Genomic DNA, 142,128 nt, shown 5'->3' with positions numbered 1-142,128 from the left:
CTCCTTCAGTGTAATTTCCTTTGATGGTATCTCCATTTCAGAGTGCTCCTTAGTCCTTCTTATTTGTTTTGGCCTTCAGCAGGGATCAATTTTTGTAAGCCTAGGGGTATGTGGTGCAAGTCCCTGCCCTTGATGGTATGCCATGCCTTTTGATGTCTTGGACTTTAGCCGAGATTTTTTTTTTTTTTTTTCATTTTTTTAAGTATCCACGCCATGTCCCTCATATCTTCCCCTCCATGTTGTGTCTGCCTCCTTGATATTTCCCCTTCTTTTGCAACAGCAGTCAGGTTAGTTCTGAGCTCATTCGGTCATTTGTACTGCACCTAGTTTCCACCCAGACCACTTTCTCCTAGTCTTTAAATTTCCCCAATTTTTTTTTTTTCTCCTTCAGTGTAATTTCCTTTGATGGTATCTCCATTTCAGAGTGCTCCTTAGTCCTTCTTATTTGTTTTGGCCTTCAGCAGGGATCAATTTTTGTAAGCCTAGGGGTATGTGGTGCAAGTCCCTGCCCTTGATGGTATGCCATGCCTTTTGATGGCTTGGACTTTGGCCAAGATTTTTTTTTTTTTTTTTTTCATTTTTTTAAGTATCCACGCCATGTCCCTCATATCTTCCCCTCCATGTTGTGTCTGCCTCCTTGATATTTCCCCTGCTTTTGCAACAGCTGTCACGTTAGTTCTGACCTCATTCGGTCATTTGTACTGCACCTAGTTTCCACCCAGACCACTTTCTCCTAGTCACTAAATTTCCCCAATTTTTTTTTTTTTCTCCTTCAGTGGAATTTCCTTTGATGGTATCTCCATTTCAGAGTGCTCCTTAGTCCTTCTTATTTGTTTTGGCCTTCAGCAGGGATCAATTTTTGTAAGCCTAGGGGTATGTGGTGCAAGTCCCTGCCCTTGATGGTATGCCATGCCTTTTGATGTCTTGGACTTTAGCCGAGATTTTTTTTTTTTTTTTTCATTTTTTTAAGTATCCACGCCATGTCCCTCATATCTTCCCCTCCATGTTGTGTCTGCCTCCTTGATTTTTCCCCTGCTTTTGCAACAGCTGTCAGGTTAGTTCTGGCCTCTTTTGGTCCTTTGCACTGTACATCATTTCCACCTAGACCACTTTCTCGTAGTCACTAAATTTCCCCTTTTTTTTTTTTTTTCTCCTTCAATGTAATTTCCTTTGATGGTATCTCCATTTCAGAGTGCTCCTTAGTCCTTCTTATTTGTTTTGGCCTTCAGCAGGGATCAATTTTTGTAAGCCTAGGGGTATGTGGTGCAAGTCCCTGCCCTTGATGGTATGCCATGCCTTTTGATGTCTTGGACTTTAGCCGAGATTTTTTTTTTTTTTTCCATTATTTAAGTATCCACGCCATGTCCCTCATATCTTCCCCTCCATGTTGTGTCTGCCTCCTTGATATTTCCCCTGCTTTTGCAACAGCTGTCAGGTTACTGCTGGCCTTATTTTGTCCTTTGCACTGCACCTCATTTCCGTCCAGACCACTTTCTTGCAGTCATTACATCTGCCAATTTTCCGGTTTTTTTTGGTTTTTTTTCAATTTCATTTCTTTTGATCATATCTTCTTTCCAGAGTGTTTGTGAGCCTTTGTTTTCAGGGTCGCAAGATTTCGTTTCCCGTCCCGAAAGGAAATTTCATTTCCTTTCGGGACGGGAAACGAAATCTTGCGATTTCAATGGGAACCAAAGGGGCAAGCTTTGGTGCAAGTCCCTGCCCTTGATTGTATGCCATGCCTTTTGATGGCTTTGACTTTGGCTGAGATATTTTTTTTTTTTTTCATTTTTTTAAGTATCCACGCCATGTCCCTCATATCTTCCCCTCCATGTTGTGTCTGCCTCCTTGATTTTTCCCCTGCTTTTGCAACAGCTGTCAGGTTAGTTCTGGCCTCTTTTGGTCCTTTGCACTGTACATCATTTCCACCTAGACCACTTTCTCGTAGTCACTAAATTTCCCCATTTTTTTTTTTTTCTCCTTCAATGTAATTTCCTTTGATGGTATCTCCATTTCAGAGTGCTCCTTAGTCCTTCTTATTTGTTTTGGCCTTCAGCAGGGATCAATTTTTGTAAGCCTAGGGGTATGTGGTGCAAGTCCCTGCCCTTGATGGTATGCCATGCCTTTTGATGGCTTGGACTTTGGCCGAGATATTTTTTTTTTTTTTTTTCATTTTTTTAAGTATCCACGCCATGTCCCTCATATCTTCCCCTCCATGTTGTGTCTGCCTCCTTGATATTTCCCCTGCTTTTGCAACAGCTGTCACGTTAGTTCTGACCTCATTCGGTCTTTTGTACTGCACCTAGTTTCCACCCAGACCACTTTCTCCTAGTCTTTAAATTTCCCCAATTTTTTTTTTTTCTCCTTCAGTGTAATTTCCTTTGATGGTATCTCCATTTCAGAGTGCTCCTTAGTCCTTCTTATTTGTTTTGGCCTTCAGCAGGGATCAATTTTTGTAAGCCTAGGGGTATGTGGTGCAGGTCCCTGCCCTTGATGGTATGCCATGCCTTTTGATGTCTTGGACTTTAGCCGAGATTTTTTTTTTTTTTTTCATTTTTTTAAGTATCCACGCCATGTCCCTCATATCTTCCCCTCCATGTTGTGTCTGCCTCCTTGATATTTCCCCTGCTTTTGCAACAGCTGTCATGTTAGTTCTGACCTCATTCGGTCATTTGTACTGCACCTAGTTTCCACCCAGACCACTTTCTCCTAGTCTTTAAATTTCCCCAATTTTTTTTTTTTTCTCCTTCAGTGTAATTTCCTTTGATGGTATCTCCATTTCAGAGTGCTCCTTAGTCCTTCTTATTTGTTTTGGCCTTCAGCAGGGATCAATTTTTGTAAGCCTAGGGTATGTGGTGCAAGTCCCTGCCCTTGATGGTATGCCATGCCTTTTGATGGCTTGGACTTTGGCCGAGATTTTTTTTTTTTTTTTCCATTATTAAAGTATCCACGCCATGTCCCTCATATCTTCCCCTCCATGTTGTTTCTGCCTCCTTGATTTTTCCCCTTCTTTTGCAACAGCTGTCAGGTTAGTTCTGAGCTCATTCGGTCATTTGTACTGCACCTAGTTTCCACCCAGACCACTTTCTCCTAGTCACTAAATTTCCCCAATTTTTTTTTTTTTTCTCCTTCAGTGTCATTTCCTTTGATGGTATCTCCATTTCAGAGTGCTCCTTAGTCCTTCTTATTTGTTTTGGCCTTCAGCAGGGATCAATTTTTGTAAGCCTAGGGGTATGTGGTGCAAGTCCCTGCCCTTGATGGTATGCCATGCCTTTTGATGTCTTGGACTTTAGCCGAGATTTTTTTTTTTTTTTTCCATTATTAAAGTATCCACGCCATGTCCCTCATATCTTCCCCTCCATGTTGTGTCTGCCTCCTTGATATTTCCCCTGCTTTTGCAACAGCTGTCAGGTTAGTTCTGACCTCATTCGGTCATTTGTACTGCACCTAGTTTCCACCCAGACCACTTTCTCCAAGTCATTAAATTTCCCCATTTTTTTTTTTTTCCTTCAATTTCGTTTCCTTTGATGGTATCTCCATTTCAGAGTGCTTCTTAGTCCTTCTTATTTGTTTTGGCCTTCAGCAGGGATCAATTTTTGTAAGCCTAGGGGTATGTGGTGCAAGTCCCTGCCCTTGATTGTATGCCATGCCTTTTGATGGCTTGGACTTTGGCCGAGATTTTTTTTTTTTTTTTTTCCATTTTTTTAAGTATCCACGCCATGTCCCTCATATCTTCCCCTCCATGTTGTTTCTGCCTCCTTGATATTTCCCCTGCTTTTGCAACAGCTGTCAGGTTACTGCTGGCCTTATTTTGTCCTTTGCACTGCACCTCATTTCCGTCCAGACCACTTTCTTGCAGTCATTACATCTGCCAATTTTCCGGTTTTTTTTGGTTTTTTTTCAATTTCATTTCTTTTGATCATATCTTCTTTCCAGAGTGTTTGTGAGCCTTTGTTTTCAGGGTCGCAAGATTTCGTTTCCCGTCCCGAAAAGAAATTTCATTTCCTTTCGGGATGGGAAACGAAATCTTGCGATTTCAATGGGAACCAAAGGGGCAAGCTTTGGTGCAAGTCCCTGCCCTTGATGGTATGCCATGCCTTTTGATGGCTTTGACTTTGGCTGAGATTTTTTTTTTTTTTTTCATTTTTTTAAGTATCCACGCCATGTCCCTCATATCTTCCCCTCCATGTTGTGTCTGCCTCCTTGATATTTCCCCTTCTTTTGCAACAGCTGTCAGGTTAGTTCTGAGCTCATTCGGTCATTTGTACTGCACCTAGTTTCCACCCAGACCACTTTCTCCTAGTCTTTAAATTTCCCCAATTTTTTTTTTTTCTCCTTCAGTGTAATTTCCTTTGATGGTATCTCCATTTCAGAGTGCTCCTTAGTCCTTCTTATTTGTTTTGGCCTTCAGCAGGGATCAATTTTTGTAAGCCTAGGAGTATGTGGTGCAAGTCCCTGCCCTTGATGGTATGCCATGCCTTTTGATGGCTTGGACTTTAGCCGAGATTTTTTTTTTTTTTTCATTTTTTTAAGTATCCACGCCATGTCCCTCATATCTTCCCCTCCATGTTGTGTCTGCCTCCTTGATATTTCCCCTGCTTTTGCAACAGCTGTCACGTTAGTTCTGACCTCATTCGGTCATTTGTACTGCACCTAGTTTCCACCCAGACCACTTTCTCCTAGTCTTTAAATTTCCCCAATTTTTTTTTTTTTCTCCTTCAGTGGAATTTCCTTTGATGGTATCTCCATTTCAGAGTGCTCCTTAGTCCTTCTTATTTGTTTTGGCCTTCAGCAGGGATCAATTTTTGTAAGCCTAGGGGTATGTGGTGCAAGTCCCTGCCCTTGATGGTATGCCATGCCTTTTGATGTCTTGGACTTTAGCCGAGATTTTTTTTTTTTTTTTCCATTATTAAAGTATCCACGCCATGTCCCTCATATCTTCCCCTCCATGTTGTTTCTGCCTCCTTGATTTTTCCCCTTCTTTTGCAACAGCTGTCAGGTTAGTTCTGAGCTCATTCGGTCATTTGTACTGCACCTAGTTTCCACCCAGACCACTTTCTCGTAGTCACTAAATTTCCCCAATTTTTTTTTTTTTTCTCCTTCAATGTCATTTCCTTTGATGGTATCGCCATTTCAGAGTGCTCCTTAGTCCTTCTTATTTGTTTTGGCCTTCAGCAGGGATCAATTTTTGTAAGCCTAGGGGTATGTGGTGCAAGTCCCTGCCCTTGATGGTATGCCATGCCTTTTGATGTCTTGGACTTTAGCCGAGATTTTTTTTTTTTTTTTTCATTTTTTTAAGTATCCACGCCATGTCCCTCATATCTTCCCCTCCATGTTGTGTCTGCCTCCTTGATATTTCCCCTGCTTTTGCAACAGCTGTCACGTTAGTTCTGACCTCATTCGGTCATTTGTACTGCACCTAGTTTCCACCCAGACCACTTTCTCCTAGTTTTTAAATTTCCCCAATTTTTTTTTTTTCTCCTTCAGTGTAATTTCCTTTGATGGTATCTCCATTTCAGAGTGCTCCTTAGTCCTTCTTATTTGTTTTGGCCTTCAGCAGGGATCAATTTTTGTAAGCCTAGGGGTATGTGGTGCAAGTCCCTGCCCTTGATGGTATGCCATGCCTTTTGATGTCTTGGACTTTAGCCGAGATTTTTTTTTTTTTTTTTCATTTTTTTAAGTATCCACGCCATGTCCCTCATATCTTCCCCTCCATGTTGTGTCTGCCTCCTTGATATTTCCCCTGCTTTTGCAACAGCTGTCACGTTAGTTCTGACCTCATTCGGTCATATGTACTGCACCTAGTTTCCACCCAGACCACTTTCTCCTAGTCACTAAATTTCCCCAATTTTTTTTTTTTTTTTCTCCTTCAATGTAATTTCCTTTGATGGTATCTCCATTTCAGAGTGCTCCTTAGTCCTTCTTATTTGTTTTGGCCTTCAGCAGGGATCAATTTTTGTAAGCCTAGGGGTATGTGGTGCAAGTCCCTGCCCTTGATGGTATGCCATGCCTTTTGATGTCTTGGACTTTAGCCGAGATTTTTTTTTTTTTTTTTTATTTTTTTAAGTATCCACGCCATGTCCCTCATATCTTCCCCTCCATGTTGTGTCTGCCTCCTTGATATTTCCCCTGCTTTTGCAACAGCTGTCACGTTAGTTCTGACCTCATTCGGTCATTTGTACTGCACCTAGTTTCCACCCAGACCACTTTCTCGTAGTCACTAAATTTCCCCAATTTTTTTTTTTTTTCTCCTTCAGTGTAATTTCCTTTGATAGTATCTCCATTTCAGAGTGCTCCTTAGTCCTTCTTATTTGTTTTGGCCTTCAGCAGGGATCAATTTTTGTAAGCCTAGGGGTATGTGGTGCAAGTCCCTGCCCTTGATGGTATGCCATGCCTTTTGATGTCTTGGACTTTAGCCGAGATTTTTTTTTTTTTTCATTTTTTTAAGTATCCACGCCATGTCCCTCATATCTTCCCCTCCATGTTGTGTCTGCCTCCTTGATATTTCCCCTGCTTTTGCAACAGCTGTCAGGTTAGTTCTGACCTTATTTGGTCATTTGTACTGCACCTAGTTTCCACCCAGACCACTTTCTCCAAGTCATTAAATTTCCCCATTTTTTTTTTTTTTTTCTCTTTCAATTTCGTTTCTTTTGATGGTATCTCCATTTCAGAGTGCTCCTTAGTCCTTCTTATTTGTTTTGGCCTTCAGCAGGGATCAATTTTTGTAAGCCTAGGGGTATGTGGTGCAAGTCCCTGCCCTTGATGGTATGCCATGCCTTTTGATGGCTTGGACTTTGTCCGAGATTTTTTTTTTTTTTTTTTCATTTTTTAAAGTATCCACGCCATGTCCCTCATATCTTACCCTCCATGTTGTGTCTGCCTCCTTGATATTTCCCCTGCTTTTGCAACAGCTGTCACGTTAGTTCTGACCTCATTCGGTCATTTGTACTGCACCTAGTTTCCACCCAGACCACTTTCTCCAAGTCATTAAATTTCCCCATTTTTTTTTTTTTTCTCCTTCAATGTAATTTCCTTTGATGGTATCTCCATTTCAGAGTGCTCCTTAGTCCTTCTTATTTGTTTTGGCCTTCAGCAGGGATCAATTTTTGTAAGCCTAGGGGTATGTGGTGCAAGTCCCTGCCCTTGATGGTATGCCATGCCTTTTGATGTCTTGGACTTTAGCCGAGATTTTTTTTTTTTTTTTTCATTTTTTTAAGTATCCACGCCATGTCCCTCATATCTTCCCCTCCATGTTGTGTCTGCCTCCTTGATATTTCCCCTGCTTTTGCAACAGCTGTCAGGTTACTGCTGGCCTTATTTTGTCCTTTGCACTGCACCTCATTTCCGTCCAGACCACTTTCTTGCAGTCATTACATCTGCCAATTTTCCGGTTTTTTTTGGTTTTTTTTCAATTTCATTTCTTTTGATCATATCTTCTTTCCAGAGTGTTTGTGAGCCTTTGTTTTCAGGGTCGCAAGATTTCGTTTCCCGTCCCGAAAAGAAATTTCATTTCCTTTCGGGACGGGAAACGAAATCTTGCGATTTCAATGGGAACCAAAGGGGCAAGCTTTGGTGCAAGTCCCTGCCCTTGATGGTATGCCATGCCTTTTGATGGCTTTGACTTTGGCTGAGATTTTTTTTTTTTTTTTCATTTTTTTAAGTATCCACGCCATGTCCCTCATATCTTCCCCTCCATGTTGTGTCTGCCTCCTTGATTTTTCCCCTGCTTTTGCAACAGCTGTCAGGTTAGTTCTGGCCTCTTTTGGTCCTTTGCACTGTACATCATTTCCACCTAGACCACTTTCTCGTAGTCACTAAATTTCCCCATTTTTTTTTTTTTCTCCTTCAATGTAATTTCCTTTGATGGTATCTCCATTTCAGAGTGCTCCTTAGTCCTTCTTATTTGTTTTGGCCTTCAGCAGGGATCAATTTTTGTAAGCCTAGGGGTATGTGGTGCAAGTCCCTGCCCTTGATGGTATGCCATGCCTTTTGATGTCTTGGACTTTAGCCGAGATTTTTTTTTTTTTTTCCATTATTAAAGTATCCACGCCATGTCCCTCATATCTTCCCCTCCATGTTGTGTCTGCCTCCTTGATATTTCCCCTGCTTTTGCAACAGCTGTCAGGTTAGTTCTGACCTCATTCGGTCTTTTGTACTGCACCTAGTTTCCACCCAGACCACTTTCTCCTAGTCTTTAAATTTCCCCAATTTTTTTTTTTTTCTCCTTCAGTGGAATTTCCTTTGATGGTATCTCCATTTCAGAGTGCTCCTTAGTCCTTCTTATTTGTTTTGGCCTTCAGCAGGGATCAATTTTTGTAAGCCTAGGGGTATGTGGTGCAAGTCCCTGCCCTTGATGGTATGCCATGCCTTTTGATGTCTTGGACTTTAGCCGAGATTTTTTTTTTTTTTTCCATTATTAAAGTATCCACGCCATGTCCCTCATATCTTCCCCTCCATGTTGTTTCTGCCTCCTTGATTTTTCCCCTTCTTTTGCAACAGCTGTCAGGTTAGTTCTGAGCTCATTCGGTCATTTGTACTGCACCTAGTTTCCACCCAGACCACGTTCTCGTAGTCACTAAATTTCCCCAATTTTTTTTTTTTTTCTCCTTCAATGTCATTTCCTTTGATGGTATCTCCATTTCAGAGTGCTCCTTAGTCCTTCTTATTTGTTTTGGCCTTCAGCAGGGATCAATTTTTGTAAGCCTAGGGGTATGTGGTGCAAGTCCCTGCCCTTGATGGTATGCCATGCCTTTTGATGTCTTGGACTTTAGCCGAGATTTTTTTTTTTTTTTTTCATTTTTTTAAGTATCCACGCCATGTCCCTCATATCTTCCCCTCCATTTTGTGTCTGCCTCCTTGATTTTTCCCCTGCTTTTGCAACAGCTGTCAGGTTAGTTCTGGCCTCTTTTGGTCCTTTGCACTGTACATCATTTCCACCTAGACCACTTTCTCGTAGTCACTAAATTTCCCCAATTTTTTTTTTTTCTCCTTCAATGTAATTTCCTTTGATGGTATCTCCATTTCAGAGTGCTCCTTAGTCCTTCTTATTTGTTTTGGCCTTCAGCAGGGATCAATTTTTGTAAGCCTAGGGGTATGTGGTGCAAGTCCCTGCCCTTGATGGTATGCCATGCCTTTTGATGTCTTGGACTTTAGCCGAGATTTTTTTTTTTTTTTTTCATTTTTTTAAGTATCCACGCCATGTCCCTCATATCTTCCCCTCCATGTTGTGTCTGCCTCCTTGATATTTCCCCTGCTTTTGCAACAGCTGTCAGGTTAGTTCTGACCTCATCCGGTCATTTGTACTGCACCTAGTTTCCACCCAGACCACTTTCTCCTAGTCTTTAAATTTCCCCAATTTTTTTTTTTTTTCTCCTTCAGTGAAATTTCCTTTGATAGTATCTCCATTTCAGAGTGCTCCTTAGTCCTTCCTATTTGTTTTGGCCTTCAGCAGGGATCAATTTTTGTAAGCCTAGGGGTATGTGGTGCAAGTCCCGGCCCTTGATGGTATGCTATGCCTTTTGATGTCTTGGACTTTAGCCGAGATTTTTTTTTTTTTTCATTTTTTTAAGTATCCACGCCATGTCCCTCATATCTTCCACTCCATGTTGAGTCTGCCTCCTTGATATTTCCCCTGCTTTTGCAACAGCTGTCAGGTTACTGCTGGCCTTATTTTGTCCTTTGCACTGCACCTCATTTCCGTCCAGACCACTTTCTTGCAGTCATTACATCTCCCAATTTTCCGGTTTTTTTTGGTTTTTTTTCAATTTCATTTCTTTTGATCATATCTTCTTTCCAGAGTGTTTGTGAGCCTTTGTTTTCAGGGTCGCAAGATTTCGTTTCCCGTCCCGAAAGGAAATTTCATTTCCTTTCGGGACGGGAAACGAAATCTTGCGATTTCAATGGGAACCAAAGGGGCAAGCTTTGGTGCAAGTCCCTGCCCTTGATGGTATGCCATGCCTTTTGATGGCTTTGACTTTGGCTGAGATTTTTTTTTTTTTTTTCATTTTTTTAAGTATCCACGCCATGTCCCTCATATCTTCCCCTCCATGTTGTGTCTGCCTCCTTGATATTTCCCCTGCTTTTGCAACAGCTGTCACGTTAGTTCTGACCTCATTCGGTCATTTGTACTGCACCTAGTTTCCACCCAGACCACTTTCTCCTAGTCTTTAAATTTCCCCAATTTTTTTTTTTTTCTCCTTCAGTGGAATTTCCTTTGATGGTATCTCCATTTCAGAGTGCTCCTTAGTCCTTCTTATTTGTTTTGGCCTTCAGCAGGGATCAATTTTTGTAAGCCTAGGGGTATGTGGTGCAAGTCCCTGCCCTTGATGGTATGCCATGCCTTTTGATGTCTTGGACTTTAGCCGAGATTTTTTTTTTTTTTTTTCATTTTTTTAAGTATCCACGCCATGTCCCTCATATCTTCCCCTCCATGTTGTGTCTGCCTCCTTGATATTTCCCCTTCTTTTGCAACAGCTGTCAGGTTAGTTCTGAGCTCATTCGGTCATTTGTACTGCACCTAGTTTCCACCCATACCACTTTCTCCTAGTCTTTAAATTTCCCCAATTTTTTTTTTTTCTCCTTCAGTGTAATTTCCTTTGATGGTATCTCCATTTCAGAGTGCTCCTTAGTCCTTCTTATTTGTTTTGGCCTTCAGCAGGGATCAATTTTTGTAAGCCTAGGGGTATGTGGTGCAAGTCCCTGCCCTTGATGGTATGCCATGCCTTTTGATGTCTTGGACTTTAGCCGAGATTTTTTTTTTTTTTTTTCATTTTTTTAAGTATCCACGCCATGTCCCTCATATCTTCCCCTCCATGTTGTGTCTGCCTCCTTGATATTTCCCCTTCTTTTGCAACAGCTGTCAGGTTAGTTCTGAGCTCATTCGGTCATTTGTACTGCACCTAGTTTCCACCCAGACCACTTTCTCCTAGTCTTTAAATTTCCCCAATTTTTTTTTTTTCTCCTTCAGTGTAATTTCCTTTGATGGTATCTCCATTTCAGAGTGCTCCTTAGTCCTTCTTATTTGTTTTGGCCTTCAGCAGGGATCAGTTTTTGTAAGCCTAGGGGTATGTGGTGCAAGTCCCTGCCCTTGATGGTATGCCATGCCTTTTGATGTCTTGGACTTTGTCCGAGATTTTTTTTTTTTTTTTTTCATTTTTTTAAGTATCCACGCCATGTCCCTCATATCTTCCCCTCCATGTTGTGTCTGCCTCCTTGATATTTCCCCTGCTTTTGCAACAGCTGTCACGTTAGTTCTGACCTCATTCGGTCATTTGTACTGCACCTAGTTTCCACCCAGACCACTTTCTCCTAGTCTTTAAATTTCCCCAATTTTTTTTTTTTTCTCCTTCAGTGGAATTTCCTTTGATGGTATCTCCATTTCAGAGTGCTCCTTAGTCCTTCTTATTTGTTTTGGCCTTCAGCAGGGATCAATTTTTGTAAGCCTAGGGGTATGTGGTGCAAGTCCCTGCCCTTGATGGTATGCCATGCCTTTTGATGTCTTGGACTTTAGCCGAGATTTTTTTTTTTTTTTTTCATTTTTTTAAGTATCCACGCCATGTCCCTCATATCTTCCCCTCCATGTTGTGTCTGCCTCCTTGATTTTTCCCCTGCTTTTGCAACAGCTGTCAGGTTAGTTCTGGCCTCTTTTGGTCCTTTGCACTGTACATCATTTCCACCTAGACCACTTTCTCGTAGTCACTAAATTTCCCCATTTTTTTTTTTTTCGCCTTCAATGTAATTTCCTTTGATGGTATCTCCATTTCAGAGTGCTCCTTAGTCCTTCTTATTTGTTTTGGCCTTCAGCAGGGATCAATTTTTGTAAGCCTAGGGGTATGTGGTGCAAGTCCCTGCCCTTGATGGTATGCCATGCCTTTTGATGTCTTGGACTTTAGCCGAGATTTTTTTTTTTTTTTCCATTATTTAAGTATCCACGCCATGTCCCTCATATCTTCCCCTCCATGTTGTGTCTGCCTCCTTGATTTTTCCCCTTCTTTTGCAACAGCTGTCACGTTAGTTCTGAGCTCATTCGGTCATTTGTACTGCACCTAGTTTCCACCCAGACCACGTTCTCGTAGTCACTAAATTTCCCCAATTTTTTTTTTTTTTCTCCTTCAATGTAATTTCCTTTGATGGTATCTCCATTTCAGAGTGCTCCTTAGTCCTTCTTATTTGTTTTGGCCTTCAGCAGGGATCAATTTTTGTAAGCCTAGGGGTATGTGGTGCAAGTCCCTGCCCTTGATGGTATGCCATGCCTTTTGATGTCTTGGACTTTAGCCGAGATTTTTTTTTTTTTTTTTCATTTTTTTAAGTATCCACGCCATGTCCCTCATATCTTCCCCTCCATGTTGTGTCTGCCTCCTTGATATTTCCCCTGCTTTTGCAACAGCTGTCAGGTTAGTTCTGACCTCATCCGGTCATTTGTACTGCACCTAGTTTCCACCCAGACCACTTTCTCCTAGTCTTTAAATTTCCCCAATTTTTTTTTTTTTTCTCCTTCAGTGAAATTTCCTTTGATAGTATCTCCATTTCAGAGTGCTCCTTAGTCCTTCCTATTTGTTTTGGCCTTCAGCAGGGATCAATTTTTGTAAGCCTAGGGGTATGTGGTGCAAGTCCCGGCCCTTGATGGTATGCTATGCCTTTTGATGTCTTGGACTTTAGCCGAGATTTTTTTTTTTTTTCATTTTTTTAAGTATCCACGCCATGTCCCTCATATCTTCCACTCCATGTTGAGTCTGCCTCCTTGATATTTCCCCTGCTTTTGCAACAGCTGTCAGGTTACTGCTGGCCTTATTTTGTCCTTTGCACTGCACCTCATTTCCGTCCAGACCACTTTCTTGCAGTCATTACATCTGCCAATTTTCCGGTTTTTTTTGGTTTTTTTTCAATTTCATTTCTTTTGATCATATCTTCTTTCCAGAGTGTTTGTGAGCCTTTGTTTTCAGGGTCGCAAGATTTCGTTTCCCGTCCCGAAAGGAAATTTCATTTCCTTTCGGGACGGGAAACGAAATCTTGCGATTTCAATGGGAACCAAAGGGGCAAGCTTTGGTGCAAGTCCCTGCCCTTGATGGTATGCCATGCCTTTTGATGGCTTTGACTTTGGCTGAGATTTTTTTTTTTTTTTTCATTTTTTTAAGTATCCACGCCATGTCCCTCATATCTTCCCCTCCATGTTGTGTCTGCCTCCTTGATATTTCCCCTGCTTTTGCAACAGCTGTCACGTTAGTTCTGACCTCATTCGGTCATTTGTACTGCACCTAGTTTCCACCCAGACCACTTTCTCCTAGTCTTTAAATTTCCCCAATTTTTTTTTTTTTCTCCTTCAGTGTAATTTCCTTTGATGGTATCTCCATTTCAGAGTGCTCCTTAGTCCTTCTTATTTGTTTTGGCCTTCAGCAGGGATCAATTTTTGTAAGCCTAGGGGTATGTGGTGCAAGTCCCTGCCCTTGATGGTATGCCATGCCTTTTGATGTCTTGGACTTTAGCCGAGATTTTTTTTTTTTTTTTTCATTTTTTTAAGTATCCACGCCATGTCCCTCATATCTTCCCCTCCATGTTGTGTCTGCCTCCTTGATTTTTCCCCTGCTTTTGCAACAGCTGTCAGGTTAGTTCTGGCCTCTTTTGGTCCTTTGCACTGTACATCATTTCCACCTAGACCACTTTCTCGTAGTCACTAAATTTCCCCATTTTTTTTTTTTTCGCCTTCAATGTAATTTCCTTTGATGGTATCTCCATTTCAGAGTGCTCCTTTGTCCTTCTTATTTGTTTTGGCCTTCAGCAGGGATCAATTTTTGTAAGCCTAGGGGTATGTGGTGCAAGTCCCGGCCCTTGATGGTATGCCATGCCTTTTGATGGCTTGGGCTTTGGCCGAGATTTTTTTTTTTTTTTCCATTTTTTAAGTATCCACGCCATGTCCCTCATATCTTCCCCTCCATGTTGTGTCTGCCTCCTTGATATTTCCCCTGCTTTTGCAACAGCTGTCAGGTTAGTTCTGAGCTCATTCGGTCATTTGTACTGCACCCAGTTTCCACCCAGATCACTTTCTCCTAGTCACTAAATTTCCCCAATTTTTTTTTGTTTTTCTCCTTCAATGTCATTTCCTTTGATGGTATCTCCATTTCAGAGTGCTCCTTAGTCCTTCTTATTTGTTTTGGCCTTCAGCAGGGATCAATTTTTGTAAGCCTAGGGGTATGTGGTGCAAGTCCCTGCCCTTGATGGTATGCCATGCCTTTTGATGTCTTGGACTTTAGCCGAGATTTTTTTTTTTTTTTTTCATTTTTTTAAGTATCCACGCCATGTCCCTCATATCTTCCCCTCCATGTTGTGTCTGCCTCCTTGATTTTTCCCCTGCTTTTGCAACAGCTGTCAGGTTAGTTCTGGCATCTTTTGGTCCTTTGCACTGTACATCATTTCCACCTAGACCACTTTCTCGTAGTCACTAAATTTCCCCTTTTTTTTTTTTTTCTCCTTCAATGTAATTTCCTTTGATGGTATCTCCATTTCAGAGTGCTCCTTAGTCCTTCTTATTTGTTTTGGCCTTCAGCAGGGATCAATTTTTGTAAGCCTAGGGGTATGTGGTGCAAGTCCCGGCCCTTGATGGTATGCCATGCCTTTTGATGGCTTGGACTTAGCCGAGATTTTTTTTTTTTTTTTCATTTTTTTAAGTATCCACGCCATGTCCCTCATATCTTCCCCTCCAAGTTGTGTCTGCCTCCTTGATATTTCCCCTGCTTTTGCAACAGCTGTCAGGTTAGTTCTGGCCTTATTTTGTCTTTTGCACTGCACCTCATTTCCGTCTAGACCACTTTCTTGCAGTCATTACATCTCCCAATTTTCCGTTTTTTTTGGGTTTTTTTTCAATTTCATTTCTTTTGATCATATCTTCTTTCCAGAGTGTTTGTGAGCCTTTGTTTTCAGGGTCGCAAGATTTCGTTTCCCGTCCCGAAAGGAAATTTCATTTCCTTTCGGGACGGGAAACGAAATCTTGCGATTTCAATGGGAACCAAAGGGGCAAGCTTTGGTGCAAGTCCCTGCCCTGGATGGTATGCCATGCCTTTTGATGGCTTTGACTTTGGCTGAGATTTTTTTTTTTTTTTCATTTTTTTAAGTATCCACGCCATGTCCCTCATATCTTCCCCTGCAAGTTGTGTCTGCCTCCTTGATTTTTCCCCTGCTTTTGCAACAGCTGTCAGGTTAGTTCTGGCCTCTTTTGGTCCTTTGTACTGTACATCATTTCCACCTAGACCACTTTCTCGTAGTCACTAAATTTCCCCATTTTTTTTTTTTTCTCCTTCAATGTAATTTCCTTTGATGGTATCTCCATTTCAGAGTGCTCCTTAGTCCTTCTTATTTGTTTTGGCCTTCAGCAGGGATCAATTTTTGTAAGCCTAGGGGTATGTGGTGCAAGTCCCTACCCTTGATTGTATGCCATGCCTTTTGATGGCTTGGACTTAGGCCGAGATTTTTTTTTTTTTTTTTTCGTTTTTTTAAGTATCCACGCCATGTCCCTCATATCTTCCCCTCCATGTTGTGTCTGCCTCCTTGATATTTCCCCTGCTTTTGCAACAGCTGTCACGTTAGTTCTGAGCTCATTCGGTCATTTGTACTGCACCTAGTTTCCACCCAGACCACTTTCTCCAAGTCAGTAAATGTCCCCTTTTTTTTTTTTTTTTTTCCTTCAAATTAGTTTCTTTTGATGGTATCTCCATTTCAGAGTGCTCCTTTGTCCTTCTTATTTGTTTTGGCCTTCAGCAGGGATCAATTTTTGTAAGCCTAGGGGTATGTGGTGCAAGTCCCTGCCCTTGATGGTATGCCATGCCTTTTGATGTCTTGGACATTAGCCGAGATTTTTTTTTTTTTTTTCATTTTTTTAAGTATCCACGCCATGTCCCTCATATCTTCCCCTCCAAGTTGTGTCTGCCTCCTTGATATTTCCCCTGCTTTTGCAACAGCTGTCAGGTTAGTTCTGGCCTTAGTTTGTCCTTTGCAGTGCACCTCATTTCCGTCCAGACCACTTTCTTGCAGTCATTACATCTCCCAATTTTCCGGTTTTTTTGGGTTTTTTTTCAATTTCATTTCTTTTGATCATATCTTCTTTCCAGAGTGTTTGTGAGTCTTTGTTTTCAGGGTCGCAAGATTTCGTTTCCCGTCCCGAAAGGAAATTTCATTTCCTTTCGGGACGGGAAACGAAATCTTGCGATTTCAATGGGAACCAAAGGGGCAAGCTTTGGTGCAAGTCCCTGCCCTTGATGGTATGCCATGCCTTTTGATGGCTTTGACTTTGGCCGAGATTTTTTTTTTTTTTTTTTCATTTTTTTATGTATCCACGCCATGTCCCTCATATCTTCCCCTCCAAGTTGTGTCTGCCTCCTTGATTTTTCCCCTGCTTTTGCAACAGCTGTCACGTTAGTTCTGGCCTCTTTTGGTCCTTTGCACTGTACATCATTTCCACCTAGACCGCTTTCTCGTAGTCACTAAATTTCCCCATTTTTTTTTTTTTCTCCTTCAATGTAATTTCCTTTGATGGTATCTCCATTTCAGAGTGCTCCTTAGTCCTTCTTATTTGTTTTGGCCTTCAGCAGGGATCAATTTTTGTAAGCCTAGGGGTATGTGGTGCAAGTCCCTGCCCTTGATGGTATGCCATGCCTTTTGATTGCTTGGACTTTGGCCGAGATTTTTTTTTTTTTTTTCCATTATTTAAGTATCCACGCCATGTCCCTCATATCTTCCCCTCCATGTTGTTTCTGCCTCCTTGATTTTTCCCCTTCTTTTGCAACAGCTGTCAGGTTAGTTCTGACCTCATTCGGTCATTTGTACTGCACCTAGTTTCCACCCAGACCACTTTCTCCTAGTCACTAAATTTCCCCATTTTTTTTTTTTTTTTCTCCTTCAATGTCATTTCTTTTGATGGTATCTCCATTTCAGAGTGCTCCTTAGTCCTTACTTGTTTTGGCCTTCAGCAGGGATCAATTTTTGTAAGCCTAGGGGTATGTGGTGCAAGTCCCTGCCCTTGATTGTATGCCATGCCTTTTGATTGCTTGGACTTTGGCCAAGATTTTTTTTTTTTTTTCCACTTTTTTTAAGTATCCACGCCATGTCCCTCATATCTTGCCCTCCATGTTGTGTCTGCCTCCTTGATATTTCCCCTGCTTTTGCAACAGCTGTCAGGTTAGTTCTGACCTCATTCGGTCATTTGTACTGCACCTAGTTTCCACCCAGACCACTTTCTCCAAGTCATTAAATTTCCCCAATTTTTTTTTTTTCCCCATCAATTTCGGTTCTTTTGATGATATCTCCATTTCAGAGTGCTCCTTTGTCCTTCTTATTTGTTTTGGCCTTCAGCAGGGATCAATTTTTGTAAGCCTAGGGGTATGTGGTGCAGGTCTCTGCCCTTGATGGTATGCCATGCCTTTTGATGGCTTGGACTTTAGCCGAGATTTTTTTTTTTTTCATTTTTTTAAGTATCCACGCCATGTCCCTCATATCTTCCCCTCCAAGTTGTGTCTGCCTCCTTGATATTTCCCCTGCTTTTGCAACAGCTGTCAGGTTAGTTCTGAGCTCATTCGGTCTTTTGTACTGCACCTAGTTTCCACCCAGACCACTTTCTCCTAGTCTTTAAATTTCCCCAATTTTTTTTTTTTTCTCCTTCAGTGTAATTTCCTTTGATGGTATCTCCATTTCAGAGTGCTCCTTAGTCCTTCTTATTTGTTTTGGCCTTCAGCAGGGATCAATTTTGGTAAGCCTAGTGGTATGTGGTGCAGGTCTCTGCCCTTGATTGTATGCCATGCCTTTTGATGGCTTTGACTTTAGCCGAGATTTTTTTTTTTCCATTTTTTTAAGTATCCACGCCAAGTCCCTCATATCTTCCCCTCCATGTTGTGTCTGCCTCCTTGATTTTTCCCATGCTTTTGCAACAGCTGTCAGGTTAGTTCTGACCTCATTCGGTCATTTGTACTGCACCTAGTTTCCACCCAGACCACTTTCTCCTAGTCACTAAATTTCCCCAATTTTTTTTTTTTTCTCCTTCAGTGTAATTTCCTTTGATGGTATCTCCATTTCAGAGTGCTCCTTAGTCCTTCTTATTTGTTTTGGCCTTCAGCAGGGATCAATTTTTGTAAGCCTAGGGGTATGTGGTGCAAGTCCCTGCCCTTGATGGTATGCCATGCCTTTTGATGTCTTGGACTTTAGCCGAGATTTTTTTTTTTTTTTTTTCATTTTTTTAAGTATCCACGCCATGTCCCTCATATCTTCCACTCCAAGTTGTGTCTGCCTCCTTGATATTTCCCCTGCTTTTGCAACAGCTGTCAGGTTAGTTCTGACCTCATTCGGTCATTTGTACTGCACCTAGTTTCCACCCAGACCACTTTCTCCTAGTCTTTAAATTTCCCCATTTTTTTTTTTTTTTCCTTCAATTTCGTTTCTTTTGATGGTATCTCCATTTCAGAGTGCTCCTTAGTCCTTCTTATTTGTTTTGGCCTTCAGCAGGGATCAATTTTTGTAAGCCTAGTGGTATGTGGTGCAAGTCCCTGCCCTTGATGGTATGCCATGCCTTTTGATGTCTTGGACTTTAGCCGAGATTTTTTTTTTTTTTTTTCATTTTTTTTAGTATCCACGCCATGTCCCTCATATCTTCCACTCCAAGTTGTGTCTGCCTCCTTGATTTTTTCCCCTGCTTTTGCAAATGCTGTCAGGTTAGTTCTGGCCTCTTTTGGTCCTTTGCACTGTACATCATTTCCACCCAGACCACTTTCTCGTAGTCACTAAATTTCCCCATTTTTTTTTTTTTCTCCTTCAATGTCAGTTCTTTTGATGGTATCTCCATTTCAGAGTGCTCCTTTGTCCTTCTTATTTGTTTTGGCCTTTAGCAGGGATCAATTTTTGTAAGCCTAGGTGTATGTGGTGCAAGTCCCTGCCCTTGATTGTATGCCATGCCTTTTGATGACTTGGACTTTGGCCGAGATTTTTTTTTCTTTTTTCATTTTTTTAAGTATCCACGCCATGTCCCTCATATCTTCTTCTCCATGTTGTGTCTGCCTCCTTGATATTTCCCCTGCTTTTGCAACAGCTGTCAGGTTAGTTCTGGCCTCCTTTTGTCCTTTGCATTGCACGTCATTTCCGTCCAGACCAATTTCTTGCAGTCATTACACCTCCCAATTTTCCGGTTTTTTTGGGTTTTTTTTCAATTTCATTTCTTTTGATCATATCTTCTTTCCAGAGTGTTTGTGCGCCTTTATTTTCAGGGTCGCAAGATTTCGTTTCCCGTCCCGAAAGGAAATTTCATTTCCTTTCGGGACGGGAAACGAAATCTTGCGATTTCAATGGGAACCATAGGGGCAAGCTTTAGTGCAAGTCCCTGCCCTTGATGGTATGCCATGCATTGTGATAGCTTTGACTGTGGCTGAGATTTTTTTTTTTTTTTTCATTTTTTTAAGTATCCACGCCATGTCCCTCATATCTTCCCCTCCATTTTGTGTCTGCCTCCTTGATTTTTCCCCTGCTTTTGCAACAGCTGTCAGGTTAGTTCTGGCCTCTTTTGGTCCTTTGCACTGTACATCATTTCCACCTAGACCACTTTCTCCTAGTCACTAAATTTCCCCATTTTTTTTTTTTTCTCCTTCAATGTAATTTCCTTTGATGATATCTCCATTTCAGAGTGCTCCTTTTTCCTTCTTATTTGTTTTGGCCTTCAGCAGGGATCAATTTTTGTAAGCCTAGGGGTATGTGGTGCAAGTCCCTGCCCTTGATGGTATGCCATGCCTTTTGATGTCTTGGACTTTGGCCGAGATTTTTTTTTTTTTTTCATTTTTTTAAGTATCCACACCATGTCTCTCATATCTTCCCCTCCAAGTTGTGTCTGCCTCCTTGATATTTCCCCTGCTTTTGCAACAGCTGTCAGGTTAGTTCTGAGCTCATTCGGTCTTTTGTACTGCACCTAGTTTCCACCCAGACCACTTTCTCCTAGTCTTTAAATTTCCCCAATTTTTTTTTTTTTCTCCTTCAGTGTAATTTCCTTTGATGGTATCTCCATTTCAGAGTGCTCCTTAGTCCTTCTTATTTGTTTTGGCCTTCAGCAGGGATCAATTTTGGTAAGCCTAGTGGTATGTGGTGCAGGTCTCTGCCCTTGATTGTATGCCATGCCTTTTGATGGCTTTGACTTTAGCCGAGATTTTTTTTTTTCCATTTTTTTAAGTATCCACGCCAAGTCCCTCATATCTTCCCCTCCATGTTGTGTCTGCCTCCTTGATTTTTCCCCTGCTTTTGCAACAGCTGTCAGGTTAGTTCTGACCTCATTCGGTCATTTGTACTGCACCTAGTTTCCACCTAGACCACTTTCTCCAAGTCATTAAATTTCCCCATTTTTTTTTTTTTTTTTCCTTCAAATTAGTTTCTTTTGATGGTATCTCCATTTCAGAGTGCTCCTTTGTCCTTCTTATTTGTTTTGGCCTTCAGCAGGGATCAATTTTTGTAAGCCTAGGGGTATGTGGTGCAAGTCCCTGCCCTTGATGGTATGCCATGCCTTTTGATGTCTTGGACTTTAGCCGAGATTTTTTTTGTTTTTTTTCATTTTTTTAAGTATCCACGCCATGTCCCTCATATCTTCCCCTCCAAGTTGTGTCTGCCTCCTTGATATTTCCCCTGCTTTTGCAACAGCTGTCAGGTTAGTTCTGGCCTTAGTTTGTCCTTTGCACTGCACCTCATTTCCGTCCAGACCACTTTCTTGCAGTCATTACATCTCCCAATTTTCCGGGTTTTTTTGGTTTTTTTTCAATTTCATTTCTTTTGATCATATCTTCTTTCCAGAGTGTTTGTGAGCCTTTGTTTTCAGGGTCGCAAGATTTCGTTTCCCGTCCCGAAAGGAAATTTCATTTCCTTTCGGGACGGGAAACGAAATCTTGCGATTTCAATGGGAACCAAAGGGGCAAGCTTTGGTGCAAGTCCCTGCCCTTGATGGTATGCCATGCCTTTTGACGGCTTTGACTTTGGCTGAGATTTTTTTTTTTTTTTTTCATTTTTTTATGTATCCACGCCATGTCCCTCATATCTTCCCCTCCAAGTTGTGTCTGCCTCCTTGATTTTTCCCCTGCTTTTGCAACAGCTGTCAGGTTAGTTCTGGCCTCTTTTGGTCCTTTGCACTGTACATCATTTCCACCTAGACCACTTTCTCGCAGTCACTAAATTTCCCCATTTTTTTTTTTTTCTCCTTCAATGTAATTTCCTTTGATGGTATCTCCATTTCAGAGTGCTCCTTAGTCCTTCTTATTTGTTTTGGCCTTCAGCAGGGATCAATTTTTGTAAGCCTAGGGGTATGTGGTGCAAGTCCCGGCCCTTGATGGTATGCCATGCCTTTTGATGGCTTGGACTTTGGCCGAGATTTTTTTTTTTTTTTCCATTATTTAAGTATACACGCCATGTCCCTCATATCTTGCCCTCCATGTTGTGTCTGCCTCCTTGATATTTCCCCTGCTTTTGCAACAGCTGTCAGGTTAGTTCTGAGCTCATTCGGTCATTTGTACTGCACCTAGTTTCCACCCAGATCACTTTCTCCTAGTCTTTAAATTTCCCCAATTTTTTTTTTTTTTCTCCTTCAATGTCATTTCCTTTGATGGTATCTCCATTTCAGAGTGCTCCTTAGTCCTTCTTATTTGTTTTGGCCTTCAGCAGGGATCAATTTTTGTAAGCCTAGGGGTATGTGGTGCAAGTCCCGGCCCTTGATGGTATGCCATGCCTTTTGATGTCTTGGACTTTAGCCGAGATTTTTTTTTTTTTTTTTCATTTTTTTAAGTATCCACGCCATGTCCCTCATATCTTCCCCTCCATGTTGTGTCTGCCTCCTTGATTTTTCCCCTGCTTTTGCAACAGCTGTCAGGTTAGTTCTGGCCTCTTTTGGTCCTTTGCACTGTACATCATTTCCACCTAGACCACTTTCTCGTAGTCACTAAATTTCCCCATTTTTTTTTTTTTCTCCTTCAATGTAATTTCCTTTGATGGTACCTCCATTTCAGAGTGCTCCTTAGTCCTTCTTATTTGTTTTGGCCTTCAGCAGGGATCAATTTTTGTAAGCCTAGGGGTATGTGGTGCAAGTCCCTGCCCTTGATGGTATGCCATGCCTTTTGATGTCTTGGACTTTAGCCGAGATTTTTTTTTTTTTTTTTCATTTTTTTAAGTATCCACGCCATGTCCCTCATATCTTCCCCTCCATGTTGTGTCTGCCTCCTTGATATTTCCCCTGCTTTTGCAACAGCTGTCACGTTAGTTCTGGCCTTATTTTGTCCTTTGCACTGCACCTCATTTCCGTCCAGACCACTTTCTTGCAGTCATTACATCTCCCAATTTTCCGGTTTTTTTGGGTTTTTTTTCAATTTCATTTCTTTTGATCATATCGTCTTTCCAGAGTGTTTGTGAGCCTTTGTTTTCAGGGTCGCAAGATTTCGTTTCCCGTCCCGAAAGGAAATTTCATTTTCTTTCGGGACGGGAAACGAAATCTTGCGATTTCAATGGGAACCAAAGGGGCAAGCTTTGGTGCAAGTCCCTGCCCTTGATGGTATGCCATGCCTTTTGATGGCTTTGACTTTGGCTGAGATTTTTTTTTTTTTTTTTTCCATTTTTTTAAGTATCCACGCCATGTCCCTCATATCTTCCCCTCCAAGTTGTGTCTGCCTCCTTGATTTTTCCCCTGCTTTTGCAACAGCTGTCAGGTTAGTTCTGGCCTCTTTTGGTCATTTGTACTGCACCTAGTTTCCACCCAGACCACTTTCTCCAAGTCATTAAATTTCTCCTTTTTTTTTTTTTTTTGCCTTCAATTTCGTTTCTTTTGATGGTATCTCCATTTCAGAGTGCTCCTTAGTCCTTCTTATTTGTTTTGGTCTTCAGCAGGGATCAATTTTTGTAAGCCTAGGGGTATGTGGTGCAAGTCCCTGCCCTTGATGGTATGCCATGCCTTTTGATGGCTTGGACTTTAGCCGAGATTTTTTTTTTTTTTTTTCATTTTTTTAAGTATCCACCCCATGTCCCTGATATCTTCCCCTCCATGTTGTGTCTGCCTCCTTGATTTTTCCCCTGCTTTTGCAACAGCTGTCAGGTTAGTTCTGGCCTCTTTTGGTCCTTTGCACTGTACATCATTTCCACCTAGACCACTTTCTCGTAGTCACTAAATTTCCCCATTTTTTTTTTTTTCTCCTTCAATGTCATTTCCTTTGATGGTATCTCCATTTCAGAGTGCTCCTTAGTCCTTCTTATTTGTTTTGGCCTTCAGCAGGGATCAATTTTTGTAAGCCTAGGGGTATGTGGTGCAAGTCCCGGCCCTTGATGGTATGCCATGCCTTTTGATGGCTTGGACTTTGGCCGAGATTTTTTTTTTTTTTTCCATTATTTAAGTATCCACGCCATGTCCCTCATATCTTGCCCTCCATGTTGTGTCTGCCTCCTTGATATTTCCCCTGCTTTTGCAACAGCTGTCAGGTTAGTTCTGAGCTCATTCGGTCATTTGTACTGCACCTAGTTTCCACCCAGATCACTTTCTCCTAGTCTTTAAATTTCCCCAATTTTTTTTTTTTTTCTCCTTCAATGTCATTTCCTTTGATGGTATCTCCATTTCAGAGTGCTCCTTAGTCCTTCTTATTTGTTTTGGTCTTCAGCAGGGATCAATTTTTGTAAGCCTAGGGGTATGTGGTGCAAGTCCCTGCCCTTGATGGTATGCCATGCCTTTTGATGTCTTGGACTTTAGCCGAGATTTTTTTTTTTTTTTTTCATTTTTTTAAGTATCCACCCCATGTCCCTCATATCTTCCTCTCCATGTTGTGTCTGCCTCCTTGATTTTTCCCCTGCTTTTGCAACAGCTGTCAGGTTAGTTCTGGCCTCTTTTGGTCCTTTGCACTGTACATCATTTCCACCTAGACCACTTTCTCGTAGTCACTAAATTTCCCCATTTTTTTTTTTTTCTCCTTCAATGTAATTTCCTTTGATGGTATCTCCATTTCAGAGTGCTCCTTAGTCCTTCTTATTTGTTTTGGCCTTCAGCAGGGATCAATTTTTGTAAGCCTAGGGGTATGTGGTGCAAGTCCCGGCCCTTGATGGTATGCCATGCCTTTTGATGGCTTGGACTTTGGCCGAGATTTTTTTTTTTTTTTCCATTATTTAAGTATCCACGCCATGTCCCTCATATCTTGCCCTCCATGTTGTGTCTGCCTCCTTGATATTTCCCCTGCTTTTGCAACAGCTGTCAGGTTAGTTCTGAGCTCATTCGGTCATTTGTACTGCACCTAGTTTCCACCCAGATCACTTTCTCCTAGTCACTAAATTTCCCCAATTTTTTTTTGTTTTTCTCCTTCAATGTCATTTCCTTTGATGGTATCTCCATTTCAGAGTGCTCCTTAGTCCTTCTTATTTGTTTTGGCCTTCAGCAGGGATCAATTTTTGTAAGCCTAGGGGTATGTGGTGCAAGTCCCTGCCCTTGATGGTATGCCATGCCTTTTGATGTCTTGGACTTTAGCCGAGATTTTTTTTTTTTTTTTTCATTTTTTTAAGTATCCACGCCATGTCCCTCATATCTTCCCCTCCATGTTGTGTCTGCCTCCTTGATATTTCCCCTGCTTTTGCAACAGCTGTCAGGTTAGTTCTGGCCTCTTTTGGTCCTTTGCACTGTACATCATTTCCACCTAGACCACTTTCTCGTAGTCACTAAATTTCCCCATTTTTTTTTTTTTCTCCTTCAATGTAATTTCCTTTGATGGTACCTCCATTTCAGAGTGCTCCTTAGTCCTTCTTATTTGTTTTGGCCTTCAGCAGGGATCAATTTTTGTAAGCCTAGGGGTATGTGGTGCAAGTCCCGGCCCTTGATGGTATGCCATGCCTTTTGATGGCTTGGACTTAGCCGAGATTTTTTTTTTTTTTTCCATTTTTTTAAGTATCCACGCCATGTCCCTCATATCTTCCCCTCCAAGTTGTGTCTGCCTCCTTGATATTTCCCCTGCTTTTGCAACAGCTGTCAGGTTAGTTCTGGCCTTATTTTGTCCTTTGCACTGCACCTCATTTCCGTCCAGACCACTTTCTTGCAGTCATTACATCTCCCAATTTTCCGTTTTTTTTGGGTTTTTTTTCAATTTCATTTCTTTTGATCATATCTTCTTTCCAGAGTGTTTGTGAGCCTTTGTTTTCAGGGTCGCAAGATTTCGTTTCCCGTCCCGAAAGGAAATTTCATTTCCTTTCGGGACGGGAAACGAAATCTTGCGATTTCAATGGGAACCAAAGGGGCAAGCTTTGGTGCAAGTCCCTGCCCTTGATGGTATGCCATGCCTTTTGATGGCTTTGACTTTAGCCGAGATTTTTTTTTTTTTTTTCATTTTTTTAAGTATCCAGCCCATGTCCCTCATATCTTCCCCTCCAAGTTGTGTCTGCCTCCTTGATTTTTCCCCTGCTTTTGCAACAGCTGTCAGGTTAGTTCTGGCCTCTTTTGGTCCTTTGCACTGTACATCATTTCCACCTAGACCACTTTACTGTAGTCACTAAATTTCCCCATTTTTTTTTTTTTCTCCTTCAATGTAATTTCCTTTGATGGTATCTCCATTTCAGAGTGCTCCTTAGTCCTTCTTATTTGTTTTGGCCTTCAGCAGGGATCAATTTTTGTAAGCCTAGGGGTGTGTGGTGCAAGTCCCTGCCCTTGATTGTATGCCAGGCCTTTTGATGGCTCGGACTTTGGCCGAGATTTTTTTTTTTTTTTCCATTATTAAAGTATCCACGCCATGTCCCTCATATCTTCCCCTCCAAGTTGTGTCTGCCTCCTTGATTTTTCCCCTGTTTTTGCAACAGCTGTCAGGTTAGTTCTGGCCTCTTTTGGTCCTTTGCACTGTACATCATTTCCACCTAGACCACTTTCTCGTAGTCACTAAATTTCCCCATTTTTTTTTTTTTCTCCTTCAATGTAATTTCCTTTGATGGTATCTCCATTTCAGAGTGCTCCTTAGTCCTTCTTATTTGTTTTGGCCTTCAGCATGGATCCATTTTTGTAAGCCTAGGGGTATGTGGTGCAAGTCCCTGCCCTTGATGGTATGCCATGCCTTTTGATGGCTTGGACTTTAGCTGAGATTTTTTTTTTTTTTTTCATTTTTTTAAGTATCCACGCCATGTCCCTCATATCTTCCCCTCCAAGTTGTGTCTGCCTCCTTGATATTTCCCCTGCTTTTGCAACAGCTGTCAGGTTAGTTCTGGCCTTATTTTGTCCTTTGCACTGCACCTCATTTCCGTCCAGACCACTTTCTTGCAGTCATTACATCTCCCAATTTTCCGTTTTTTTTGGGTTTTTTTTCAATTTCATTTCTTTTGATCATATCTTCTTTCCAGAGTGTTTGTGAGCCTTTGTTTTCAGGGTCGCAAGATTTCGTTTCCCGTCCCGAAAGGAAATTTCATTTTCTTTCGGGACGGGAAACGAAATCTTGCGATTTCAATGGGAACCAAAGGGGCAAGCTTTGGTGCAAGTCCCTGCCCTTGATGGTATGCCATGCCTTTTGATGGCTTTGACTTTGGCTGAGATTTTTTTTTTTTTTTTTCATTTTTTTATGTATCCACGCCATGTCCCTCATATCTTCCCCTCCAAGTTGTGTCTGCCTCCTTGATTTTTCCCCTGCTTTTGCAACAGCTGTCAGGTTAGTTCTGGCCTCTTTTGGTCCTTTGCACTGTACATCATTTCCACCTAGACCACTTTCTCGTAGTCACTAAATTTCCCCATTTTTTTTTTTTTCTCCTTCAATGTAATTTCCTTTGATGGTATCTCCATTTCAGAGTGCTCCTTAGTCCTTCTTATTTGTTTTGGCCTTCAGCAGGGATCAATTTTTGTAAGAATAGGGGTATGTGGTGCAAGTCCCGGCCCTTGATGGTATGCCATGCCTTTTGATGGCTTGGACTTTGGCCGAGATTTTTTTTTTTTTTTCCATTATTTAAGTATCCACGCCATGTCCCTCATATCTTGCCCTCCATGTTGTGTCTGCCTCCTTGATATTTCCCCTGCTTTTGCAACAGCTGTCAGGTTAGTTCTGAGCTCATTCGGTCATTTGTACTGCACCTAGTTTCCACCCAGATCACTTTCTCCTAGTCACTAAATTTCCCCAATTTTTTTTTGTTTTTCTCCTTCAATGTAATTTTCTTTGATGGTATCTCCATTTCAGAGTGCTCCTTAGTCCTTCTTATTTGTTTTGGCCTTCAGCAGGGATCAATTTTTGTAAGCCTAGGGGTATGTGGTGCAAGTCCCTGCCCTTGATGGTATGCCATGCCTTTTGATGTCTTGGACTTTAGCCGAGATTTTTTTTTTTTTTTTTCATTTTTTTAAGTATCCACGCCATGTCCCTCATATCTTCCCCTCCATGTTGTGTCTGCCTCCTTGATATTTCCCCTGCTTTTGCAACAGCTGTCAGGTTAGTTCTGGCCTCTTTTGGTCCTTTGCACTGTACATCATTTCCACCTAGACCACTTTCTCGTAGTCACTAAATTTCCCCATTTTTTTTTTTTTCTCCTTCAATGTAATTTCCTTTGATGGTACCTCCATTTCAGAGTGCTCCTTAGTCCTTCTTATTTGTTTTGGCCTTCAGCAGGGATCAATTTTTGTAAGCCTAGGGGTATGTGGTGCAAGTCCCGGCCCTTGATGGTATGCCATGCCTTTTGATGGCTTGGACTTAGCCGAGATTTTTTTTTTTTTTTTCCATTTTTTTAAGTATCCACGCCATGTCCCTCATATCTTCCCCTCCAAGTTGTGTCTGCCTCCTTGATATTTCCCCTGCTTTTGCAACAGCTGTCAGGTTAGTTCTGGCCTTATTTTGTCCTTTGCACTGCACCTCATTTCCGTCCAGACCACTTTCTTGCAGTCATTACATCTCCCAATTTTCCGTTTTTTTTGGGTTTTTTTTCAATTTCATTTCTTTTGATCATATCTTCTTTCCAGAGTGTTTGTGAGCCTTTGTTTTCAGGGTCGCAAGATTTCGTTTCCCGTCCCGAAAGGAAATTTCATTTCCTTTCGGGACGGGAAACGAAATCTTGCGATTTCAATGGGAACCAAAGGGGCAAGCTTTGGTGCAAGTCCCTGCCCTTGATGGTATGCCATGCCTTTTGATGGCTTTGACTTTAGCCGAGATTTTTTTTTTTTTTTTTCATTTTTTTAAGTATCCAGCCCATGTCCCTCATATCTTCCCCTCCAAGTTGTGTCTGCCTCCTTGATTTTTCCCCTGCTTTTGCAACAGCTGTCAGGTTAGTTCTGGCCTCTTTTGGTCCTTTGCACTGTACATCATTTCCACCTAGACCACTTTACTGTAGTCACTAAATTTCCCCATTTTTTTTTTTTTCTCCTTCAATGTAATTTCCTTTGATGGTATCTCCATTTCAGAGTGCTCCTTAGTCCTTCTTATTTGTTTTGGCCTTCAGCAGGGATCAATTTTTGTAAGCCTAGGGGTGTGTGGTGCAAGTCCCTGCCCTTGATTGTATGCCAGGCCTTTTGATGGCTCGGACTTTGGCCGAGATTTTTTTTTTTTTTTCCATTATTAAAGTATCCACGCCATGTCCCTCATATCTTCCCCTCCATGTTGTGTCTGCCTCCTTGATATTTCCCCTGCTTTTGCAACAGCTGTCAGGTTAGTTCTGGCCTCTTTTGGTCCTTTGCACTGTACATCATTTCCACCTAGACCACTTTCTCGTAGTCACTAAATTTCCCCATTTTTTTTTTTTTCTCCTTCAATGTAATTTCCTTTGATGGTATCTCCATTTCAGAGTGCTCCTTAGTCCTTCTTATTTGTTTTGGCCTTCAGCAGGGATCAATTTTTGTAAGCCTAGGGGTATGTGGTGCAAGTCCCGGCCCTTGATGGTATGCCATGCCTTTTGATGGCTTGGACTTTAGCCGAGATTTTTTTTTTTTTTTCCATTATTTAAGTATCCACGCCATGTCCCTCATATCTTCCCCTCCATGTTGTGTCTGCCTCCTTGATATTTCCCCTGCTTTTGCAACAGCTGTCAGGTTAGTTCTGAGCTCATTCGGTCATTTGTACTGCACCTAGTTTCCACCCAGATCACTTTCTCCTAGTCACTAAATTTCCCCAATTTTTTTTTGTTTTTCTCCTTCAATGTCATTTCCTTTGATGGTATCTCCATTTCAGAGTGCTCCTTAGTCCTTCCTATTTGTTTTGGCCTTCAGCAGGGATCAATTTTTGTAAGCCTAGGGGTATGTGGTGCAAGTCCCTGCCCTTGATGGTATGCCATGCCTTTTGATGTCTTGGACTTTAGCTGAGATTTTTTTTTTTTTTTTCATTTTTTTAAGTATCCACGCCATGTCCCTCATATCTTGCCCTCCATGTTGTGTCTGCCTCCTTGATATTTCCCCTGCTTTTGCAACAGCTGTCTGGTTCGTTCTGGCCTTATTTTGTCCTTTGCACTGCACCTCATTTCCGTCCAGACCACTTTCTTGCAGTCATTACATCTCCCAATTTTCCGGTTTTTTTGGGTTTTTTTTCAATTTCATTTCTTTTGATCATATCTTCTTTCCAGAGTGTTTGTGCGCCTTTATTTTCAGGGTCGCAAGATTTCGTTTCCCGTCCCGAAAGGAAATTTCATTTCCTTTCGGGACGGGAAACGAAATCTTGCGATTTCAATGGGAACCAAAGGGGCAAGCTTTGGTGCAAGTCCCTGCCCTTGATGGTATGCCATGCCTTTTGATGGCTTTGACTTTGGCTGAGATTTTTTTTTTTTTTTTTCATTTTTTTAAGTATCCACGCCATGTCCCTCATATCTTCCCCTCCAAGTTGTGTCTGCCTCCTTGATTTTTCCCCTGCTTTTGCAACAGCTGTCAGGTTAGTTCTGGCCTCTTTTGGTCCTTTGCACTGTACATCATTTCCACCTAGACCACTTTCTCGTAGTCACTAAATTTCCCCATTTTTTTTTTTTTCTCCTTCAATGTAATTTCCTTTGATGGTATCTCCATTTCAGAGTGCTCCTTAGTCCTTCTTATTTGTTTTGGCCTTCAGCAGGGATCAATTTTTGTAAGCCTAGGGGTATGTGGTGCAAGTCCCTGCCCTTGATGGTATGCCATGCCTTTTGATGGCTTGGACTTTGGCCGAGATTTTTTTTTTTTTTTCCATTATTTAAGTATCCACGCCATGTCCCTCATATCTTCCCCTCCATGTTGTGTCTGCCTCCTTGATATTTCCCCTGCTTTTGCAACAGCTGTCACGTTAGTTCTGACCTCATTCGGTCATTTGTACTGCACCTAGTTTCCACCCAGACCACTTTCTCCTAGTCTTTAAATTTCCCCAATTTTTTTTTTTTTTCTCCTTCAATGTCATTTCCTTTGATGGTATCTCCATTTCAGAGTGCTCCTTAGTCCTTCTTATTTGTTTTGGCCTTCAGCAGGGATCAATTTTTGTAAGCCTAGGGGTATGTGGTGCAAGTCCCGGCCCTTGATTGTATGCCATGCCTTTTGATGGCTTGGACTTTGGCCGAGATTTTTTTTTTTTTTTCCATTATTTAAGTATCCACGCCATGTCCCTCATATCTTGCCCTCCATGTTGTGTCTGCCTCCTTGATATTTCCCCTGCTTTTGCAACAGCTGTCAGGTTAGTTCTGAGCTCATTCGGTCATTTGTACTGCACCTAGTTTCCACCCAGATCACTTTCTCCTAGTCACTAAATTTCCCCAATTTTTTTTTGTTTTTCTCCTTCAATGTCATTTCCTTTGATGGTATCTCCATTTCAGAGTGCTCCTTAGTCCTTCTTATTTGTTTTGGCCTTCAGCAGGGATCAATTTTTGTAAGCCTAGGGGTATGTGGTGCAAGTCCCTGCCCTTGATGGTATGCCATGCCTTTTGATGTCTTGGACTTTAGCTGAGATTTTTTTTTTTTTTTTCATTTTTTTAAGTATCCACGCCATGTCCCTCATATCTTCCCCTCCAAGTTGTGTCTGCCTCCTTGATATTTCCCCTGCTTTTGCAACAGCTGTCAGGTTAGTTCTGGCCTTAGTTTGTCCTTTGCACTGCACCTCATTTCCGTCCAGACCACTTTCTTGCAGTCATTACATCTCCCAATTTTCCGGTTTTTTTGGGTTTTTTTTCAATTTCATTTCTTTTGATCATATCTTCTTTCCAGAGTGTTTGTGCGCCTTTATTTTCAGGGTCGCAAGATTTCGTTTCCCGTCCCGAAAGGAAATTTCATTTCCTTTCGGGACGGGAAACGAAATCTTGCGATTTCAATGGGAACCAAAGGGGCAAGCTTTGGTGCAAGTCCCTGCCCTTGATGGTATGCCATGCCTTTTGATGGCTTTGACTTTGGCTGAGATTTTTTTTTTTTTTTTCATTTTTTTAAGTATCCACGCCATGTCCCTCATATCTTCCCCTCCAAGTTGTGTCTGCCTCCTTGATTTTTCCCCTGCTTTTGCAACAGCTGTCAGGTTAGTTCTGGCCTCTTTTGGTCCTTTGCACTGTACATCATTTCCACCTAGACCACTTTCTCGTAGTCACTAAATTTCCCCATTTTTTTTTTTTTCTCCTTCAATGTAATTTCCTTTGATGGTATCTCCATTTCAGAGTGCTCCTTAGTCCTTCTTATTTGTTTTGGCCCTCAGCAGGGATCAATTTTTGTAAGCCTAGGGGTATGTGGTGCAAGTCCCGGCCCTTGATGGTATGCCATGCCTTTTGATGGCTTGGACTTTGGCCGAGATTTTTTTTTTTTTTTCCATTATTTAAGTATCCACGCCATGTCCCTCATATCTTCCCCTCCATGTTGTGTCTGCCTCCTTGATATTTCCCCTGCTTTTGCAACAGCTGTCAGGTTAGTTCTGAGCTCATTCGGTCATTTGTACTGCTCCTAGTTTCCACCCAGACCACTTTCTCCTAGTCTTTAAATTTCCCCAATTTTTTTTTTTTTTCTCCTTCAATGTCATTTCCTTTGATGGTATCTCCATTTCAGAGTGCTCCTTAGTCCTTCTTATTTGTTTTGGCCTTCAGCAGGGATCAATTTTTGTAAGCCTAGGGGTATGTGGTGCAAGTCCCGGCCCTTGATGGTATGCCATGCCTTTTGATGGCTTGGACTTTGGCCGAGATTTTTTTTTTTTTTTCCATTATTTAAGTATCCACGCCATGTCCCTCATATCTTCCCCTCCATGTTGTGTCTGCCTCCTTGATATTTCCCCTGCTTTTGCAACAGCTGTCAGGTTAGTTCTGACCTCATTCGGTCATTTGTACTGCACCTAGTTTCCACCCAGATCACTTTCTCCTAGTCTTTAAATTTCCCCAATTTTTTTTTTTTTTCTCCTTCAATGTCATTTCCTTTGATGGTATCTCCATTTCAGAGTGCTCCTTAGTCCTTCTTATTTGTTTTGGTCTTCAGCAGGGATCAATTTTTGTAAGCCTAGGGGTATGTGGTGCAAGTCCCTGCCCTTGATGGTATGCCATGCCTTTTGATGTCTTGGACTTTAGCCGAGATTTTTTTTTTTTTTTTTCATTTTTTTAAGTATCCACCCCATGTCCCTCATATCTTCCCCTCCATGTTGTGTCTGCCTCCTTGATTTTTCCCCTGCTTTTGCAACAGCTGTCAGGTTAGTTCTGGCCTCTTTTGGTCCTTTGCACTGTACATCAATTCCACCTAGACCACTTTCTCGTAGTCACTAAATTTCCCCATTTTTTTTTTTTTCTCCTTCAATGTCATTTCCTTTGATGGTATCTCCATTTCAGAGTGCTCCTTAGTCCTTCTTATTTGTTTTGGCCTTCAGCAGGGATCGATTTTTGTAAGCCTAGGGGTATGTGGTGCAAGTCCCGGCCCTTGATGGTATGCCATGCCTTTTGATGGCTTGGACTTTGGCCGAGATTTTTTTTTTTTTTTTCCATTATTTAAGTATCCACGCCATGTCCCTCATATCTTGCCCTCCATGTTGTGTCTGCCTCCTTGATATTTCCCCTGCTTTTGCAACAGCTGTCAGGTTAGTTCTGAGCTCAATCGGTCATTTGTACTGCACCTAGTTTCCACCCAGATCACTTTCTCCTAGTCACTAAATTTCCCCAATTTTTTTTTGTTTTTCTCCTTCAATGTCATTTCCTTTGATGGTATCTCCATTTCAGAGTGCTCCTTAGTCCTTCTTATTTGTTTTGGCCTTCAGCAGGGATCAATTTTTGTAAGCCTAGGGGTATGTGGTGCAAGTCCCTGCCCTTGATGGTATGCCATGCCTTTTGATGGCTTGGACTTTAGCTGAGATTTTTTTTTTTTTTTTCATTTTTTTAAGTATCCACGCCATGTCCCTCATATCTTCCCCTCCAAGTTGTGTCTGCCTCCTTGATATTTCCCCTGCTTTTGCAACAGCTTTCAGGTTAGTTCTGGCCTCCTTTTGTCCTTTGCACTGCACCTCATTTCCGTCCAGACCACTTTCTTGCAGTCATTACATCTGCCAATTTTCCGGTTTTTTTGGGTTTTTTTTCAATTTCATTTCTTTTGATCATATCTTCTTTCCAGAGTGTTTGTGCGCCTTTATTTTCAGGGTCGCAAGATTTCGTTTCCCGTCCCGAAAGGAAATTTCATTTCCTTTCGGGACGGGAAACGAAATCTTGCGATTTCAATGGGAACCAAAGGGGCAAGCTTTGGTGCAAGTCCCTGCCCTTGATGGTATGCCATGCCTTTTGATGGCTTTGACTTTGGCTGAGATTTTTTTTTTTTTTTTTCATTTTTTTAAGTATCCACGCCATGTCCCTCATATCTTCCCCTCCAAGTTGTGTCTGCCTCCTTGATTTTTCCCCTGCTTTTGCAACAGCTGTCTGGTTAGTTCTGGCCTCTTTTGGTCCTTTGCACTGTACATCATTTCCACCTAGACCACTTTCTCGTAGTCACTAAATTTCCCCATTTTTTTTTTTTTCTCCTTCAATGTAATTTCCTTTGATGGTATCTCCATTTCAGAGTGCTCCTTAGTCCTTCTTATTTGTTTTGGCCTTCAGCAGGGATCAATTTTTGTAAGCCTAGGGGTATGTGGTGCAAGTCCCTGCCCTTGATGGTATGCCATGCCTTTTGATGGCTTGGACTTTGGCCGAGATTTTTTTTTTTTTTTCCATTATTTAAGTATCCACGCCATGTCCCTCATATCTTCCCCTCCATGTTGTGTCTGCCTCCTTGATATTTCCCCTGCTTTTGCAACAGCTGTCACGTTAGTTCTGACCTCATTCGGTCATTTGTACTGCACCTAGTTTCCACCCAGACCACTTTCTCCTAGTCTTTAAATTTCCCCAATTTTTTTTTTTTTTCTCCTTCAATTTCATTTCCTTTGATGGTATCTCCATTTCAGAGTGCTCCTTAGTCCTTCTTATTTGTTTTGGCCTTCAGCAGGGATCAATTTTTGTAAGCCTAGGGGTATGTGGTGCAAGTCCCGGCCCTTGATTGTATGCCATGCCTTTTGATGGCTTGGACCTTGGCCGAGATTTTTTTTTTTTTTCCATTATTTAAGTATCCACGCCATGTCCCTCATATCTTGCCCTCCATGTTGTGTCTGCCTCCTTGATATTTCCCCTGCTTTTGCAACAGCTGTCAGGTTAGTTCTGAGCTCATTCGGTCATTTGTACTGCACCTAGTTTCCACCCAGATCACTTTCTCCTAGTCTTTAAATTTCCCCAATTTTTTTTTTTTTTTCTCCTTCAATGTCATTTCCTTTGATGGTATCTCCATTTCAGAGTGCTCCTTAGTCCTTCTTATTGGTTTTGGCCTTCAGCAGGGATCAATTTTTGTAAGCCTAGGGGTATGTGGTGCAAGTCCCTGCCCTTGATGGTATGCCATGCCTTTTGATGGCTTGGACTTTAGCCGAGATTTTTTTTTTTTTTTTTCATTTTTTTAAGTATCCACCCCATGTCCCTCATATCTTCCCCTCCATGTTGTGTCTGCCTCCTTGATTTTTCCCCTGCTTTTGCAACAGCTGTCAGGTTAGTTCTGGCCTCTTTTGGTCCTTTGCACTGTACATCATTTCCACCTAGACCACTTTCTCGTAGTCACTAAATTTCCCCATTTTTTTTTTTTTCTCCTTCAATGTAATTTCCTTTGATGGTATCTCCATTTCAGAGTGCTCCTTAGTCCTTCTTATTTGTTTTGGCCTTCAGCAGGGATCAATTTTTGTAAGCCTAGGGGTATGTGGTGCAAGTCCCGGCCCTTGATGGTATGCCATGCCTTTTGATGTCTTGGACTTTGGCCGAGTTATTTTTTTTTTTTTCCATTATTTAAGTATCCACGCCATGTCCCTCATATCTTGCCCTCCATGTTGTGTCTGCCTCCTTGATATTTCCCCTGCTTTTGCAACAGCTGTCAGGTTAGTTCTGAGCTCATTCGGTCATTTGTACTGCACCTAGTTTCCACCCAGATCACTTTCTCCTAGTCACTAAATTTCCCCAATTTTTTTTTGTTTTTCTCCTTCAATGTCATTTCCTTTGATGGTATCTCCATTTCAGAGTGCTCCTTAGTCCTTCTTATTTGTTTTGGTCTTCAGCAGGGATCAATTTTTGTAAGCCTAGGGGTATGTGGTGCAAGTCCCTGCCCTTGATGGTATGCCATGCCTTTTGATGTCTTGGACTTTAGCCGAGATTTTTTTTTTTTTTTTTCATTTTTTTAAGTATCCACGCCATGTCCCTCATATCTTCCCCTCCATGTTGTGTCTGCCTCCTTGATTTTTCCCCTGCTTTTGCAACAGCTGTCAGGTTAGTTCTGGCCTCTTTTGGTCCTTTGCACTGTACATCATTTCCACCTAGACCACTTTCTCGTAGTCACTAAATTTCCCCATTTTTTTTTTTTTCTCCTTCAATGTCATTTCCTTTGATGGTATCTCCATTTCAGAGTGCTCCTTAGTCCTTCTTATTTGTTTTGGCCTTCAGCAGGGATCAATTTTTGTAAGCCTAGGGGTATGTGGTGCAAGTCCCTGCCCTTGATGGTATGCCAGGCCTTTTGATGGCTTGGACTTTGGCCGAGATTTTTTTTTTTTTTTTCCATTTTTAAAGTATCCACGCCATGTCCCTCATATCTTCCCCTCCATGTTGTGTCTGCCTCCTTGATTTTTCCCCTTCTTTTGCAACAGCTGTCAGGTTAGTTCTGAGCTCATTCGGTCATTTGTACTGCACCTAGTTTCCACCCAGACCACTTTCTCCAAGTCATTTAATTTCTCCTTTTTTTTTTTTTTTTGCCTTCAATTTCGTTTCTTTTGATGGTATCTCCATTTCAGAGTGCTCCTTAGTCCTTCTTAATTGTTTTGGCCTTCAGCAGGGATCAATTTTTGTAAGCCTAGGGGTATGTGGTGCAAGTCCCTACCCTTGATGGTATGCCATGCCTTTTGATGGCTTGGACTTTAGCTGAGATTTTTTTTTTTTTTTTTCATTTTTTTAAGAATCCACGCCATGTCCCTCATATCTTCCCCTCCAAGTTGTGTCTGCCTCCTTGATATATCCCCTGGTTTTGCAACAGCTGTCAGGTTAGTTCTGGCCTTATTTTGTCCTTTGCACTGCACCTCATTTCCGTCCAGACCACTTTCTTGCAGTCATTACATCTCCCAATTTTCCGGTTTTTTTGGGTTTTTTTTCAATTTCATTTCTTTTGATCATATCTTCTTTCCAGAGTGTTTGTGAGCCTTTGTTTTCAGGGTCGCAAGATTTCGTTTCCCGTCCCGAAAGGAAATTTCATTTCCTTTCGGGACGGGAAACGAAATCTTGCGATTTCAATGGGAACCAAAGGGGCAAGCTTTGGTGCAAGTCCCTGCCCTTGATGGTATGCCATGCCTTTTGATGGCTTTGACTTTGGCCGAGATTTTTTTTTTTTTTTCATTTTTTTAAGTATCCACGCCATGTCCCTCATATCTTCCCCTCCAAATTGTGTCTGCCTCCTTGATTTTTCCCCTGCTTTTGCAACAGCTGTCAGGTTAGTTCTGGCCTCTTTTGGTCCTTTGCACTGTACATCATTTCCACCTAGACCACTTTCTCCTAGTCACTAAATTTCCCCATTTTTTTTTTTTTCTCCTTCAATGTAATTTCCTTTGATGGTATCTCCATTTCAGAGTGCTCCTTAGTCCTTCTTATTTGTTTTGGCCTTCAGCAGGGATCAATTTTTGTAAGCCTAGGGGTATGTGGTGCAAGTCCCTGCCCTTGATGGTATGCCATGCCTTTTGATGTCTTGGACTTTAGCCGAGATTTTTTTTTTTTTTTTTCATTTTTTTAAGTATCCACGCCATGTCCCTCATATCTTGCCCTCCATGTTGTGTCTGCCTCCTTGATATTTCCCCTGCTTTTTCAACAGCTGTCAGGTTAGTTCTGGCCTTATTTTGTCCTTTGCACTGCACCTCATTTCCGTCCAGACCACTTTCTTGCAGTCATTACATCTCCCAATTTTCCGGTTTTTTTGGGTTTTTTTTCAATTTCATTTCTTTTGATCATATCTTCTTTCCAGAGTGTTTGTGAGCCTTTGTTTTCAGGGTCGCAAGATTTCGTTTCCCGCCCCGAAAGGAAATATCATTTTCTTTCGGGACGGGAAACGAAATCTTGCGATTTCAATGGGAACCAAAGGGGCAAGCTTTGGTGCAAGTCCCTGCCCTTGATGGTATGCCATGCCTTTTGATGGCTTTGACTTTGGCTGAGATTTTTTTTTTTTTTTTTCATTTTTTTATGTATCCACGCCATGTCCCTCATATCTTCCCCTCCAAGTTGTGTCTGCCTCCTTGATTTTTCCCCTGCTTTTGCAACAGCTGTCAGGTTAGTTCTGGCCTCTTTTGGTCCTTTGCACTGTACATCATTTCCACCTAGACCACTTTCTCGTAGTCACTAAATTTCCCCATTTTTTTTTTTTTCTCCTTCAATGTAATTTCCTTTGATGGTATCTCCATTTCAGAGTGCTCCTTAGTCCTTCTTATTTGTTTTGGCCTTCAGCAGGGATCAATTTTTGTAAGCCTAGGGGTATGTGGTGCAAGTCCCGGCCCTTGATGGTATGCCATGCCTTTTGATGGCTTGGACTTTGGCCGAGATTTTTTTTTTTTTTTCCATTATTTAAGTATCCGCGCCATGTCCCTCATATCTTGCCCTCCATGTTGTGTCTGCCTCCTTGATATTTCCCCTGCTTTTGCAACAGCTGTCAGGTTAGTTCTGAGCTCATTCGGTCATTTGTACTGCACCTAGTTTCCACCCAGATCACTTTCTCCTAGTCTTTAAATTTCCCCAATTTTTTTTTTTTTTCTCCTTCAATGTCATTTCCTTTGATGGTATCTCCATTTCAGACTGCTCCTTAGTCCTTCTTATTTGTTTTGGTCTTCAGCAGGGATCAATTTTTGTAAGCCTAGGGGTATGTGGTGCAAGTCCCTGCCCTTGATGGTATGCCATGCCTTTTGATGTCTTGGACTTTAGCCGAGATTTTTTTTTTTTTTTTTCATTTTTTTAAGTATCCACGCCATGTCCCTCATATCTTCCCCTCCATGTTGTGTCTGCCTCCTTGATTTTTCCCCTGCTTTTGCAACAGCTGTCAGGTTAGTTCTGGCCTCTTTTGGTCCTTTGCACTGTACATCATTTCCACCTAGACCACTTTCTCGTAGTCACTAAATTTCCCCATTTTTTTTTTTTTCTCCTTCAATGTAATTTCCTTTGATGGTATCTCCATTTCAGAGTGCTCCTTAGTCCTTCTTATTTGTTTTGGCCTTCAGCAGGGATCAATTTTTGTAAGCCTAGGGGTATGTGGTGCAAGTCCCGGCCCTTGATGGTATGCCATGCCTTTTGATGGCTTGGACTTTGGCCGAGATTTTTTTTTTTTTTTCCATTATTTAAGTATCCACGCCATGTCCCTCATATCTTCCCCTCCATGTTGTGTCTGCCTCCTTGATATTTCCCCTGCTTTTGCAACAGCTGTCACGTTAGTTCTGACCTCATTCGGTCATTTGTACTGCACCTAGTTTCCACCCAGACCACTTTCTCCTAGTCACTAAATTTCCCCAATTTTTTTTTTTTCTCCTTCAGTGTCATTTCCTTTGATGGTATCTCCATTTCAGAGTGCTCCTTAGTCCTTCTTATTTGTTTTGGCCTTCAGCAGGGATCAATTTTTGTAAGCCTAGGGGTATGTGCTGCAAGTCCCTGCCCTTGATGGTATGCCATGCCTTTTGATGGCTTGGACTTTAGCCGAGATTTTTTTTTTTTTTTCCATTATTTAAGTATCCACGCCATGTCCCTCATATCTTCCCCTCCATGTTGTGTCTGCCTCCTTGATATTTCCCCTGCTTTTGCAACAGCTGTCACGTTAGTTCTGACCTCATTCGGTCATTTGTACTGCACCTAGTTTCCACCTAGACCACTTTCTCCTAGTCTAAATTTCCCCAATTTTTTTTTTTTTTCTCCTTCAGTGTAATTTCCTTTGATGGTATCTCCATTTCAGAGTGCTCCTTAGTCCTTCTTATTTGTTTTGGCCTTCAGCAGGGATCAATTTTTGTAAGCCTAGGGGTATGTGGTGCAAGTCCCTGCCCTTGATGGTATGCCATGCCTTTTGATGGCTTGGACTTTGGCCGAGATTTTTTTTTTTTTTTTTCATTTTTTTAAGTATCCACGCCATGTCCCTCATATCTTCCCCTCCAAGTTGTGTCTGCCTCCTTGATATTTCCCCTGCTTTTGCAACAGCTGTCAGGTTAGTTCTGGCCTTATTTTGTCCTTTGCACTGCACCTCATTTCCGTCCAGACCACTTTCTTGCAGTCATTACATCTCCCAATTTTCCGGTTTTTTTGGGTTTTTTTTCAATTTCATTTCTTTTGATCATATCTTCTTTCCAGAGTGTTTGTGAGCCTTTGTTTTCAGGGTCGCAAGATTTCGTTTCCCGTCCCGAAAGGAAATTTCATTTCCTTTCGGGACGGGAAACGAAATCTTGCGATTTCAATGGGAACCAAAGGGGCAAGCTTTGGTGCAAGTCCCTGCCCTTGATGGTATGCCATGCCTTTTGATGTCTTGGACTTTAGCCGAGATTTTTTTTTTTTTTTTTCATTTTTTTAAGTATCCACGCCATGTCCCTCATATCTTCCCCTCCATGTTGTGTCTGCCTCCTTGATTTTTCCCCTGCTTTTGCAACAGCTGTCAGGTTAGTTCTGGCCTCTTTTGGTCCTTTGCACTGTACATCATTTCCACCTAGACCACTTTCTCCTAGTCACTAAATTTCCCCAATTTTTTTTTTTTTTCTCCTTCAATGTCATTTCCTTTGAGGGTATCTCCATTTCAGAGTGCTCCTTAGTCCTTCTTATTTGTTTTGGCCTTCAGCAGGGATCAATTTTTGTAAGCCTAGGGGTATGTGGTGCAAGTCCCTGCCCTTGATTGTATGCCATGCCTTTTGATGGCTATGACTTTGGCCGAGACTTTTTTTTTTTTTTTTCATTTTTTTAAGTATCCACCCCATGTCCCTCATATCTTCCCCTCCATGTTGTGTCTGCCTCCTTGATATTTCCCCTGCTTTTGCAACAGCTGTCACGTTAGTTCTGACCTCATTCGGTCATTTGTACTGCACCTAGTTTCCACACAGACCACTTTCTCCTAGTCACTAAATTTCCCCAATTTTTTTTTTTTCTCCTTCAGTGTCATTTCCTTTGATGGTATCTCCATTTCAGAGTGCTCCTTAGTCCTTCTTATTTGTTTTGGCCTTCAGCAGGGATCAATTTTTGTAAGCCTAGGGGTATGTGCTGCAAGTCCCTGCCCTTGATGGTATGCCATGCCTTTTGATGGCTTGGACTTTAGCCGAGATTTTTTTTTTTTTTTCCATTATTTAAGTATCCACGCCATGTCCCTCATATCTTCCCCTCCAAGTTGTGTCTGCCTCCTTGATATTTCCCCTGCTTTTGCAACAGCTGTCACGTTAGTTCTGACCTCATTCGGTCATTTGTACTGCGCCTAGTTTCCACCCAGACCACTTTCTCCTAGTCACTAAATTACACAATTTTTTTTTTTTTTTTCTCCTTCAGTGTAATTTCCTTTGATGGTATCTCCATTTCAGAGTGCTCCTTTGTCCTTCTTATTTGTTTTGGCCTTCAGCAGGGATCAATTCTTGTAAGCCTAGGGGTATGTGGTGCAGGTCTCTGCCCTTGATTGTATGCCATGCCTTTTGATGGCTTTGACTTTGGCCGAGATTTTTTTTTTTTTTTTCATTTTTTTAAGTATCCACGCCATGTCCCTCATATCTTCCCCTCCAAGTTGTGTCTGCCTCCTTGATATTTCCCCTGCTTTTGCAACAGCTGTCAGGTTAGTTCTGGCCTCCTTTTGTCCTTTGCACTGCACCTCATTTCCGTCCAGACCACTTTCTTGCAGTCATTACATCTCCCAATTTTCCGGTTTTTTTGGTTTTTTTTTCAATTTCATTTCTTTTGATCATATCTTCTTTCCAGAGTGTTTGTGAGCCTTTGTTTTCAGGGTCGCAAGATTTCGTTTCCCGTCCCGAAAGGAAATGAAATTTCCTTTCGGGACGGGAAACGAAATCTTGCGATTTCAATGGGAACCAAAGGGGCAAGCTTTGGTGCAAGTCCCTGCCCTTGATGGTATGCCATGCCTTTTGATATCTTGGACTTTAGCCGAGATTTTTTTTTTTTTTTTTCATTTTTTTAAGTATCCACGCCATGTCCCTCATATCTTCCCCTCCATGTTGTGTCTGCCTCCTTGATTTTTCCCCTGCTTTTGCAACAGCTGTCACGTTAGTTCTGGCCTCTTTTGGTCCTTTGCACTGTACATCATTTCCACCTAGACCACTTTCTCCTAGTCACTAAATTTCCCCATTTTTTTTTTTTTTCTCCTTCAATGTAATTTCTTTTGATGATATCTCCATTTCAGAGTGCTCCTTAGTCCTTCTTATTTGTTTTGGCCTTCAGCAGGGATCAATTTTTGTAAGCCTAGGGGTATGTGGTGCAAGTCCCTGCCCTTGATGGTATGCCATGCCTTTTGATGGCTTGGACTTTGGCCGAGATTTTTTTTTTTTTTTTTCCATTTTTTTAAGTATCCACGCCATGTCCCTCATATCTTCCCCTCCATGTTGTGTCTGCCTCCTTGATATTTCCCCTGCTTTTGCAACAGCTGTCAGGTTAGTTCTGAGCTCATTCGGTCATTTGTACTGCACCTAGTTTCCACCCAGACCACTTTCTCGTAGTCACTAAATTTCCCCAAATTTTTTTTTTTTTTTCTCCTTCAGTGTCATGTCCTTTGATGGTATCTCCATTTCAGAGTGCTCCTTAGTCCTTCTTATTTGTTTTGGCCTTCAGCAGGGATCAATTTTTGTAAGCCTAGGGGTATGTGGTGCAAGTCCCGGCCCTTGATGGTATGCCATGCCTTTTGATGTCTTGGACTTTAGCCGAGATTTTTTTTTTTTTTTTTCATTTTTTTAAGTATCCACGCCATGTCCCTCATATCTTCCCCTCCATGTTGTGTCTGCCTCCTTGATTTTTCCCCTGCTTTTGCAAGAGCTGTCAGGTTAGTTCTGGCCTCTTTTGGTCCTTTGCACTGTACATCATTTCCACCTAGACCACTTTCTCGTAGTCACTAAATTTCCCCATTTTTTTTTTTTTTCTCCTTCAATGTAATTTCCTTTGATGGTACCTCCATTTCAGAGTGCTCCTTAGTCCTTCTTATTTGTTTTGGCCTTCAGCAGGGATCAATTTTTGTAAGCCTAGGGGTATGTGGTGCAAGTCCCGGCCCTTGATGGTATGCCATGCCTTTTGATGCCTTGGACTTTAGCTGAGATTTTTTTTTTTTTTTTCATTTTTTTAAGTATCCACGCCATGTCCCTCATATCTTCCCCTCCAAGTTGTGTCTGCCTCCTTGATATTTCCCCTGCTTTTGCAACAGCTGTCTGGTTCGTTCTGGCCTTATTTTGTCCTTTGCACTGCACCTCATTTCCGTCCAGACCACTTTCTTGCAGTCATTACATCTCCCAATTTTCCGGTTTTTTTGGGTTTTTTTTCAATTTCATTTCTTTTGATCATATCTTCTTTCCAGGGTGTTTGTGAGCCTTTGTTTTCAGGGTCGCAAGATTTCGTTTCCCGTCCCGAAAGGAAATTTCATTTCCTTTCGGGACGGGAAACGAAATCTTGCGATTTCAATGGGAACCAAAGGGGCAAGCTTTGGTGCAAGTCCCTGCCCTTGATGGTATGCCATGCCTTTTGATGGCTTTGACTTTGGCTGAGATTTTTTTTTTTTTTTCATTTTTTTAAGTATCCACGCCATGTCCCTCATATCTTCCCCTCCAAGTTGTGTCTGCCTCCTTGATTTTTCCCCTGCTTTTGCAACAGCTGTCAGGTTAGTTCTGGCCTCTTTTGGTCCTTTGCACTGTACATCATTTCCACCTAGACCACTTTCTCGTAGTCACTAAATTTCCCCATTTTTTTTTTTTTCTCCTTCAATGTAATTTCCTCTGATGGTATCTCCATTTCAGAGTGCTCCTTAGTCCTTCTTATTTGTTTTGGCCTTCAGCAGGGATCAATTTTTGTAAGCCTAGGGGTGTGTGGTGCAAGTCCCTGCCCTTGATGGTATGCCAGGCCTTTTGATGTCTTGGTCTTTAGCCGAGATTTTTTTTTTTTTTTTCATTTTTTTAAGTATCCACGCCATGTCCCTCATATCTTCCCCTCCAAGTTGTGTCTGCCTCCTTGATATTTCCCCTGCTTTTGCAACAGCTGTCACGTTAGTTCTGACCTCATTCGGTCATTTGTACTGCACCTAGTTTCCACCCAGACCACTTTCTCGTAGACATTAAATTTCCCCTTTTTTTTTTTTTTTTTTTTCCTTCAATTTCGTTTCTTTTGATGGTATCTCCATTTCAGAGTGCTCCTTAGTCCTTCTTATTTGTTTTGGCCTTCAGCAGGGATCAATTTTTGTAAGCCTAGGGGTATGTGGTGCAAGTCCCGGCCCTTGATGGTATGCCATGCCTTTTGATGTCTTGGTCTTTAGCCGAGATTTTTTTTTTTTTTTTCCATTTTTTTAAGTATCCACGCCATGTCCCTCATATCTTCCCCTCCATGTTGTGTCTGCCTCCTTGATATTTCCCCTGCTTTTGCAACAGCTGTCACGTTAGTTCTGGCCTCTTTTAGTCCTTTGCACTGCACCTCATTTCCGTCCAGACCACACGCTTGCAGTCATTACATCTCCCAATTTTCCTGTTTTTTTGGGTTTTTTTTCAATTTCTTTTCTTTTGATCATATCTTCTTTCCAGAGTGTTTGTGAGCCTTTGTTTTCAGGGTCGCAAGATTTCGTTTCCCGTCCCGAAAGGAAATTTCATTTCCTTTCGGGACGGGAAACGAAATCCTGCGATTTCAATGGGAACCAAAGGGGCAAGCTTTGGTGCAAGTCCCTGCCCTTGATGGTATGCCATGCCTTTTGATGTCTTGGACTTTGGCTGAGATTTTTTTTTTTTTTTTTAATTTTTTTAAGTATCCACGCCATGTCCCTCATATCTTCCCCTCCATGTTGTGTCTGCCTCCTTGATTTTTCCCCTGCTTTTGCAACAGCTGTCAGGTTAGTTCTGGCCTCTTTTGGTCCTTTGCACTGTACATCATTTCCACCTAGACCACTTTCTCGTAGTCACTAAATTTCCACATTTTTTTTTTTTTTCTCCTTCAATGTAATTTCCTTTGATGGTATCTCCATTTCAGAGTGCTCCTTAGTCTTTCTTATTTATTTTGGCCTTCAGCAGGGATCAATTTTTGTAAGCCTAGGGGTATGTGGTGCAAGTCCCTGCCCTTGATGGTATGCCATGCCTTTTGATGGCTCGGACTTTGGCCGAGATTTTTTTTTTTTTTTTCCATTATTAAAGTATCCACGCCATGTCCCTCATATCTTCCCCTCCATGTTGTGTCTGCCTCCTTGATTTTTCCCCTGCTTTTGCAACAGCTGTCAGGTTAGTTCTGACCTCATTCGGTCATTTGTACTGCACCTAGTTTCCACCCAGACCACTTTCTCCAAGTCATTAAATTTCTCCTTTTTTTTTTTTTTTTTGCCTTCAATTTCGTTTCTTTTGATGGTATCTCCATTTCAGAGTGCTCCTTAGTCCTTCTTATTTGTTTTGGCCTTCAGCAGGGATCAATTTTTGTAAGCCTAGGGGTATGTGGTGCAAGTCCCTGCCCTTGATGGTATGCCATGCCTTTTGATGGCTTGGACTTTAGCTGAGATTTTTTTTTTTTTTTTCATTTTTTTAAGTATCCACGCCATGTCCCTCATATCTTCCCCTCCATGTTGTGTCTGCCTCCTTGATATTTCCCCTGCTTTTGCAACAGCTGTCAGGTTAGTTCTGAGCTCATTCGGTCATTTGTACTGCACCTAGTTTCCACCCAGACCACTTTCTCCAAGTCATTAAATTTCTCCATTTTTTTTTTTTTTTGCCTTCAATTTCGTTTCTTTTGATGGTATCTCCATTTCAGAGTGCTCCTTAGTCCTTCTTATTTGTTTTGGCCTTCAGCAGGGATCAATTTTTGTAAGCCTAGGGGTATGTGGTGCAAGTCCCTGCCCTTGATGGTATGCCATGCCTTTTGATGGCTTGGACTTTAGCCGAGATTTTTTTTTTTTTTTTCATTTTTTTAAGTATCCACGCCATGTCCCTCATATCTTCCCCTCCAAGTTGTGTCTGCCTCCTTGATTTTTCCCCTGCTTTTGCAACAGCTGTCAGGTTAGTTCTGGCCTCTTTTGGTCCTTTGCACTGTACATCATTTCCACCTAGACCACTTTCTCGTAGTCACTAAATTTCCCCATTTTTTTTTTTTTCTCCTTCAATGTAATTTCCTTTGATGGTACCTCCATTTCAGAGTGCTCCTTAGTCCTTCTTATTTGTTTTGGCCTTCAGCAGGGATCAATTTTTGTAAGCCTAGGGGTATGTGGTGCAAGTCCCTGCCCTTGATGGTATGCCATGCCTTTTGATGGCTTGGACTTTAGCCGAGATTTTTTTTTTTTTTTTTCATTTTTTTAAGTATCCACGCCATGTCCCTCATATCTTCCCCTCCATGTTGTGTCTGCCTCCTTGATATTTCCCCTGCTTTTGCAACAGCTGTCAGGTTAGTTCTGCCCTTATTTTGTCCTTTGCAGTGCACCTCATATCCGTCCAGACCACTTTCTTGCAGTCATTACATCTCCCAATTTTCCGGTTTTTTTGGTTTTTTTTTCAATTTCATTTCTTTTGATCATATCTTCTTACCAGAGTGTTTGTGAGCCTTTGTTTTCAGGGTCGCAAGATTTCGTTTCCCGTCCCGAAAGGAAATTTCATTTCCTTTCGGGACGGGAAACGAAATCTTGCGATTTCAATGGGAACCAAAGGGGCAAGCTTTGGTGCAAGTCCCTGCCCTTGATGGTATGCCATGCCTTTTGATGGCTTTGACTTTGGCTGAGATATTTTTTTTTTTTTCATTTTTTTAAGTATCCACGCCATGTCCCTCATATCTTCCCCTCCAAGTTGTGTCTGCCTCCTTGATTTTTCCCCTGCTTTTGCAACAGCTGTCAGGTTAGTTCTGGCCTCTTTTGGTCCTTTGCACTGTACATCATTTCCACCTAGACCACTTTCTCGTAGTCACTAAATTTCCCCATTTTTTTTTTTTTCTCCTTCAATGTAATTTCCTTTGATGGTATCTCCATTTCAGAGTGCTCCTTAGTCCTTCTTATTTGTTTTGGCCTTCAGCAGGGATCAATTTTTGTAAGCCTAGGGGTATGTGGTGCAAGTCCCTGCCCTTGATGGTATGCCATGCCTTTTGATGGCTTGGACTTAGCCGAGATTTTTTTTTTTTTTTTTCATTTTTTTAAGTATCCACGCCATGTCCCTCATATCTTCCCCTCCAAGTTGTGTCTGCCTCCTTGATATTTCCCCTGCTTTTGCAACAGCTGTCAGGTTAGTTCTGGCCTTCTTTTGTCCTTTGCAGTGCACCTCATTTCCGTCCAGACCACTTTCTTGCAGTCATTACATCTCCCAATTTTCCGGTTTTTTTGGGTTTTTTTTCAATTTCATTTCTTTTGATCATATCTTCTTTCCAGAGTGTTTGTGAGCCTTTGTTTTCAGGGTCGCAAGATTTCGTTTCCCGTCCCGAAAGGAAATTTCATTTCCTTTCGGGACGGGAAACGAAATCTTGCGATTTCAATGGGAACCAAAGGGGCAAGCTTTGGTGCAAGTCCCTGCCCTTGATGGTATGCCATGCCTTTTGATGGCTTTGACTTTGGCTGAGATTTTTTTTTTTTTTTCATTTTTTTAAGTATCCACGCCATGTCCCTCATATCTTCCCCTCCAAGTTGTGTCTGCCTCCTTGATTTTTCCCCTGCTTTTGCAACAGCTGTCAGGTTAGTTCTGGCCTCTTTTGGTCCTTTGCACTGTACATCATTTCCACCTAGACCACTTTCTCGTAGTCACTAAATTTCCCCATTTTTTTTTTTTTCTCCTTCAATGGAATTTCCTCTGATGGTATCTCCATTTCAGAGTGCTCCTTAGTCCTTCTTATTTGTTTTGGCCTTCAGCAGGGATCAATTTTTGTAAGCCTAGGGGTGTGTGGTGCAAGTCCCTGCCCTTGATGGTATGCCAGGCCTTTTGATGTCTTGGTCTTTAGCCGAGATTTTTTTTTTTTTTTTTCATTTTTTTAAGTATCCACGCCATGTCCCTCATATCTTCCCCTCCAAGTTGTGTCTGCCTCCTTGATATTTCCCCTGCTTTTGCAACAGCTGTCACGTTAGTTCTGACCTCATTCGGTCATTTGTACTGCACCTAGTTTCCACCCAGACCACTTTCTCCTAGTCACTAAATTTCCCCAATTTTTTTTTTTTCTCCTTCAGTGTCATTTCCTTTGATGGTATCTCCATTTCAGAGTGCTCCTTAGTCCTTCTTATTTGTTTTGGCCTTCAGCAGGGATCAATTTTTGTAAGCCTAGGGGTATGTGCTGCAAGTCCCTGCCCTTGATGGTATGCCATGCCTTTTGATGGCTTGGACTTTAGCCGAGATTTTTTTTTTTTTTTCCATTATTTAAGTATCCACGCCATGTCCCTCATATCTTCCCCTCCATGTTGTGTCTGCCTCCTTGATATTTCCCCTGCTTTTGCAACAGCTGTCACGTTAGTTCTGAGCTCATTCGGTCATTTGTACTGCACCTAGTTTCCACCTAGACCACTTTCTCCTAGTCTAAATTTCCCCAATTTTTTTTTTTTTTCTCCTTCAGTGTAATTTCCTTTGATGGTATCTCCATTTCAGAGTGCTCCTTAGTCCTTCTTATTTGTTTTGGCCTTCAGCAGGGATCAATTTTTGTAAGCCTAGGGGTATGTGGTGCAAGTCCCTGCCCTTGATGGTATGCCATGCCTTTTGATGGCTTGGACTTTAGCCGAGATTTTTTTTTTTTTTTTTCATTTTTTTAAGTATCCACGCCATGTCCCTCATATCTTCCCCTCCATGTTGTGTCTGCCTCCTTGATATTTCCCCTGCTTTTGCAACAGCTGTCAGGTTAGTCCTGGCCTCTTTTGGTCCTTTGCACTGTACATCATTTCCACCTAGACCACATTCTCGTAGTCATTAAATTTCCCCATTTTTTTTTTTTTCTCCTTCAATGTCATTTCCTTTGATGGTATCTCCATTTCAGAGTGCTCCTTAGTCCTTCTTATTTGTTTTGGCCTTCAGCAGGGATCAATTTTTGTAAGCCTAGTGGTATGTGGTGCAAGTCCCGGCCCTTGATTGTATGCCATGCCTTTTGATGGCTTGGACTTTGGCCGAAATTTTTTTTTTTTTTCCATTATTTAAGTATCCACGCCATGTCCCTCATATCTTGCCCTCCATGTTGTGTCTGCCTCCTTGATATTTCCCCTGCTTTTGCAACAGCTGTCAGGTTAGTTCTGAGCTCATTCGGTCATTTGTACTGCACCTAGTTTCCACCCAGATCACTTTCTCCTAGTCACTAAATTTCCCCAATTTTTTTTTTTTTTCTCCTTCAATGTAATTTCCTTTGATGGTATCTCCATTTCAGAGTGCTCCTTAGTCCTTCTTATTTGTTTTGGCCTTCAGCAGGGATCAATTTTTGTAAGCCTAGGGGTATGTGGTGCAAGTCCCTGCCCTTGATGTTATGCCATGCCTTTTGATGTCTTGGACTTTAGCCGAGATTTTTTTTTTTTTTTTTCATTTTTTTAAGTATCCACGCCATGTCCCTCATATCTTCCCCTCCATGTTGTGTCTGCCTCCTTGATTTTTCCCCTGCTTTTGCAACAGCTGTCAGGTTAGTTCTGGCCTCTTTTGGTCCTTTGCACTGTACATCATTTCCACCTAGACCACTTTCTCGTAGTCACTAAATTTCCCCATTTTTTTTTTTTTCTCCTTCAATGTAATTTCCTTTGATGGTACCTCCATTTCAGAGTGCTCCTTAGTCCTTCTTATTTGTTTTGGCCTTCAGCAGGGATCAATTTTTGTAAGCCTAGGGGTATGTGGTGCAAGTCCCTGCCCTTGATGGTATGCCATGCCTTTTGATGGCTTGGACTTAGCCGAGATTTTTTTTTTTTTTTTTCATTTTTTTAAGTATCCACGCCATGTCCCTCATATCTTCCCCTCCAAGTTGTGTCTGCCTCCTTGATATTTCCCCTGCTTTTGCAACAGCTGTCAGGTTAGTTCTGGCCTTATTTTGTTCTTTGCAGTGCACCTCATTTCCGTCCAGACCACTTTCTTGCAGTCATTACATCTCCCAATTTTCCGGTTTTTTTGGGTTTTTTTTCAATTTCATTTCTTTTGATCATATCTTCTTACCAGAGTGTTTGTGAGCCTTTGTTTTCAGGGTCGCAAGATTTCGTTTCCCGTCCCGAAAGGAAATTTCATTTCCTTTCGGGACGGGAAACGAAATCTTGCGATTTCAATGGGAACCAAAGGGGCAAGCTTTGGTGCAAGTCCCTGCCCTTGATGGTATGCCATGCCTTTTGATGGCTTTGACTTTGGCTGAGATATTTTTTTTTTTTTCATTTTTTTAAGTATCCACGCCATGTCCCTCATATCTTCCCCTCCAAGTTGTGTCTGCCTCCTTGATTTTTCCCCTGCTTTTGCAACAGCTGTCAGGTTAGTTCTGGCCTCTTTTGGTCCTTTGCACTGTACATCATTTCCACCTAGACCACTTTCTCGTAGTCACTAAATTTCCCCATTTTTTTTTTTTTCTCCTTCAATGGAATTTCCTCTGATGGTATCTCCATTTCAGAGTGCTCCTTAGTCCTTCTTATTTGTTTTGGCCTTCAGCAGGGATCAATTTTTGTAAGCCTAGGGGTGTGTGGTGCAAGTCCCTGCCCTTGATGGTATGCCAGGCCTTTTGATGTCTTGGTCTTTAGCCGAGATTTTTTTTTTTTTTTTCATTTTTTTAAGTATCCACGCCATGTCCCTCATATCTTCCCCTCCAAGTTGTGTCTGCCTCCTTGATATTTCCCCTGCTTTTGCAACAGCTGTCACGTTAGTTCTGACCTCATTCGGTCATTTGTACTGCACCTAGTTTCCACCCAGACCACTTTCTCCTAGTCACTAAATTTCCCCAATTTTTTTTTTTTCTCCTTCAGTGTCATTTCCTTTGATGGTATCTCCATTTCAGAGTGCTCCTTAGTCCTTCTTATTTGTTTTGGCCTTCAGCAGGGATCAATTTTTGTAAGCCTAGGGGTATGTGCTGCAAGTCCCTGCCCTTGATGGTATGCCATGCCTTTTGATGTCTTGGACTTTAGCCGAGATTTTTTTTTTTTTTTCCATTATTTAAGTATCCACGCCATGTCCCTCATATCTTCCCCTCCATGTTGTGTCTGCCTCCTTGATATTTCCCCTGCTTTTGCAACAGCTGTCACGTTAGTTCTGAGCTCATTCGGTCATTTGTACTGCACCTAGTTTCCACCTAGACCACTTTCTCCTAGTCTAAATTTCCCCAATTTTTTTTTTTTTTCTCCTTCAGTGTAATTTCCTTTGATGGTATCTCCATTTCAGAGTGCTCCTTAGTCCTTCTTATTTGTTTTGGCCTTCAGCAGGGATCAATTTTTGTAAGCCTAGGGGTATGTGGTGCAAGTCCCTGCCCTTGATGGTATGCCATGCCTTTTGATGGCTTGGACTTTGGCCGAGATTTTTTTTTTTTTTTTTCATTTTTTTAAGTATCCACGCCATGTCCCTCATATCTTCCCCTCCACCTTGTGTCTGCCTCCTTGATATTTCCCCTGCTTTTGCAACAGCTGTCAGGTTAGTTCTGGCCTTATTTTGTCCTTTGCACTGCACCTCATTTCCGTCCAGACCACTTTCTTGCAGTCATTACATCTCCCAATTTTCCGGTTTTTTTGGGTTTTTTTTCAATTTCATTTCTTTTGATCATATCTTCTTACCAGAGTGTTTGTGAGCCTTTGTTTTCAGGGTCGCAAGATTTCGTTTCCCGTCCCGAAAGGAAATTTCATTTCCTTTCGGGACGGGAAACGAAATCTTGCGATTTCAATGGGAACCAAAGGGGCAAGCTTTGGTGCAAGTCCCTGCCCTTGATGGTATGCCATGCCTTTTGATGTCTTGGACTTTAGCCGAGTTTTTTTTTTTTTTTTTCATTTTTTTAAGTATCCACGCCATGTCCCTCATATCTTCCCCTCCATGTTGTGTCTGCCTCCTTGATTTTTCCCCTGCTTTTGCAACAGCTGTCAGGTTAGTTCTGGCCTCTTTTGGTCCTTTGCACTGTACATCATTTCCACCTAGACCACTTTCTCCTAGTCACTAAATTTCCCCAATTTTTTTTTTTTTTCTCCTTCAATGTCATTTCCTTTGAGGGTATCTCCATTTCAGAGTGCTCCTTAGTCCTTCTTATTTGTTTTGGCCTTCAGCAGGGATCAATTTTTGTAAGCCTAGGGGTATGTGGTGCAAGTCCCTGCCCTTGATTGTATGCCATGCTTTTTGATGGCTATGACTTTGGCCGAGACTTTTTTTTTTTTTTTTCATTTTTTTAAGTATCCACCCCATGTCCCTCATATCTTCCCCTCCATGTTGTGTCTGCCTCCTTGATATTTCCCCTGCTTTTGCAACAGCTGTCACGTTAGTTCTGACCTCATTCGGTCATTTGTACTGCACCTAGTTTCCACCCAGACCACTTTCTCCTAGTCACTAAATTTCCCCAATTTTTTTTTTTTCTCCTTCAGTGTCATTTCCTTTGATGGTATCTCCATTTCAGAGTGCTCCTTAGTCCTTCTTATTTGTTTTGGCCTTCAGCAGGGATCAATTTTTGTAAGCCTAGGGGTATGTGCTGCAAGTCCCTGCCCTTGATGGTATGCCATGCCTTTTGATGTCTTGGACTTAAGCCGAGATTTTTTTTTTTTTTCCATTATTTAAGTATCCACGCCATGTCCCTCATATCTTCCCCTTCAAGTTGTGTCTGCCTCCTTGATATTTCCCCTGCTTTTGCAACAGCTGTCACGTTAGTTCTGACCTCATTCGGTCATTTGTACTGCGCCTAGTTTCCACCCAGACCACTTTCTCCTAGTCACTAAATTACACAATTTTTTTTTTTTTTTTCTCCTTCAGTGTAATTTCCTTTGATGGTATCTCCATTTCAGAGTGCTCCTTTGTCCTTCTTATTTGTTTTGGCCTTCAGCAGGGATCAATTCTTGTAAGCCTAGGGGTATGTGGTGCAGGTCTCTGCCCTTGATTGTATGCCATGCCTTTTGATGGCTTTGACTTTGGCCGAGATTTTTTTTTTTTTTTCATTTTTTTAAGTATCCACGCCATGTCCCTCATATCTTCCCCTCCAAGTTGTGTCTGCCTCCTTGATATTTCCCCTGCTTTTGCAACAGCTGTCAGGTTAGTTCTGGCCTTAGTTTGTCCTTTGCACTGCACCTCATTTCCGTCCAGACCACTTTCTTGCAGTCATTACATCTCCCAATTTTCCGGTTTTTTTGGTTTTTTTTTCAATTTCATTTCTTTTGATCATATCTTCTTTCCAGAGTGTTTGTGAGCCTTTGTTTTCAGGGTCGCAAGATTTCGTTTCCCGTCCCGAAAGGAAATGAAATTTCCTTTCGGGACGGGAAACGAAATCTTGCGATTTCAATGGGAACCAAAGGGGCAAGCTTTGGTGCAAGTCCCTGCCCTTGATGGTATGCCATGCCTTTTGATATCTTGGACTTTAGCCGAGATTTTTTTTTTTTTTTTTCATTTTTTTAAGTATCCACGCCATGTCCCTCATATCTTCCCCTCCATGTTGTGTCTGCCTCCTTGATTTTTCCCCTGCTTTTGCAACAGCTGTCAGGTTAGTTCTGGCCTCTTTTGGTCCTTTGCACTGTACATCATTTCCACCTAGACCACTTTCTCCTAGTCACTAAATTTCCCCATTTTTTTTTTTTTTCTCCTTCAATGTAATTTCTTTTGATGGTATCTCCATTTCAGAGTGCTCCTTAGTCCTTCTTATTTGTTTTGGCCTTCAGCAGGGATCAATTTTTGTAAGCCTAGGGGTATGTGGTGCAAGTCCCTGCCCTTGATGGTATGCCATGCCTTTTGATGGCTTGGACTTTGGCCGAGATTTTTTTTTTTTTTTTTCCATTTTTTTAAGTATCCACGCCATGTCCCTCATATCTTCCCCTCCATGTTGTGTCTGCCTCCTTGATATTTCCCTTGCTTTTGCAACAGCTGTCAGGTTAGTTCTGAGCTCATTCGGTCATTTGTACTGCACCTAGTTTCCACCCAGACCACTTTCTCGTAGTCACTAAATTTCCCCAAATTTTTTTTTTTTTTTCTCCTTCAGTGTCATGTCCTTTGATGGTATCTCCATTTCAGAGTGCTCCTTAGTCCTTCTTATTTGTTTTGGCCTTCAGCAGGGATCAATTTTTGTAAGCCTAGGGGTATGTGGTGCAAGTCCCGGCCCTTGATGGTATGCCATGCCTTTTGATGTCTTGGACTTTAGCCGAGATTTTTTTTTTTTTTTTTCATTTTTTTAAGTATCCATGCCATGTCCCTCATATCTTCCCCTCCATGTTGTGTCTGCCTCCTTGATTTTTCCCCTGCTTTTGCAAGAGCTGTCAGGTTAGTTCTGGCCTCTTTTGGTCCTTTGCACTGTACATCATTTCCACCTAGACCACTTTCTCGTAGTCACTAAATTTCCCCATTTTTTTTTTTTTTCTCCTTCAATGTAATTTCCTTTGATGGTACCTCCATTTCAGAGTGCTCCTTAGTCCTTCTTATTTGTTTTGGCCTTCAGCAGGGATCAATTTTTGTAAGCCTAGGGGTATGTGGTGCAAGTCCCTGCCCTTGATGGTATGCCATGCCTTTTGATGGCTTGGACTTTAGCTGAGATTTTTTTTTTTTTTTTCATTTTTTTAAGTATCCACGCCATGTCCCTCATATCTTCCCCTCCAAGTTGTGTCTGCCTCCTTGATATTTCCCCTGCTTTTGCAACAGCTGTCAGGTTAGTTCTGGCCTTATTTTGTCCTTTGCAGTGCACCTCATTTCCGTCCAGACCACTTTCTTGCAGTCATTACATCTCCCAATTTTCCGGTTTTTTTGGGTTTTTTTTCAATTTCATTTCTTTTGATCATATCTTCTTTCCAGAGTGTTTGTGAGCCTTTGTTTTCAGGGTCGCAAGATTTCCTTTCCCGTCCCGAAAGGAAATTTCATTTCCTTTCGGGACGGGAAACGAAATCTTGCGATTTCAATGGGAACCAAAGGGGCAAGCTTTGGTGCAAGTCCCTGCCCTTGATGGTATGCCATGCCTTTTGATGGCTTTGACTTTGGCCGAGATTTTTTTTTTTTTTTTCATTTTTTTAAGTATCCACGCCATGTCCCTCATATCTTCCCCTCCAAGTTGTGTCTGCCTCCTTGATTTTTCCCCTGCTTTTGCAACAGCTGTCAGGTTAGTTCTGGCCTCTTTTGGTCCTTTGCACTGTACATCATTTCCACCTAGACCACTTTCTCGTAGTCACTAAATTTCCCCATTTTTTTTTTTTTCTCCTTCAATGTAATTTCCTTTGATGGTATCTCCATTTCAGAGTGCTCCTTAGTCCTTCTTATTTGTTTTGGCCTTCAGCAGGGATCAATTTTTGTAAGCCTAGGGGTATGTGGTGCATGTCCCGGCCCTTGATGGTATGCCATGCCTTTTGATGTCTTGGACTTTAGCCGAGATTTTTTTTTTTTTTTCCATTATTTAAGTATCCACGCCATGTCCCTCATATCTTCCCCTCCATGTTGTGTCTGCCTCCTTGATATTTCCCCTGCTTTTGCAACAGCTGTCAGGTTAGTTCTGACCTCATTCGGTCATTTGTACTGCACCTAGTTTCCACCCAGACCACTTTCTCGTAGTCACTAAATTTCCCCAATTTTTTTTTTTTTTCTCCTTCAATGTCATTTCCTTTGATGGTATCTCCATTTCAGAGTGCTCCTTAGTCCTTCTTATTTGTTTTGGCCTTCAGCAGGGATCAATTTTTGTAAGCCTAGGGGTATGTGGTGCAAGTCCCTGCCCTTGATGGTATGCCATGCCTTTTGATGTCTTGGACTTTAGCTGAGATTTTTTTTTTTTTTTTCATTTTTTTAAGTATCCACGCCATGTCCCTCATATCTTCCCCTCCATGTTGTGTCTGCCTCCTTGATATTTCCCCTGCTTTTGCAACAGCTGTCAGGTTAGTTCTGAGCTCATTCGGTCATTTGTACTGCACCTAGTTTCCACCCAGATCACTTTCGCCTAGTCTTTAAATTTCCCCATTTTTTTTTTTTTTCTCCTTCAATGTCATTTCCTTTGATGGTATCTCCATTTCAGAGTGCTCCTTAGTCCTTCTTATTTGTTTTGGTCTTCAGCAGGGATCAATTTTTGTAAGCCTAGGGGTATGTGGTGCAAGTCCCTGCCCTTGATTGTATGCCATGCCTTTTGATGTCTTGGACTTTAGCCGAGATTTTTTTTTTTTTTTTTCATTTTTTTAAGTATCCACCCCATGTCCCTCATATCTTCCCCTCCATGTTGTGTCTGCCTCCTTGATATTTCCCCTGCTTTTGCAACAGCTGTCAGGTTAGTTCTGAGCTCATTCGGTCATTTGTACTGCACCTAGTTTCCACCCAGACCACTTTCTCCAAGTCATTAAATTTCTCCATTTTTTTTTTTTTTTGCCTTCAATGTAATTTCCTTTGATGGTATCTCCATTTCAGAGTGCTCCTTAGTCCTTCTTATTTGTTTTGGCCTTCAGCAGGGATCAATTTTTGTAAGCCTAGTGGTATGTGGTGCAAGTCCCGGCCCTTGATGGTATGCCATGCCTTTTGATGGCTTGGACTTTGGCCGAAATTTTTTTTTTTTTTTTCATTTTTTTAAGTATCCACGCCATGTCCCTCATATCTTCCCCTCCAAGTTGTGTCTGCCTCCTTGATATTTCCCCTGCTTTTGCAACAGCTGTCACGTTAGTTCTGACCTCATTCGGTCATTTGTACTGCACCTAGTTTCCACCCAGACCACTTTCTCGTAGTCATTAAATTTCCCCTTTTTTTTTTTTTTTTTTTTCCTTCAATTTCGTTTCTTTTGATGGTATCTCCATTTCAGAGTGCTCCTTAGTCCTTCTTATTTGTTTTGGCCTTCAGCAGGGATCAATTTTTGTAAGCCTAGGGGTATGTGGTGCAAGTCCCGGCCCCTGATGGTATGCCATGCCTTTTGATGTTTTGGACTTTAGCCGAGATTTTTTTTTTTTTTTCCATTTTTTTAAGTATCCACGCCATGTCCCTCGTATCTTCCCCTCCATGTTGTGTCTGCCTCCTTGATATTTCCCCTGCTTTTGCAACAGCTGTCACGTTAGTTCTGGCCTCTTTTGGTCCTTTGCACTGCACCTCATTTCCGTCCAGACCACACGCTTGCAGTCATTACATCTCCCAATTTTCCTGTTTTTTTGGGTTTTTTTTCAATTTCTTTTCTTTTGATCATATCTTCTTTCCAGAGTGTTTGTGAGCCTTTGTTTTCAGGGTCGCAAGATTTCGTTTCCCGTCCCGAAAGGAAATTTCATTTCCTTTCGGGACGGGAAACGAAATCCTGCGATTTCAATGGGAACCAAAGGGGCAAGCTTTGGTGCAAGTCCCTGCCCTTGATGGTATGCCATGCCTTTTGATGTCTTGGACTTTGGCTGAGATTTTTTTTTTTTTTTTAAATTTTTTTAAGTATCCACGCCATGTCCCTCATATCTTCCCCTCCATGTTGTGTCTGCCTCCTTGATTTTTCCCCTGCTTTTGCAACAGCTGTCAGGTTAGTTCTGGCCTCTTTTGGTCCTTTGCACTGTACATCATTTCCACCTAGACCACTTTCTCGTAGTCACTAAATTTCCACATTTTTTTTTTTTTTCTCCTTCAATGTAATTTCCTTTGATGGTATCTCCATTTCAGAGTGCTCCTTAGTCTTTCTTATTTATTTTGGCCTTCAGCAGGGATCAATTTTTGTAAGCCTAGGGGTATGTGGTGCAAGTCCCTGCCCTTGATGGTATGCCATGCCTTTTGATGGCTCGGACTTTGGCCGAGATTTTTTTTTTTTTTTTCCATTATTAAAGTATCCACGCCATGTCCCTCATATCTTCCCCTCCATGTTGTGTCTGCCTCCTTGATTTTTCCCCTGCTTTTGCAACAGCTGTCAGGTTAGTTCTGACCTCATTCGGTCATTTGTACTGCACCTAGTTTCCACCCAGACCACTTTCTCCAAGTCATTAAATTTCTCCTTTTTTTTTTTTTTTTGCCTTCAATTTCGTTTCTTTTGATGGTATCTCCATTTCAGAGTGCTCCTTAGTCCTTCTTATTTGTTTTGGCCTTCAGCAGGGATCAATTTTTGTAAGCCTAGGGGTATGTGGTGCAAGTCCCTGCCCTTGATGGTATGCCATGCCTTTTGATGGCTTGGACTTTAGCTGAGATTTTTTTTTTTTTTTTTCATTTTTTTAAGTATCCACGCCATGTCCCTCATATCTTCCCCTCCAAGTTGTGTCTGCCTCCTTGATATTTCCCCTGCTTTTGCAACAGCTGTCAGGTTAGTTCTGGCCTTATTTTGTCCTTTGCACTGCACCTCATTTCCGTCCAGACCACTTTCTTGCAGTCGTTACATCTCCCAATTTTCCGTTTTTTTTGGGTTTTTTTTCAATTTCATTTCTTTTGATCATATCTTCTTTCCAGAGTGTTTGTGCGCCTTTATTTTCAGGGTCGCAAGATTTCCTTTCCCGTCCCGAAAGGAAATTTCATTTCCTTTCGGGACGGGAAACGAAATCTTGCGATTTCAATGGGAACCAAAGGGGCAAGCTTTGGTGCAAGTCCCTGCCCTTGATGGTATGCCATGCCTTTTGATGGCTTTGACTTTGGCTGAGATTTTTTTTTTTTTTTCATTTTTTTAAGTATCCACGCCATGTCCCTCATATCTTCCCCTCCAAGTTGTGTCTGCCTCCTTGATTTTTCCCCTGCTTTTGCAACAGCTGTCAGGTTAGTTCTGGCCTCTTTTGGTCCTTTGCACTGTACATCATTTCCACCTAGACCACTTTCTCGTAGTCACTAAATTTCCCCATTTTTTTTTTTTTCTCCTTCAATGTAATTTCCTTTGATGGTACCTCCATTTCAGAGTGCTCCTTAGTCCTTCTTATTTGTTTTGGCCTTCAGCAGGGATCAATTTTTGTAAGCCTAGGGGTATGTGGTGCAAGTCCCTGCCCTTGATGGTATGCCATGCCTTTTGATGGCTTGGACTTAGCCGAGATTTTTTTTTTTTTTTTTCATTTTTTTAAGTATCCACGCCATGTCCCTCATATCTTCCCCTCCATGTTGTGTCTGCCTCCTTGATATTTCCCCTGCTTTTGCAACAGCTGTCAGGTTAGTTCTGCCCTTATTTTGTCCTTTGCAGTGCACCTCAATTCCGTCCAGACCACTTTCTTGCAGTCATTACATCTCCCAATTTTCCGGTTTTTTTGGGTTTTTTTTCAATTTCATTTCTTTTGATCATATCTTCTTACCAGAGTGTTTGTGAGCCTTTGTTTTCAGGGTCGCAAGATTTCGTTTCCCGTCCCGAAAGGAAATTTCATTTCCTTTCGGGACGGGAAACGAAATCTTGCGATTTCAATGGGAACCAAAGGGGCAAGCTTTGGTGCAAGTCCCTGCCCTTGATGGTATGCCATGCCTTTTGATGGCTTTGACTTTGGCTGAGATTTTTTTTTTTTTTTCATTTTTTTAAGTATCCACGCCATGTCCCTCATATCTTCCCCTCCATGTTGTGTCTGCCTCCTTGATTTTTCCCCTGCTTTTGCAACAGCTGTCACGTTAGTTCTGGCCTCTTTTGGTCCTTTGCACTGTACATCATTTCCACCTAGACCACTTTCTCCTAGTCACTAAATTTCCCCATTTTTTTTTTTTTCTCCTTCAATGTAATTTCCTTTGATGGTATCTCCATTTCAGAGTGCTCCTTAGTCCTTCTTATTTGTTTTGGCCTTCAGCAGGGATCAATTTTTGTAAGCCTAGGGGTATGTGGTGCATGTCCCGGCCCTTGATGGTATGCCATGCCTTTTGATGGCTTGGACTTTGGCCGAAATTTTTTTTTTTTTTTCAATTATTTAAGTATCCACGCCATGTCCCTCATATCTTCCCCTCCATGTTGTGTCTGCCTCCTTGATATTTCCCCTGCTTTTGCAACAGCTGTCAGGTTAGTTCTGACCTCATTCGGTCATTTGTACTGCACCTAGTTTCCACCCAGACCACTTTCTCCTAGTCTTTAAATTTCCCCAATTTTTTTTTTTTTCTCCTTCAATGTCATTTCCTTTGATGGTATCTCCATTTCAGAGTGCTCCTTAGTCCTTCTTATTTGTTTTGGTCTTCAGCAGGGATCAATTTTTGTAAGCCTAGGGGTATGTGGTGCAAGTCCCTGCCCTTGATGGTATGCCATGCCTTTTGATGTCTTGGACTTTAGCCGAGATTTTTTTTTTTTTTTTTCATTTTTTTAAGTATCCACCCCATGTCCCTCATATCTTCCCCTCCATGTTGTGTCTGCCTCCTTGATATTTCCCCTGCTTTTGCAACAGCTGTCAGGTTAGTTCTGAGCTCATTCGGTCATTTGTACTGCACCTAGTTTCCACCCAGACCACTTTCTCCAAGTCATTAAATTTCTCCATTTTTTTTTTTTTTTGCCTTCAATTTCGTTTCTTTTGATGGTATCTCCATTTCAGAGTGCTCCTTAGTCCTTCTTATTTGTTTTGGCCTTCAGCAGGGATCAATTTTTGTAAGCCTAGGGGTATGTGGTGCAAGTCCCTGCCCTTGATGGTATGCCATGCCTTTTGATGGCTTGGACTTTAGCCGAGATTTTTTTTTTTTTTTTTCATTTTTTTAAGTATCCACGCCATGTCCCTCATATCTTCCCCTCCATGTTGTGTCTGCCTCCTTGATATTTCCCCTGCTTTTGCAACAGCTGTCAGGTTAGTCCTGGCCTCTTTTGGTCCTTTGCACTGTACATCATTTCCACCTAGACCACATTCTCGTAGTCATTAAATTTCCCCATTTTTTTTTTTTTCTCCTTCAATGTAATTTCCTTTGATGGTATCTCCATTTCAGAGTGCTCCTTAGTCCTTCTTATTTGTTTTGGCCTTCAGCAGGGATCAATTTTTGTAAGCCTAGGGGTATGTGGTGCAAGTCCCGGCCCTTGATTGTATGCCATGCCTTTTGATGGCTTGGACTTTGGCTGAAATTTTTTTTTTTTTTCCATTATTTAAGTATCCACGCCATGTCCCTCATATCTTGCCCTCCATGTTGTGTCTGCCTCCTTGATATTTCCCCTGCTTTTGCAACAGCTGTCAGGTTAGTTCTGAGCTCATTCGGTCATTTGTACTGCACCTAGTTTCCACCCAGATCACTTTCTCCTTGTCACTAAATTTCCCCAATTTTTTTTTGTTTTTCTCCTTCAATGTAATTTCCTTTGATGGTATCTCCATTTCAGAGTGCTCCTTAGTCCTTCTTATTTGTTTTGGCCTTCAGCAGGGATCAATTTTTGTAAGCCTAGGGGTATGTGGTGCAAGTCCCTGCCCTTGATGGTATGCCATGCCTTTTGATGTCTTGGACTTTAGCCGAGATTTTTTTTTTTTTTTTTCATTTTTTTAAGTATCCACGCCATGTCCCTCATATCTTCCCCTCCATGTTGTGTCTGCCTCCTTGATTTTTCCCCTGCTTTTGCAACAGCTGTCAGGTTAGTTCTGGCCTCTTTTGGTCCTTTGCACTGTACATCATTTCCACCTAGACCACTTTCTCGTAGTCACTAAATTTCCCCATTTTTTTTTTTTTCTCCTTCAATGTAATTTCCTTTGATGGTACCTCCATTTCAGAGTGCTCCTTAGTCCTTCTTATTTGTTTTGGCCTTCAGCAGGGATCAATTTTTGTAAGCCTAGGGGTATGTGGTGCAAGTCCCTGCCCTTGATGGTATGCCATGCCTTTTGATGGCTTGGACTTAGCCGAGATTTTTTTTTTTTTTTTTCATTTTTTTAAGTATCCACGCCATGTCCCTCATATCTTCCCCTCCAAGTTGTGTCTGCCTCCTTGATATTTCCCCTGCTTTTGCAACAGCTGTCAGGTTAGTTCTGGCCTTATTTTGTCCTTTGCAGTGCACCTCATTTCCGTCCAGACCACTTTCTTGCAGTCATTACATCTCCCAATTTTCCGTTTTTTTTGGGTTTTTTTTCAATTTCATTTCTTTTGATCATATCTTCTTACCAGAGTGTTTGTGAGCCTTTGTTTTCAGGGTCGCAAGATTTCGTTTCCCGTCCCGAAAGGAAATTTCATTTCCTTTCGGGACGGGAAACGAAATCTTGCGATTTCAATGGGAACCAAAGGGGCAAGCTTTGGTGCAAGTCCCTGCCCTTGATGGTATGCCATGCCTTTTGATGGCTTTGACTTTGGCTGAGATATTTTTTTTTTTTTCATTTTTTTAAGTATCCACGCCATGTCCCTCATATCTTCCCCTCCAAGTTGTGTCTGCCTCCTTGATTTTTCCCCTGCTTTTGCAACAGCTGTCAGGTTAGTTCTGGCCTCTTTTGGTCCTTTGCACTGTACATCATTTCCACCTAGACCACTTTCTCGTAGTCACTAAATTTCCCCATTTTTTTTTTTTTCTCCTTCAATGGAATTTCCTCTGATGGTATCTCCATTTCAGAGTGCTCCTTAGTCCTTCTTATTTGTTTTGGCCTTCAGCAGGGATCAATTTTTGTAAGCCTAGGGGTGTGTGGTGCAAGTCCCTGCCCTTGATGGTATGCCAGGCCTTTTGATGTCTTGGTCTTTAGCCGAGATTTTTTTTTTTTTTTTTCATTTTTTTAAGTATCCACGCCATGTCCCTCATATCTTCCCCTCCAAGTTGTGTCTGCCTCCTTGATATTTCCCCTGCTTTTGCAACAGCTGTCACGTTAGTTCTGACCTCATTCGGTCATTTGTACTGCACCTAGTTTCCACCCAGACCACTTTCTCGTAGTCATTAAATTTCCCCTTTTTTTTTTTTTTTTTTTTTTCCTTCAATTTCGTTTCTTTTGATGGTATCTCCATTTCAGAGTGCTCCTTAGTCCTTCTTATTTGTTTTGGCCTTCAGCAGGGATCAATTTTTGTAAGCCTAGGGGTATGTGGTGCAAGTCCCTGCCCTTGATGGTATGCCATGCCTTTTGATGTCTTGGACTTTAGCCGAGATTTTTTTTTTTTTTTTCATTTTTTTAAGTATCCACGCCATGTCCCTCATATCTTCCCCTCCAAGTTGTGTCTGCCTCCTTGATATTTCCCCTGCTTTTGCAACAGCTGTCAGGTTAGTTCTGGCCTTATTTTGTCCTTTGCACTGCACCTCATTTCCGTCCAGACCACTTTCTTGCAGTCGTTACATCTCCCAATTTTCCGTTTTTTTTGGGTTTTTTTTCAATTTCATTTCTTTTGATCATATCTTCTTTCCAGAGTGTTTGTGAGCCTTTGTTTTCAGGGTCGCAAGATTTCGTTTCCCGTCCCGAAAGGAAATTTCATTTCCTTTCGGGACGGGAAACGAAATCTTGCGATTTCAATGGGAACCAAAGGGGCAAGCTTTGGTGCAAGTCCCTGCCCTTGATGGTATGCCATGCCTTTTGATGGCTTTGACTTTAGCCGAGATTTTTTTTTTTTTTTTTCATTTTTTTAAGTATCCACGCCATGTCCCTCATATCTTCCCCTCCAAGTTGTGTCTGCCTCCTTGATTTTTCCCCTGCTTTTGCAACAGCTGTCAGGTTAGTTCTGGCCTCTTTTGGTCCTTTGCACTGTACATCATTTCCACCTAGACCACTTTCTCGTAGTCACTAAATTTCCCCATTTTTTTTTTTTTTCTCCTTCAATGTAATTTCCTTTGATGGTATCTCCATTTCAGAGTGCTCCTTAGTCCTTCTTATTTGTTTTGGCCTTCAGCAGGGATCAATTTTTGTAAGCCTAGGGGTATGTGCTGCAAGTCCCTGCCCTTGATGGTATGCCATGCCTTTTGATGTCTTGGACTTTAGCCGAGATTTTTTTTTTTTTTTTTCATTTTTTAAGTATCCACGCCATGTCCCTCATATCTTCCCCTCCATGTTGTGTCTGCCTCCTTGATATTTCCCCTGCTTTTGCAACAGCTGTCACGTTAGTTCTGACCTCATTCGGTCATTTGTACTGCACCTAGTTTCCACCCAGACCACTTTCTCCTAGTCACTAAATTTCCCCAATTTTTTTTTTTTCTCCTTCAGTGTCATTTCCTTTGATGGTATCTCCATTTCAGAGTGCTCCTTAGTCCTTCTTATTTGTTTTGGCCTTCAGCAGGGATCAATTTTTGTAAGCCTAGGGGTATGTGGTGCAAGTCCCTGCCCTTGATGGTATGCCATGCCTTTTGATGGCTTGGACTTTAGCCGAGATTTTTTTTTTTTTTCCATTATTTAAGTATCCACGCCATGTCCCTCATATCTTCCCCTCCATGTTGTGTCTGCCTCCTTGATATTTCCCCTGCTTTTGCAACAGCTGTCACGTTAGTTCTGACCTCATTCGGTCATTTGTACTGCGCCTAGTTTCCACCCAGACCACTTTCTCCTAGTCACTAAATTACACAATTTTTTTTTTTTTTTTCTCCTTCAGTGTAATTTCCTTTGATGGTATCTCCATTTCAGAGTGCTCCTTTGTCCTTCTTATTTGTTTTGGCCTTCAGCATGGATCAATTTTTGTAAGCCTAGGGGTATGTGGTGCAAGTCCCTGCCCTTGATGGTATGCCATGCCTTTTGATGGCTTGGACTTTAGCCGAGATTTTTTTTTTTTTTCCATTATTTAAGTATCCACGCCATGTCCCTCATATCTTCCCCTCCATGTTGTGTCTGCCTCCTTGATATTTCCCCTGCTTTTGCAACAGCTGTCACGTTAGTTCTGACCTCATTCGGTCATTTGTACTGCGCCTAGTTTCCACCCAGACCACTTTCTCCTAGTCACTAAATTACACAATTTTTTTTTTTTTTTTCTCCTTCAGTGTAATTTCCTTTGATGGTATCTCCATTTCAGAGTGCTCCTTTGTCCTTCTTATTTGTTTTGGCCTTCAGCATGGATCAATTCTTGTAAGCCTAGGGGTATGTGGTGCAGGTCTCTGCCCTTGATTGTATGCCATGCCTTTTGATGGCTTTGACTTTGGCCGAGATTTTTTTTTTTTTTTTCATTTTTTTAAGTATCCACGCCATGTCCCTCATATCTTCCCCTCCAAGTTGTGTCTGCCTCCTTGATTTTTCCCCTGCTTTTGCAACAGCTGTCAGGTTAGTTCTGGCCTCTTTTGGTCCTTTGCACTGTACATCATTTCCACCTAGACCACTTTCTCGTAGTCACTAAATTTCCCCATTTTTTTTTTTTTCTCCTTCAATGTAATTTCCTTTGATGGTATCTCCATTTCAGAGTGCTCCTTAGTCCTTCTTATTTGTTTTGGCCTTCAGCAGGGATCAATTTTTGTAAGCCTAGGGGTGTGTGGTGCAAGTCCCTGCCCTTGATGGTATGCCAGGCCTTTTGATGGCTCGGACTTTAGCCGAGATTTTTTTTTTTTTTTCCATTATTAAAGTATCCACGCCATGTCCCTCATATCTTCCCCTCCAAGTTGTGTCTGCCTCCTTGATATTTCCCCTGCTTTTGCAACAGCTGTCAGGTTAGTTCTGGCCTTAGTTTGTCCTTTGCACTGCACCTCATTTCCATCCAGACCACTTTCTTGCAGTCATTACATCTCCCAATTTTCCGGTTTTTTTGGGTTTTTTTTCAATTTCATTTCTTTTGATCATATCTTCTTTCCAGAGTGTTTGTGAGCCTTTGTTTTCAGGGTCGCAAGATTTCGTTTCCCGTCCCGAAAGGAAATTTCATGTCCTTTCGGGACGGGAAACGAAATCTTGCGATTTCAATGGGAACCAAAGGGGCAAGCTTTGGTGCAAGTCCCTGCCCTTGATGGTATGCCATGCCTTTTGATGTCTTGGACTTTAGCCGAGATTTTTTTTTTTTTTTTTTTCATTTTTTTAAGTATCCACGCCATGTCCCTCATATCTTCCCCTCCATGTTGTGTCTGCCTCCTTGATTTTTCCCCTGCTTTTGCAACAGCTGTCAGGTTAGTTCTGGCCTCTTTTGGTCCTTTGCACTGTACATCATTTCCACCTAGACCACTTTCTCCTAGTCACTAAATTTCCCCATTTTTTTTTTTTTCTCCTTCAATGTAATTTCTTTTGATGGTATCTCCATTTCAGAGTGCTCCTTAGTCCTTCTTATTTGTTTTGGCCTTCAGCAGGGATCAATTTTTGTAAGCCTAGGGGTATGTGGTGCAAGTCCCTGCCCTTGATTGTATGCCATGCCTTTTGATGGCTTGGACTTTGGCCGAGATTTTTTTTTTTTTTTTTCCATTTTTTTAAGTATCCACGCCATGTCCCTCATATCTTCCCCTCCATGTTGTGTCTGCCTCCTTGATATTTCCCCTGCTTTTGCAACAGCTGTCAGGTTAGTTCTGAGCTCATTCGGTCATTTGTACTGCACCTAGTTTCCACCCAGACCACTTTCTCCAAGTCATTAAATTTCCCCTTTTTTTTTTTTTTTTCTCCTTCAGTGTAATTTCCTTTGATGGTATCTCCATTTCAGAGTGCTCCTTAGTCCTTCTTATTTGTTTTGGTCTTCAGCAGGGATCAATTTTTGTAAGCCTAGGGGTATGTGGTGCAAGTCCCTGCCCTTGATGGTATGCCATGCCTTTTGATGGCTTGGACTTTGGCCGAGATTTTTTTTTTTTTTCATTTTTTTAAGTATCCACGCCATGTCCCTCATATCTTCCCCTCCAAGTTGTGTCTGCCTCCTTGATATTTCCCCTGCTTTTGCAACAGCTGTCAGGTTAGTTCTGGCCTTATTGTGTCCTTTGCAGTGCACCTCATTTCCGTCCAGACCACTTTCTTGCAGTCATTACATCTCCCATTTTTCCGGTTTTTTTGGGTTTTTTTTCAATTTCATTTCTTTTGATCATATCTTCTTTCCAGAGTGTTTGTGAGCCTTTGTTTTCAGGGTCGCAAGATTTCGTTTCCCGTCCCGAAAGGAAATGAAATTTCCTTTCGGGACGGGAAACGAAATCTTGCGATTTCAATGGGAACCAAAGGGGCAAGCTTTGGTGCAAGTCCCTGCCCTTGATGGTATGCCATGCCTTTTGATGTCTTGGACTTTAGCCGAGATTTTTTTTTTTTTTTTTTCATTTTTTTAAGTATCCACGCCATGTCCCTCATATCTTCCCCTCCATGTTGTGTCTGCCTCCTTGATTTTTCCCCTGCTTTTGCAACAGCTGTCAGGTTAGTTCTGGCCTCTTTTGGTCCTTTGCACTGTACATCATTTCCACCTAGACCACTTTCTCCTAGTCACTAAATTTCCCCATTTTTTTTTTTTTTCTCCTTCAATGTAATTTCTTTTGATGGTATCTCCATTTCAGAGTGCTCCTTAGTCCTTCTTATTTGTTTTGGCCTTCAGCAGGGATCAATTTTTGTAAGCCTAGGGGTATGTGGTGCAAGTCCCTGCCCTTGATTGTATGCCATGCCTTTTGATGGCTTGGACTTTGGCCGAGATTTTTTTTTTTTTTTTTCCATTTTTTTAAGTATCCACGCCATGTCCCTCATATCTTCCCCTCCAAGTTGTGTCTGCCTCCTTGATATTTCCCCTGCTTTTGCAACAGCTGTCAGGTTAGTTCTGAGCTCATTCGGTCATTTGTACTGCACCTAGTTTCCACCCAGACCACTTTTTCCAAGTCATTAAATTTCTCCTTTTTTTTTTTTTTTTGCCTTCAATTTCGTTTCTTTTGATGGTATCTCCATTTCAGAGTGCTCCTTAGTCCTTCTTATTTGTTTTGGCCTTCAGCAGGGATCAATTTTTGTAAGCCTAGGGGTATGTGGTGCAAGTCCCTGCCCTTGATGGTATGCCATGCCTTTTGATGGCTTGGACTTTGGCCGAGATTTTTTTTTTTTTTTTCATTTTTTTAAGTATCCATGCCATGTCCCTCATATCTTCCCCTCCAAGTTGTGTCTGCCTCCTTGATATTTCCCCTGCTTTTGCAACAGCTGTCAGGTTAGTTCTGGCCTTATTGTGTCCTTTGCACTGCACCTCATTTCCGTCCAGACCACTTTCTTGCAGTCATTACATCTCCCAATTTTCCGTTTTTTTTGGGTTTTTTTCAATTTCATTTCTTTTGATCATATCTTCTTTCCAGAGTGTTTGTGCGCCTTTGTTTTCAGGGTCGCAAGATTTCGTTTCCCGTCCCGAAAGGAAATGAAATTTCCTTTCGGGACGGGAAACGAAATCTTGCGATTTCAATGGGAACCAAAGGGGCAAGCTTTGGTGCAAGTCCCTGCCCTTGATGGTATGCCATGCCTTTTGATGGCTTTGACTTTGGCTGAGATTTTTTTTTTTTTTTTTCATTTTTTTACGTATCCACGCCATGTCCCTCATATCTTCCCCTCCAAGTTGTCTCTGCCTCCTTGATTTTTCCCCTGCTTTTGCAACAGCTCTCACGTTAGTTCTGGCCTCTTTTGGTCCTTTGCACTGTACATCATTTCCACCTAGACCACTTTCTCGTAGTCACTAAATTTCCCCATTTTTTTTTTTTTCTCCTTCAATGTAATTTCCTTTGATGGTATCTCCATTTCAGAGTGCTCCTTAGTCCTTCTTATTTGTTTTGGATTTCAGCAGGGATCAATTTTTGTAAGCCTAGGGGTATGTGGTGCAAGTCCCGGCCCTTGATGGTATGCCATGCCTTTTGATGGCTTGGACTTTGGCCGAGATTTTTTTTTTTTTTTCAATTATTTAAGTATCCACGCCATGTCCCTCATATCTTCCCTTCCATGTTGTGTCGGCCTCCTTGATATTTCCCCTGCTTTTGCAACAGCTGTCAGGTTAGTTCTGAGCTCATTCCGTCATTTGTACTGCACCTAGTTTCCACCAGACCACTTTCTCCTAGTCTTTAAATTTCCCCAATTTTTTTTTTTTTTCTCCTTCAATGTCATTTCCTTTGATGGTATCTCCATTTCAGAGTGCTCCTTAGTCCTTCTTATTTGTTTTGGCCTTCAGCAGGGATCAATTTTTGTAAGCCTAGTGGTATGTGGTTCAAGTCCCGGCCCTTGATGGTATGCCATGCCTTTTTATGTCTTTGACTTTAGCCGAGATTTTTTTTTTTTTCGTTTTTTTAAGTATCCACGCCATGTCCCTCATATCTTCCCCTCCATGTTGTGTCTACCTCCTTGATTTTTCCCATGCTTTTGCAACAGCTGTCAGGTTAGTTCTGGCCTCTTTTGGTCCTTTGCACTGTACATCATTTCCACCTAGACCACTTTCTCGTAGTCACTAAATTTCCCCATTTTTTTTTTTTCTCCTTCAATGTAATTTCTTTTGATGGTATCTCCATTTCAGAGTGCTCCTTAGTCCTTCTTATTTGTTTTGGCCTTCAGCAGGGATCAATTTTTGTAAGCCTAGGGGTATGTGGTGCAAGTCCCGGCCCTTGATGGTATGCCATGCCTTTTTATGTCTTTGACTTTAGCCGAGATTTTTTTTTTTTTCGTTTTTTTAAGTATCCACGCCATGTCCCTCATATCTTCCCCTCCATGTTGTGTCTGCCTCCTTGATATTTCCCCTGCTTTTGCAACAGCTGTCAGGTTAGTTCTGGCCTCTTTTGGTCCTTTGCACTGTACATCATTTCCACCTAGACCACTTTCTCGTAGTCACTAAATTTCCCCATTTTTTTTTTTTCTCCTTCAATGTAATTTCTTTTGATGGTATCTCCATTTCAGAGTGCTCCTTAGTCCTTCTTATTTGTTTTGGCCTTCAGCAGGGATCAATTTTTGTAAGCCTAGGGGTATGTGGTGCAAGTCCCGGCCCTTGATGGTATGCCATGCCTTTTGATGTCTTGGACTTTAGCTGAGATTTTTTTTTTTTTTTCATTTTTTTAAGTATCCACGCCATGTCCCTCATATCTTCCCCTCCATGTTGTGTCTGCCTCCTTGATATTTCCCCTGCTTTTGCAACAGCTGTCAGGTTAGTTCTGGCCTCCTTTTGTCCTTTGCACTGCACCTCATTTCCTTCCAGACCACTTTCTTGCAGTCATTGCATCTCCCAATTTTCCGGTTTTTTTGGGTTTTTTTTCAATTTCATTTCTTTTGATCATATCTTCTTTCCAGAGTGTTTGTGAGCCTTTATTTTCAGGCTCGCAAGATTTCGTTTCCCGTCCCGAAAGGAAATTTCATTACCTTTCGGGACGTGAAACGAAATCTTGCGATTTCAATGGGAACCAAAGGGGCAAGCTTTGGTGCAAGTCCCTGCCCTTGATGGTATGCCATGCCTTTTGATGGCTTTGACTTTGGCTGAGATTTTTTTTTTTTTTTTTCATTTTTTTAAGTATCCACGCCAGGTCCCTCATATCTTCCCCTCCAAGTTGTGTCTGCCTCCTTGATTTTTCCCCTGCTTTTGCAACAGCTGTCAGGTTAGTTCTGGCCTCTTTTGGTCCTTTGCACTGTACATCATTTCCACCTAGACCACTTTCTCGTAGTCACTAAATTTCACAATTTTTTTTTTTTTCTCCTTCAATGTCATTTCCTTTGATGGTATCTCCATTTCAGAGTGCTCCTTAGTCCTTCTTATTTGTTTTGGCCTTCAGCAGGGATCAATTTTTGTAAGCCTAGGGGTATGTGGTGCAAGTCCCTGCCCTTGATGGTATGCCATGCCTTTTGATGTCTTGGATTTTGGCCGAGATTTTTTTTTTTTTTTCATTTTTTTAAGTATCCACGCCATGTCCCTCATATCTTCCCCTCCATGTTGTGTCTGCCTCCTTGATTTTTCCCCTGCTTTTGCAACAGCTGTCACGTTAGTTCTGATCTCATTCGGTCATTTGTACTGCACCTAGTTTCCACCCAGACCACTTTCTCCTAGTCACTAAATTTCACAATTTTTTTTTTTTTCTCCTTCAGTGTAATTTCCTTTGATGGTATATCCATTTCAGATTGCTCCTTAGTCCTTCTTATTTGTTTTGGCCTTCAGCAGGGATCAATTTTTGTAAGCCTAGGGGTATGTGGTGCAAGTCCCTGCCCTTGATGGTATGCCATGCCTTTTGATGTCTTGGTCTTTAGCCGAGATTTTTTTTTTTTTTTTCATCTTTTTAAGTATCCACGCCATGTCCCTCATATCTTCCCCTCCATGTTGTGTCTGCCTCCTTGATATTTCCCCTGCTTTTGCAACAGCTGTCACGTTAGTTCTGGCCTCTTTTGGTCCTTTGCACTGCACCTCATTTCCGTCCAGACCACTTTCTTGCAGTCATTACATCTCCCATTTTTCCGGTTTTTTTGGGTTTTTTTTCAATTTCATTTCTTTTGATCATATCTTCTTTCCAGAGTGTTTGTGAGCCTTTGTTTTCAGGGTCGCAAGATTTCGTTTCCCGTCCCGAAAGGAAATTTCATTTCCTTTCGGGACGGGAAACGAAATCTTGCGATTTCAATGGGAACCAAAGGGGCAAGCTTTGGTGCAAGTCCCTGCCCTTGATGGTATGCCATGCCTTTTGATGTCTTGGACTTTAGCCGAGATTTTTTTTTTTTTTTTTTCATTTTTTTAAGTATCCACGCCATGTCCCTCATATCTTCCCCTCCATGTTGTGTCTGCCTCCTTGATTTTTCCCCTGCTTTTGCAACAGCTGTCAGGTTAGTTCTGGCCTCTTTTGGTCCTTTGCACTGTACATCATTTCCACCTAGACCACTTTCTCCTAGTCACTAAATTTCCCCATTTTTTTTTTTTTTCTCCTTCAATGTAATTTCTTTTGATGGTATCTCCATTTCAGAGTGCTCCTTAGTCCTTCTTATTTGTTTTGGCCTTCAGCAGGGATCAATTTTTGTAAGCCTAGGGGTATGTGGTGCAAGTCCCTGCCCTTGATTGTATGCCATGCCTTTTGATGACTTGGACTTTGGCCGAGATTTTTTTTTTTTTTTTTCCATTTTTTTAAGTATCCACGCCATGTCCCTCATATCTTCCCCTCCATGTTGTGTCTGCCTCCTTGATATTTCCCCTGCTTTTGCAACAGCTGTCAGGTTAGTTCTGAGCTCATTCGGTCATTTGTACTGCACCTAGTTTCCACCCAGACCACTTTCTCCAAGTCATAAAATTTCCCCTTTTTTTTTTTTTTTTCTCCTTCAGTGTAATTTCCTTTGATGGTATCTCCATTTCAGAGTGCTCCTTAGTCCTTCTTATTTGTTTTGGCCTTCAGCAGGGATCAATTTTTGTAAGCCTAGGGGTATGTGGTGCAAGTCCCTGCCCTTGATGGTATGCCATGCCTTTTGATGGCTTGGACTTTGGCCGAGATTTTTTTTTTTTTTTCATTTTTTTAAGTATCCACGCCATGTCCCTCATATCTTCCCCTCCAAGTTGTGTCTGCCTCCTTGATATTTCCCCTGCTTTTGCAACAGCTGTCAGGTTAGTTCTGGCCTTATTGTGTCCTTTGCACTGCACCTCATTTCCGTCCAGACCACTTTCTTGCAGTCATTACATCTCCCATTTTTCCGGTTTTTTTGGGTTTTTTTTCAATTTCATTTCTTTTGATCATATCTTCTTTCCAGTGTGTTTGTGAGCCTTTGTTTTCAGGGTCGCAAGTTTTCGTTTCCCGTCCCGAAAGGAAATGAAATTTCCTTTCGGGACGGGAAACGAAATCTTGCGATTTCAATGGGAACCAAAGGGGCAAGCTTTGGTGCAAGTCCCTGCCCTTGATGGTATGCCATGCCTTTTGATGTCTTGGACTTTAGCCGAGATTTTTTTTTTTTTTTTTTCATTTTTTTAAGTATCCACGCCATGTCCCTCATATCTTCCCCTCCATGTTGTGTCTGACTCCTTGATTTTTCCCCTGCTTTTGCAACAGCTGTCAGGTTAGTTCTGGCCTCTTTTGGTCCTTTGCACTGTACATCATTTCCACCTAGACCACTTTCTCCTAGTCACTAAATTTCCCCATTTTTTTTTTTTTTCTCCTTCAATGTAATTTCTTTTGATGGTATCTCCATTTCAGAGTGCTCCTTAGTCCTTCTTATTTGTTTTGGCCTTCAGCAGGGATCAATTTTTGTAAGCCTAGGGGTATGTGGTGCAAGTCCCTGCCCTTGATTGTATGCCATGCCTTTTGATGGCTTGGACTTTGGCCGAGATTTTTTTTTTTTTTTTCCATTTTTTTAAGTATCCACGCCATGTCCCTCATATCTTCCCCTCCATGTTGTGTCTGCCTCCTTGATATTTCCCCTGCTTTTGCAACAGCTGTCAGGTTAGTTCTGAGCTCATTCGGTCATTTGTACTGCACCTAGTTTCCACCCAGACCACTTTTTCCAAGTCATTAAATTTCTCCTTTTTTTTTTTTTTTTGCCTTCAATTTCGTTTCTTTTGATGGTATCTCCATTTCAGAGTGCTCCTTAGTCCTTCTTATTTGTTTTGGCCTTCAGCAGGGATCAATTTTTGTAAGCCTAGGGGTATGTGGTGCAAGTCCCTGCCCTTGATGGTATGCCATGCCTTTTGATGTCTTGGACTTTGGCCGAGATTTTTTTTTTTTTTTTCATTTTTTTAAGTATCCATGCCATGTCCCTCATATCTTCCCCTCCAAGTTGTGTCTGCCTCCTTGATATTTCCCCTGCTTTTGCAACAGCTGTCACGTTAGTTCTGACCTCATTCGGTCATTTGTACTGCACCTAGTTTCCACACAGACCACTTTCTCCAAGTCATTAAATTTCCCCTTTTTTTTTTTTTTTTGCCTTCAATTTAGTTTCTTTTGATGGTATCTCCATTTCAGATTGCTCCTTAGTCCTTCTTATTTGTTTTGGCCTTCAGCAGGGATCAATTTTTGTAAGCCTAGGGGTATGTGGTGCAAGTCCCTGCCCTTGATGGTATGCCATGCCTTTTGATGTCTTGGACTTTAGCCGAGATTTTTTTTTTTTTTTTTCATTTTTTTAAGTATCCACGCCATGTCCCTCATATCTTCCCCTCCATGTTGTGTCTGCCTCCTTGATTTTTCCCCTGCTTTTGCAACAGCTGTCAGGTTAGTTCTGGCCTCTTTTGGTCCTTTGCAGTGTACATCATTTCCACCTAGACCACTTTCTCGTAGTCACTAAATTTCCCCATTTTTTTTTTTTTTCTCCTTCAATGTAATTTCCTTTGATGGTACCTCCATTTCAGAGTGCTCCTTAGTCCTTCTTATTTGTTTTGGCCTTCAGCAGGGATCAATTTTTGTAAGCCTAGGGGTATGTGGTGCAAGTCCCTGCCCTTGATGGTATGCCATGCCTTTTGATGGCTTGGACTTTAGCTGAGATTTTTTTTTTTTTTTTCATTTTTTTAAGTATCCACGCCATGTCCCTCATATCTTCCCCTCCAAGTTGTGTCTGCCTCCTTGATATTTCCCCTGCTTTTGCAACAGCTGTCACGTTAGTTCTGGCCTCTTTTGGTCCTTTGCACTGCACCTCATTTCCGTCCAGACCACTTTCTTGCAGTCATTACATCTCCCAATTTTCCGTTTTTTTTGGGTTTTTTTTCAATTTCATTTCTTTTGATCATATCTTCTTTCCAGAGTGTTTGTGAGCCTTTGTTTTCAGGGTCGCAAGATTTCGTTTCCCGTCCCGAAAGGAAATTTCATTTCCTTTCGGGACGGGAAACGAAATCTTGCGATTTCAATGGGAACCAAAGGGGCAAGCTTTGGTGCAAGTCCCTGCCCTTGATGGTATGCCATGCCTTTTGATGGCTTTGACTTTGGCTGAGATTTTTTTTTTTTTTTTTCATTTTTTTATGTATCCACGCCATGTCCCTCATATCTTCCCCTCCAAGTTGTCTCTGCCTCCTTGATTTTTCCCCTGCTTTTGCAACAGCTCTCACGTTAGTTCTGGCCTCTTTTGGTCCTTTGCACTGTACATCATTTCCACCTAGACCACTTTCTCGTAGTCACTAAAATTCCCCATTTTTTTTTTTTTCTCCTTCAATGTAATTTCCTTTGATGGTATCTCCATTTCAGAGTGCTCCTTAGTCCTTCTTATTTGTTTTGGATTTCAGCAGGGATCAATTTTTGTAAGCCTAGGGGTATGTGGTGCAAGTCCCGGCCCTTGATGGTATGCCATGCCTTTTGATGGCTTGGACTTTGGCCGAGATTTTTTTTTTTTTTTCAATTATTTAATATCCACGCCATGTCCCTCATATCTTCCCTTCCATGTTGTGTCTGCCTCCTTGATATTTCCCCTGCTTTTGCAACAGCTGTCAGGTTAGTTCTGAGCTCATTCCGTCATTTGTACTGCACCTAGTTTCCACCAGACCACTTTCTCCTAGTCTTTAAATTTCCCCAATTTTTTTTTTTTTTCTCCTTCAATGTCATTTCCTTTGATGGTATCTCCATTTCAGAGTGCTCCTTAGTCCTTCTTATTTGTTTTGGCCTTCAGCAGGGATCAATTTTTGTAAGCCTAGGGGTATGTGGTGCAAGTCCCTGCCCTTGATGGTATGCCATGCCTTTTGATGTCTTGGACTTTAGCCGAGATTTTTTTTTTTTTTTTCAATTATTTAAGTATCCACGCCATGTCCCTCATATCTTCCCTTCCATGTTGTGTCGGCCTCCTTGATATTTCCCCTGCTTTTGCAACAGCTATCAGGTTAGTTCTGAGCTCATTCCGTCATTTGTACTGCACCTAGTTTCCACCAGACCACTTTCTCCTAGTCTTTAAATTTCCCCAATTTTTTTTTTTTTTCTCCTTCAATGTCATTTCCTTTGATGGTATCTCCATTTCAGAGTGCTCCTTAGTCCTTCTTATTTGTTTTGGCCTTCAGCAGGGATCAATTTTTGTAAGCCTAGTGGTATGTGGTTCAAGTCTCGGCCCTTGATGGTATGCCATGCCTTTTGATGTCTTTGACTTTAGCTGAGATTTTTTTTTTTTTTCGTTTTTTTAAGTATCCACGCCATGTCCCTCATATCTTCCCCTCCATGTTGTGTCTGCCTCCTTGATTTTTCCCATGCTTTTGCAACAGCTGTCAGGTTAGTTCTGGCCTCTTTTGGTCCTTTGCACTGTACATCATTTCCACCTAGACCACTTTCTCGTAGTCACTAAATTTCCCCATTTTTTTTTTTTCTCCTTCAATGTAATTTCTTTTGATGGTATCTCCATTTCAGAGTGCTCCTTAGTCCTTCTTATTTGTTTTGGCCTTCAGCAGGGATCAATTTTTGTAAGCCTAGGGGTATGTGGTGCAAGTCCCGGCCCTTGATGGTATGCCATGCCTTTTGATGTCTTGGACTTTAGCTGAGATTTTTTTTTTTTTTTCATTTTTTTAAGTATCCACGCCATGTCCCTCATATCTTCCCCTCCATGTTGTGTCTGCCTCCTTGATATTTCCCCTGCTTTTGCAACAGCTGTCAGGTTAGTTCTGGCCTCCTTTTGTCCTTTGCACTGCACCTCATTTCCTTCCAGACCACTTTCTTGCAGTCATTACATCTCCCAATTTTCCGGTTTTTTTGGGTTTTTTTTCAATTTCATTTCTTTTGATCATATCTTCTTTCCAGAGTGTTTGTGAGCCTTTATTTTCAGGCTCGCAAGATTTCGTTTCCCGTCCCGAAAGGAAATTTCATTACCTTTCGGGACGTGAAACGAAATCTTGCGATTTCAATGGGAACCAAAGGGGCAAGCTTTGGTGCAAGTCCCTGCCCTTGATGGTATGCCATGCCTTTTGATGGCTTTGACTTTGGCTGAGATTTTTTTTTTTTTTTTTCATTTTTTTAAGTATCCACGCCAGGTCCCTCATATCTTCCCCTCCAAGTTGTGTCTGCCTCCTTGATTTTTCCCCTGCTTTTGCAACAGCTGTCAGGTTAGTTCTGGCCTCTTTTGGTCCTTTGCACTGTACATCATTTCCACCTAGACCACTTTCTCGTAGTCACTAAATTTCCCCAATTTTTTTTTTTTCTCCTTCAATGTAATTTCTTTTGATGGTATCTCCATTTCAGAGTGCTCCTTAGTCCTTCTTATTTGTTTTGGCCTTCAGCAGGGATCAATTTTTGTAAGCCTAGGGGTATGTGGTGCAAGTCCCTGCCCTTGATGGTATGCCATGCCTTTTGATGTCTTGGATTTTGGCCGAGATTTTTTTCTTTTTTTCATTTTTTTAAGTATCCACGCCATGTCCCTCATATCTTCCCCTCCATGTTGTGTCTGCCTCCTTGATATTTCCCCTGCTTTTGCAACAGCTGTCACGTTAGTTCTGATCTCATTCGGTCATTTGTACTGCACCTAGTTTCCACCCAGACCACTTTCTCCTAGTTACTAAATTTCACAATTTTTTTTTTTTTCTCCTTCAGTGTAATTTCCTTTGATGGTATATCCATTTCAGATTGCTCCTTAGTCCTTCTTATTTGTTTTGGCCTTCAGCAGGGATCAATTTTTGTAAGCCTAGGGGTATGTGGTGCAAGTCCCTGCCCTTGATGGTATGCCATGCCTTTTGATGTCTTGGTCTTTAGCCGAGATTTTTTTTTTTTTTTCATTTTTTTAAGTATCCACACCATGTCCCTCATATCTTCCCCTCCATGTTGTGTCTGCCTCCTTGATATTTCCCCTGCTTTTGCAACAGAGGTCAGGTTAGTTCTGAGCTCATTCGGTCATTTGTACTGCACCTAGTTTCCACCCAGACCACTTTCTCCTAGGCACTAAATTTCCCCAATTTTTTTTTTTTTTCTCCTTCAATGTCATGACCTTGGATGGTATCTCCATTTCAGAGTGCTCCTTAGTCCTTCTTATTTGTTTTGGCCTTCAGCAGGGATCAAATTTTGTAAGCCTAGGGGTATGTGGTGCAAGTCCCTGCCCTTGATGGTATGCCATGCCTTTTGATGTCTTGGACTTAGGCGAGATTTTTTTTTTTTTCATTTTTTTAAGTATCCACGCCATGTCCCTCATATCTTCCCCTCCATGTTGTGTCTGCCTCCTTGATTTTTCCCCTGCTTTTGCAACAGCTGTCAGGTTAGTTCTGGCCTCTTTTGGTCCTTTGCACTGTACATCATTTCCACCTAGACCACTTTCTCGTAGTCACTAAATTTCCCCATTTTTTTTTTTTTCTCCTTCAATGTAATTTCCTTTGATGGTATCTCCATTTCAGAGTGCTCCTTTGTCCTTCTTATTTGTTTTGGCCTTCAGCAGGGATCAATTTTTGTAAGCCTAGGGGTATGTGGTGCAAGTCCCTGCCCTTGATGGTATGCCATGCCTTTTGATGTCTTGGACTTTGGCCGAGATTTTTTTTTTTTTTTCATTTTTTTAAGTATCCACACCATGTCCCTCATATCTTCCCCTCCATGTTGTGTCTGCCTCCTTGATATTTCCCCTGCTTTTGCAACAGAGGTCAGGTTAGTTCTGAGCTCATTCGGTCATTTGTACTGCACCTAGTTTCCACCTAGACCACTTTCTCCTAGTCATTAAATTTCCCCAATTTTTTTTTTTTTCTCCTTCAGTGTAATTTCCTTTGATGGTATCTCCATTTCAGAGTGCTCCTTAGTCCTTCTTATTTGTTTTGGCCTTCAGCAGCGATCAATTTTTGTAAGCCTAGGGGTATGTGGTGCAAGTCCCTGCCCTTGATGGTATGCCATGCCTTTTGATGGCTTGGACTTTGGCCGTGATTTTTTTTTTTTTTTCATTTTGTTAAGTATCCACGCCATGTCCCTCATATCTTCCCCTCCATGTTGTGTCTGCCTCCTTGATATTTCCCCTGCTTTTGCAACAGCTGTCACGTTAGTTCTGAGCTCATTCGGTCATTTGTACTGCACCTAGTTTCCACCCAGATCACTTTCTCCTAGTCACTAAATTTCCCCAATTTTTTTTTGTTTTTCTCCTTCAATGTAATTTCCTTTGATGGTATCTCCATTTCAGAGTGCTCCTTAGTCCTTCTTATTTGTTTTGGCCTTCAGCAGGGATCAATTTTTGTAAGCCTAGGGGTATGTGGTGCAAGTCCCTGCCCTTGATGTTATGCCATGCCTTTTGATGTCTTGGACTTTAGCCGAGATTTTTTTTTTTTTTTTTCATTTTTTTAAGTATCCACGCCATGTCCCTCATATCTTCCCCTCCATGTTGTGTCTGCCTCCTTGATTTTTCCCCTGCTTTTGCAACAGCTGTCAGGTTAGTTCTGGCCTCTTTTGGTCCTTTGCACTGTACATCATTTCCACCTAGACCACTTTCTCGTAGTCACTAAATTTCCCCATTTTTTTTTTTTTCTCCTTCAATGTAATTTCCTTTGATGGTACCTCCATTTCAGAGTGCTCCTTAGTCCTTCTTATTTGTTTTGGCCTTCAGCAGGGATCAATTTTTGTAAGCCTAGGGGTATGTGGTGCAAGTCCCTGCCCTTGATTGTATGCCATGCCTTTTGATGGCTTGGACTTAGCCGAGATTTTTTTTTTTTTTTTTCATTTTTTTAAGTATCCACGCCATGTCCCTCATATCTTCCCCTCCAAGTTGTGTCTGCCTCCTTGATATTTCCCCTGCTTTTGCAACAGCTGTCAGGTTAGTTCTGGCCTTATTTTGTTCTTTGCAGTGCACCTCATTTCCGTCCAGACCACTTTCTTGCAGTCATTACATCTCCCAATTTTCCGGTTTTTTTGGGTTTTTTTTCAATTTCATTTCTTTTGATCATATCTTCTTACCAGAGTGTTTGTGAGCCTTTGTTTTCAGGGTCGCAAGATTTCGTTTCCCGTCCCGAAAGGAAATTTCATTTCCTTTCGGGACGGGAAACGAAATCTTGCGATTTCAATGGGAACCAAAGGGGCAAGCTTTGGTGCAAGTCCCTGCCCTTGATGGTATGCCATGCCTTTTGATGGCTTTGACTTTGGCTGAGATATTTTTTTTTTTTTCATTTTTTTAAGTATCCACGCCATGTCCCTCATATCTTCCCCTCCAAGTTGTGTCTGCCTCCTTGATTTTTCCCCTGCTTTTGCAACAGCTGTCAGGTTAGTTCTGGCCTCTTTTGGTCCTTTGCACTGTACATCATTTCCACCTAGACCACTTTCTCGTAGTCACTAAATTTCCCCATTTTTTTTTTTTTCTCCTTCAATGGAATTTCCTCTGATGGTATCTCCATTTCAGAGTGCTCCTTAGTCCTTCTTATTTGTTTTGGCCTTCAGCAGGGATCAATTTTTGTAAGCCTAGGGGTGTGTGGTGCAAGTCCCTGCCCTTGATGGTATGCCAGGCCTTTTGATGTCTTGGTCTTTAGCCGAGATTTTTTTTTTTTTTTTCATTTTTTTAAGTATCCACGCCATGTCCCTCATATCTTCCCCTCCAAGTTGTGTCTGCCTCCTTGATATTTCCCCTGCTTTTGCAACAGCTGTCACGTTAGTTCTGACCTCATTCGGTCATTTGTACTGCACCTAGTTTCCACCCAGACCACTTTCTCCTAGTCACTAAATTTCCCCAATTTTTTTTTTTTCTCCTTCAGTGTCATTTCCTTTGATGGTATCTCCATTTCAGAGTGCTCCTTAGTCCTTCTTATTTGTTTTGGCCTTCAGCAGGGATCAATTTTTGTAAGCCTAGGGGTATGTGCTGCAAGTCCCTGCCCTTGATGGTATGCCATGCCTTTTGATGTCTTGGACTTTAGCCGAGATTTTTTTTTTTTTTTCCATTATTTAAGTATCCACGCCATGTCCCTCATATCTTCCCCTCCATGTTGTGTCTGCCTCCTTGATATTTCCCCTGCTTTTGCAACAGCTGTCACGTTAGTTCTGAGCTCATTCGGTCATTTGTACTGCACCTAGTTTCCACCTAGACCACTTTCTCCTAGTCTAAATTTCCCCAATTTTTTTTTTTTTTCTCCTTCAGTGTAATTTCCTTTGATGGTATCTCCATTTCAGAGTGCTCCTTAGTCCTTCTTATTTGTTTTGGCCTTCAGCAGGGATCAATTTTTGTAAGCCTAGGGGTATGTGGTGCAAGTCCCTGCCCTTGATGGTATGCCATGCCTTTTGATGGCTTGGACTTTGGCCGAGATTTTTTTTTTTTTTTTTCATTTTTTTAAGTATCCACGCCATGTCCCTCATATCTTCCCCTCCACCTTGTGTCTGCCTCCTTGATATTTCCCCTGCTTTTGCAACAGCTGTCAGGTTAGTTCTGGCCTTATTTTGTCCTTTGCACTGCACCTCATTTCCGTCCAGACCACTTTCTTGCAGTCATTACATCTCCCAATTTTCCGGTTTTTTTGGGTTTTTTTTCAATTTCATTTCTTTTGATCATATCTTCTTACCAGAGTGTTTGTGAGCCTTTGTTTTCAGGGTCGCAAGATTTCGTTTCCCGTCCCGAAAGGAAATTTCATTTCCTTTCGGGACGGGAAACGAAATCTTGCGATTTCAATGGGAACCAAAGGGGCAAGCTTTGGTGCAAGTCCCTGCCCTTGATGGTATGCCATGCCTTTTGATGTCTTGGACTTTAGCCGAGTTTTTTTTTTTTTTTTTCATTTTTTTAAGTATCCACGCCATGTCCCTCATATCTTCCCCTCCATGTTGTGTCTGCCTCCTTGATTTTTCCCCTGCTTTTGCAACAGCTGTCAGGTTAGTTCTGGCCTCTTTTGGTCCTTTGCACTGTACATCATTTCCACCTAGACCACTTTCTCCTAGTCACTAAATTTCCCCAATTTTTTTTTTTTTTCTCCTTCAATGTCATTTCCTTTGAGGGTATCTCCATTTCAGAGTGCTCCTTAGTCCTTCTTATTTGTTTTGGCCTTCAGCAGGGATCAATTTTTGTAAGCCTAGGGGTATGTGGTGCAAGTCCCTGCCCTTGATTGTATGCCATGCTTTTTGATGGCTATGACTTTGGCCGAGACTTTTTTTTTTTTTTTTCATTTTTTTAAGTATCCACCCCATGTCCCTCATATCTTCCCCTCCATGTTGTGTCTGCCTCCTTGATATTTCCCCTGCTTTTGCAACAGCTGTCACGTTAGTTCTGACCTCATTCGGTCATTTGTACTGCACCTAGTTTCCACCCAGACCACTTTCTCCTAGTCACTAAATTTCCCCAATTTTTTTTTTTTCTCCTTCAGTGTCATTTCCTTTGATGGTATCTCCATTTCAGAGTGCTCCTTAGTCCTTCTTATTTGTTTTGGCCTTCAGCAGGGATCAATTTTTGTAAGCCTAGGGGTATGTGCTGCAAGTCCCTGCCCTTGATGGTATGCCATGCCTTTTGATGTCTTGGACTTAAGCCGAGATTTTTTTTTTTTTTTCCATTATTTAAGTATCCACGCCATGTCCCTCATATCTTCCCCTTCAAGTTGTGTCTGCCTCCTTGATATTTCCCCTGCTTTTGCAACAGCTGTCACGTTAGTTCTGACCTCATTCGGTCATTTGTACTGCGCCTAGTTTCCACCCAGACCACTTTCTCCTAGTCACTAAATTACACAATTTTTTTTTTTTTTTTCTCCTTCAGTGTAATTTCCTTTGATGGTATCTCCATTTCAGAGTGCTCCTTTGTCCTTCTTATTTGTTTTGGCCTTCAGCAGGGATCAATTCTTGTAAGCCTAGGGGTATGTGGTGCAGGTCTCTGCCCTTGATTGTATGCCATGCCTTTTGATGGCTTTGACTTTGGCCGAGATTTTTTTTTTTTTTTCATTTTTTTAAGTATCCACGCCATGTCCCTCATATCTTCCCCTCCAAGTTGTGTCTGCCTCCTTGATATTTCCCCTGCTTTTGCAACAGCTGTCAGGTTAGTTCTGGCCTTAGTTTGTCCTTTGCACTGCACCTCATTTCCGTCCAGACCACTTTCTTGCAGTCATTACATCTCCCAATTTTCCGGTTTTTTTGGTTTTTTTTTCAATTTCATTTCTTTTGATCATATCTTCTTTCCAGAGTGTTTGTGAGCCTTTGTTTTCAGGGTCGCAAGATTTCGTTTCCCGTCCCGAAAGGAAATGAAATTTCCTTTCGGGACGGGAAACGAAATCTTGCGATTTCAATGGGAACCAAAGGGGCAAGCTTTGGTGCAAGTCCCTGCCCTTGATGGTATGCCATGCCTTTTGATATCTTGGACTTTAGCCGAGATTTTTTTTTTTTTTTTTCATTTTTTTAAGTATCCACGCCATGTCCCTCATATCTTCCCCTCCATGTTGTGTCTGCCTCCTTGATTTTTCCCCTGCTTTTGCAACAGCTGTCAGGTTAGTTCTGGCCTCTTTTGGTCCTTTGCACTGTACATCATTTCCACCTAGACCACTTTCTCCTAGTCACTAAATTTCCCCATTTTTTTTTTTTTTCTCCTTCAATGTAATTTCTTTTGATGGTATCTCCATTTCAGAGTGCTCCTTAGTCCTTCTTATTTGTTTTGGCCTTCAGCAGGGATCAATTTTTGTAAGCCTAGGGGTATGTGGTGCAAGTCCCTGCCCTTGATGGTATGCCATGCCTTTTGATGGCTTGGACTTTGGCCGAGATTTTTTTTTTTTTTTTTCCATTTTTTTAAGTATCCACGCCATGTCCCTCATATCTTCCCCTCCATGTTGTGTCTGCCTCCTTGATATTTCCCTTGCTTTTGCAACAGCTGTCAGGTTAGTTCTGAGCTCATTCGGTCATTTGTACTGCACCTAGTTTCCACCCAGACCACTTTCTCGTAGTCACTAAATTTCCCCAAATTTTTTTTTTTTTTTCTCCTTCAGTGTCATGTCCTTTGATGGTATCTCCATTTCAGAGTGCTCCTTAGTCCTTCTTATTTGTTTTGGCCTTCAGCAGGGATCAATTTTTGTAAGCCTAGGGGTATGTGGTGCAAGTCCCGGCCCTTGATGGTATGCCATGCCTTTTGATGTCTTGGACTTTAGCCGAGATTTTTTTTTTTTTTTTTCATTTTTTTAAGTATCCATGCCATGTCCCTCATATCTTCCCCTCCATGTTGTGTCTGCCTCCTTGATTTTTCCCCTGCTTTTGCAAGAGCTGTCAGGTTAGTTCTGGCCTCTTTTGGTCCTTTGCACTGTACATCATTTCCACCTAGACCACTTTCTCGTAGTCACTAAATTTCCCCATTTTTTTTTTTTTTCTCCTTCAATGTAATTTCCTTTGATGGTACCTCCATTTCAGAGTGCTCCTTAGTCCTTCTTATTTGTTTTGGCCTTCAGCAGGGATCAATTTTTGTAAGCCTAGGGGTATGTGGTGCAAGTCCCTGCCCTTGATGGTATGCCATGCCTTTTGATGGCTTGGACTTTAGCTGAGATTTTTTTTTTTTTTTTCATTTTTTTAAGTATCCACGCCATGTCCCTCATATCTTCCCCTCCAAGTTGTGTCTGCCTCCTTGATATTTCCCCTGCTTTTGCAACAGCTGTCAGGTTAGTTCTGGCCTTATTTTGTCCTTTGCAGTGCACCTCATTTCCGTCCAGACCACTTTCTTGCAGTCATTACATCTCCCAATTTTCCGGTTTTTTTGGGTTTTTTTTCAATTTCATTTCTTTTGATCATATCTTCTTTCCAGAGTGTTTGTGAGCCTTTGTTTTCAGGGTCGCAAGATTTCCTTTCCCGTCCCGAAAGGAAATTTCATTTCCTTTCGGGACGGGAAACGAAATCTTGCGATTTCAATGGGAACCAAAGGGGCAAGCTTTGGTGCAAGTCCCTGCCCTTGATGGTATGCCATGCCTTTTGATGGCTTTGACTTTGGCCGAGATTTTTTTTTTTTTTTTCATTTTTTTAAGTATCCACGCCATGTCCCTCATATCTTCCCCTCCAAGTTGTGTCTGCCTCCTTGATTTTTCCCCTGCTTTTGCAACAGCTGTCAGGTTAGTTCTGGCCTCTTTTGGTCCTTTGCACTGTACATCATTTCCACCTAGACCACTTTCTCGTAGTCACTAAATTTCCCCATTTTTTTTTTTTTCTCCTTCAATGTAATTTCCTTTGATGGTATCTCCATTTCAGAGTGCTCCTTAGTCCTTCTTATTTGTTTTGGCCTTCAGCAGGGATCAATTTTTGTAAGCCTAGGGGTATGTGGTGCATGTCCCGGCCCTTGATGGTATGCCATGCCTTTTGATGTCTTGGACTTTAGCCGAGATTTTTTTTTTTTTTTCCATTATTTAAGTATCCACGCCATGTCCCTCATATCTTCCCCTCCATGTTGTGTCTGCCTCCTTGATATTTCCCCTGCTTTTGCAACAGCTGTCAGGTTAGTTCTGACCTCATTCGGTCATTTGTACTGCACCTAGTTTCCACCCAGACCACTTTCTCGTAGTCACTAAATTTCCCCAATTTTTTTTTTTTTTCTCCTTCAATGTCATTTCCTTTGATGGTATCTCCATTTCAGAGTGCTCCTTAGTCCTTCTTATTTGTTTTGGCCTTCAGCAGGGATCAATTTTTGTAAGCCTAGGGGTATGTGGTGCAAGTCCCTGCCCTTGATGGTATGCCATGCCTTTTGATGTCTTGGACTTTAGCTGAGATTTTTTTTTTTTTTTTCATTTTTTTAAGTATCCACGCCATGTCCCTCATATCTTCCCCTCCATGTTGTGTCTGCCTCCTTGATATTTCCCCTGCTTTTGCAACAGCTGTCAGGTTAGTTCTGAGCTCATTCGGTCATTTGTACTGCACCTAGTTTCCACCCAGATCACTTTCGCCTAGTCTTTAAATTTCCCCATTTTTTTTTTTTTTCTCCTTCAATGTCATTTCCTTTGATGGTATCTCCATTTCAGAGTGCTCCTTAGTCCTTCTTATTTGTTTTGGTCTTCAGCAGGGATCAATTTTTGTAAGCCTAGGGGTATGTGGTGCAAGTCCCTGCCCTTGATTGTATGCCATGCCTTTTGATGTCTTGGACTTTAGCCGAGATTTTTTTTTTTTTTTTTCATTTTTTTAAGTATCCACCCCATGTCCCTCATATCTTCCCCTCCATGTTGTGTCTGCCTCCTTGATATTTCCCCTGCTTTTGCAACAGCTGTCAGGTTAGTTCTGAGCTCATTCGGTCATTTGTACTGCACCTAGTTTCCACCCAGACCACTTTCTCCAAGTCATTAAATTTCTCCATTTTTTTTTTTTTTTGCCTTCAATGTAATTTCCTTTGATGGTATCTCCATTTCAGAGTGCTCCTTAGTCCTTCTTATTTGTTTTGGCCTTCAGCAGGGATCAATTTTTGTAAGCCTAGTGGTATGTGGTGCAAGTCCCGGCCCTTGATGGTATGCCATGCCTTTTGATGGCTTGGACTTTGGCCGAAATTTTTTTTTTTTTTTTCATTTTTTTAAGTATCCACGCCATGTCCCTCATATCTTCCCCTCCAAGTTGTGTCTGCCTCCTTGATATTTCCCCTGCTTTTGCAACAGCTGTCACGTTAGTTCTGACCTCATTCGGTCATTTGTACTGCACCTAGTTTCCACCCAGACCACTTTCTCGTAGTCATTAAATTTCCCCTTTTTTTTTTTTTTTTTTTTCCTTCAATTTCGTTTCTTTTGATGGTATCTCCATTTCAGAGTGCTCCTTAGTCCTTCTTATTTGTTTTGGCCTTCAGCAGGGATCAATTTTTGTAAGCCTAGGGGTATGTGGTGCAAGTCCCGGCCCCTGATGGTATGCCATGCCTTTTGATGTCTTGGACTTTAGCCGAGATTTTTTTTTTTTTTTCCATTTTTTTAAGTATCCACGCCATGTCCCTCGTATCTTCCCCTCCATGTTGTGTCTGCCTCCTTGATATTTCCCCTGCTTTTGCAACAGCTGTCACGTTAGTTCTGGCCTCTTTTGGTCCTTTGCACTGCACCTCATTTCCGTCCAGACCACACGCTTGCAGTCATTACATCTCCCAATTTTCCTGTTTTTTTGGGTTTTTTTTCAATTTCTTTTCTTTTGATCATATCTTCTTTCCAGAGTGTTTGTGAGCCTTTGTTTTCAGGGTCGCAAGATTTCGTTTCCCGTCCCGAAAGGAAATTTCATTTCCTTTCGGGACGGGAAACGAAATCCTGCGATTTCAATGGGAACCAAAGGGGCAAGCTTTGGTGCAAGTCCCTGCCCTTGATGGTATGCCATGCCTTTTGATGTCTTGGACTTTGGCTGAGATTTTTTTTTTTTTTTTAAATTTTTTTAAGTATCCACGCCATGTCCCTCATATCTTCCCCTCCATGTTGTGTCTGCCTCCTTGATTTTTCCCCTGCTTTTGCAACAGCTGTCAGGTTAGTTCTGGCCTCTTTTGGTCCTTTGCACTGTACATCATTTCCACCTAGACCACTTTCTCGTAGTCACTAAATTTCCACATTTTTTTTTTTTTTCTCCTTCAATGTAATTTCCTTTGATGGTATCTCCATTTCAGAGTGCTCCTTAGTCTTTCTTATTTATTTTGGCCTTCAGCAGGGATCAATTTTTGTAAGCCTAGGGGTATGTGGTGCAAGTCCCTGCCCTTGATGGTATGCCATGCCTTTTGATGGCTCGGACTTTGGCCGAGATTTTTTTTTTTTTTTTCCATTATTAAAGTATCCACGCCATGTCCCTCATATCTTCCCCTCCATGTTGTGTCTGCCTCCTTGATTTTTCCCCTGCTTTTGCAACAGCTGTCAGGTTAGTTCTGACCTCATTCGGTCATTTGTACTGCACCTAGTTTCCACCCAGACCACTTTCTCCAAGTCATTAAATTTCTCCTTTTTTTTTTTTTTTTGCCTTCAATTTCGTTTCTTTTGATGGTATCTCCATTTCAGAGTGCTCCTTAGTCCTTCTTATTTGTTTTGGCCTTCAGCAGGGATCAATTTTTGTAAGCCTAGGGGTATGTGGTGCAAGTCCCTGCCCTTGATGGTATGCCATGCCTTTTGATGGCTTGGACTTTAGCTGAGATTTTTTTTTTTTTTTTCATTTTTTTAAGTATCCACGCCATGTCCCTCATATCTTCCCCTCCAAGTTGTGTCTGCCTCCTTGATATTTCCCCTGCTTTTGCAACAGCTGTCAGGTTAGTTCTGGCCTTATTTTGTCCTTTGCACTGCACCTCATTTCCGTCCAGACCACTTTCTTGCAGTCGTTACATCTCCCAATTTTCCGTTTTTTTTGGGTTTTTTTTCAATTTCATTTCTTTTGATCATATCTTCTTTCCAGAGTGTTTGTGCGCCTTTATTTTCAGGGTCGCAAGATTTCCTTTCCCGTCCCGAAAGGAAATTTCATTTCCTTTCGGGACGGGAAACGAAATCTTGCGATTTCAATGGGAACCAAAGGGGCAAGCTTTGGTGCAAGTCCCTGCCCTTGATGGTATGCCATGCCTTTTGATGGCTTTGACTTTGGCTGAGATTTTTTTTTTTTTTTCATTTTTTTAAGTATCCACGCCATGTCCCTCATATCTTCCCCTCCAAGTTGTGTCTGCCTCCTTGATTTTTCCCCTGCTTTTGCAACAGCTGTCAGGTTAGTTCTGGCCTCTTTTGGTCCTTTGCACTGTACATCATTTCCACCTAGACCACTTTCTCGTAGTCACTAAATTTCCCCATTTTTTTTTTTTTCTCCTTCAATGTAATTTCCTTTGATGGTACCTCCATTTCAGAGTGCTCCTTAGTCCTTCTTATTTGTTTTGGCCTTCAGCAGGGATCAATTTTTGTAAGCCTAGGGGTATGTGGTGCAAGTCCCTGCCCTTGATGGTATGCCATGCCTTTTGATGGCTTGGACTTAGCCGAGATTTTTTTTTTTTTTTTTCATTTTTTTAAGTATCCACGCCATGTCCCTCATATCTTCCCCTCCATGTTGTGTCTGCCTCCTTGATATTTCCCCTGCTTTTGCAACAGCTGTCAGGTTAGTTCTGCCCTTATTTTGTCCTTTGCAGTGCACCTCAATTCCGTCCAGACCACTTTCTTGCAGTCATTACATCTCCCAATTTTCCGGTTTTTTTGGGTTTTTTTTCAATTTCATTTCTTTTGATCATATCTTCTTACCAGAGTGTTTGTGAGCCTTTGTTTTCAGGGTCGCAAGATTTCGTTTCCCGTCCCGAAAGGAAATTTCATTTCCTTTCGGGACGGGAAACGAAATCTTGCGATTTCAATGGGAACCAAAGGGGCAAGCTTTGGTGCAAGTCCCTGCCCTTGATGGTATGCCATGCCTTTTGATGGCTTTGACTTTGGCTGAGATTTTTTTTTTTTTTTCATTTTTTTAAGTATCCACGCCATGTCCCTCATATCTTCCCCTCCATGTTGTGTCTGCCTCCTTGATTTTTCCCCTGCTTTTGCAACAGCTGTCACGTTAGTTCTGGCCTCTTTTGGTCCTTTGCACTGTACATCATTTCCACCTAGACCACTTTCTCCTAGTCACTAAATTTCCCCATTTTTTTTTTTTTCTCCTTCAATGTAATTTCCTTTGATGGTATCTCCATTTCAGAGTGCTCCTTAGTCCTTCTTATTTGTTTTGGCCTTCAGCAGGGATCAATTTTTGTAAGCCTAGGGGTATGTGGTGCATGTCCCGGCCCTTGATGGTATGCCATGCCTTTTGATGGCTTGGACTTTGGCCGAAATTTTTTTTTTTTTTTCAATTATTTAAGTATCCACGCCATGTCCCTCATATCTTCCCCTCCATGTTGTGTCTGCCTCCTTGATATTTCCCCTGCTTTTGCAACAGCTGTCAGGTTAGTTCTGACCTCATTCGGTCATTTGTACTGCACCTAGTTTCCACCCAGACCACTTTCTCCTAGACTTTAAATTTCCCCAATTTTTTTTTTTTTCTCCTTCAATGTCATTTCCTTTGATGGTATCTCCATTTCAGAGTGCTCCTTAGTCCTTCTTATTTGTTTTGGTCTTCAGCAGGGATCAATTTTTGTAAGCCTAGGGGTATGTGGTGCAAGTCCCTGCCCTTGATGGTATGCCATGCCTTTTGATGTCTTGGACTTTAGCCGAGATTTTTTTTTTTTTTTTTCATTTCTTTAAGTATCCACCCCATGTCCCTCATATCTTCCCCTCCATGTTGTGTCTGCCTCCTTGATATTTCCCCTGCTTTTGCAACAGCTGTCAGGTTAGTTCTGAGCTCATTCGGTCATTTGTACTGCACCTAGTTTCCACCCAGACCACTTTCTCCAAGTCATTAAATTTCTCCATTTTTTTTTTTTTTTGCCTTCAATTTCGTTTCTTTTGATGGTATCTCCATTTCAGAGTGCTCCTTAGTCCTTCTTATTTGTTTTGGCCTTCAGCAGGGATCAATTTTTGTAAGCCTAGGGGTATGTGGTGCAAGTCCCTGCCCTTGATGGTATGCCATGCCTTTTGATGGCTTGGACTTTAGCCGAGATTTTTTTTTTTTTTTTTCATTTTTTTAAGTATCCACGCCATGTCCCTCATATCTTCCCCTCCATGTTGTGTCTGCCTCCTTGATATTTCCCCTGCTTTTGCAACAGCTGTCAGGTTAGTCCTGGCCTCTTTTGGTCCTTTGCACTGTACATCATTTCCACCTAGACCACATTCTCGTAGTCATTAAATTTCCCCATTTTTTTTTTTTTCTCCTTCAATGTAATTTCCTTTGATGGTATCTCCATTTCAGAGTGCTCCTTAGTCCTTCTTATTTGTTTTGGCCTTCAGCAGGGATCAATTTTTGTAAGCCTAGTGGTATGTGGTGCAAGTCCCGGCCCTTGATTGTATGCCATGCCTTTTGATGGCTTGGACTTTGGCTGAAATTTTTTTTTTTTTTCCATTATTTAAGTATCCACGCCATGTCCCTCATATCTTGCCCTCCATGTTGTGTCTGCCTCCTTGATATTTCCCCTGCTTTTGCAACAGCTGTCAGGTTAGTTCTGAGCTCATTCGGTCATTTGTACTGCACCTAGTTTCCACCCAGATCACTTTCTCCTTGTCACTAAATTTCCCCAATTTTTTTTTGTTTTTCTCCTTCAATGTAATTTCCTTTGATGGTATCTCCATTTCAGAGTGCTCCTTAGTCCTTCTTATTTGTTTTGGCCTTCAGCAGGGATCAATTTTTGTAAGCCTAGGGGTATGTGGTGCAAGTCCCTGCCCTTGATGGTATGCCATGCCTTTTGATGTCTTGGACTTTAGCCGAGATTTTTTTTTTTTTTTTTCATTTTTTTAAGTATCCACGCCATGTCCCTCATATCTTCCCCTCCATGTTGTGTCTGCCTCCTTGATTTTTCCCCTGCTTTTGCAACAGCTGTCAGGTTAGTTCTGGCCTCTTTTGGTCCTTTGCACTGTACATCATTTCCACCTAGACCACTTTCTCGTAGTCACTAAATTTCCCCATTTTTTTTTTTTTCTCCTTCAATGTAATTTCCTTTGATGGTACCTCCATTTCAGAGTGCTCCTTAGTCCTTCTTATTTGTTTTGGCCTTCAGCAGGGATCAATTTTTGTAAGCCTAGGGGTATGTGGTGCAAGTCCCTGCCCTTGATGGTATGCCATGCCTTTTGATGGCTTGGACTTAGCCGAGATTTTTTTTTTTTTTTTTCATTTTTTTAAGTATCCACGCCATGTCCCTCATATCTTCCCCTCCAAGTTGTGTCTGCCTCCTTGATATTTCCCCTGCTTTTGCAACAGCTGTCAGGTTAGTTCTGGCCTTATTTTGTCCTTTGCAGTGCACCTCATTTCCGTCCAGACCACTTTCTTGCAGTCATTACATCTCCCAATTTTCCGTTTTTTTTGGGTTTTTTTTCAATTTCATTTCTTTTGATCATATCTTCTTACCAGAGTGTTTGTGAGCCTTTGTTTTCAGGGTCGCAAGATTTCGTTTCCCGTCCCGAAAGGAAATTTCATTTCCTTTCGGGACGGGAAACGAAATCTTGCGATTTCAATGGGAACCAAAGGGGCAAGCTTTGGTGCAAGTCCCTGCCCTTGATGGTATGCCATGCCTTTTGATGGCTTTGACTTTGGCTGAGATATTTTTTTTTTTTTCATTTTTTTAAGTATCCACGCCATGTCCCTCATATCTTCCCCTCCAAGTTGTGTCTGCCTCCTTGATTTTTCCCCTGCTTTTGCAACAGCTGTCAGGTTAGTTCTGGCCTCTTTTGGTCCTTTGCACTGTACATCATTTCCACCTAGACCACTTTCTCGTAGTCACTAAATTTCCCCATTTTTTTTTTTTTCTCCTTCAATGGAATTTCCTCTGATGGTATCTCCATTTCAGAGTGCTCCTTAGTCCTTCTTATTTGTTTTGGCCTTCAGCAGGGATCAATTTTTGTAAGCCTAGGGGTGTGTGGTGCAAGTCCCTGCCCTTGATGGTATGCCAGGCCTTTTGATGTCTTGGTCTTTAGCCGAGATTTTTTTTTTTTTTTTTCATTTTTTTAAGTATCCACGCCATGTCCCTCATATCTTCCCCTCCAAGTTGTGTCTGCCTCCTTGATATTTCCCCTGCTTTTGCAACAGCTGTCACGTTAGTTCTGACCTCATTCGGTCATTTGTACTGCACCTAGTTTCCACCCAGACCACTTTCTCGTAGTCATTAAATTTCCCCTTTTTTTTTTTTTTTTTTTTTTCCTTCAATTTCGTTTCTTTTGATGGTATCTCCATTTCAGAGTGCTCCTTAGTCCTTCTTATTTGTTTTGGCCTTCAGCAGGGATCAATTTTTGTAAGCCTAGGGGTATGTGGTGCAAGTCCCTGCCCTTGATGGTATGCCATGCCTTTTGATGTCTTGGACTTTAGCCGAGATTTTTTTTTTTTTTTTCATTTTTTTAAGTATCCACGCCATGTCCCTCATATCTTCCCCTCCAAGTTGTGTCTGCCTCCTTGATATTTCCCCTGCTTTTGCAACAGCTGTCAGGTTAGTTCTGGCCTTATTTTGTCCTTTGCACTGCACCTCATTTCCGTCCAGACCACTTTCTTGCAGTCGTTACATCTCCCAATTTTCCGTTTTTTTTGGGTTTTTTTTCAATTTCATTTCTTTTGATCATATCTTCTTTCCAGAGTGTTTGTGAGCCTTTGTTTTCAGGGTCGCAAGATTTCGTTTCCCGTCCCGAAAGGAAATTTCATTTCCTTTCGGGACGGGAAACGAAATCTTGCGATTTCAATGGGAACCAAAGGGGCAAGCTTTGGTGCAAGTCCCTGCCCTTGATGGTATGCCATGCCTTTTGATGGCTTTGACTTTAGCCGAGATTTTTTTTTTTTTTTTTCATTTTTTTAAGTATCCACGCCATGTCCCTCATATCTTCCCCTCCAAGTTGTGTCTGCCTCCTTGATTTTTCCCCTGCTTTTGCAACAGCTGTCAGGTTAGTTCTGGCCTCTTTTGGTCCTTTGCACTGTACATCATTTCCACCTAGACCACTTTCTCGTAGTCACTAAATTTCCCCATTTTTTTTTTTTTTCTCCTTCAATGTAATTTCCTTTGATGGTATCTCCATTTCAGAGTGCTCCTTAGTCCTTCTTATTTGTTTTGGCCTTCAGCAGGGATCAATTTTTGTAAGCCTAGGGGTATGTGCTGCAAGTCCCTGCCCTTGATGGTATGCCATGCCTTTTGATGTCTTGGACTTTAGCCGAGATTTTTTTTTTTTTTTTTCATTTTTTAAGTATCCACGCCATGTCCCTCATATCTTCCCCTCCATGTTGTGTCTGCCTCCTTGATATTTCCCCTGCTTTTGCAACAGCTGTCACGTTAGTTCTGACCTCATTCGGTCATTTGTACTGCACCTAGTTTCCACCCAGACCACTTTCTCCTAGTCACTAAATTTCCCCAATTTTTTTTTTTTCTCCTTCAGTGTCATTTCCTTTGATGGTATCTCCATTTCAGAGTGCTCCTTAGTCCTTCTTATTTGTTTTGGCCTTCAGCAGGGATCAATTTTTGTAAGCCTAGGGGTATGTGGTGCAAGTCCCTGCCCTTGATGGTATGCCATGCCTTTTGATGGCTTGGACTTTAGCCGAGATTTTTTTTTTTTTTCCATTATTTAAGTATCCACGCCATGTCCCTCATATCTTCCCCTCCATGTTGTGTCTGCCTCCTTGATATTTCCCCTGCTTTTGCAACAGCTGTCACGTTAGTTCTGACCTCATTCGGTCATTTGTACTGCGCCTAGTTTCCACCCAGACCACTTTCTCCTAGTCACTAAATTACACAATTTTTTTTTTTTTTTTCTCCTTCAGTGTAATTTCCTTTGATGGTATCTCCATTTCAGAGTGCTCCTTTGTCCTTCTTATTTGTTTTGGCCTTCAGCATGGATCAATTTTTGTAAGCCTAGGGGTATGTGGTGCAAGTCCCTGCCCTTGATGGTATGCCATGCCTTTTGATGGCTTGGACTTTAGCCGAGATTTTTTTTTTTTTTCCATTATTTAAGTATCCACGCCATGTCCCTCATATCTTCCCCTCCATGTTGTGTCTGCCTCCTTGATATTTCCCCTGCTTTTGCAACAGCTGTCACGTTAGTTCTGACCTCATTCGGTCATTTGTACTGCGCCTAGTTTCCACCCAGACCACTTTCTCCTAGTCACTAAATTACACAATTTTTTTTTTTTTTTTCTCCTTCAGTGTAATTTCCTTTGATGGTATCTCCATTTCAGAGTGCTCCTTTGTCCTTCTTATTTGTTTTGGCCTTCAGCATGGATCAATTCTTGTAAGCCTAGGGGTATGTGGTGCAGGTCTCTGCCCTTGATTGTATGCCATGCCTTTTGATGGCTTTGACTTTGGCCGAGATTTTTTTTTTTTTTTTCATTTTTTTAAGTATCCACGCCATGTCCCTCATATCTTCCCCTCCAAGTTGTGTCTGCCTCCTTGATTTTTCCCCTGCTTTTGCAACAGCTGTCAGGTTAGTTCTGGCCTCTTTTGGTCCTTTGCACTGTACATCATTTCCACCTAGACCACTTTCTCGTAGTCACTAAATTTCCCCATTTTTTTTTTTTTCTCCTTCAATGTAATTTCCTTTGATGGTATCTCCATTTCAGAGTGCTCCTTAGTCCTTCTTATTTGTTTTGGCCTTCAGCATGGATCAATTTTTGTAAGCCTAGGGGTGTGTGGTGCAAGTCCCTGCCCTTGATGGTATGCCAGGCCTTTTGATGGCTCGGACTTTAGCCGAGATTTTTTTTTTTTTTTCCATTATTAAAGTATCCACGCCATGTCCCTCATATCTTCCCCTCCAAGTTGTGTCTGCCTCCTTGATATTTCCCCTGCTTTTGCAACAGCTGTCAGGTTAGTTCTGGCCTTAGTTTGTCCTTTGCACTGCACCTCATTTCCATCCAGACCACTTTCTTGCAGTCATTACATCTCCCAATTTTCCGGTTTTTTTGGGTTTTTTTTCAATTTCATTTCTTTTGATCATATCTTCTTTCCAGAGTGTTTGTGAGCCTTTGTTTTCAGGGTCGCAAGATTTCGTTTCCCGTCCCGAAAGGAAATTTCATGTCCTTTCGGGACGGGAAACGAAATCTTGCGATTTCAATGGGAACCAAAGGGGCAAGCTTTGGTGCAAGTCCCTGCCCTTGATGGTATGCCATGCCTTTTGATGTCTTGGACTTTAGCCGAGATTTTTTTTTTTTTTTTTTCATTTTTTTAAGTATCCACGCCATGTCCCTCATATCTTCCCCTCCATGTTGTGTCTGCCTCCTTGATTTTTCCCCTGCTTTTGCAACAGCTGTCAGGTTAGTTCTGGCCTCTTTTGGTCCTTTGCACTGTACATCATTTCCACCTAGACCACTTTCTCCTAGTCACTAAATTTCCCCATTTTTTTTTTTTTCTCCTTCAATGTAATTTCTTTTGATGGTATCTCCATTTCAGAGTGCTCCTTAGTCCTTCTTATTTGTTTTGGCCTTCAGCAGGGATCAATTTTTGTAAGCCTAGGGGTATGTGGTGCAAGTCCCTGCCCTTGATTGTATGCCATGCCTTTTGATGGCTTGGACTTTGGCCGAGATTTTTTTTTTTTTTTTTCCATTTTTTTAAGTATCCACGCCATGTCCCTCATATCTTCCCCTCCATGTTGTGTCTGCCTCCTTGATATTTCCCCTGCTTTTGCAACAGCTGTCAGGTTAGTTCTGAGCTCATTCGGTCATTTGTACTGCACCTAGTTTCCACCCAGACCACTTTCTCCAAGTCATTAAATTTCCCCTTTTTTTTTTTTTTTTCTCCTTCAGTGTAATTTCCTTTGATGGTATCTCCATTTCAGAGTGCTCCTTAGTCCTTCTTATTTGTTTTGGTCTTCAGCAGGGATCAATTTTTGTAAGCCTAGGGGTATGTGGTGCAAGTCCCTGCCCTTGATGGTATGCCATGCCTTTTGATGGCTTGGACTTTGGCCGAGATTTTTTTTTTTTTTCATTTTTTTAAGTATCCACGCCATGTCCCTCATATCTTCCCCTCCAAGTTGTGTCTGCCTCCTTGATATTTCCCCTGCTTTTGCAACAGCTGTCAGGTTAGTTCTGGCCTTATTGTGTCCTTTGCAGTGCACCTCATTTCCGTCCAGACCACTTTCTTGCAGTCATTACATCTCCCATTTTTCCGGTTTTTTTGGGTTTTTTTTCAATTTCATTTCTTTTGATCATATCTTCTTTCCAGAGTGTTTGTGAGCCTTTGTTTTCAGGGTCGCAAGATTTCGTTTCCCGTCCCGAAAGGAAATGAAATTTCCTTTCGGGACGGGAAACGAAATCTTGCGATTTCAATGGGAACCAAAGGGGCAAGCTTTGGTGCAAGTCCCTGCCCTTGATGGTATGCCATGCCTTTTGATGTCTTGGACTTTAGCCGAGATTTTTTTTTTTTTTTTTTCATTTTTTTAAGTATCCACGCCATGTCCCTCATATCTTCCCCTCCATGTTGTGTCTGCCTCCTTGATTTTTCCCCTGCTTTTGCAACAGCTGTCAGGTTAGTTCTGGCCTCTTTTGGTCCTTTGCACTGTACATCATTTCCACCTAGACCACTTTCTCCTAGTCACTAAATTTCCCCATTTTTTTTTTTTTTCTCCTTCAATGTAATTTCTTTTGATGGTATCTCCATTTCAGAGTGCTCCTTAGTCCTTCTTATTTGTTTTGGCCTTCAGCAGGGATCAATTTTTGTAAGCCTAGGGGTATGTGGTGCAAGTCCCTGCCCTTGATTGTATGCCATGCCTTTTGATGGCTTGGACTTTGGCCGAGATTTTTTTTTTTTTTTTTCCATTTTTTTAAGTATCCACGCCATGTCCCTCATATCTTCCCCTCCAAGTTGTGTCTGCCTCCTTGATATTTCCCCTGCTTTTGCAACAGCTGTCAGGTTAGTTCTGAGCTCATTCGGTCATTTGTACTGCACCTAGTTTCCACCCAGACCACTTTTTCCAAGTCATTAAATTTCTCCTTTTTTTTTTTTTTTTGCCTTCAATTTCGTTTCTTTTGATGGTATCTCCATTTCAGAGTGCTCCTTAGTCCTTCTTATTTGTTTTGGCCTTCAGCAGGGATCAATTTTTGTAAGCCTAGGGGTATGTGGTGCAAGTCCCTGCCCTTGATGGTATGCCATGCCTTTTGATGGCTTGGACTTTGGCCGAGATTTTTTTTTTTTTTTTCATTTTTTTAAGTATCCATGCCATGTCCCTCATATCTTCCCCTCCAAGTTGTGTCTGCCTCCTTGATATTTCCCCTGCTTTTGCAACAGCTGTCAGGTTAGTTCTGGCCTTATTGTGTCCTTTGCACTGCACCTCATTTCCGTCCAGACCACTTTCTTGCAGTCATTACATCTCCCAATTTTCCGTTTTTTTTGGGTTTTTTTCAATTTCATTTCTTTTGATCATATCTTCTTTCCAGAGTGTTTGTGCGCCTTTGTTTTCAGGGTCGCAAGATTTCGTTTCCCGTCCCGAAAGGAAATGAAATTTCCTTTCGGGACGGGAAACGAAATCTTGCGATTTCAATGGGAACCAAAGGGGCAAGCTTTGGTGCAAGTCCCTGCCCTTGATGGTATGCCATGCCTTTTGATGGCTTTGACTTTGGCTGAGATTTTTTTTTTTTTTTTTCATTTTTTTACGTATCCACGCCATGTCCCTCATATCTTCCCCTCCAAGTTGTCTCTGCCTCCTTGATTTTTCCCCTGCTTTTGCAACAGCTCTCACGTTAGTTCTGGCCTCTTTTGGTCCTTTGCACTGTACATCATTTCCACCTAGACCACTTTCTCGTAGTCACTAAATTTCCCCATTTTTTTTTTTTTCTCCTTCAATGTAATTTCCTTTGATGGTATCTCCATTTCAGAGTGCTCCTTAGTCCTTCTTATTTGTTTTGGATTTCAGCAGGGATCAATTTTTGTAAGCCTAGGGGTATGTGGTGCAAGTCCCGGCCCTTGATGGTATGCCATGCCTTTTGATGGCTTGGACTTTGGCCGAGATTTTTTTTTTTTTTTCAATTATTTAAGTATCCACGCCATGTCCCTCATATCTTCCCTTCCATGTTGTGTCGGCCTCCTTGATATTTCCCCTGCTTTTGCAACAGCTGTCAGGTTAGTTCTGAGCTCATTCCGTCATTTGTACTGCACCTAGTTTCCACCAGACCACTTTCTCCTAGTCTTTAAATTTCCCCAATTTTTTTTTTTTTTCTCCTTCAATGTCATTTCCTTTGATGGTATCTCCATTTCAGAGTGCTCCTTAGTCCTTCTTATTTGTTTTGGCCTTCAGCAGGGATCAATTTTTGTAAGCCTAGTGGTATGTGGTTCAAGTCCCGGCCCTTGATGGTATGCCATGCCTTTTTATGTCTTTGACTTTAGCCGAGATTTTTTTTTTTTTCGTTTTTTTAAGTATCCACGCCATGTCCCTCATATCTTCCCCTCCATGTTGTGTCTACCTCCTTGATTTTTCCCATGCTTTTGCAACAGCTGTCAGGTTAGTTCTGGCCTCTTTTGGTCCTTTGCACTGTACATCATTTCCACCTAGACCACTTTCTCGTAGTCACTAAATTTCCCCATTTTTTTTTTTTCTCCTTCAATGTAATTTCTTTTGATGGTATCTCCATTTCAGAGTGCTCCTTAGTCCTTCTTATTTGTTTTGGCCTTCAGCAGGGATCAATTTTTGTAAGCCTAGGGGTATGTGGTGCAAGTCCCGGCCCTTGATGGTATGCCATGCCTTTTGATGTCTTGGACTTTAGCTGAGATTTTTTTTTTTTTTTCATTTTTTTAAGTATCCACGCCATGTCCCTCATATCTTCCCCTCCATGTTGTGTCTGCCTCCTTGATATTTCCCCTGCTTTTGCAACAGCTGTCAGGTTAGTTCTGGCCTCCTTTTGTCCTTTGCACTGCACCTCATTTCCTTCCAGACCACTTTCTTGCAGTCATTGCATCTCCCAATTTTCCGGTTTTTTTGGGTTTTTTTTCAATTTCATTTCTTTTGATCATATCTTCTTTCCAGAGTGTTTGTGAGCCTTTATTTTCAGGCTCGCAAGATTTCGTTTCCCGTCCCGAAAGGAAATTTCATTACCTTTCGGGACGTGAAACGAAATCTTGCGATTTCAATGGGAACCAAAGGGGCAAGCTTTGGTGCAAGTCCCTGCCCTTGATGGTATGCCATGCCTTTTGATGGCTTTGACTTTGGCTGAGATTTTTTTTTTTTTTTTTCATTTTTTTAAGTATCCACGCCAGGTCCCTCATATCTTCCCCTCCAAGTTGTGTCTGCCTCCTTGATTTTTCCCCTGCTTTTGCAACAGCTGTCAGGTTAGTTCTGGCCTCTTTTGGTCCTTTGCACTGTACATCATTTCCACCTAGACCACTTTCTCGTAGTCACTAAATTTCACAATTTTTTTTTTTTTCTCCTTCAATGTCATTTCCTTTGATGGTATCTCCATTTCAGAGTGCTCCTTAGTCCTTCTTATTTGTTTTGGCCTTCAGCAGGGATCAATTTTTGTAAGCCTAGGGGTATGTGGTGCAAGTCCCTGCCCTTGATGGTATGCCATGCCTTTTGATGTCTTGGATTTTGGCCGAGATTTTTTTTTTTTTTTCATTTTTTTAAGTATCCACGCCATGTCCCTCATATCTTCCCCTCCATGTTGTGTCTGCCTCCTTGATTTTTCCCCTGCTTTTGCAACAGCTGTCACGTTAGTTCTGATCTCATTCGGTCATTTGTACTGCACCTAGTTTCCACCCAGACCACTTTCTCCTAGTCACTAAATTTCACAATTTTTTTTTTTTTCTCCTTCAGTGTAATTTCCTTTGATGGTATATCCATTTCAGATTGCTCCTTAGTCCTTCTTATTTGTTTTGGCCTTCAGCAGGGATCAATTTTTGTAAGCCTAGGGGTATGTGGTGCAAGTCCCTGCCCTTGATGGTATGCCATGCCTTTTGATGTCTTGGTCTTTAGCCGAGATTTTTTTTTTTTTTTTCATCTTTTTAAGTATCCACGCCATGTCCCTCATATCTTCCCCTCCATGTTGTGTCTGCCTCCTTGATATTTCCCCTGCTTTTGCAACAGCTGTCACGTTAGTTCTGGCCTCTTTTGGTCCTTTGCACTGCACCTCATTTCCGTCCAGACCACTTTCTTGCAGTCATTACATCTCCCATTTTTCCGGTTTTTTTGGGTTTTTTTTCAATTTCATTTCTTTTGATCATATCTTCTTTCCAGAGTGTTTGTGAGCCTTTGTTTTCAGGGTCGCAAGATTTCGTTTCCCGTCCCGAAAGGAAATTTCATTTCCTTTCGGGACGGGAAACGAAATCTTGCGATTTCAATGGGAACCAAAGGGGCAAGCTTTGGTGCAAGTCCCTGCCCTTGATGGTATGCCATGCCTTTTGATGTCTTGGACTTTAGCCGAGATTTTTTTTTTTTTTTTTTCATTTTTTTAAGTATCCACGCCATGTCCCTCATATCTTCCCCTCCATGTTGTGTCTGCCTCCTTGATTTTTCCCCTGCTTTTGCAACAGCTGTCAGGTTAGTTCTGGCCTCTTTTGGTCCTTTGCACTGTACATCATTTCCACCTAGACCACTTTCTCCTAGTCACTAAATTTCCCCATTTTTTTTTTTTTTCTCCTTCAATGTAATTTCTTTTGATGGTATCTCCATTTCAGAGTGCTCCTTAGTCCTTCTTATTTGTTTTGGCCTTCAGCAGGGATCAATTTTTGTAAGCCTAGGGGTATGTGGTGCAAGTCCCTGCCCTTGATTGTATGCCATGCCTTTTGATGACTTGGACTTTGGCCGAGATTTTTTTTTTTTTTTTTCCATTTTTTTAAGTATCCACGCCATGTCCCTCATATCTTCCCCTCCATGTTGTGTCTGCCTCCTTGATATTTCCCCTGCTTTTGCAACAGCTGTCAGGTTAGTTCTGAGCTCATTCGGTCATTTGTACTGCACCTAGTTTCCACCCAGACCACTTTCTCCAAGTCATAAAATTTCCCCTTTTTTTTTTTTTTTTCTCCTTCAGTGTAATTTCCTTTGATGGTATCTCCATTTCAGAGTGCTCCTTAGTCCTTCTTATTTGTTTTGGCCTTCAGCAGGGATCAATTTTTGTAAGCCTAGGGGTATGTGGTGCAAGTCCCTGCCCTTGATGGTATGCCATGCCTTTTGATGGCTTGGACTTTGGCCGAGATTTTTTTTTTTTTTTCATTTTTTTAAGTATCCACGCCATGTCCCTCATATCTTCCCCTCCAAGTTGTGTCTGCCTCCTTGATATTTCCCCTGCTTTTGCAACAGCTGTCAGGTTAGTTCTGGCCTTATTGTGTCCTTTGCACTGCACCTCATTTCCGTCCAGACCACTTTCTTGCAGTCATTACATCTCCCATTTTTCCGGTTTTTTTGGGTTTTTTTTCAATTTCATTTCTTTTGATCATATCTTCTTTCCAGTGTGTTTGTGAGCCTTTGTTTTCAGGGTCGCAAGTTTTCGTTTCCCGTCCCGAAAGGAAATGAAATTTCCTTTCGGGACGGGAAACGAAATCTTGCGATTTCAATGGGAACCAAAGGGGCAAGCTTTGGTGCAAGTCCCTGCCCTTGATGGTATGCCATGCCTTTTGATGTCTTGGACTTTAGCCGAGATTTTTTTTTTTTTTTTTTCATTTTTTTAAGTATCCACGCCATGTCCCTCATATCTTCCCCTCCATGTTGTGTCTGACTCCTTGATTTTTCCCCTGCTTTTGCAACAGCTGTCAGGTTAGTTCTGGCCTCTTTTGGTCCTTTGCACTGTACATCATTTCCACCTAGACCACTTTCTCCTAGTCACTAAATTTCCCCATTTTTTTTTTTTTTCTCCTTCAATGTAATTTCTTTTGATGGTATCTCCATTTCAGAGTGCTCCTTAGTCCTTCTTATTTGTTTTGGCCTTCAGCAGGGATCAATTTTTGTAAGCCTAGGGGTATGTGGTGCAAGTCCCTGCCCTTGATTGTATGCCATGCCTTTTGATGGCTTGGACTTTGGCCGAGATTTTTTTTTTTTTTTTCCATTTTTTTAAGTATCCACGCCATGTCCCTCATATCTTCCCCTCCATGTTGTGTCTGCCTCCTTGATATTTCCCCTGCTTTTGCAACAGCTGTCAGGTTAGTTCTGAGCTCATTCGGTCATTTGTACTGCACCTAGTTTCCACCCAGACCACTTTTTCCAAGTCATTAAATTTCTCCTTTTTTTTTTTTTTTTGCCTTCAATTTCGTTTCTTTTGATGGTATCTCCATTTCAGAGTGCTCCTTAGTCCTTCTTATTTGTTTTGGCCTTCAGCAGGGATCAATTTTTGTAAGCCTAGGGGTATGTGGTGCAAGTCCCTGCCCTTGATGGTATGCCATGCCTTTTGATGTCTTGGACTTTGGCCGAGATTTTTTTTTTTTTTTTCATTTTTTTAAGTATCCATGCCATGTCCCTCATATCTTCCCCTCCAAGTTGTGTCTGCCTCCTTGATATTTCCCCTGCTTTTGCAACAGCTGTCACGTTAGTTCTGACCTCATTCGGTCATTTGTACTGCACCTAGTTTCCACACAGACCACTTTCTCCAAGTCATTAAATTTCCCCTTTTTTTTTTTTTTTTGCCTTCAATTTAGTTTCTTTTGATGGTATCTCCATTTCAGATTGCTCCTTAGTCCTTCTTATTTGTTTTGGCCTTCAGCAGGGATCAATTTTTGTAAGCCTAGGGGTATGTGGTGCAAGTCCCTGCCCTTGATGGTATGCCATGCCTTTTGATGTCTTGGACTTTAGCCGAGATTTTTTTTTTTTTTTTTCATTTTTTTAAGTATCCACGCCATGTCCCTCATATCTTCCCCTCCATGTTGTGTCTGCCTCCTTGATTTTTCCCCTGCTTTTGCAACAGCTGTCAGGTTAGTTCTGGCCTCTTTTGGTCCTTTGCAGTGTACATCATTTCCACCTAGACCACTTTCTCGTAGTCACTAAATTTCCCCATTTTTTTTTTTTTTCTCCTTCAATGTAATTTCCTTTGATGGTACCTCCATTTCAGAGTGCTCCTTAGTCCTTCTTATTTGTTTTGGCCTTCAGCAGGGATCAATTTTTGTAAGCCTAGGGGTATGTGGTGCAAGTCCCTGCCCTTGATGGTATGCCATGCCTTTTGATGGCTTGGACTTTAGCTGAGATTTTTTTTTTTTTTTTCATTTTTTTAAGTATCCACGCCATGTCCCTCATATCTTCCCCTCCAAGTTGTGTCTGCCTCCTTGATATTTCCCCTGCTTTTGCAACAGCTGTCACGTTAGTTCTGGCCTCTTTTGGTCCTTTGCACTGCACCTCATTTCCGTCCAGACCACTTTCTTGCAGTCATTACATCTCCCAATTTTCCGTTTTTTTTGGGTTTTTTTTCAATTTCATTTCTTTTGATCATATCTTCTTTCCAGAGTGTTTGTGAGCCTTTGTTTTCAGGGTCGCAAGATTTCGTTTCCCGTCCCGAAAGGAAATTTCATTTCCTTTCGGGACGGGAAACGAAATCTTGCGATTTCAATGGGAACCAAAGGGGCAAGCTTTGGTGCAAGTCCCTGCCCTTGATGGTATGCCATGCCTTTTGATGGCTTTGACTTTGGCTGAGATTTTTTTTTTTTTTTTTCATTTTTTTATGTATCCACGCCATGTCCCTCATATCTTCCCCTCCAAGTTGTCTCTGCCTCCTTGATTTTTCCCCTGCTTTTGCAACAGCTCTCACGTTAGTTCTGGCCTCTTTTGGTCCTTTGCACTGTACATCATTTCCACCTAGACCACTTTCTCGTAGTCACTAAAATTCCCCATTTTTTTTTTTTTCTCCTTCAATGTAATTTCCTTTGATGGTATCTCCATTTCAGAGTGCTCCTTAGTCCTTCTTATTTGTTTTGGATTTCAGCAGGGATCAATTTTTGTAAGCCTAGGGGTATGTGGTGCAAGTCCCGGCCCTTGATGGTATGCCATGCCTTTTGATGGCTTGGACTTTGGCCGAGATTTTTTTTTTTTTTTCAATTATTTAATATCCACGCCATGTCCCTCATATCTTCCCTTCCATGTTGTGTCTGCCTCCTTGATATTTCCCCTGCTTTTGCAACAGCTGTCAGGTTAGTTCTGAGCTCATTCCGTCATTTGTACTGCACCTAGTTTCCACCAGACCACTTTCTCCTAGTCTTTAAATTTCCCCAATTTTTTTTTTTTTTCTCCTTCAATGTCATTTCCTTTGATGGTATCTCCATTTCAGAGTGCTCCTTAGTCCTTCTTATTTGTTTTGGCCTTCAGCAGGGATCAATTTTTGTAAGCCTAGGGGTATGTGGTGCAAGTCCCTGCCCTTGATGGTATGCCATGCCTTTTGATGTCTTGGACTTTAGCCGAGATTTTTTTTTTTTTTTTCAATTATTTAAGTATCCACGCCATGTCCCTCATATCTTCCCTTCCATGTTGTGTCGGCCTCCTTGATATTTCCCCTGCTTTTGCAACAGCTATCAGGTTAGTTCTGAGCTCATTCCGTCATTTGTACTGCACCTAGTTTCCACCAGACCACTTTCTCCTAGTCTTTAAATTTCCCCAATTTTTTTTTTTTTTCTCCTTCAATGTCATTTCCTTTGATGGTATCTCCATTTCAGAGTGCTCCTTAGTCCTTCTTATTTGTTTTGGCCTTCAGCAGGGATCAATTTTTGTAAGCCTAGTGGTATGTGGTTCAAGTCTCGGCCCTTGATGGTATGCCATGCCTTTTGATGTCTTTGACTTTAGCCGAGATTTTTTTTTTTTTCGTTTTTTTAAGTATCCACGCCATGTCCCTCATATCTTCCCCTCCATGTTGTGTCTGCCTCCTTGATTTTTCCCATGCTTTTGCAACAGCTGTCAGGTTAGTTCTGGCCTCTTTTGGTCCTTTGCACTGTACATCATTTCCACCTAGACCACTTTCTCGTAGTCACTAAATTTCCCCATTTTTTTTTTTTCTCCTTCAATGTAATTTCTTTTGATGGTATCTCCATTTCAGAGTGCTCCTTAGTCCTTCTTATTTGTTTTGGCCTTCAGCAGGGATCAATTTTTGTAAGCCTAGGGGTATGTGGTGCAAGTCCCGGCCCTTGATGGTATGCCATGCCTTTTGATGTCTTGGACTTTAGCTGAGATTTTTTTTTTTTTTTCATTTTTTTAAGTATCCACGCCATGTCCCTCATATCTTCCCCTCCATGTTGTGTCTGCCTCCTTGATATTTCCCCTGCTTTTGCAACAGCTGTCAGGTTAGTTCTGGCCTCCTTTTGTCCTTTGCACTGCACCTCATTTCCTTCCAGACCACTTTCTTGCAGTCATTACATCTCCCAATTTTCCGGTTTTTTTGGGTTTTTTTTCAATTTCATTTCTTTTGATCATATCTTCTTTCCAGAGTGTTTGTGAGCCTTTATTTTCAGGCTCGCAAGATTTCGTTTCCCGTCCCGAAAGGAAATTTCATTACCTTTCGGGACGTGAAACGAAATCTTGCGATTTCAATGGGAACCAAAGGGGCAAGCTTTGGTGCAAGTCCCTGCCCTTGATGGTATGCCATGCCTTTTGATGGCTTTGACTTTGGCTGAGATTTTTTTTTTTTTTTTTCATTTTTTTAAGTATCCACGCCAGGTCCCTCATATCTTCCCCTCCAAGTTGTGTCTGCCTCCTTGATTTTTCCCCTGCTTTTGCAACAGCTGTCAGGTTAGTTCTGGCCTCTTTTGGTCCTTTGCACTGTACATCATTTCCACCTAGACCACTTTCTCGTAGTCACTAAATTTCCCCAATTTTTTTTTTTTCTCCTTCAATGTAATTTCTTTTGATGGTATCTCCATTTCAGAGTGCTCCTTAGTCCTTCTTATTTGTTTTGGCCTTCAGCAGGGATCAATTTTTGTAAGCCTAGGGGTATGTGGTGCAAGTCCCTGCCCTTGATGGTATGCCATGCCTTTTGATGTCTTGGATTTTGGCCGAGATTTTTTTCTTTTTTTCATTTTTTTAAGTATCCACGCCATGTCCCTCATATCTTCCCCTCCATGTTGTGTCTGCCTCCTTGATATTTCCCCTGCTTTTGCAACAGCTGTCACGTTAGTTCTGATCTCATTCGGTCATTTGTACTGCACCTAGTTTCCACCCAGACCACTTTCTCCTAGTTACTAAATTTCACAATTTTTTTTTTTTTCTCCTTCAGTGTAATTTCCTTTGATGGTATATCCATTTCAGATTGCTCCTTAGTCCTTCTTATTTGTTTTGGCTATCAGCAGGGATCAATTTTTGTAAGCCTAGGGGTATGTGGTGCAAGTCCCTGCCCTTGATGGTATGCCATGCCTTTTGATGTCTTGGTCTTTAGCCGAGATTTTTTTTTTTTTTTCATTTTTTTAAGTATCCACACCATGTCCCTCATATCTTCCCCTCCATGTTGTGTCTGCCTCCTTGATATTTCCCCTGCTTTTGCAACAGAGGTCAGGTTAGTTCTGAGCTCATTCGGTCATTTGTACTGCACCTAGTTTCCACCCAGACCACTTTCTCCTAGGCACTAAATTTCCCCAATTTTTTTTTTTTTTCTCCTTCAATGTCATGACCTTGGATGGTATCTCCATTTCAGAGTGCTCCTTAGTCCTTCTTATTTGTTTTGGCCTTCAGCAGGGATCAAATTTTGTAAGCCTAGGGGTATGTGGTGCAAGTCCCTGCCCTTGATGGTATGCCATGCCTTTTGATGTCTTGGACTTAGGCGAGATTTTTTTTTTTTTCATTTTTTTAAGTATCCACGCCATGTCCCTCATATCTTCCCCTCCATGTTGTGTCTGCCTCCTTGATTTTTCCCCTGCTTTTGCAACAGCTGTCAGGTTAGTTCTGGCCTCTTTTGGTCCTTTGCACTGTACATCATTTCCACCTAGACCACTTTCTCGTAGTCACTAAATTTCCCCATTTTTTTTTTTTTCTCCTTCAATGTAATTTCCTTTGATGGTATCTCCATTTCAGAGTGCTCCTTTGTCCTTCTTATTTGTTTTGGCCTTCAGCAGGGATCAATTTTTGTAAGCCTAGGGGTATGTGGTGCAAGTCCCTGCCCTTGATGGTATGCCATGCCTTTTGATGTCTTGGACTTTGGCCGAGATTTTTTTTTTTTTTTCATTTTTTTAAGTATCCACACCATGTCCCTCATATCTTCCCCTCCATGTTGTGTCTGCCTCCTTGATATTTCCCCTGCTTTTGCAACAGAGGTCAGGTTAGTTCTGAGCTCATTCGGTCATTTGTACTGCACCTAGTTTCCACCTAGACCACTTTCTCCTAGTCATTAAATTTCCCCAATTTTTTTTTTTTTCTCCTTCAGTGTAATTTCCTTTGATGGTATCTCCATTTCAGAGTGCTCCTTAGTCCTTCTTATTTGTTTTGGCCTTCAGCAGCGATCAATTTTTGTAAGCCTAGGGGTATGTGGTGCAAGTCCCTGCCCTTGATGGTATGCCATGCCTTTTGATGGCTTGGACTTTGGCCGTGATTTTTTTTTTTTTTTCATTTTGTTAAGTATCCACGCCATGTCCCTCATATCTTCCCCTCCATGTTGTGTCTGCCTCCTTGATATTTCCCCTGCTTTTGCAACAGCTGTCACGTTAGTTCTGACCTCATTCGGTCATTTGTACTGCACCTAGTTTCCACCCAGACCACTTTCTCCTAGTCACTAAATTTCCCCAAGTTTTTTTTTTTCTCCTTCAGTGTAATTTCCTTTGATGGTATCTCCATTTCAGAGTGCTCCTTAGTCCTTCTTATTTGTTTTGGCCTTCAGCAGGGATCAATTTTTGTAAGCCTAGGGGTATGTGGTGCAAGTCCCGGCCCTTGATGGTATGCCATGCCTTTTGATGGCTTGGACTTTGGCCGAGATTTTTTTTTTTTTTCCCATTATTTAAGTATCCACGCCATGTCCCTCATATCTTCCCCTCCATGTTGTGTCTGCCTCCTTGATATTTCCCCTGCTTTTGCAACAGCTGTCAGGTTAGTTCTGACCTCATTCGGTCATTTGTACTGCGCCTAGTTTCCACCCAGATCACTTTCTCCTAGTCACTAAATTACACAATTTTTTTTTTTTTCTCCTTCAGTGTAATTTCCTTTGATGGTATCTCCATTTCAGAGTGCTCCTTAGTCCTTCTTATTTGTTTTGGCCTTCAGCAGGGATCAATTTTTGTAAGCCTAGGGGTATGTGGTGCACGTCCCTGCCCTTGATGGTATGCCATGCCTTTTGATGTCTTGGACTTTAGCCGAGATTTTTTTTTTTTTTTTTCATTTTTTTAAGTATCCACGCCATGTCCCTCATATCTTCCCCTCCAAGTTGTGTCTGCCTCCTTGATATTTCCCCTGCTTTTGCAACAGCTGTCTGGTTAGTTCTGGCCTTATTTTGTCCTTTGCACTGCACCTCATTTCCATCCAGACCACTTTCTTGCAGTCATTACATCTCCCAATTTTCCGTTTTTTTTGGGGTTTTTTTCAATTTCATTTCTTTTGATCATATCTTCTTTCCAGAGTGTTTGTGAGCATTTGTTTTCAGGGTCGCAAGATTTCGTTTCCCGTCCCGAAAGGAAAGTTCATTTCCTTTTGGGACGGGAAACGAAATCTTGCAATTTCAATGGGAACCAAAGGGGCAAGCTTTGGTGCAAGTCCCGGCCCTTGATGGTATGCCATGCCTTTTGATGGCTTTGACTTTGGCTGAGATTTTTTTTTTTTTTTTCATTTTTTTAAGTATCCACGCCATGTCCCTCATATCTTCCCCTCCAAGTTGTGTCTGCCTCCTTGATTTTTCCCCTGCTTTTGCAACAGCTGTCAGGTTAGTTCTGGCCTCTTTTGGTCCTTTGCACTGTACATCATTTCCACCTAGACCACTTTCTCGTAGTCACTAAATTTCCCCATTTTTTTTTTTTTCTCCTTCAATGGAATTTCCTCTGATGGTATCTCCATTTCAGAGTGCTCCTTAGTCCTTCTTATTTGTTTTGGCCTTCAGCAGGGATCAATTTTTGTAAGCCTAGGGGTATGTGGTGCAAGTCCCGGCCCTTGATGGTATGCCATGCCTTTTGATGTCTTGGACTTTAGCCGAGATTTTTTTTTTTTTTTCATTTTGTTAAGTATCCACGCCATGTCCCTCATATCTTCCCCTCCATGTTGTGTCTGCCTCCTTGATATTTCCCCTTCTTTTGCAACAGCTGTCAGGTTAGTTCTGACCTCATTTGGTCATTTGTACTGCACCTAGTTTCCACCTAGACCACTTTCTCCAAGTCATTATATTTCCCCATTTTTTTTTTTTCTCCTTCAATGTCATTTCCTTTGATGGTATCTCCATTTCAGAGTGCTCCTTAGTCCTTCTTATTTGTTTTGGCCTTCAGCAGGGATCAATTCTTGTAAGCCTAGGGGTATGTGGTGCAGGTCTCTGCCCTTGATTGTATGCCATGCCTTTTGATGGCTTGGACTTTGGCCGAGATTTTTTTTTTTTTTTTCATTTTTTTAAGTATTTACGCCATGTCCCTCATATCTTTCCCTCCAAGTTGTGTCTGCCTCCTTGATATTTCCCCTGCTTTTGCAACAGATGTCAGGTTAGTTCTGGCCTCCTTTTGTCCTTTGCACTGCACCTCATTTCCGTCCAGACCACACGCTTGCAGTCATTACATCTCCCAATTTTCCTGTTTTTTTGGGTTTTTTTTCAATTTCATTTCTTTTGATCATATCTTCTTTCCAGAGTGTTTGTGCGCCTTTGTATTCAGGGTCGCAAGATTTCGTTTCCCGTCCCGAAAGGAAATTTCATTTCCTTTCGGGACGGGAAACGAAATCTTGCGATATCAATGGGAACCAAAGGGGCAAGCTTTGGTGCAAGTCCCTGCCCTTGATGGTATGCCATGCCTTTTGATGGCTTTGACTTTCGCTGCGATTTTTTTTTTTTTTTCATTTTTTTAAGTATCCACGCCATGTCCCTCATATCTTCCCCTCCATGTTGTGTCTGCCTCCTTGATTTTTCCCCTGCTTTTGCAACAGCTGTCAGGTTAGTTCTGGCCTCTTTTGGTCCTTTGCACTGTACATCATTTCCACCTAGACCACTTTCTCGTAGTCACTAAATTTCCCCATTTTTTTTTTTCTCCTTCAGTGTAATTTCCTTTGATGGTATCTCCATTTCAGAGTGCTCCTTAGTCCTTCTTATTTGTTTTGGCCTTCAGCAGCGATCAATTTTTGTAAGCCTAGGGGTATGTGGTGCAAGTCCCTGCCCTTGATGGTATGCCATGCCTTTTGATGGCTTGGACTTTGGCCGAGATTTTTTTTTTTTTTTCCATTGTTAAAGTATCCACGCCATGTCCCTCATATCTTCCCCTCCAAGTTGTGTCTGCCTCCTTGATATTTCCCCTGCTTTTGCAACAGCTGTCAGGTTAGTTCTGACCTCATTCGGTCATTTGTACTGCACCTAGTTTCCACCCAGACCACTTTCTCCTAGGCACTAAATTTCCCCAATTTTTTTTTTTTTTCTCCTTCAATGTAATTTCCTTTGATGGTATCTCCATTTCAGAGTGCTCCTTAGTCCTTCTTATTTGTTTTGGCCTTCAGCAGGGATCAATTTTTGTAAGCCTAGGGGTATGTGGTGCAAGTCCCTGCCCTTGATTGTATGCCATGCCTTTTGATGGCTTGGACTTTGGCCGAGATTTTTTTCTTTTTTTTTTTAGTATCCACGCCATGTCCCTCATATCTTCCCCTCCAAGTTGTGTCTGCCTCCTTGATATTTCCCCTGCTTTTGCAACAGCTGTCAGGTTAGTTCTGACCTCATTCGGTCATTTGTACTGCGCCTAGTTTCCACCCAGATCACTTTCTCCTAGTCACTAAATTACACAATTTTTTTTTTTTTCTCCTTCAGTGTAATTTCCTTTGATGGTATCTCCATTTCAGAGTGCTCCTTAGTCCTTCTTATTTGTTTTGGCCTTCAGCAGGGATCAATTTTTGTAAGCCTAGGGGTATGTGGTGCACGTCCCTGCCCTTGATGGTATGCCATGCCTTTTGATGTCTTGGACTTTAGCCGAGATTTTTTTTTTTTTTTTCATTTTTTTAAGTATCCACGCCATGTCCCTCATATCTTCCCCTCCAAGTTGTGTCTGCCTCCTTGATATTTCCCCTGCTTTTGCAACAGCTGTCTGGTTAGTTCTGGCCTTATTTTGTCCTTTGCACTGCACTTCATTTCCATCCAGACCACTTTCTTGCAGTCATTACATCTCCCAATTTTCCGTTTTTTTTGGGGTTTTTTTCAATTTCATTTCTTTTGATCATATCTTCTTTCCAGAGTGTTTGTGAGCATGTGTTTTCAGGGTCGCAAGATTTCGTTTCCCGTCCCGAAAGGAAAGTTCATTTCCTTTTGGGACGGGAAACGAAATCTTGCGATTTCAATGGGAACCAAAGGGGCAAGCTTTGGTGCAAGTCCCGGCCCTTGATGGTATGCCATGCCTTTTGATGGCTTTGACTTTGGCTGAGATTTTTTTTTTTTTTTTCATTTTTTTAAGTATCCACGCCATGTCCCTCATATCTTCCCCTCCAAGTTGTGTCTGCCTCCTTGATTTTTCCCCTGCTTTTGCAACAGCTGTCAGGTTAGTTCTGGCCTCTTTTGGTCCTTTGCACTGTACATCATTTCCACCTAGACCACTTTCTCGTAGTCACTAAATTTCCCCATTTTTTTTTTTTTCTCCTTCAATGTAATTTCCTTTGATGGTATCTCCATTTAAGAGTGCTCCTTAGTCCTTCTTATTTGTTTTGGCCTTCAGCAGGGATCAATTTTTGTAAGCCTAGGGGTATGTGGTGCAAGTCCCGGCCCTTGATGGTATGCCATGCCTTTTGATGTCTTGGACTTTAGCCGAGATTTTTTTTTTTTTTTCATTTTGTTAAGTATCCACGCCATGTCCCTCATATCTTCCCCTCCATGTTGTGTCTGCCTCCTTGATATTTCCCCTTCTTTTGCAACAGCTGTCAGGTTAGTTCTGACCTCATTTGGTCATTTGTACTGCACCTAGTTTCCACCTAGACCACTTTCTCCAAGTCATTATATTTCCCCATTTTTTTTTTTTCTCCTTCAATGTCATTTCCTTTGATGGTATCTCCATTTCAGAGTGCTCCTTAGTCCTTCTTATTTGTTTTGGCCTTCAGCAGGGATCAATTCTTGTAAGCCTAGGGGTATGTGGTGCAGGTCTCTGCCCTTGATTGTATGCCATGCCTTTTGATGGCTTGGACTTTGGCCGAGATTTTTTTTTTTTTTTTTCATTTTTTTAAGTATTTACGCCATGTCCCTCATATCTTTCCCTCCAAGTTGTGTCTGCCTCCTTGATATTTCCCCTGCTTTTGCAACAGATGTCAGGTTAGTTCTGGCCTCCTTTTGTCCTTTGCACTGCACCTCATTTCCGTCCAGACCACACGCTTGCAGTCATTACATCTCCCAATTTTCCTGTTTTTTTGGGTTTTTTTTCAATTTCATTTCTTTTGATCATATCTTCTTTCCAGAGTGTTTGTGAGCCTTTGTATTCAGGGTCGCAAGATTTCGTTTCCCGTCCCGAAAGGAAATTTCATTTCCTTTCGGGACGGGAAACGAAATCTTGCGATATCAATGGGAACCAAAGGGGCAAGCTTTGGTGCAAGTCCCTGCCCTTGATGGTATGCCATGCCTTTTGATGGCTTTGACTTTCGCTGCGATTTTTTTTTTTTTTTCATTTTTTTAAGTATCCACGCCATGTCCCTCATATCTTCCCCTCCATGTTGTGTCTGCCTCCTTGATTTTTCCCCTGCTTTTGCAACAGCTGTCAGGTTAGTTCTGGCCTCTTTTGGTCCTTTGCACTGTACATCATTTCCACCTAGACCACTTTCTCGTAGTCACTAAATTTCCCCATTTTTTTTTTTCTCCTTCAGTGTAATTTCCTTTGATGGTATCTCCATTTCAGAGTGCTCCTTAGTCCTTCTTATTTGTTTTGGCCTTCAGCAGGGATCAATTTTTGTAAGCCTAGGGGTATGTGGTGCAAGTCCCTGCCCTTGATGGTATGCCATGCCTTTTGATGGCTTGGACTTTGGCCGAGATTTTTTTTTTTTTTTTCCATTGTTAAAGTATCCACGCCATGTCCCTCATATCTTCCCCTCCAAGTTGTGTCTGCCTCCTTGATATTTCCCCTGCTTTTGCAACAGCTGTCAGGTTAGTTCTGACCTCATTCGGTCATTTGTACTGCACCTCATTTCCGTCCAGACCACTTTCTTGCAGTCATTACATCTCCCGATTTTCCGTTTTTTTTGGGTTTTTATTCAATTTCATTTCTTTTGATCATATCTTCTTTCCAGAGTGTTTGTGAGCCTTTGTTTTCAGGGTCGCAAGATTTCGTTTCCGGTCCCGAAAGGAAATTTCATTTCCTTTCGGGACCGGAAACGAAATCTTGCGATTTCAATGGGAACCAAAGGGGCAAGCTTTGGTGCAAGTCCCTGCCCTTGATTGTATGTCATGCCTTTTGATGGCTTGGACTTTGGCCGAGATTTTTTTTTTTTTTTTTTTTCCATTGTTTAAGTATCCACGCCATGTCCCTCATATCTTCCCCTCCATGTTGTGTCTGCCTCCTTGATATTTCCCCTGCTCTTGCAAGATCTGTCAGGTTAGTTCTGAGCTCATTCGGTCGATTGTACTGCACCTAGTTTCCACACAGACCACTTTCTCCAAGTCTTTAAGTTTCCCCAATTTTTCTTTTTTCTCCTTCAATGTAATTTCTTTTGATGGTATCTCCATTTCAGAGTGCTCCTTAGTCCTTCTTATTTGTTTTGGCCTTCAGCAGGGATCAATTTTTGTAAGCCTAGGGGTATGTGGTGCAAGTCTCTGCCCTTGATGGTATTCCATGCCTTTTGATGTCTTGGACTTTAGCCGAGATTTTTTTTTTTTTTTTCATTTTTTTAAGTATCCACGCCATGTCCCTCATATCTTCCCCTCCATGTTGTGTCTGCCTCCTTGATTTTTCCCCTGCTTTTGCAACAGCTGTCAGGTTAGTTCTGGCCTCTTTTGGTCCTTTGCACTGTACATCATTTCCACCTAGACCACTTTCTCGTAGTCACTAAATTTCACAATTTTTTTTTTTCTCCTTCAGTGTAATTTCCTTTGATGGTATCTCCATTTCAGAGTGCTCCTTAGTCCTTCTTATTTGTTTTGGCCTTCAGCAGGGATCAATTTTTGTAAGCCTAGGGGTATGTGGTGCAAGTCCCTGCCCTTGATGGTATGCCATGCCTTTTGATGGCTTGGACTTTAGCCGAGATTTTTTTTTTTTTCATTTTTTTAAGTATCCACGCCATGTCCCTCATATCTTCCCCTCCATGTTGTGTCTGCCTCCTTGATATTTCCCCTGCTTTTGCAACAGCTGTCACTTTAGTTCTGAGCTCATTCGGTCATTTGTACTGCACCTAGTTTCCACCCAGACCACTTTCTCCAAGACATTAAATTTCCCCAATTTTTTTTTTTTCTTCTTCAATGTAATTTTCTTTGATGATATCTCCATTTCAGAGTGCTCCTTAGTCCTTCTTAATTGTTTTGGCCTTCAGCAGGGATCAATTTTTGTAAGCCTAGGGATATGTGGTGCAAGTCCCTGCCCCTGATTGTATGCCATGCCTTTTGATGGCTTGGACTTTGGCCGAGATTTTTTTTTTTTTTTTTTTCCATTATTTAAGTATCCACGCCATGTCCCTCATATCTTCCCCTCCAAGTTGTGTCTGCCTCCTTGATTTTTCCCTTGCTTTTGCAACAGCTGTCAGGTTAGTTCTGACCTTATTCGGTCATTTTTACTGCACCTAGTTTCCACCCAGACCACTTTCTCCTAGTCACTAAATTTCACAATTTTTTTTTTTTCTCCTTCGGTGTAATTTCCTTTGATGGTATCTCCATTTCAGAGTGCTCCTTTGTCCTTCTTATTTGTTTTGGCCTTCAGCAGGGATCAATTTTTGTAAACCTAGGGGTTATGTGGTGCAAGTCCCTGCCCTTGATTGTATGCCATGCCTTTTGATGGCTTGGACTTTGGCTGAGATTTTTTTTTTTTTTTTCATTTTTTTAAGTATCCACTCCATGTCGCTCATATCTTCCCCTCCATGTTGTGTCTACCTCCTTGATATTTCCCCTGCTTTTGCAACAGCTGTCACGTTAGTTCTGACCTCATTCGGTCATTTGTACTGCACCTAATTTCCACCCAGACCACTGTCCCTTAGTCATTAAATTTCCCCTTTTTTTTTTTTTTTTCTCCTTCAATTACGTTTCTTTTGATGATATCTCCATTTCAGAGTGCTCCTTAGTCCTTCTTATTTGTTTTGGCCTTCAGCAGGGATCAATTTTTGTAAGCCTAGGGGTATGTGGTGCAGGTCTCTGCCCGTGATTGTATGCCATGCCTTTTGATGGCTTGGACTTTGGCCGAGATTTTTTTTTTTTTCATTTTTTTAAGTATCCACGCCATGTCCCTCATATCTTCCCCTCCATGTTGTGTCTGCCTCCTTGATATTTCCCCTTCTTTTGCAACAGCTGTCAGGTTAGTTCTGAGCTCATTCGGTCATTTGTACTGCACCTAGTTTCCACCCAGACCACTTTCTCCAAGTCATTAAATTTCCCCATTTTTGTTTTTTTTTCTCCTTCAATTTCGTTTCTTTTGATGATATCTCCATTTCAGAGAGCTCCTTAGTCCTTCTTATTTGTTTTGGCCTTCAGCAGGGATCAATTTTTGTAAGCCTAGGGGTATGTGGTGCAAGTCCCTGCCCTTGATGGTATGCCATGCCTTTTGATGGCTTGGACTTTGGCCGAGATTTTTTTTTTTTTTTTTCATTTTTTTAAGTATCCACGCCATGTCCCTCATATCTTCCCCTCCATGTTGTGTCTGCCTCCTTGATATTTCCCCTGCTTTTGCAACAGCTGTCAGGTTAGTTCTGGCCTCCTTTTGTCCTTTGCACTGTACCTCATTTCCGTCCAGACCACTTTCTTGCAGTCATTACATCTCCCAATTTTCCGGTTTTTTTGGGTTTTTTTTCAATTTCATTTCTTTTGATCATATCTTCTTTCCAGAGTGTTTGTGAGCCTTTGTTTTCAGGGTCGCAAGATTTCGTTTCCCGTCCCGAAAGGAAATTTCATTTCCTTTCGGGACGGGAAACGAAATCTTGCGATTTCAATGGGAACCAAAGGGGCAAGCTTTGGTGCAAGTCCCTGCCCTTGATGGTATGCCATGCCTTTTGATGGCTTTGACTTTGGCTGAGATTTTTTTTTTTTTTTTCATTTTTTTAAGTATCCACGCCATGTCCCTCATATCTTCCTCTCCAAGTTGTGTCTGCCTCCTTGATTATTCCCCTGCTTTTGCAACAGCTGTCAGGTTAGTTCTGGCCTCTTTTGGTCCTTTGCACTGTACATCATTTCCACCTAGACCACTTTCTCGTAGTCACTAAATTTCCACATTTTTTAAATTTTCTCCTTCAATGTCAGTTCTTTTGATGGTATCTCCATTTCAGAGTGCTCCTTTGTCCTTCTTATTTGTTTTGGCCTTCAGCAGGGATCAATTTTTGTAAGCCTAGGGGTATGTGGTGCAAGTCCCTGCCCTTGATGGTATGCCATGCCTTTTGATGGCTTGGACTTTAGCCGAGATTTTTTTTTTTTTCATTTTTTTAAGTATCCACGCCATGTCCCTCATATCTTCCCCTCCATGTTGTGTCTGCCTCCTTGATATTTCCCCTGCTTTTGCAACAGCTGTCAGGTTAGTTCTGAGCTCATTCGGTCATTTGTACTGCACCTAGTTTCCACCCAGACCACTTTCTCCAAGACATTAAATTTCCCCAATTTTTTTTTTTTCTCCTTCAATGTAATTTTCATTTGATGATATCTCCATTTCAGAGTGCTCCTTAGTAGTTCTTATTTGTTTTGGCCTTCAGCAGGGATCAATTTTTGTAAGCCTAGGGATATGTGGTGCAAGTCCCTGCCCTTGATTGTATGCCATGCCTTTTGATGGCTTGGACTTTGGCCGAGATTTTTTTTTTTTTTTTCCTCCATTATTTAAGTATCCACGCCATGTCCCTCATATCTTCCCCTCCATGTTGTGTCTGCCTCCTTGATTTTTCCCTTGCTTTTGCAACAGCTGTCAGGTTAGTTCTGGCCTCATTCGGTCATTTGTACTGCACCTAGTTTCCACCCAGACCACTTTCTCCTAGTCACTAAATTTCAGAATTTTTTTTTTTTTCTCCTTCGGTGTAATTTCCTTTGATGGTATCTCCATTTCAGAGTGCTCCTTTGTCCTTCCTATTTGTTTTGGCCTTCAGCAGGGATCAATTTTTGTAAGCCTAGGGGTTATGTGGTGCAAGTCCCTGCCCTTGATTGTATGCCATGCCTTTTGATGGCTTGGAATTTGGCCGAGATTTTTTTTTTTTTTTTTTCATTTTTTTAAGTATCCACGCCATGTCCCTCATATCTTCCCCTCCATGTTGTGTCTGCCTCCTTGATATTTCCCCTGCTTTTGCAACAGCTGTCAGGTTAGTTCTGACCTCCTTTTGTCCTTTGCACTGCACCTCATTTCCGTCCAGACCACTTTCTTGCAGTCATTACATCTCCCAATTTTCCGGTTTTTTTGGGTTTTTTTTCAATTTCATTTCTTTTGATCATATCTTCTTTCCAGAGTGTTTGTGAGCCTTTGTTTTCAGGGTCGCAAGATTTCGTTTCCCGTCCCGAAAGGAATTTTCATTTCCTTTCGGGACGGGAAACGAAATCTTGCGAATTCAATGGGAACCAAAGGGGCAAGCTTTGGTGCAAGTCCCTGGCCTTGATGGTATGCCATGCCTTTTGATGTCTTGGACTTTAGCCGAGATTTTTTTTTTTTTTTTCATTTTTTTAAGTATCCACGCCATGTCTCTCATATCTTCCCCTCCATGTTGTGTCTGCCTCCTTGATTTTTCCCCTGCTTTTGCAACAGCTGTCAGGTTAGTTCTGGCCTCATTCGGTCATTTGTACTGCACCTAGTTTCCACCCAGACCACTTTCTCGTAGTCATTAAATTTCCCCCTTTTTTTTTTTTTTTCTCCTTCAATTTCGTTTCTTTTGATGGTATCTCCATTTCAGAGTGCTCCTTAGTCCTTCTTATTTGTTTTGGCCTTCAGCAGGGATCAATTTTTGTAAGCCTAGGGGTATGTGGTGCAAGTCCCTGCCCTTGATTGTATGCCATGCCTTTTGATGGCTTTGACTTTGGCCGAGATTTTTTTTTTTTTTTTTTTTTTTTTAAGTATCCACGCCATGTCCCTCATATCTTCCCCTCCATGTTGTGTCTGCCTCCTTGATATTTCCCCTGCTCTTGCAACAGCTGTCAGGTTAGTTCTGAGCTCATTCCGTCATTTGTACTGCACCTAGTTTCCACCCAGACCACTTTCTCCAAGACATTAAATTTCCCCAATTTTTTTTTTTTTTCTTCTTCAATGTAATTTCCTTTGATGATATCTCCATTTCAGAGTGCTCCTTAGTCCTTCTTATTTGTTTTGGCCTTCAGCAGGGATCAATTTTTGTAAGCCTAGGGATATGTGGTGCAAGTCCCTGCCCTTGATTGTATGCCATGCCTTTTGATGGCTTGGACTTTGGCCGAGATTTTTTTTTTTTTTTTTTTCCCATTATTTAAGTATCCACGCCATGTCCCTCATATCTTCCCCTCCATGTTGTGTCTGCCTCCTTGATATTTCCCCTTCTTTTGCAACAGCTGTCAGGTTAGTTCTGAGCTCATTCGGTCATTTGTACTGCACCTAGTTTCCACCCAGACCACTTTCTCCAAGTCATTAAATTTCCCCATTTTTGTTTTTCTTTCTCCTTCAATTTCGTTTCTTTTGATGATATCTCCATTTCAGAGAGCTCCTTAGTCCTTCTTATTTGTTTTGGCCTTCAGCAGGGATCAATTTTTGTAAGCCTAGGGGTATGTGGTGCAAGTCCCTGCCCTTGATTGTATGCCATGCCTTTTGATGGCTTTGACTTTGGCCGAGATTTTTTTTTTTTTTTTTCATTTTTTTAAGTATCCATGCCATGTCCCTCATATCTTCCCCTCCATGTTGTGTCTGCCTCCTTGATATTTCCCCTGCTTTTGCAACAGATGTCAGGTTAGTTCTGGCCTCCTTTTGTCCTTTGCACTGCACCTCATTTCCGTCCAGACCACTTTCTTGCAGTCATTACATCTCCCAATTTTCCGGTTTTTTTGGGTTTTTTTTCAATTTCATTTCTTTTGATCATATCTTCTTTCCAGAGTGTTTGTAAGCCTTTGTTTTCAGGGTCGCAAGATTTCCTTTCCCGTCCCGAAAGGAAATTTCATTTCCTTTCGGGACGGGAAAGGAAATCTTGCGATTTCAATGGGAACCAAAGGGGCAAGCTTTGGTGCAAGTCCCTGCCCTTGATTGTATGCCATGCCTTTTGATGGCTTGGACTTTGGCCGAGATTTTTTTTTTTTTTTTTTTCATTTTCTTAAGTGTCCACGCCATGTCCCTCAAATCTTCCCCTCCAAGTTGTGTCTGCCTCCTTGATTTTTCCCCTGCTTTTGCAACAGCTGTCAGGTTAGTTCTGGCCTCTTTTGGTCCTTTGCACTGTACCTCATTTCCACCCAGACCACTTTCTCCAAGTCATTAAATTTCACAATTTTTTTTTTTCTCCTTCAATGTCAGTTCTTTTGATGGTATCTCCATTTCAGAGTGCTCCTTTGTCCTTCTTATTTGTTTTGGCCTTCAGCAGGGATCAATTTTTGTAAGCCTAGGGATATGTGGTGCAAGTCCCTGCCCTTGATGGTATGCCATGCCTTTTGATGGCTTGGACTTTGGCCGAGATTTTTTTTTTTTTTTTTCATTTTTTTAAGTATGCACGCCATGTCCCTCATATCTTCCCCTCCATGTTGTGTCTGCCTCCTTGATATTTCCCCTGCTTTTGCAACAACTGTCAGGTTAGTTCTGAGCTCATTCGGTCATTTGTACTGCACCTAGTTTCCACCCAGACCACTTTCTCCTAGTAACTATATTTCATAATTTTTTTTTTTTCTCCTTCAGTGTAATTTCCTTTGATGGTATCTCCATTTCAGAGTGCTCCTTTGTCCTTCTTATTTCTTTTGGCCTTCAGCAGGGATCAATTTTTGTAAGCCTAGGGGTATGTGGTGCAAGTCCCTGCCCTTGATGGTATGCCATGCCTTTTGATGGCTTGGACTTTGGCCGAGATTTTTTTTTTTTTTTTTCATTTTTTTAAGTATCCAGGCCATGTCCCTCATATCTTCCCCTCCATTTGTGCCTGCCTCCTCGATTTTTCCCCTGCTTTTGCAACAGCTGTCAGGTTAGTTCTGACCTCATTCGGTCATTTGTACTTCACCTAGTTTCCACCCAGACCACTTTCTCCAAGCCATTAAATTTCCCCAATTTTTTTTTTTCTCCTTCAATGTAATTTCCTTTGATGATATCTCCATTTCAGAGTGCTCCTTAGTCCTTCTTATTTGTTTTGGCCTTCAGCAGGGATCAATTTTTGTAAGCCTAGGGGTATGTTGTGCAAGTCCCTGCCCTTGATGGTATGCCATGCCTTTTGATGGCTTTGACTTTGGCTGAGATTTTTTTTTTTTTTTTGATTTTTTTAAGTATCCATGCCATGTCCCTCATATCTTCCCCTCCATGTTGTGTCTGCCTCCTTGATTTTTCCCCTGCTTTTGCAACAGCTGTCAGGTTAGTTCTGAGCTCATTCGGTCATTTGTACTGCACCTAGTTTCTACCCAGACCACTTTCTCCTAGTCACTAAATTTCACAATTTTTTTTTTTTCTCCTTCAGTGTAATTTCCTTTGATGGTATCTCCATTTCAGAGTGCTCCTTAGTCCTTCTTATTTGTTTTGGCCTTCAGCAGGGATCAATTTTTGTAAGCCTAGGGGTATGTGGTGGAAGTCCCTGCCCTTGATGGTATGCCATGCCTTTTGATGGCTTTGACTTTGGCCGAGATTTTTTTTTTTTTTTTCATTTTCTTGAGTATCCATGCCATGTCCCTCATATCTTCCCCTCCATGTTGTGTCTGCCTCCTTGATATTTCCCCTGCTTTTGCAACAGCTGTCAGGTTAGTTCTGACCTCATTCGGTCATTTGTACTTCACCTAGTTTCCACCCAGACCACTTTCTCCAAGCCATTAAATTTCCCCAATTTTTTTTTTTCTCCTTCAATGTAATTTCCTTTGATGATATCTCCATTTCAGAGTGCTCCTTTGTCCTTCTTATTTGTTTTGGCCTTCAGCAGGGATCAATTTTTGTAAGCCTAGGGGTATGTGGTGCAAGTCCCTGCCCTTGATTGTATGCCATGCCTTTTGATGGCTTGGACTTTGGCTGAGATTTTTTTTTTTTTTTTCATTTTTTTAAGTATCCACGCCATGTCCCTCATATCTTCCCCTCCATGTTGTGTCTGCCTCCTTGATATTTCCCCTGCTTTTGCAACAGCTGTCAGGTTAGTTCTGACCTCATTCGGTCATTTGTACTGCACCTAGTTTCCACCCAGACCACTTTCTCCTAGTCACTAAATTTCACAATTTTTTTTTTTTCTCCTTCAGTGTAATTTCCTTTGATGATATCTCCATTTCAGAGTGCTCCTTTGATTCTTATTTGTTTTGGCCTTCAGCAGGGATCAATTTTTGTAAGCCTAGGGGTATGTGGTGGAAGTCCCTGCCCTTGATGGTATGCCATGCCTTTTGATGGCTTGGACTCTGGCCGAAATTTTTTTTTTTTTTTTTTTTTCATTTTCTTAAGTATCCATGCCATGTCCCTCATATCTTCCCCTCCATGTTGTGTCTGCCTCCTTGATTTTCCCCTGCTTTTGCAACAGCTGTCAGGTTAGTTCTGGCCTCTTTTGGTCCTTTGCACTGTACATCATTTCCACCCAGACCACATTCTCCAAGTCATTAAATTTCACAATTTTTTTTTTTCTCCTTCAATGTCAGTTCTTTTGATGGTATCTCCATTTCAGAGTGCTCCTTAGTCCTTCTTTTTTTTTTTGACCTTCAGCAGGGATCAATTTTTGTAAGCCTAGGGATATGTGGTGCAAGTCCATGCCCTTGATGGTATGCCATGCCTTTTGATGGCTTGGACTTTGGCCGAGATTTTTTTTTTTTTTTTTCATTTTTTTAAGTATGCACGCCATGTCCCTCATATCTTCCCCTCCATGTTGTGTCTGCCTCCTTGATTTTTCCCCTGCTTTTGCAACAGCTGTCAGGTTAGTTCTGGCCTCCTTTTGTCCTTTGCACTGCACCTCATTTCCGTCCCGACCACTTTCTTGCAGTCATTACATCTCACAATTTTCCGGTTTTTCTGGGTTTTTTTGCAATTTCATTTCTTTTGATCGTATCTTCTTTCCAGAGTGTTTGTGAGCCTTTGTTTTCAGGGTCGCAAGATTTCGTTTCCCGTCCCGAAAGGAAATTTCATTTCCTTTCGGGACGGGAAACGAAATCTTGCGATTTCAATGGGAACCAAAGGGGCAAGCTTTGGTGCAAGTCCCTGCCCTTGATGGTATGCCATGCCTTTTGATGGCTTGGATTTTGGCTGAGATTTTTTTTTTTTTTTTCATTTTCTTGAGTATCCATGCCATGTCCCTCATATCTTCCCCTCCATGTTGTGTCTGCCTCCTTGATATTTCCCCTGCTTTTGCAACAGCTGTCAGGTTAGTTCTGACCTCATTCGGTCATTTGTACTTCACCTAGTTTCCACCCAGACCACTTTCTCCAAGCCATTAAATTTCCCCAATTTTTTTTTTTCTCCTTCAATGTAATTTCCTTTGATGATATCTCCATTTCAGAGTGCTCCTTAGTCCTTCTTATTTGTTTTGGCCTTCAGCAGGGATCAATTTTTGTAAGCCTAGGGGTATGTGGTGCAAGTCCCTGCCCTTGATGGTATGCCATGCCTTTTGATGGCTTGGACTTTGGCCGAGATTTTTTTTTTTTTTTCATTTTTTTAAGTATCCACGCCATGTCCCTCATATCTTCCCCTCCATGTTGTGTCTGCCTCCTTGATATTTCCCCTGCTTTTGCAACAGCTGTCAGGTTAGTTCTGGCCTCCTTTTGTCCTTTGCACTGCACCTCATTTCCGTCCAGACCACTTTCTTGCAGTCATTACATCTCCCAATTTTCCGGTTTTTTTGGGTTTTTTTTCAATTTCATTTCTTTTCATCATATCTTCTTTCCAGAGTGTTTGTGAGCCTTTGTTTTCAGGGTCGCAAGATTTCGTTTCCCGTCCCGAAAGGAAATTTCATTTCCTTTCGGGACGGGAAACGAAATCTTGCGAATTCAATGGGAACCAAAGGGGCAAGCTTTGGTGCAAGTCCCTGGCCTTGATGGTATGCCATGCCTTTTGATGGCTTTGACTTTGGCTGAGATTTTTTTTTTTTTTTTCATTTTTTTAAGTATCCACGCCATGTCCTTCATATCTTCCCCTCCATGTTGTGTCTGCCTCGTTGATATTTCCCCTGCTTTTGCAACAGCTGTCACGCTAGTTCTGACATCATTCGGTCATTTGTACTGCACCTAGTTTACACCCAGACCACTTTCTCCAAGTCATTAAATTTCCCCTTTTTTTTTTTTTTTTTCTCCTTCAATGTAATTTCCTTTGATGATATCTCCATTTCAGAGTGCTCCTTAGTAGTTCTTATTTGTTTTGGCCTTCAGCAGGGATCAATTTTTGTAAGCCTAGGGATATGTGGTGCAAGTCCCTGCCCTTGATTGTATGCCATGCCTTTTGATGGCTTGGACTTTGGCCGAGATTTTTTTTTTTTTTTTTCATTATTTAAGTATCCACGCCATGTCCCTCATATCTTCCCCTCCATGTTGTGTCTGCCTCCTTGATATTTCCCCTGCTTTTGCAACAACTGTCAGGTTAGTTCTGAGCTCATTCGGTCATTTGTACTGCACCTAGTTTCCACCCAGACCACTTTCTCCTAGTAACTATATTTCATAATTTTTTTTTTTTTCTCCTTCAGTGTAATTTCCTTTGATGGTATCTCCATTTCAGAGTGCTCCTTAGTCCTTCTTATTTGTTTTGGCCTTCAGCAGGGATCAATTTTTGTAAGCCTAGGGGTATGTGGTGCAAGTCCCTGCCCTTGATGGTATGCCATGCCTTTTGATGGCTTGGACTTTGGCCGAGATTTTTTTTTTTTTTTTCATTTTCTTAAGTATCCATGCCATGTCCCTCATATCTTCCCCTCCATGTTGTGTCTGCCTCCTTCATATTTCCCCTTCTTTTGCAACGGCTGTCAGGTTAGTTCTGAGCTCATTCGGTCATTTGTACTGCACCTAGTTTCCGCCCAGACCACTTTCTCCAAGTCATTAAATTTCCCCATTTTTGTTTTTCTTTCTCCTTCAATTTCATTTCTTTTGATGATATCTCCATTTCAGAGAGCTCCTTAGTCCTTCTTATTTGTTTTGGCCTTCAGCAGGGATCAATTTTTGTAAGCCTAGGGGTATGTGGTGCAAGTCCCTGCCCTTGATTGTATGCCATGCCTTTTGATGGCTTTGACTTTGGCCGAGATTTTTTTTTTTTTTTTTCATTTTTTTAAGTATCCACGCCATGTCCCTCATATCTTCCCCTCCATGTTGTGTCTGCCTCCTTGATATTTCCCCTGCTTTTGCAACAGATGTCAGGTTAGTTCTGGCCTCCTTTTGTCCTTTGCACTGCACCTCATTTCCGTCCAGACCACTTTCTTGCAGTCATTACATCTCCCAATTTTCCGGTTTTTTTGGGTTTTTTTTCAATTTCATTTCTTTTGATCATATCTTCTTTCCAGAGTGTTTGTAAGCCTTTGTTTTCAGGGTCGCAAGATTTCGTTTCCCGTCCTGAAAGTAAATTTCATTTCCTTTCGGGACGGGAAACGAAATCTTGCGAATTCAATGGGAACCAAAGGGGCAAGGTTTGGTGCAAGTCCCTGCCCTTGATGGTATGCCATGCCTTTTGATGGCTTTGACTTTGGCTGAGATTTTTTTATTTTTTTCATTTTTTTAAGTATCCACGCCATGTCCCTCATATCTTCCCCTCCAAGTTGTGTCTGCCTCCTTGATTTTTCCCCTGCTTTTGCAACAGCTGTCAGGTTAGTTCTGGCCTCTTTTGGTCCTTTGCACTGTACATCATTTCCACCCAGACCACTTTCTCGTAGTCACTAAATTTCCCCATTTTTGTTTTTCTCCTTCAATTTCGTTTCTTTTGATGGTATCTCCATTTCAGAGTGCTCCTTAGTCCTTCTTATTTGTTTTGGCCTTCAGCATTGATCAATTTTTGTAAGCCTAGGGGTATGTGGTGCAAGTCCCTGCCCTTGATGGTATGCCATGCCTTTTGATGGCTTGGATTTAGGACGAGTTTTTTTTTTTTTTTTTCATTTTTTTAGGTATCCCCGCCATGTCCCTCATATCTTCCCCTCCAAGTTGTGTCTGCCTCCTTGATTTTTCCCCTGCTTTTGCAACAGCTGTCAGGTTAGTTCTGGCCTCTTTTGGTCCTTTGCACTGTACAACATTTCCACTCAGACCACTTTCTCGTAGTCACTAAATTTCCCCATTTTTTTTTTTTCTCCTTCAATGTCAGTTCTTTTGATGGTATCTCCATTTCAGAGTGCTCCTTTGTCCTTCTTATTTGCTTTAGCCTTCAGCAGGGATCAATTTTTTTAAGCCTAGGGGTATGTGGTGCAAGTCCATGCCCTTGATGGTATGCCATGCCTTTTAATGTCTTGGACTTTGGCCGAGATTTTTTTTTTTTTTTTTCATTTTTTTAAGTATCCACGCCATGTCCCTCATATCTTCCCCTCCATGTTGTGTCTGCCTCCTTGATATTTCCCCTGCTTTTGCAACAACTGTCAGGTTAGTTCTGGCCTCCTTTTGTCCTTTGCACTGCACCTCATTTCCGTCCAGACCACTTTCTTGCCGTCATTACATCTCCCAATTTTCAGTTTTTTTTTGGGTTTTTTTTCAATTTCATTTCTTTTGATCATATCTTCTTTCCAGAGTGTTTGTGAGCCTTTGTTTTCAGGGTCGCAAGATTTCCTTTCCCGTCCCGAAAGGAAATTTCATTTCCTTTCGGGACGGGAAAGGAAATCTTGCGATTTCAATGGGAACCAAAGGGGCAAGCTTTGGTGCAAGTCCCTGCCCTTGATTGTATGCCATGCCTTTTGATGGCTTGGACTTTGGCCGAGATTTTTTTTTTTTTTTTTTCATTTTCTTAAGTGTCCACGCCATGTCCCTCATATCTTCCCCTCCAAGTTGTGTCTGCCTCCTTGATTTTTCCCCTGCTTTTGCAACAGCTGTCAGGTTAGTTCTGGCCTCTTTTGGTCCTTTGCACTGTACCTCATTTCCACCCAGACCACTTTCTCCAAGTCATTAAATTTCACAATTTTTTTTTTTCTCCTTCAATGTCAGTTCTTTTGATGGTATCTCCATTTCAGAGTGCTCCTTTGTCCTTCTTATTTGTTTTGGCCTTCAGCAGGGATCAATTTTTGTAAGCCTAGGGATATGTGGTGCAAGTCCCTGCCCTTGATGGTATGCCATGCCTTTTGATGGCTTGGACTTTGGCCGAGATTTTTTTTTTTTTTTTTCATTTTTTTAAGTATGCACGCCATGTCCCTCATATCTTCCCCTCCATGTTGTGTCTGCCTCCTTGATATTTCCCCTGCTTTTGCAACAACTGTCAGGTTAGTTCTGACCTCATTCGGTCATTTGTACTGCACCTAGTTTCCACCCAGACCACTTTCTCCTAGTAACTATATTTCATAATTTTTTTTTTTTCTCCTTCAGTGTAATTTCCTTTGATGGTATCTCCATTTCAGAGTGCTCCTTTGTCCTTCTTATTTCTTTTGGCCTTCAGCAGGGATCAATTTTTGTAAGCCTAGGGGTATGTGGTGCAAGTCCCTGCCCTTGATGGTATGCCATGCCTTTTGATGGCTTGGACTTTGGCCGAGATTTTTTTTTTTTTTTTTCATTTTTTTAAATATCCAGGCCATGTCCCTCATATCTTCCCCTCCATTTGTGCCTGCCTCCTCGATTTTTCCCCTGCTTTTGCAACAGCTGTCACGTTAGTTCTGACCTCATTCGGTCATTTGTACTTCACCTAGTTTCCACCCAGACCACTTTCTCCAAGCCATTAAATTTCCCCAATTTTTTTTTTTCTCCTTCAATGTAATTTCCTTTGATGATATCTCCATTTCAGAGTGCTCCTTAGTCCTTCTTATTTGTTTTGGCCTTCAGCAGGGATCAATTTTTGTAAGCCTAGGGGTATGTTGTGCAAGTCCCTGCCCTTGATGGTATGCCATGCCTTTTGATGGCTTTGACTTTGGCTGAGATTTTTTTTTTTTTTTTGATTTTTTTAAGTATCCATGCCATGTCCCTCATATCTTCCCCTCCATGTTGTGTCTGCCTCCTTGATTTTTCCCCTGCTTTTGCAACAGCTGTCAGGTTAGTTCTGACCTCATTCGGTCATTTGTACTGCACCTAGTTTCTACCCAGACCACTTTCTCCTAGTCACTAAATTTCACAATTTTTTTTTTTTCTCCTTCAGTGTAATTTCCTTTGATGGTATCTCCATTTCAGAGTGCTCCTTTGTCCTTCTTATTTGTTTTGGCCTTCAGCAGGGATCAATTTTTGTAAGCCTAGGGGTATGTGGTGGAAGTCCCTGCCCTTGATGGTATGCCATGCCTTTTGATGGCTTTGACTTTGGCCGAGATTTTTTTTTTTTTTTTCATTTTCTTGAGTATCCATGCCATGTCCCTCATATCTTCCCCTCCATGTTGTGTCTGCCTCCTTGATATTTCCCCTGCTTTTGCAACAGCTGTCAGGTTAGTTCTGACCTCATTCGGTCATTTGTACTTCACCTAGTTTCCACCCAGACCACTTTCTCCAAGCCATTAAATTTCCCCAATTTTTTTTTTTCTCCTTCAATGTAATTTCCTTTGATGATATCTCCATTTCAGAGTGCTCCTTTGTCCTTCTTATTTGTTTTGGCCTTCAGCAGGGATCAATTTTTGTAAGCCTAGGGGTATGTGGTGCAAGTCCCTGCCCTTGATTGTATGCCATGCCTTTTGATGGCTTGGACTTTGGCTGAGATTTTTTTTTTTTTTTTCATTTTTTTAAGTATCCACGCCATGTCCCTCATATCTTCCCCTCCATGTTGTGTCTGCCTCCTTGATATTTCCCCTGCTTTTGCAACAGCTGTCAGGTTAGTTCTGACCTCATTCGGTCATTTGTACTGCACCTAGTTTCCACCCAGACCACTTTCTCCTAGTCACTAAATTTCACAATTTTTTTTTTTTCTCCTTCAGTGTAATTTCCTTTGATGATATCTCCATTTCAGAGTGCTCCTTTGATTCTTATTTGTTTTGGCCTTCAGCAGGGATCAATTTTTGTAAGCCTAGGGGTATGTGGTGGAAGTCCCTGCCCTTGATGGTATGCCATGCCTTTTGATGGCTTGGACTCTGGCCGAAATTTTTTTTTTTTTTTTTTTTTCATTTTCTTAAGTATCCATGCCATGTCCCTCATATCTTCCCCTCCATGTTGTGTCTGCCTCCTTGATTTTCCCCTGCTTTTGCAACAGCTGTCAGGTTAGTTCTGGCCTCTTTTGGTCCTTTGCACTGTACATCATTTCCACCCAGACCACATTCTCCAAGTCATTAAATTTCACAATTTTTTTTTTTCTCCTTCAATGTCAGTTCTTTTGATGGTATCTCCATTTCAGAGTGCTCCTTAGTCCTTCTTTTTTTTTTTGACCTTCAGCAGGGATCAATTTTTGTAAGCCTAGGGATATGTGGTGCAAGTCCATGCCCTTGATGGTATGCCATGCCTTTTGATGGCTTGGACTTTGGCCGAGATTTTTTTTTTTTTTTTTCATTTTTTTAAGTATGCACGCCATGTCCCTCATATCTTCCCCTCCATGTTGTGTCTGCCTCCTTGATTTTTCCCCTGCTTTTGCAACAGCTGTCAGGTTAGTTCTGGCCTCCTTTTGTCCTTTGCACTGCACCTCATTTCCGTCCCGACCACTTTCTTGCAGTCATTACATCTCCCAATTTTCCGGTTTTTCTGGGTTTTTTTGCAATTTCATTTCTTTTGATCGTATCTTCTTTCCAGAGTGTTTGTGAGCCTTTGTTTTCAGGGTCGCAAGATTTCGTTTCCCGTCCCGAAAGGAAATTTCATTTCCTTTCGGGACGGGAAACGAAATCTTGCGATTTCAATGGGAACCAAAGGGGCAAGCTTTGGTGCAAGTCCCTGCCCTTGATGGTATGCCATGCCTTTTGATGGCTTGGATTTTGGCTGAGATTTTTTTTTTTTTTTTCATTTTCTTGAGTATCCATGCCATGTCCCTCATATCTTCCCCTCCATGTTGTGTCTGCCTCCTTGATATTTCCCCTGCTTTTGCAACAGCTGTCAGGTTAGTTCTGACCTCATTCGGTCATTTGTACTTCACCTAGTTTCCACCCAGACCACTTTCTCCAAGCCATTAAATTTCCCCAATTTTTTTTTTTCTCCTTCAATGTAATTTCCTTTGATGATATCTCCATTTCAGAGTGCTCCTTAGTCCTTCTTATTTGTTTTGGCCTTCAGCAGGGATCAATTTTTGTAAGCCTAGGGGTATGTTGTGCAAGTCCCTGCCCTTGATGGTATGCCATGCCTTTTGATGGCTTTGACTTTGGCTGAGATTTTTTTTTTTTTTTCATTTTTTTAAGTATCCACGCCATGTCCCTCATATCTTCCCCTCCATGTTGTGTCTGCCTCCTTGATATTTCCCCTGCTTTTGCAACAGCTGTCAGGTTAGTTCTGGCCTCCTTTTGTCCTTTGCACTGCACCTCATTTCCGTCCAGACCACTTTCTTGCAGTCATTACATCTCCCAATTTTCCGGTTTTTTTGGGTTTTTTTTCAATTTCATTTCTTTTGATCATATCTTCTTTCCAGAGTGTTTGTGAGCCTTTGTTTTCAGGGTCGCAAGATTTCGTTTCCCGTCCCGAAAGGAAATTTCATTTCCTTTCGGGACGGGAAACGAAATCTTGCGAATTCAATGGGAACCAAAGGGGCAAGCTTTGGTGCAAGTCCCTGGCCTTGATGGTATGCCATGCCTTTTGATGGCTTTGACTTTGGCTGAGATTTTTTTTTTTTTTTTCATTTTTTTAAGTATCCACGCCATGTCCTTCATATCTTCCCCTCCATGTTGTGTCTGCCTCGTTGATATTTCCCCTGCTTTTGCAACAGCTGTCACGTTAGTTCTGACATCATTCGGTCATTTGTACTGCACCTAGTTTACACCCAGACCACTTTCTCCAAGTCATTAAATTTCCCCTTTTTTTTTTTTTTTTTCTCCTTCAATGTAATTTCCTTTGATGATATCTCCATTTCAGAGTGCTCCTTAGTAGTTCTTATTTGTTTTGGCCTTCAGCAGGGATCAATTTTTGTAAGCCTAGGGATATGTGGTGCAAGTCCCTGCCCTTGATTGTATGCCATGCCTTTTGATGGCTTGGACTTTGGCCGAGATTTTTTTTTTTTTTTTTCATTATTTAAGTATCCACGCCATGTCCCTCATATCTTCCCCTCCATGTTGTGTCTGCCTCCTTGATATTTCCCCTGCTTTTGCAACAACTGTCAGGTTAGTTCTGAGCTCATTCGGTCATTTGTACTGCACCTTGTTTCCACCCAGACCACTTTCTCCTAGTAACTATATTTCATAATTTTTTTTTTTTTCTCCTTCAGTGTAATTTCCTTTGATGGTATCTCCATTTCAGAGTGCTCCTTAGTCCTTCTTATTTGTTTTGGCCTTCAGCAGGGATCAATTTTTGTAAGCCTAGGGGTATGTTGTGCAAGTCCCTGCCCTTGATGGTATGCCATGCCTTTTGATGGCTTGGACTTTGGCCGAGATTTTTTTTTTTTTTTTCATTTTCTTAAGTATCCATGCCATGTCCCTCATATCTTCCCCTCCATGTTGTGTCTGCCTCCTTGATATTTCCCCTTCTTTTGCAACAGCTGTCAGGTTAGTTCTGAGCTCATTCGGTCATTTGTACTGCACCTAGTTTCCGCCCAGACCACTTTCTTGCAGTCATTAAATTTCCCCATTTTTGTTTTTCTTTCTCCTTCAATTTCGTTTCTTTTGATGATATCTCCATTTCAGAGAGCTCCTTAGTCCTTCTTATTTGTTTTGGCCTTCAGCAGGGATCAATTTTTGTAAGCCTAGGGGTATGTGGTGCAAGTCCCTGCCCTTGATTGTATGCCATGCCTTTTGATGGCTTTGACTTCGGCCGAGATTTTTTTTTTTTTTTTTCATTTTTTTAAGTATCCACGCCATGTCCCTCATATCTTCCCCTCCATGTTGTGTCTGCCTCCTTGATATTTCCCCTGCTTTTGTAACAGCTGTCAGGTTAGTTCTGGCCCCCTTTTGTCCTTTGCACTGCACCTCATTTCCGTCCAGACCACTTTCTTGCAGTCATTACATCTCCCAATTTTCCGGTTTTTTTGGGTTTTTTTTCAATTTCATTTCTTTTGATCATATCTTCTTTCCAGAGTGTTTGTAAGCCTTTGTTTTCAGGGTCGCAAGATTTCGTTTCCCGTCCCGAAAGGAAATTTCATTTCCTTTCGGGACGGGAAACGAAATCTTGCGAATTCAATGGGAACCAAAGGGGCAAGCTTTGGTGCAAGTCCCTGCCCTTGATGGTATGCCATGCCTTTTGATGGCTTTGACTTTGGAGGAGATTTTTTTTTTTTTTTCATTTTTTTAAGTATCCACGCCATGTCCCTCATATCTTCCCCTCCAAGTTGTGTCTGCCTCCTTGATTTTTCCCCTGCTTTTGCAACAGCTGTCAGGTTAGTTCTGGCCTCTTTTGGTCCTTTGCACTGTACATCATTTCCACCCAGACCACTTTCTCGTAGTCACTAAATTTCCCCATTTTTTTTTTTCTCCTTCAATTTCGTTTCTTTTGATGGTATCTCCATTTCAGAGTGCTCCTTAGTCCTTCTTATTTGTTTTGGCCTTCAGCATTGATCAATTTTTGTAAGCCTAGGGGTATGTGGTGCAAGTCCCTGCCCTTGATGGTATGCCATGCCTTTTGATGGCTTGGATTTAGGACGAGATTTTTTTTTTTTTTTTCATGTTTTTAGGTATCCACGCCATGTCCCTCATATCTTCCCCTCCAAGTTGTGTCTGCCTCCTTGATTTTTCCCCTGCTTTTGCAACAGCTGTCAGGTTAGTTCTGGCCTCTTTTGGTCCTTTGCACTGTACAACATTTCCACTCAGACCACTTTCTCCTAGTCACTAAATTTCCCCATTTTTTTTTTTTTCTCCTTCAATGTCAGTTCTTTTGATGGTATCTCCATTTCAGAGTGCTCCTTTGTCCTTCTTATTTGCTTTAGCCTTCAGCAGGGATCAATTTTTTTAAGCCTAGGGGTATGTGGTGCAAGTCCCTGCCCTTGATGGTATGCCATGCCTTTTAATGTCTTGGACTTTGGCCGAGATTTTTTTTTTTTTTTTTTCATTTTTTTAAGTATCCACGCCATGTCCCTCATATCTTCCCCTCCATGTTGTGTCTGCCTCCTTGATATTTCCCCTGCTTTTGCAACAGCTGTCAGGTTAGTTCTGGCCTCCTTTTGTCCTTTGCACTGCACCTCATTTCCGTCCAGACCACTTTCTTGCCGTCATTACATCTCCCAATTTTCAGTTTTTTTTGGGTTTTTTTTCAATTTCATTTCTTTTGATCATATCTTCTTTCCAGAGTGTTTGTGAGCCTTTGTTTTCAGGGTCGCAAGATTTCCTTTCCCGTCCCGAAAGGAAATTTCATTTCCTTTCGGGACGGGAAAGGAAATCTTGCGATTTCAATGGGAACCAAAGGGGCAAGCTTTGGTGCAAGTCCCTGCCCTTGATGGTATGCCATGCCTTTTGATGGCTTTGACTTTGGCTGAGATTTTTTTTTTTTTTTCATTTTTTTAAGTATCCACGCCATGTCCCTCATATCTTCCCCTCCATGTTGTGTCTGCCTCCTTGATATTTCCCCTGCTTTTGCAACAGCTGTCAGGTTAGTTCTGACCTCATTCGGTCATTTGTACTGCACCTAGTTTAAACCCAGACCACTTTCTCCTAGTCACTAAATTTCACAATTTTTTTTTTTTCTCCTTCAGTGTAATTTCCTTTGATGGTATCTCCATTTCAGAGTGCTCCTTAGTCCTTCTTTTTTTTTTTGGCCTTCAGCAGGGATCAATTCTTGTAAGCCTAGGGATATGTGGTGCAAGTCCATGCCCTTGATGGTATGCCATGCCTTTTGATGGCTTGGATTTTGGCCGAGATTTTTTTTTTTTTTTTTCATTTTTTTAAGTATGCACGCCATGTCCCTCATATCTTCCCCTCCATGTTGTGTCTGCCTCCTTGATTTTTCCCCTGCTTTTGCAACAGCTGTCAGGTTAGTTCTGGCCTCCTTTTGTCCTTTGCACTGCACCTCATTTCCGTCCCGACCACTTTCTTGCAGTCATTACATCTCCCAATTTTCCGGTTTTTCTGGGTTTTTTTGCAATTTCATTTCTTTTGATCGTATCTTCTTTCCAGAGTGTTTGTCAGCCTTTGTTTTCAGGGTCGCAAGATTTCGTTTCCCGTCCCGAAAGGAAATTTCATTTCCTTTCGGGACGGGAAACGAAATCTTGCGATTTCAATGGGAACCAAAGGGGCAAGCTTTGGTGCAAGTCCCTGCCCTTGATGGTATGCCATGCCTTTTGATGGCTTGGACTTTGGCTGAGATTTTTTTTTTTTTTCATTTTTTTAAGTATCCACGCCATGTCCCTCATATCTTCCCCTCCAAGTTGTGTCTGCCTCCTTGATTTTTCCCCTGCTTTTGCAACAGCTGTCAGGTTGGTTCTGACCTCATTCGGTCATTTGTACTGCACCTAGTTTCTACCCAGACCACTTTCTCCTAGTCACTAAATTTCACAATTTTTTTTTTTTCTCCTTCAGTGTAATTTCCTTTGATGGTATCTCCATTTCAGAGTGCTCCTTTGTCCTTCCTATTTGTTTTGGCCTTCAGCAGGGATCAATTTTTGTAAGCCTAGGGGTATGTGGTGCAAGTCCCTGCCCTTGATGGTATGCCATGCCTTTTGATGGCTTTGACTTTGGCCGAGATTTTTTTTTTTTTTTTCATTTTCTTAAGTATCCATGCCATGTCCCTCATATCTTCCCCTCCAAGTTGTGTCTGCCTCCTTGATATTTCCCCTGCTTTTGCAACAGCTGTCAGGTTAGTTCTGACCTCATTCGGTCATTTGTACTTCACCTAGTTTCCACCCAGACCACTTTCTCCAAGCCATTAAATTTCCCCAATTTTTTTTTTTCTCCTTCAATGTAATTTCCTTTGATGATATCTCCATTTCAGAGTGCTCCTTAGTCCTTCTTATTTGTTTTGGCCTTCAGCAGGGATCAATTTTTGTAAGCCTAGGGGTATGTTGTGCAAGTCCCTGCCCTTGATGGTATGCCATGCCTTTTGATGGCTTTGACTTTGGCTGAGATTTTTTTTTTTTTTTTCATTTTTTTAAGTATCCACGCCATGTCCCTCATATCTTCCCCTCCATGTTGTGTCTGCCTCCTTGATATTTCCCCTGCTTTTGCAACAGCTGTCAGGTTAGTTCTGACCTCATTCGGTCATTTGTACTGCACCTAGTTTAAACCCAGACCACTTTCTCCTAGTCACTAAATTTCACAATTTTTTTTTTTTCTCCTTCAGTGTAATTTCCTTTGATGGTATCTCCATTTCAGAGTGCTCCTTAGTCCTTCTTTTTTTTTTTGGCCTTCAGCAGGGATCAATTCTTGTAAGCCTAGGGATATGTGGTGCAAGTCCATGCCCTTGATGGTATGCCATGCCTTTTGATGGCTTGGATTTTGGCCGAGATTTTTTTTTTTTTTTTCATTTTTTTAAGTATGCACGCCATGTCCCTCATATCTTCCCCTCCATGTTGTGTCTGCCTCCTTGATTTTTCCCCTGCTTTTGCAACAGCTGTCAGGTTAGTTCTGGCCTCCTTTTGTCCTTTGCACTGCACCTCATTTCCGTCCCGACCACTTTCTTGCAGTCATTACATCTCCCAATTTTCCGGTTTTTCTGGGTTTTTTTGCAATTTCATTTCTTTTGATCGTATCTTCTTTCCAGAGTGTTTGTCAGCCTTTGTTTTCAGGGTCGCAAGATTTCGTTTCCCGTCCCGAAAGGAAATTTCATTTCCTTTCGGGACGGGAAACGAAATCTTGCGATTTCAATGGGAACCAAAGGGGCAAGCTTTGGTGCAAGTCCCTGCCCTTGATGGTATGCCATGCCTTTTGATGGCTTGGACTTTGGCTGAGATTTTTTTTTTTTTTCATTTTTTTAAGTATCCACGCCATGTCCCTCATATCTTCCCCTCCAAGTTGTGTCTGCCTCCTTGATTTTTCCCCTGCTTTTGCAACAGCTGTCAGGTTGGTTCTGACCTCATTCGGTCATTTGTACTGCACCAAGTTTCTACCCAGACCACTTTCTCCTAGTCACTAAATTTCACAATTTTTTTTTTTTCTCCTTCAGTGTAATTTCCTTTGATGGTATCTCCATTTCAGAGTGCTCCTTTGTCCTTCCTATTTGTTTTGGCCTTCAGCAGGGATCAATTTTTGTAAGCCTAGGGGTATGTGGTGCAAGTCCCTGCCCTTGATGGTATGCCATGCCTTTTGATGGCTTTGACTTTGGCCGAGATTTTTTTTTTTTTTTTCATTTTCTTAAGTATCCATGCCATGTCCCTCATATCTTCCCCTCCAAGTTGTGTCTGCCTCCTTGATATTTCCCCTGCTTTTGCAACAGCTGTCAGGTTAGTTCTGACCTCATTCGGTCATTTGTACTTCACCTAGTTTCCACCCAGACCACTTTCTCCAAGCCATTAAATTTCCCCAATTTTTTTTTTTCTCCTTCAATGTAATTTCCTTTGATGATATCTCCATTTCAGAGTGCTCCTTTGTCCTTCTTATTTGTTTTGGCCTTCAGCAGGGATCAATTTTTGTAAGCCTAGGGGTATGTTGTGCAAGTCCCTGCCCTTGATGGTATGCCATGCCTTTTGATGGCTTTGACTTTGGCCGAGATTTTTTTTTTTTTTTCATTTTTTTAAGTATCCACACCATGTCCCTCATATCTTCCCCTCCATGTTGTGTCTGCCTCCTTGATATTTCCCCTGCTTTTGCAACAGCTGTCAGGTTAGTTCTGGCCTCCTTTTGTCCTTTGCACTGCACCTCATTTCCGTCCAGACCACTTTCTTGCAGTCATTACATCTCCCAATTTTCCGGTTTTTTTGGGGTTTTTTTCAATTTCATTTCTTTTGATCATATCTTCTTTCCAGAGTGTTTGTGAGCCTTTGTTTTCAGGGTCGCAAGATTTCGTTTCCCGTCCCGAAAGGAATTTTCATTTCCTTTCGGGACGGGAAACGAAATCTTGCGATTTCAATGGGAACCAAAGGGGCAAGCTTTGGTGCAAGTCCCTGCCCTTGATGGTATGCCATGCCTTTTGATGGCTTTGACTTTGGCCGAGATTTTTTTTTTTTTTTCATTTTTTTAAGTATCCACGCCATGTCCCTCATATCTTCCCCTCCAAGTTGTGTCTGCCTCCTTGATTTTTCCCCTGCTTTTGCAACAGCTGTCAGGTTAGTTCTGGCCTCTTTTGGTCCTTTGCACTCTACATCATTTCCACCCAGACCACTTTCTCGTAGTCACTAAATTTCCCCATTTTTTTTTTTCTCCTTCAATTTCGTTTCTTTTGATGGTATCTCCCTTTCAGAGTGCTCCTTAGTCCTTCTTATTTGTTTTGGCCTTCATCATTGATCAATTTTTGTAAGCCTAGGGGTATGTGGTGCAAGTCCCTGCCCTTGATGGTATGCCATGCCTTTTGATGGCTTGGATTTAGGACGAGTTTTTTTTTTTTTTTTTCATTTTTTTAGGTATCCACGCCATGTCCCTCATATCTTCCCCTCCAAGTTGTGTCTGCCTCCTTGATTTTTCCCCTGCTTTTGCAACAGCTGTCAGGTTAGTTCTGGCCTCTTTTGGTCCTTTGCACTGTACAACATTTCCACTCAGACCACTTTCTCGTAGTCACTAAATTTCCCCTTTTTTTTTTTTTTCTCCTTCAATGTAATTTCCTTTGATGGTATCTCCATTTCAGAGTGCTCCTTTGTCCTTCTTATTTGCTTTAGCCTTCAGCAGGGATCAATTTTTTTAAGCCTAGGGGTATGTGGTGCAAGTCCCTGCCCTTGATGGTATGCCATGCCTTTTAATGTCTTGGACTTTGGCCGAGATTTTTTTTTTTTTTTTCATTTTTTTAAGTATCCACGCCATGTCCCTCATATCTTCCCCTCCATGTTGTGTCTGCCTCCTTGATATTTCCCCTGCTTTTGCAACAGCTGTCAGGTTAGTTCTGGCCTCCTTTTGTCCTTTGCACTGCACCTCATTTCCGTCCAGACCACTTTCTTGCCGTCATTACATCTCCCAATTTTCAGTTTTTTTTGGGTTTTTTTTCAATTTCATTTCTTTTGATCATATCTTCTTTCCAGAGTGTTTGTGAGCCTTTGTTTTCAGGGTCGCAAGATTTCCTTTCCCGTCCCGAAAGGAAATTTCATTTCCTTTCGGGACGGGAAAGGAAATCTTGCGATTTCAATGGGAACCAAAGGGGCAAGCTTTGGTGCAAGTCCCTGCCCTTGATGGTATGCCATGCCTTTTGATGGCTTGGACTTTGGCTGAGATTTTTTTTTTTTTTTTCATTTTTTTAAGTATCCACGCCATGTCCCTCATATCTTCCCCTCCAAGTTGTGTCTGCCTCCTTGATTTTTCCCCTGCTTTTGCAACAGCTGTCAGGTTAGTTCTGGCCTCTTTTGGTCCTTTGCACTGTACATCATTTCCACCCAGACCACTTTCTCCTAGTCACTAAATTTCCCCAATTTTTTTTTTCTCCTTCAATTTCGTTTCTTTTGATGGTATCTCCCTTTCAGAGTGCTCCTTAGTCCTTCTTATTTGTTTTGGCCTTCAGCATTGATCAATTTTTGTAAGCCTAGGGGTATGTGGTGCAAGTCCCTGCCCTTGATGGTATGCCATGCCTTTTGATGGCTTGGATTTAGGACGAGTTTTTTTTTTTTTTTTTCAATTTTTTAGGTATCCACGCCATGTCTCTCATATCTTCCCCTCCAAGTTGTGTCTGCCTCCTTGATTTTTCCCCTGCTTTTGCAGCAGCTGTCAGGTTAGTTCTGGCCTCTTTTGGTCCTTTGCACTGTACAACATTTCCACTCAGACCTCTTTCTCGTAGTCACTAAATTTCCCCATTTTTTTTTTTTCTCCTTCAATGTAATTTCCTTTGATGGTATCTCCATTTCAGAGTGCTCCTTTGTCCTTCTTATTTGCTTTAGCCTTCAGCAGGGATCAATTTTTTTAAGCCTAGGGGTATGTGGTGCAAGTCCCTGCCCTTGATTGTATGCCATGCCTTTTAATGTCTTGGACTTTGGCCGAGATTTTTTTTTTTTTTTTTCATTTTTTTAAGTATCCACGCCATGTCCCTCATATCTTCCCCTCCATGTTGTGTCTGCCTCCTTGATATTTCCCCTGCTTTTGCAACAGCTGTCAGGTTAGTTCTGGCCTCCTTTTGTCCTTTGCACTGCACCTCATTTCCGTCCAGACCACTTTCTTGCCGTCATTACATCTCCCAATTTTCAGTTTTTTTTGGGTTTTTTTGCAATTTCATTTCTTTTGATCATATCTTCTTTCCAGAGTGTTTGTGAGCCTTTGTTTTCAGGGTCGCAAGAATTCCTTTCCCGTCCCGAAAGGAAATTTCATTTCCTTTCGGGACGGGAAAGGAAATCTTGCGATTTCAATGGGAACCAAAGGGGCAAGCTTTGGTGCAAGTCCCTGCCCTTGATGGTATGCCATGCCTTTTGATGGCTTGGACTTTGGCTGAGATTTTTTTTTTTTTTTTTCATTTTTTTAAGTATCCACGCCATGTCCCTCATATCTTCCCCTCCAAGTTGTGTCTGCCTCCTTGATTTTTCCCATGCTTTTGCAACAGCTGTCAGGTTAGTTCTGACCTCATTCGGTCATTTGTACTTCACCTAGTTTCCACCCAGACCACTTTCTCCAAGCCATTAAATTTCCCCAATTTTTTTTTTTCTCCTTCAATGTAATTTCCTTTGATGATATCTCCATTTCAGAGTGCTCCTTTGTCCTTCTTATTTGTTTTGGCCTTCAGCAGGGATCAATTTTTGTAAGCCTAGGGGTATGTGGTGCAAGTCCCTGCCCTTGATTGTATGCCATGCCTTTTGATGGCTTGGACTTTGGCCGAGATTTTTTTTTTTTTTTTTTTCATTTTTTTAAGTATCCACGCCATGTCCCTCATATCTTCCCCTCCATGTTGTGTCTGCCTGCTTGATATTTCCCCTACTTTTGCAACAGCTGTCAGGTTAGTTCTGGCCTCCTTTTGTCCTTTGCACTGCACCTCATTTCCGTCCAGACCACTTTCTTGCAGTCATTACATCTCCCAATTTTCCGGTTTTTTTGTGGTTTTTTCAATTTCATTTCTTTTGATCATATCTTCTTTCCAGAGTGTTTGTGAGCCTTTGTTTTCAGGGTCGCAAGATTTCGTTTCCCGTCCCAAAAGGAAATGAAATTTCCTTTCGGGACGGGAAACGAAATCTTGCGATTTCAATGATAACCAAAAGGGCAAGCTTTGGTGCAAGTCCCTGCCCTTGATGGTATGCCATGCCTTTTGATGGCTTCGACTTTGGCTGAGATTTTTTTTTTTTTTTTCATTTTTTTAAGTGTCCACGCCATGTCCCTCATATCTTCCCCTCCAAGTTGTGTCTGCCTCCTTGATTTTTCCCCTGCTTTTGCAACAGCTGTCAGGTTAGTTCTGGCCTTTTTTGGTCCTTTGCACTGTACATCATTTCCACCCAGACCACTTTCTCGTAGTCACTAAATTTCCCCATTTTTTTTTTTTCTCCTTCAGTGTAATTTCCTTTGATGGTATCTCCATTTCAGAGTGCTCCTTTATCCTTCTTATTTGTTTTGGCCTTCAGCAGGGATCAATTTTTGTAAGCCTAGAGGTATGTGGTGCAAGTCCCTGCCCTTGATTGTATGCCATGCCTTTTGATGGCTTGGACTTTGGCCGAGATTTTTTTTTTTTTTTTTTTCATTTTCTTAAGTATCCATGCCATGTCCCTCATATCTTCCCCTCCAAGTTGTGTCTGACTCCTTGATTTTTCCCCTGCTTTTGCAACAGCTGTCAGGTTAGTACTGGCCTCTTTTGGTCCTTTGCACTGTACCTCATTTCCACCCAGACCACTTTCTCCAAGTCATTAAATTTCACAATTTTTTTTTTTTCTCCTTCAATGTCAGTTCTTTTGATGGTATCTCCATTTCAGAGTGCTCCTTTGTCATTCCTATTTGTTTTGGCCTTCAGCAGGGATCAATTTTTGTAAGCCTAGGGATATGTGGTGCAAGTCCCTGCCCTTGATGGTATGCCATGCCTTTTGATGGCTTGGACTTTGGCCGAGATTTTTTTTTTTTTTTTTCATTTTTTTAAGTATGCACGCCATGTCCCTCATATCTTCCCCTCCATGTTGTGTCTGCCTCCTTGATATTTCCCCTGCTTTTGCAACAACTGTCAGGTTAGTTCTGAGCTCATTCGGTCATTTGTACTGCACCTAGTTTCCACCCAGACCACTTTCTCCTAGTAACTATATTTCACAATTTTTTTTTTTTCTCCTTCAGTGTAATTTCCTTTGATGGTATCTCCATTTCAGAGTGCTCCTTAGTCCTTCTTATTTGTTTTGGCCTTCAGCAGGGATCAATTTTTGTAAGCCTAGGTGTATGTGGTGCAAGTCCCTGCCCTTGATGGTATGCCATGCCTTTTGATGGCTTGGACTTTGGCCGAGATTTTTTTTTTTTTTTTTCATTTTCTTGAGTATCCATGCCATGTCCCTCATATCTTCCCCTCCATTTGTGCCTGCCTCCTTGATTTTTCCCCTGTTTTGCAACAGCTGTCAGGTTAGTTCTGACCTCATTCGGTCATTTGTACTTCACCTAGTTTCCACCCAGACCACTTTCTCCAAGCCATTAAATTTCCCCAATTTTTTTTTTTCTCCTTCAGCGTAATTTCCTTTGATGGTATGTCCATTTCAGAGTGCTCCTTTGTCCTTCTTATTTGTTTTGGCCTTCAGCAGGGATCAATTTTTGTAAGCCTAGGGGTATGTGGTGGAAGTCCCTGCCCTTGATGGTATGCCATGCCTTTTGATGGCTTTGACTTTGGCCGAGATTTTTTTTTTTTTTTTCATTTTCTTGAGTATACATGCCATGTCCCTCATATCTTCCCCTCCATGTTGTGTCTGCCTCCTTGATATTTCCCCTGCTTTTGCAACAGCTGTCAGGTTAGTTCTGACCTCATTCGGTCATTTGTACTTCACCTAGTTTCCACCCAGACCACTTTCTCCAAGCCATTAAATTTCCCCAATTTTTTTTTTTCTCCTTCAATGTAATTTCCTTTGATGATATCTCCATTTCAGAGTGCTCCTTTGTCCTTCTTATTTCTTTTGGCCTTCAGCAGGGATCAATTTTTGTAAGCCTCGGGGTATGTTGTGCAAGTCCCTGCCCTTGATGGTATGCCATGCCTTTTGATGGCTTTGACTTTGGCTGAGATTTTTTTTTTTTTTTTCATTTTTTTAAGTATCCACGCCATGTCCCTCATATCTTCCCCTCCATGTTGTGTCTGCCTCCTTGATATTTCCCCTGCTTTTGCAACAGCTGTCAGGTTAGTTCTGACCTCATTCGGTCATTTGTACTGCACCTAGTTTCCACCCAGACCACTTTCTCCTAGTCACTAAATTTCACAATTTTTTTTTTTTCTCCTTCAGTGTAATTTCCTTTGATGGTATCTCCATTTCAGAGTGCTCCTTTGATTCTTATTTGTTTTGGCCTTCAGCAGGGATCAATTTTTGTAAGCCTGGGGGTATGTGGTGGAAGTCCCTGCCCTTGATGGTATGCCATGCCTTTTGATGGCTTGGACTCTGGCCGAAATTTTTTTTTTTTTTTTTTTTCATTTTTTTATGTATCCACGCCATGTCCCTCATATCTTCCTCTCCATGTTGTGTCTGCCTCCTTGATTTTTCCCCTGCTTTTGCAACAGCTGTCAGGTTAGTTCTGGCCTCCTTTTGTCCTTTGCACTGCACCTCATTTCCGTCCCGACCACTTTCTTGCAGTCATTACATCTCCCAATTTTCTGGTTTTTCTGGGTTTTTTTGCAATTTCATTTCTTTTGATCATATCTTCTTTCCAGAGTGTTTGTGAGCCTTTGTTTTCAGGGTCGCAAGATTTCGTTTCCCGTCCCGAATGGAAATTTCATTTCCTTTCGGGACGGGAAAGGAAATCTTGCGATTTCAATGGGAACCAAAGGGGCAAGCTTTGGTGCAAGTCCCTGCCCTTGATGGTATGCCATGCCTTTTGATGGCTTGGACTTTGGCTGAGATTTTTTTTTTTTTTTCATTTTTTTAAGTATCCACGCCATGTCCCTCATATCTTCCCCTCCAAGTTGTGTCTGCCTCCTTGATTTTTCCCCTGCTTTTGCAACAGCTGTCAGGTTAGTTCTGACCTCATTCGGTCATTTGTACTGCACCTAGTTTCTACCCAGACCACTTTCTCCTAGTCACTAAATTTCACAATTTTTTTTTTTTCTCCTTCAGTGTAATTTCCTTTGATGGTATCTCCATTTCAGAGTGCTCCT

This window comes from Haemorhous mexicanus, chromosome 2 (genome assembly GCF_027477595.1).
Source record: "Haemorhous mexicanus isolate bHaeMex1 chromosome 2, bHaeMex1.pri, whole genome shotgun sequence".
Lineage (NCBI taxonomy): Eukaryota > Metazoa > Chordata > Aves > Passeriformes > Fringillidae > Haemorhous > Haemorhous mexicanus.
This window is presented reverse-complemented; position numbering follows the sequence as displayed.